At 36.6% G+C, this 116,700-nt stretch overlaps 3 protein-coding genes and 1 pseudogene across 3 annotated transcripts; 3 read left to right on the plus strand and 1 right to left on the minus strand.

Moving 5' to 3' along the window:
* The first annotated feature begins 27,082 nt into the window (after positions 1-27,082).
* On the plus strand, positions 27,083-68,797 carry FAM241A (family with sequence similarity 241 member A). The gene is made up of 2 exons (XM_027598401.1): positions 27,083-27,435; positions 66,588-68,797. The coding sequence occupies exons 1-2, from the start codon at positions 27,268-27,270 to the stop codon at positions 66,831-66,833; spliced, it is 414 nt and encodes a 137-aa protein (XP_027454202.1). The 5' UTR covers positions 27,083-27,267; the 3' UTR covers positions 66,834-68,797.
* Positions 43,018-43,520, plus strand: LOC113924510 (ATP synthase F(0) complex subunit C2, mitochondrial-like). Its single transcript, XM_035726088.1, has one exon. It carries the CDS (start codon positions 43,033-43,035, stop codon positions 43,471-43,473), a length of 441 nt encoding a protein of 146 aa, XP_035581981.1. The 5' UTR covers positions 43,018-43,032; the 3' UTR covers positions 43,474-43,520.
* Positions 68,798-83,900: 15,103 nt separating the features above from the next.
* LOC118356770 (histone H3.3A) lies at positions 83,901-84,779 on the minus strand. Its single transcript, XM_035726399.1, has one exon. It carries the CDS (start codon positions 84,673-84,675, stop codon positions 84,265-84,267), a length of 411 nt encoding a protein of 136 aa, XP_035582292.1. The 5' UTR covers positions 84,676-84,779; the 3' UTR covers positions 83,901-84,264.
* A 1,513-nt stretch (positions 84,780-86,292) lies between these two features.
* On the plus strand, positions 86,293-99,638 carry LOC113925516 (annotated as a pseudogene).
* Positions 99,639-116,700: the final 17,062 nt, after the last annotated feature.

The following is a 116,700-nucleotide window of genomic DNA, read 5'->3' on the forward strand; positions in this document are numbered from 1 at the left end:
GAAAAATAATTCCCAAATGACATATTGAGAAAGAGCAGTATGAGCACATTATTTAGAAGTCTAGAATTTCTTGCCACGGAAATCAGCTAACAGCGTGGGGCTGAGTAGCCTTGGAGATACATAGAAGTGAATATAATTTATAAATTATACTGCAGGTATCCTAAAAGCCTAAGGCCCCATTCATCTAACATTATTGTAAAATTAAAGATAATATTACTGTAGGGCAGTTTTAAACAGTTTTAAACATATACATATGCCAATTCTCTTCTGTAAAAGTTTTTCCTATATCAGGTTTATAACATTCATACAGCCAAGGGAAGAAATATATTCAAGTATTTCACAGTATGTCTCACCATACATCCCTTCATTGATTCTGAAAACAGAAGAATCATTATGTGTTAATACAAACAGTGTTTCGATGTGTTCTTTTTAACCCATATACAGGAGTCTTACACCTCGCCTCCCCCAGATCTCTAAGAACTTTCAGGAAGCTTATGTTTCCATGATCATTTTTGGTTCTGTTTCTCACTGAATTACCATTTTGCATTTGCTAATTCTTGCAGCTTAAAGGAGCTTAGCTCCTTTTCTTGGTTTTCTTCATCCCATCCATCCCTTCAACCATACACAGACACACACACACACACACACACACACACACACACACACACACACACACAGTCACTCATTTGCATACTTTCACACATGCTTTTGAGAGGAGCGGATTGTCAAAGTTTGAGGAAAATAAAGGAAATTTACTTTGGAGAAATAGAAGCATCTAAATATTAAATTTTACAGTCTTGTTCCTAAAAGCCACATGATCTTTTCTACACTTGCCTCCTGCCATGCATGCTGTTCAGGTTTCTAGGTCTTCTCTCCCGGGCTTCAGCCCTCACAGGAAGAAAAAAGTCATATTTTCTTATATGGAAAAATTAAAGTCGCACCAACTTTCTCCTTCAAACTTGTCTCAGGGCTTCCCATTACACAGTGTATTAGTCAACAGAAACTTTAAAATTACAGCTATCAGGTCAGCCATAGCACATTTTCAGAACAGAGTCAAAACTTTCCCCAGGGTAGGTTTCTAGGAAGGGAGGTTTTAATTCACATTGCATGAAGATAGACTTTCTGATTACCAGAAAAATAAAATAATGAAAGGAATGCCAAAAGGAAATGATAATGTGTCATATTTGAAAATATTATGGAAAGATAAATAGTAATCTCTCTTGAATGGCTTATAGAAGGTTTTGATTATCTTTTTGCCACTGTGTGATAAATCTTTATTCATTGCCTCCCTTATGAGTACATAGAATAAGATTAGGTAAAGAAACCCAAAGTTATCCTTGAAAATAAATTCCTTACTCTGGGTGTGTGTGCGTGCGTGTGTGTGTGTGTGTGTGTGTGTGTGTCTGTGTTTATTTAATCATGTCTTTATATCATTAAAAATTTTTCTGTTTTGGCAAATGTCATTGGCAATGTCTCTCAATCTTTTTTATGATATTTTGAGGTCCATATAAGCAGTCACTGGATTACAGTGTAACTCAAAAACATTTTCTTTTGGCAAACTAGTTTATAAAACTGCAGAGGAATGAGTTTCTTTTTCTTGGCTCAGTCGTTAAGCGTCTGCCTTTGGCTGAGGTAATAGTCCCGGGGTCCTGGGATCGAGCCCCACATCGGGCTCCCTGCTCAGCGGGGAGCCTACTTCTACTCTCCAGCTCCCCCTACTTGTGTTCCCTTTCTCACTGTGTCTCTCTCTGTCAAATAAATAACTAAACTCTTTAAAAAAAAAAAAAGAAAGAAAACTACACTTATTCAATATTTGTGGACCCACTTTCCTCATTAAAGATTGAAGCCAGCAGATGAAAGAAGCTGGAAACTGAAAAGTCAAATCCCCTGAATATGTATTTATTGCCTCCATTTATTAGTAAGAAATATATACATGAATTTGTGATTTTTCAGACTTTCAATCAACTTGATTAAGTTATAATTTACACATCACAGAATTTGCCTGTTGTAAGTATACAATTATTTTTAGCAAATTTATAGAGCTGTGCAACAACCACCACAATCCAATTTTTAAACATTTCCATCACCCCAAAAAGCTTCCTGATACCCATTTTCAGCCATTCCCATTCCTACTTTCAGCCCCAGGCAACAACTGATTTATTTTTGTCTCTGGAGATTTATCTTATCTTAAAATTTCTTATAAATGAAATGATATAATATGTAGTCTTCTGCTTTTGACTTTTTTCATTTAACAAAGGTTCATCTATATTATAGTATGTATCAATAGCTATTCCTCTTTATTGTTAAATAATATACTATTGTGTGGATGGATATACCATATTTTATGTATCCATTCAGCAGTTCATGGACTTCTGGGCTGTTTCCACTTTTTTGGTTATTATAAATAATGCTGCTATAAACACTCATGTGTGAATTTTTGTAGGGATACAAGTTTCCAATTCTCTAATTGCTAGGTCATATGGCAATTCTATGTTTAACTTTTTTATTATTTCCAAAGCAACTGCACCATTTTTGTATTCACACCAGCAATGCATAAGATTTATAATTTCTATACATCCTGATAAAACTGGACAATGTTAGTCCTTTTTTATCATAGCTATTTTAGTGGGTATGTAATAGTATCTCATTGTGGTTTTATGTTGCCCTTTCCTAATTATGAGCATCTCTTCATGAACTTATTAGCCATTTCTATATCTTCTTTGTGAAATGTTTACTCACATCTCTTGCCCATTTTTAATTGAGTAGTTTGTCTTACAATTAGTGGGTTATAAGTGTTCTTTATACAGTCTGGATGCAAATAGTTTACCAGATATATTATTTGCAAATATGTTCTCCCAATCTGTGGTTTGTCTTTTGATTTTCTTCAGACTTTCAGGTTTTGAAATGGGAAAAAATATAATTAAACTCAATATTATGTAAGAGAGATACTTAATCTCCTAATAATTTTATTTTTTTAAATCCTCAAACACAAACATTAGACCTTCTGGGTAATGATGCAGAATGAATTTAACTGGAATTAAAGTCTACCTCCTAAAGGATAAACTGTAAGAAACACCTTTTATAATAATGTTTTGATTAAAGACTAGTGTTTTACAGCTAACTGGCCTGCAGGGGGTAGGGGTGGTGGGTGGTGTGTGGGGAGATCCTGATTTGTAAGCATTTCTGATTTCCATGGTGTAAATACTTCCCCTGGACTATTTCAAGGTACTAATGGTTTAACAACCAGCTCACAAAATACCTGAATATTTAGCGATTGTCTCTAGAGACCCAGAAGAAACTAACTCTAGCTCACTACTGAAAATCTATGATTGGACTGGTAATAAGTCTTGAAGAGAAACTCCTTTTCAAAAAAAGGAAAAAAGCAACTGCTTGAGAGGAATTTGCAGATTACCAAGAAAGAAGTCACATATACTTCACATAAGAATGAAAGAAAGATGAATTTTTAAGAATCCAAGTCGACAGATTATAAAAATTTATAAGTAAATTCTACAAAGGATGAAAATGAAAATAGAAGTATTCTCTGGAGCAGAAAATAGAGAATATTTTATAACAGTGGTATCACTGCTATTAATCAGGCAAACCAACTGGAGTGAACTATGAGAGCTGTATGGCACCCATTCCATGTGGTTTGAGTGGTGCTGACCCTTCCCATCTCCCTACAGCTGCAAACACACAACCCTGGCCATATATAGTACTTCACCCCCTTATCCTCTGAGATTGGTTCAGGAAAAGCAGATGAACCAAATCCAGAGTCCTCCCTTGATCTTTTGCTGGAAGGAGTAAGAAAGAGGTCTACTCTTTTTGCTGCGGTCACAGGGCATGCGGACAAGAGAAGCCTGGAGTTGTAGCTTTCTCAGATGGTGGTCCACTCTTCTCCCACTATTTAGACATGGGATTTGGGAGGGATTAAAAAACATCAACTGTCCCATCTCACTACAGTGCAAAGCATTCCCCCTGGCTACAGTGCTGGTCCAGAAGTAATTCAATTAAAGCCAAGTTCAGGACTTTCAATCAGAGATAGGGAAGTTAAATGCTCTCTTTCCCAGGAAGTGACCTGGTGGCCTCTAGCATTCTGAGAAAAGTCAGCCTAAGGATAAACCTAACACAAGGAAGATGGCAAAGCTTAGAAATTCTCAGAGAAAGATCCAAAGTCCTGATGAAGCTATTCTTGAAGACAGTATATGAACAAATAAGTCTTTTCTTTTCTTTTTTCTTTTTTTTTTTTTTTTAGTCAGTTTAAAATCAATGTTACTTTACTTACAACAAAAGCTTCCTATCTGGTTCAACATCTTTCTGCCCTGAGTTGTTTTGTTTTGTTTTGTTTTTCAGCATTTTAGTATCATTGCTAATGATACCACTGCTAATACCTCTTTGGAATGTTGTCCTCCTGGGCTTCAACCCTTGACTCCTCTTCTGCTCTTTGAAGGTATACAGCATATCCACAGAAACAAGCATGGAAAGACATAAACAGCACAGCACATTGCTGTTGATCCAGGATCGTTTCTCCTTTTTCACCAGCAACCTCTTTTCATGCAGGCTTATGTGACCCAATTTTGGACTGTATACTCACTTGCACACTATCAGAACAGAGCATCTGCTAATTACCCACTGGATCCCTATGGAGAACTCCGGTCCCTCAGGTGAGAAACATCCCCAAGCCTGAGCTCCTGAGACTTGAGCCCATAGGATACCCTTGTCAAGAGAGGGAATCACACATCAGTGTCAGCACTTTCTACAAGTTCCCTTCCTGCCTTTTCAACAACTCTATTTCAATTCTTTTCAATAGCTCTACCTGTCATGCCTACTTCCTAAATATTAGCAGCATTTCCCCAGGTTCCAGTGCCACATAGTAATCCCAATTTTTATAGTCAAATAAAACTAAATCCAGAAATTGAGTGATCTGAGTCCATAGTGACAAAATCAGGCTTGGAATTCAACTTTCTAAACACTTCCCAGGGAAGTGTTTTATTTACTTCTACAGCAGGTGGAAAATTCCATGGAGCACTTTATATTTGATCCCAGGGGTGAAATTTTAAGCAGAATATTGATATTATATGTCATTCTAAGAAGGAAGGATCCAAAAGCCATTTTCAGGTGAAGAAATTAAAGGGACTAAGAATGTGTCTCTTGGGAAGAAAATTCATAGGAGAGAGCAGACAGCTGTCTCAAATATTTAAACATCTGGGCTGTGTAAAGAAAACCAGATTTATTTCCTGCTTCTCATGAGGAAGATTAGGAACAATGAACAAAAGGTACAATTAAGTCAATCTGGGTGAAATACATAATAAGAGAATTTTCCAATAATTAGGATTGTTCCCAAATGTCACCTTGTGAGATGGTGAGCTCCCATCAGTAAAAGATTTCAAGCAGAAGTTAGATGCCAAGAAGTTAGGGATATAGGAGACACATACTCTTGATTTGATCAGATGGCTTTTAAGATTCCAGATCCTTTCTAAATTCTAGAATGTGTCTCAAGTGAAATGCAATCACTAACATTTTAATTGATGCTCCTCAAACTTCAGTATGTGTAACAATCACCTGGAAAGCTAGTTAAACCACACACCCAGGGCCCCACTCCCAAAAAATTGGATTCAGTCAGTCTGAGGTGGGGCCCAAGAATTTGCTTTTCTAATAAACTCCCAAGTGATGCTATTTCTGCTGGGCCAGGGACCATGCTTTGAATAGCTCTACAAATCATAACTATTTATTAGATATTTCTGAAGAGATGAAAGAAAATTAAGAGGCTTTGGCAAGCAAAAAGGGAACTAAAAAGTAATGTGTACTTGGCATTCATGTAGGAAATAAAACAGTGTAATGACTACTTCAAAGGAAAGAATCCTTCCAAAACATAGGCCACATCTACCCGACAGTATAAAAACATTTGGAGAGGAAATTAATTGGTACATATGGTTGTGGGTGTTCGTTTCTAACCATACTAAACATTCCATCAAAGCCTTTCTTTTACTCATTTGGTTAAGTAATTCCAATGAGATGATGCCCTGTTAAAACTACCTATTTGGAGTCAGATATCTACTCAGACCCAGGGATCTCTTCTGCTAACACCTTCTTCAGCAACTCCACCTGGACCAGTAATAAAACAGGGTGAGTTTGTCAAGAGTAAGGGAGAGCTGTTTGGGACAAACAGTATAATTCAATTTGTAAATGTTTTTACCTTTGAAATGGAAATCTGAGACAATCATTTTAAAAATGTAAGCTCCCCAATGGCAAAAGGAAATCCTTATCCATCCTTCAAAGTTCATCTCAAATTGTATTCCCTCATTAATTCTTTACTGATCCTATCAACAGGCTGTGAGCTCCAAATCCTTAGCTCATGTTCAGATCTCTTAAACACTATTTCTATATTCTGAGTTGCAAATATTATCTGTTGCATTAGTGTAGCCCCAATAATACAGTGGGTTAAACAGAGAATGTGTAATATAGATTATTAAATTCTGATACTTGAGTATATAAGGATACATATAAGGAAACTACGTGGTAGCTTAGCGCCTAGGGAGAGTAGCCAAGGAAGAATAAATTTGAAAAGGATTCCCCTCCCTAAGGCTGGGGTTCAGACCTCATTGGAGAAGATATGGTTTAGCCCACTGGGTAAAAAAAGAGTTCACTGGTTTGCTCTAGCCGGAGCTAATAGGGGTCATGGAGAGCAGGAGGCATTCCTCTAGAGTATGGGTTGAGGATAGCTGATCAGCAACTAGAGGTGTGGGTATGTACAAGGGATCGGGGCCCTGGTAGCAGGCACTCCACAGGAGCTAGAAGAAGGAGTGATGGCTCCAGGACTGAAAATCCTCCAAACTCCTGGCAATCCACATGCAGGCCTGCACAGGGAATTAGAACACTGATGTGGGCAGGAAGTCTTCAGGACACCAGTCTCTATGTCAAGGAAAGGCTGCTATGGGACTTTTATTGCCAGGCTAGGCTGAAACTGCAAGATCACCTACTGATCACACATTCCAGGCATGTTGCTAAAGCACAGCTTTACCAGATGTCCTCACACACTCCACCAGCTGGAAACAGCAGGAGACACCCTTCAAATAGCCTCTATTGAGAAAGCTTGGCATCATGCTTACTGTAAAAAGGGATACTTAAAAGAATTCTGCCCATTTTGAAGAGCATATACTGAAGAACAAATTTGGAGCTAAGAAGCAATAAGTTGATAATTGACATATTTGTGTAATTCATAGATTGTTGGTTCTTTTAAGATTAAGAACTGTGTTTCCTTTTAGTAGTCTCTGTGGTACCTAGTTTTTACAATAAACTATGCCTTAGCAAATATTGAGAATTTCCAGCTCCCTTTTTTTTCTTTTTCTTTTTCTTTTTTTGCAGAAGGTGATCCTAAAATTCATATGGAAATGTGAGGGACCCAGAATAGCCAAAACACTCTTGGGGGAAAAAAAGTTGAAGGACTCATTATTTCCTGATTTCACAACTTATCACAAAGCTACAGTAATCAAGACAATGTGGTGCTAGCATAACAAGAGAAATAACAAGAGAAATATAGACCAAAGGAAATGAATTGAGACCCCAGAAATATACCATGAAATTTGTGATCAATTGATTTTTGACATAGGTACCAAAACCATTCAATGGGGTAAGAATATCTTTTCAATACATGCTACTGCGACAACTGAATATCCACATGCAAAAGAATGAATTTGGGTCCTACCTCACCTCATATACAAAAATTCACTTTAAATTGGTCATAGATCTAAATGTTAGAACCAAAACTATAAAACTCTTAGAAGACAAGACAGGAGTAAATCTTCATGACTTTGGATTAAGCAAGCACAAGTGACAAAATAAAAAAATAGATAAATTGGATTTCATCAAAATTCAAAACCTATGTGTTTCAAGGACTTCATCAAGAAAGTAAAAGACAGCTTACCAAATGGGAAAAAGTATTTGCAAATCATGTATCTGATAAGGAACTTGTATCCAGAATATATGAAGAACTTGTACAAATCAACAAATAAAACAAATAATCTAATATTTATACTAGGCATGGACTTGAATAAACATTTCTCCAAAGAAGATACACAAATGGCCAGTAGACGTGAAAGAGGCTCAATATCATAATCATTAGGGAAATGCACATCAAAACCACAATGACCTACTACCTCATACCTACTGGGATGGCAATAATTAAAAAGACACTAATAAGTGTTAGGGAATATGTGGAGATATTGGAACTCTCATGTATTGTTGGTGGGGCTATAAAATGGGACTAAAAACAGTCTCATAGTTTCTTAAATGTTAAACATAGAGTTACCATATGACCTATGAATTCCATTCCTAGGCATATACAAGAAAAATGAAAACATACATCCACACAAAAACTTGTACATGAATGTTTATAGCAGCATATTTACACAAGCCAAAAAGAGAAAACAACTCAAATATCCATTAACTGATGAATGACAACAAAATATGCTATATCCATACAATGGAACACTTATTCTGTAATTAAAAGGAATGAAGAATTGCTACATGGTAAACATGGATGAAACTTAAATACGTTATTCTAAGTGAAAGAAGTCACACACAAAAGGCAACATATGATTTTATTTATATTAAATGTTCAGAATAAAAAAATACATAGAGAGAGAGTAGATTAAGTCATTGTCGGGCTGGGGGGGGAAGGAAAATGGGGGATGATAATGGATATGGTGGGGAGAGATGAAAATATTCTAGAATTAGGTAGTAGTAATATATTCACAACATAGTGCACATGCTAAAAAACATTGGATCACACACTTTAGAGTGAATTTTGATATGTGAATTATATCTCAATAAAGCTATTATTTATTTTGAGATCTAAGATTTCAATATTTACTTCCATTTTCTTCTTTCCTTTCCAAGTACAGTTACAGTCAAAGAACCTGTACTGAAAACCTAAATTTCTTTCTTTTCTTGGAACAATTAGGATATATAGAAAATTGGAATGTACCAACCAGTCACTTCAAGTTTCAGACATTCTTGTTAAGATATCTAATTACAGTTATTGGTCATCATGAATTTTGAAAACTCATGAAAACCACTGAGACAGTGGAGAGACTATGGGGCTAAATAATCAATGGAAGAGAAGACTTGGGCAAGCCACCTAGTTTCTCTCAGAGTTTCCAGTTGCTCACCTGTGAAATAGAGAGGTTGGGATAGATGACCTCCAGCATCTACATGTCTCCCTAGAAAATTAACTTCAGAATCAAGTTTTCAAAGACCTTTGTTTATGAATTAAATGTAGTAAGGATTATTTTCTAACCAAAAAAACTTAAATGTATATAGAATTATATATTATGCTTTTCTTTTTCTCCTGATGAAGGCTGTGTCTCTTTATCACTAGGCTAAAATATATAATTCTAACTCTATGTGCATATGTATTATATTATTATATTTGAATTTTTATGTATTCTTTGAAGGAATCTTTATCCACTTGACAACTTGGGCCTTCTGATTTCTATATATACTTATGCATACTTTGATTACATAGATTTCATTTTTCTCTGTGCAAAGTTAAAATACAGGCAGCTAAAAAAAGCATGAGCTATTTCCGCCAGCCCTCTCCTGGGACTTTGTTCCCAAGTTAGGCAGTTATTTAAAACTGAGCAATTGTACTGTCTTTTTTTCTAATGGTTATCATTTCAAAAACTCATGGCACTTTAAAAAACAGCAACAACAACAACAGAAAATAAAGCAAACCTCCTTCAACTGTTTAGTGTACTCTCTTGAAACACAGCAGATACTCTCCTATCTATCCATATTTGGATTTAAGTATATATTTAGACTCTTTATCCTAGGGAGCTGAGTGCTTTGCACTCTAAAAGCACATGCTCCTCTATTAGTCATATTAGAAACCATTTTTCCCCTTCCCCCACCAAAAAAAAAAAAAAGTATAAAGGCTAAGAAAAAAAAAATTGATCAAGAGCAGAAAGGGAGTATAACCAGAAAGAAAAAACCATGGCAAATCAAGTTTCTTGAGTCCTTATGTCCATATGCTCTCCACAAAAGATCACTGCCTACTCACAAAGCCATCCTTGATCGCTGCGTCAAAATTAACCCTGCCTTTCCTCTGCGTACCCACAGCATGTTACTTGAGACTCTTTTTAATGTTTATTTTATCCCACTATGCATTATATTATGTAAATGTCTTTCTCCCCCATCAGAATTGTATTTCCTTGAATAATGTGTCAGAATACCACTAAGTCATATCAAATAGAAACCTACTCATTTTCCAATTTAAATCTCTCCAAATTTTCCTAAAATGAGGAAGGATATCTACTCTATATTTATATTCCTTGAATAGCTCCTTGTACAATGATTTCATGAAGGGGGTTCTCAATACAGGTGGTTGAATTAAATTCACCTATGAGTTAACCCAAATGAAAAGACCATTCCTCAGGTCAAAATTTAGTAATAATTCTATTACCCTGGCCCAAATGCATTTCAGAAACCCACTGTTCAGTGTTAGCTTTTTCTCTTCCTGTAGATGGGCTCTCCTATCAGGCGCTTCACATTCAAGTGATTTTGTCAACATCTCATGTGGGTCAATTTAATAATTTTCACCAAAGAGTTTTAAATTTATAGAAGTATATTCATTATAAAAGCACCGTTTGAAATTAATTCCCTCCTGTCTCTTACAGATTTGATATTTAAAAAATGTAACAGGGCAGGGCACCTGGGTGGCATTCAGTATAGAGTTCACTTGGGATTCTCGCTCCTTCTCCCTTGCCCTTCCTGCTCATTCCCTCTCTGTCTATGTCTCTCTCTCTCTCTCTCTCAAATAAACAAAACTTAAAAAAAAAAAGTGTAACAGGGCAACACAGCCAGTTACTTGTGAATAGAATAAAAGGTGGAGCAATGGTTCTTAGTCTTTTGGAGCTATGGTTCTTAGTCAATGGTTCTTACCTTTGAAAATATGGACATACTTCCCAGAAAAATACACACACACACACACACACACACACACACAACATTTTGCATATAGTTTCAGCAGGTTACTAGATCTTTTTATCTCCACAAAGCCATCAATTAATAACTCCTCTTCTAGAGAACTGCACTCTAAGAAAGTGTTGGGTAATTAATCGTCCAGTAATTCCAGTCATTTACCAACTTTAGAACCAGAGGAAAAAAGTAATCTATTTTGGGATCTACCCAGTCCACAGATTACCAGATGGTTGCTACTCTTTGCCTATATAAATACAATTAAAGTGGAAGATCATGTAATGCATTGTCCAAACTGAGACACTTTTGACTGTGAAAGGAGCATTAATAATTACACTAAGACAACAGAATCATGATCTATTAAGAAATATTATCACTAACCATTAAATATATCAGACTTCTATTGTCCAGATGACCATCTCATTTTTTCCATTTTCCACAAAGAACTAATGTCCACCACCATAAAAAAATGACCAAATTTATGGATTTTTCTTCCTTTTATATTTCAATTGGAGTAAATCACTTAAATCTATAGGACTCAGTCTCCTCACCAGTAAATCCATAGATGGAATAGATGCTCTCTTAAGGCTTTTAATTGATTAAATTCTCTAATAGCTAACAATCTAGCAAAATCTAATTTTGAAGCATATATTGTTAAAATGTATTATTATCAATAACCATATAACTAACATGTATATTTACTATATGCCAAGCACTATGCTAAGCACATCATGTATTTCTCATATAATTATCACAAAGAGGTACATATCTTAGTCCCACTCTACAGACAAGGAAAACAGAACTTAGACACTTGACTGAGGTTACACTACTAGAATGACAGAATCAAGGTCAAAACCCAGTCTGACTGCACAGCCTGGGCCCTTCATTGCTAAATTAAAGCTAATGAATTTACCAAGTAATGTCCCTGCTATGAACTTAGCTGTCATTCTACCAGTAGCCCTGACATAAAAAAATAACATTTCCAAGGTGTCATAAAATATACCTCTTTTATAATCGCCTAATTGCTTATTATCATAGTAAATCATAAAAGACACTCTCTTGGTTTATATGGGGAGAATATAGTATATTCAATTACTGTTAGTACATATTAAAAATATCAAGTCTGTTGAGAGCAATTATCTAAGGAATAAATCATAATGGACTACATTCCTGAATATGAAATAGCTGCAATTGTGAGGGATATGACTCCATCTGAAAGGATTTTTAAAATGACAAACTACAAATTACATTCTATATTTTTACATGTGGTACTTAAAACCAAACCCTATCAAAGTTTATTTTTTAAATCTTAAAATATGATTTAAATGTGAAATTGTCAATTGCTTTTAGCATTGAGAAGCTACATTAGCACAACATATGGTTCCAATAATGCCATTTTAAAGACCCCACCTTATATTACCTAAATACTACCTTAGAGAAAGTCTAGGCCTTAGTGGATTTTTAAACCTAACAATAGGTTTAAATGTCTTAAAGTGAAACTTAATATTGTAGGTTAACATGCAAGATTATTAATGCAGATTTTCCTGGAGATATATGGAAATGACAAGCAAAATTTGGCAAAGGACATTTCATTAAATAATGAAAATAATGAAAGTGAATCACTTCACCAACACTTAAATAAAATTACTGAGGACTATGCCCTTTTATATGCTCAGGACTATACAGTAACTATACAGTTAACAAACATAAACAACAATAGGGTATCTGCCTGTAATTGCCCTCCTGTCCTTACATGAATCAGCTAATTTAGGTCTGGGACAAGGCAGAACAAAGTATTTTTTTCCAGAATAGAAATCTTTGAAGACCCTGGGGTTATTCCACTAACTCATTCTGACATTTTCTCAGCTCCAAAACATTTATTCTTAGTTGTATAAATGCTTTGTATCCCCTACGAGATTTTAAGCACTCAACAACATGGAAGATCTCTTAAGAAAATGTGTGATGCTAGCAAAATAACAAAAATAACAATAATATCAGAAGATGTAAATATTAAATAAGTCTATATTCTTAGTGATCTTTTAAGAAATATCTTAGAAAAGACGTGTTTTGTGCCTTTCATTTAGCACATAACTTAAGGTCATGTAAATCTTAATACTAACATAAATTATAACCAATTTATTTTCCTCCTACAATTATGCTGAGAGTAGTATAAACTTCTCCTGGGAAGTCATTGAATGTATACCAAACTGCATAATTAAAGCTAAAAATAGTAAACATTTGTGCAAAATGTATCTAATAGAAATCCAAAGCTGGAGATAAATTGACTTGTAAATTGTATCAAAAAACAGGTCCCAAAATCAAAAGCATCTTTAAACACAGGCCAAAATTCCTATTAAATCAAAGGCAAAACCTGAAGGTTGTTATAGCACTGCTATCCAGAAACTTAAAACCAGCTGGGTACAGGAAAAATAAAGGGAGATTTCTTCAAAACCACCCACACAGTGGCTGTCTTCCTCCTCCCAGGTCTGCCCATGGAGACCAGCTTCCTGCTCAGGCATGAGGAGCACACAGTGCATATGGAAAACTGTGAAGTCAGCCAAACTCCCACCCACCTCAGCTCCTATCCTCAGCAGCTCCCTGACAACCCACAGAAACCAATCAGTTCAATGTGATGGCAAGATGAAAGCCAGGACCCACTTCTCCTGTAAATGGAAATCTTTAGGTACATTGCAGAGACTCAACCAACCCCCAGAGCAGATGAATGAAACATCAAGTTTTAAAAAAGCAAAAGTTGGGGGTGCCTGGGTGGCTGTCTTTAAGCATCTGCCTCCGGCTCAGGTCATGATCCCAGGGGCCTGGGATCAAGCCCTGCCTCGGGGGCCCTGCTCAGCGGGAAGCCTCCTTCTCCCTCTCCCATTTCCCCTCCTTATGTTCCCTCTCTCACTGTGTCTCTCTCTGTCAAAAAATAAAATCTTTAAAAAAAATAATAAAATAAAAAGCAAAAGCTAAAAAGGTGCATTTTATTAGAAAAGGAGACTTGAGCCATGAAGGACTGGAGTTTTCCTAATTTTAAATGGAGGAAGGAGCAAAAGATACTAAGAAATACAGTTGATCTTTAAACAACATGGGTTTAACTGCACAGGCCCACTTATACACAGATTTTTTACAGTATAGTACAATAAATGTATTATCTCTTATAATTTTCTTAACATTTTTTTTCTCTAGGTTACTTTATTGTAAGAACACAAGTCTAATACATATAACATACAAAATATGTGTTAATTGACTATATTATCAGTAAGGCCTCCAGGCAACAACAGGCTATTAGTAGTTAAGTTTGGGGGGAGTCAAAAGTTATATGCAGATTTTTGACTCCACAGGGATTGGCACCCATAATCCCTGCATTGTTCAAGGGTCAACTGTAGTCACACAAAGAAAACTAATATGAGAAATTAAATCCCTTTCAAAGGCATTAGGACAGTAAGAAAATAAATTGAGTGATGTAAACAAAAATTAAAACCCCGTCTCTCCAGAATCATTAGTGAATGAATTAAGTTATGCAGAGTTTTTGGAGAATTATATCCTTTATACACACGTAAATCAAATTAAACCATCTAGGGGTGCCTGGGTGGCTCAGTCAGTTGAGTGTCTGACTCTTGATTTCGGCTCAGGTCATGATCTCAGGGTCATGAGATCGAGCCCTCTGTTGGGGCCCAGCGTGGAGCATGCTTAAGATTCTCTCTCCCTATCCCCCTATCCATACCCAGCCACCCCCCAACCCCATGCGTGCACTTTCTCTCTCTTAAAAAAAAAAAATTAACCATCTTGAATGCAAATATCTCTAAAATTTATTGTACATTACTTTGACTTCTTAAATAGGTTTATTATTAAAGGTTTATGATAAGAAACAATTGTGTGATGATTTACAAACTGCAATCTGAGATCAGTTAGGTTGACTCATAAGAATCACTTGGGCCACCTCATAAAAATGTACAGAAAAGATTCTGATTTTCTAGGGCCAGAGTAAAGCCCAGAAATATGTGCTTTTTAAAAACTTTCTCAGGTGATTCTAATTCACAGCCAGTTTCATGAATGGAGTGTAAAAGTACTTACCTGACTGTTAGTATTCAGGTAGCTTTATTTCTAATAGTTGTTCATGTACTCAATACACATTGATTGGGCATCTAATATGTCCTAATATTGAGCACCTAAAATGGACTTTGGTATATAAAGATGAATAAAACATGGTCTGTCAAAGAGTTCATATTCAAATAGGGGAGCCAAATACATAATTATGGTACAGTGAGTCAATCCAATAACCAGATGCCACAAAAATCAATCACTGGACAGTGAAAGACCTCTTAGCTTAGCCAGGGCTTCCTAGAGGAGATGGCATCTGAGGTGAATCCTAAAGGTTGAGATATTAGCCAAGTGAATTTGGAGTGAGAATGATAAGGGAGAAGGGGGCAATGTGCCAAGTCTGCCGCTAATTATACATAGTATCAGGAATTGATGGTAGAAAGCAGCGAAGGAGTGGATAGGAGTTGGAAGTCCATCTTGCAGACCGTGGAAAGCTGTTGCAGCATAAAGTCAGAGTGTCACCATCACACTTGCATTTCAGTCAGATGTCTCTGGCTGGATAAGCAGTATATAAATTTAAGAAGAATAAGAAATGGAAGGAGAAAGAGGATTTAGGTAATCGGTGGAAGAATTCCAGGCACGAGATCTTGAAGGCCTGATGTAAGGCAGTGAAAACTGATATGGAAATTGGAATACAAATTTGAGGAAAATGGAGGCAAAAAAGACAAGGTGATTGATTAGAATGGGAAGGCAGGTGGGGAGGGTGGAAAAGGACTGGGAAAGAGAAAAAACGGAGTCAAGGATGACTCCACCCACCAGCAAGACTATAAGGCAAGTAACTAATCCTTTCTAAATGTCATTTAATAAAATGTGGAGCCTAGGGGTATCTGGGTGGCTCAGCTGGTTAGGCAGCCGGCTCTTGATTTTGGCTCAGGTCATGATCTTGGGGTCCTGGATCAAGCCCCATATTGGGCTCCCCTCTAAGTGGGGAGTCTACTTGAGACTCTCTCTTCTCCCTCTGCCCCCACCCCCTGCTAGCTTGCACATGCTCCCTCTCTCAAATAAAAAAAAAATCTTTAAAAAATAAAATAAAACAAAAATATGGAGTCTAGATGGCCTTTAAGAAAACTTCTATTCTAAAAGTCTATGTATCATTATAATACAGATTATTGTATTATTCAATGATGTCCTCAAAGCCTCTTAAATTTGACCTAACACTAAGTGACTCCTGGGCATTTTAAGTTCACATACCTGTTTTCTAGAACACTGCTAAGTTCTCTCTTGGTGTTAATTTATCAGCTATTAATAGTAGCTGCTGACAACATGCCTGCCTGCAACAGTTCTTCCCTCTTCTAAGTTTTCTATTTCATATGTATATTGTAGGTATGGAAGTTAGGTAACTAAGTAATCTCCCTCTCTTCTGAACTACATAGCACTTCATTTATAATTCCCTATGACATTTCTTCATTCTACACTGATTTGCTCTTAGTTGTATAAATGCTTTATATGCCTTGTTAAGGTTTAAGCAACTGAGAATAAAAAAGATCTCAATATTCTTTGTGCCCTATTCCCATAAGTGACCCCTTGCACAATTACACTGCATACAGAACTTAAATAATACATAGGTATCTTTCTGCACCAAGATTGTTAAAATTCTGAATAGATTATGAATAAACAGACTGAGGACCCAAGCAACATTTTTTTTCCTGAGTAGACGTATTATAATGTTCAAAAGATTTAACAGTTTTTCAGAAGGCCTTTTGCTTAGTTCCTTATTCCTGTGCTCTAGATAGATAACATTATTAAGAGTCAGAGATACAAAACAGCAAAAACATCATTAGCACAGGAAAAACTGAAAACACTCAAGTACAGTTTGAGAAAAGAAGCAACTATCAAAAAAAATAAATAAATAGAGGCAGCCCCCAGTTTTGCACATAATGAATTGCTATAAATCTATGTGAGGGTTAAATGTGTACATTTTAGTTACAAAAATCCAATAGGTCCATACATTTCATTAGTGCAATTTGAAAATATATGTCTAGTAATTTGTATCAACTCTTTACTCTTATCTTCCCTGATAATTGAACCTCACAGATGAACTGAACAAATTAAAACTAACTAGTGTGTTGTTGATGCCAAAACTGTGCCATTAGGGACATGCCTAATGATTTTGACCTTTGTTCAACTGCAGTTAACTTTATGAGGCCTTATATATGTCTCAACAGAACTTTTATTTATCTAGCACACTGCCACTTTTATCTTTAAAATGTTATGTCGGGGCGCCTGGGTGGCTCAGTCGTTAAGCGTCTGCCTTCAGCTCAGGTCATGATCCCGGGCTCCTGGGATCGAGCCCCGCATCAGGCTCCCTGCTGAGCGGGAGGCCTGCTTCTCCCTCTCCCACTCCCCCTGCTTGTGTTCCCTCTCTCGCTGTGTCTCTCCCTGTCAAATAAATAAAATCTTTAAAAACTAAATAAATAAATAAATAAATAAATAAATAAATAAATAAATAAATAAAATGTTATGTCAAATTTCAATTGAATAACTAAATTGTCACTTGTTCCAAAAAACACCGCAATGGGGCCAAATTGATCTCTTGGCCCTCTTCCTCTAATGGTTCAAAAGAATCATTCTCCAGCTGCTGAACACAACAGTACACATTTTACTTAAAAGTGTCAATTAATGATGTGGAAAGTCCAAGTTGGAAAAAGTCTCAGAACTTGTGAGTTAACGACTGCCTGTAATTTGAATAAGAAGGTAAGGAATCACAGAATTTTGATTTTTTTTTTTTAGTTTTTAATAGATACTATGTCTAATGCACTGCAGAAGCAGAAAGGAGCTGGTTAGTATTCACAGAAGGCCTAAAATTTGCTTGTCTAGAGTCTCCCAAGCCTACTCCCTACTTAAATTCTGTCTTACATGAACTCCAAAAAAAGAGTTTAGCTATCAGGGGCTTACTGCTTCTTCTCTATAATGATCTATAATGATCAAAGTTTGGCAAACATCTTTTTTGGTCTTACCTTACTTGATACAAGATGGGAATTTTCTAAAGATATTTTTAATAGGACACAAAGTAGAGGAGGAGGCCTCAAAATAAGCATAGATATGAGATGAGTGTTACAGAGTAAGCCTTTTAACCCAAACCTAATAAAAATTTAGATATGGCTGAATCAGCTCAAACATTGATTATGTACCTACTACATACCTGGCACTTGGTAAAGCACAAAGGATAACAGTGGATCTTCCCTCTAGAAACATATAGCTCAGAGAGAGGAATACATAAATAAAGGAATTACTATAATGTGGCAAATGCTAGAATAGACATATACACATATTATTGGTTTACTAACAGGCTTGATGGTATATTTCATTTTAAATCTACTAATTTTTACTCTCCCCTCAGTCTTAACAGTATTTATTAGCCAGTTGTCAAAGTAACTCCTTATTCCTGAAACTTGCCTTCTTTGTCTTTTATACCTAAATCAAGGATGGCAAATACAGGGCACTTGTGTCATATTTCCCTTGCCATGGCAGTCATTCTTTCCCAAAAAGTTCTCACAAGCCATCTTATACAGTATACCAGGCAGTCATTAAGAGTAACTGGCATGTGAGATGAAACCCATCTTCTTCCTTTATCTGGATTTACTTCCACTAGTACCATATTGGCAGATGCTATTTGAAACTTTCAGCATGGGGTCTGATTTCTTGCCTAGCAAAAAACACATATTCTTTAATTTCTGTTAAAGCTTTTTATATTCCCTTTTGGGCCAACAACTAATTTATTTCTTACGTGAGGAAACCCAAGGTCCAAGCTCCTGCAGAACAGAGATAACTATGGATAGGTTTCCCATATGCAATGAAAATTCACGCACACCTCATGTTATTCTACTCACATAACATTAGCACTAATTAATGTTTTGAGTATGAACTTGAGGCCACTCATACCTGTATATTGCAAATATGAAGACTGAGAATTAAAGAGAGTCAGGATTAGCATTCAGGCAAAGACTCTTGAATTGCTAACTTGTACTCTCTACCACCTCCACTCCTCCACTTCTCCAGATCCTTCTAAATGTTCCCAGACAAGGGTAGCATTCCACTGAGAAGTCCTTAGGTTTTTTTTTTTTAATTTTTTTGTAAGATTTTATTTATTTATTGGAGAGAGAAAGTGTGTGTGTGTGTGTGTGTGTGTTGAGAGAGAGAGCATGAGCAGGGGGAGGGTCAGAGGGAGAAGCAGACTCCATGCTGAGCAGGGAGCCTGATGTGGGACTCGATCCTGGGACTCCAGGACCCCAGGATCATGACCTGACCTGAAGGCAGTCGCTTAACCCACTGAGCCACCCAGGCGCCCCGTCCTTAGTTTTTTTAAAAAGTCCTTAGTTTTCTTTATATGCTATTTTAGGCATACATTGAGAGTAATAGACTTTCTCAGGAAAACACCCACAGGAAAGCAAATATGACAAAACATTAACACCTGGTCAATCTAGGAGAAAGCTCTCTTGGTATTCATTGTACCATTCCTGCAACTTTTTTGAAGATTTGAAATCTTTCAAAATAACAAGATGGAGACAAAAGGGTTATAGACCTAATTTTCACTGAGTAAAGGGTCTTAAAATTATAGATCCCTTAGAATATTAATAGAACGATTTATATGTTCATTATAACATTTTTAAAAATTTGAGGAGGGGGCAGAAAATAACCTTAGGTAATTTAAGTATGAGTGATAAAGGAATATGCAGCATAGGAAAATTGTTTCTATCCTTTTGCTTTTGAGAACTAACCTCCTAATAAGAACAGCTTGACCAACGGGAATAAATGCAAAGGACAGCAGCCAAGACACGCAACTAGATCTGGAGGCAAAGTCATGTGGAAATCATAGAATTTTAAAGCAGGAAGAGGTTTTTTAAATTGTCTACTTCAATCTGCTCATCTTACTGATGATGGAATTCAATACCAGGCTCTAAATGAACTGTCCAAATTTCTGTAGTCTGATAGCAGCAAAACTACTCATTTCTTCTGTGTCTCAGTTGGAGCCTGTATCATTCTAATTCCTTTATTAAGTGATGAAGCCATCCCAAGATGGCTTATGAGAAAAGGGGTGGGGGGGCCCGCAGTGAACATTGTGGTGATAGATTTATTGGCCAACATGATTGAAAAAGGCATATAGAGGTAACTTAACTTTTAGAGGAACTGGCTAAAAATGTTCATCTCTCAGTCATGTGTTCCACTAGGCCAACTTCATTATTAGGCTATACGGTGGTTCTCCTATAGTCCCAAGCTCATTTCATCACACATCAATCCTATAGACAAGATTCTGCTTTCCCTATAATACAAACAAAAGTCCCAAAATTAAATTTTATTGACCCTGATCAGCCTGACTTGGGTCATGTGCCCATCCTTTAACCAATCGCTGTGGCTATGGGAGGAAAAGGTCAAATGCATTTGATTTACTTAGAAAGGTCATATTCCCCAGTCCTGGACTCAAGAAAAAGTCATAGTCACTGAAATCACGGACTGAGAGTGGGAGAGAGTTGGATCAATAAAAAAAAGCTGGGATACTGTTAACACAAGAAGTAGGTACAGATAACAAATGGTAAAATCCAAAAATTCTACAACATCTATCCATAAGCAAAAGTTGAAAAAACAAAGGCTAAGAGAAGACAAAAATTGCCTTTTAAAAAAACACCCCCCCAAAAAAAACTATCTTAAGGGGAAAAGAAAGACTAATCTGTTTTCTTATACTTTAGGAAAGAATAAGGACTAATAGGCAGAGGAAAAAAGGATACAGATTCAACTCAGTAGATGTAAAGAACTTTCTAACAATTAAAGATATCCAGTAACTGAACAGGTGGCATCATGAAGGAACGAGTTTCCCATAGTTGGAAGCCTTCAAGCAGAAGGAGGGTGACCATCTGTCAGGAATGTTATAGAAGGGATCCCTATACTGGGTGGGAGGTTGCTCTAAACTGCCTGTTAGATTCCTTCCAACTCTTAAGATTCTAAATTATTGAGAACAGCATGAATAAAAGATCAAAACCCATTCAAGAACTAAATTATTCAACAAAAGGTAATAGAACTTTTAGCTATGAAGTTGAATCAACCAGACTTTGGGTGCCAGCTATCCCATTTTATAAGGAAAACAGATACAAATCTTTAAAAATTATTATTTTTAAATTACAACCTTAAAGTTAATTTTACAAGGGAGCACACCACCCTCCCCCCCAATTTAAAAATTTTCTTTCAAATTTGACCAGTATGTTTACATAATTTCACTTCTATCAGACTTACTCCCTGATTGAACAAAGCTAGCTTTTATATTACTCTTTTTAATCTTCCCAGCTCCTGGGATATACGAGAGCTGAATGGCTCTGCTACCATCAAGCTGTACTTTTTCACTCAGTGAAATGTACTATTTCAGTACATTTACTACACTGATACAAAATCTACATTGTTAACATTTTGACACCTTATACATTCAGTTGTGTTGGTGTATCATACATTCTCAGCCATTTCCCTGTTGGCATTTAGGCTTCTTTGAACTCTTCACTATAGTTCTACCATGAACATCTTCATTCAAACAGCCTTTTCCCCTTTTGAATTATTTCCTAGGTCTGGGGTGAGTGGGCCAAAGGGTATGGATAATTTTATGGTTCTGAATATGTGCAACCAAAAGAATGTTAGCAGTTTGCAGTGCTACTGGCAATAACTGAGTTTAACAGTTCCTTAAGGCATTGGCCATATGAGGTTCAATTCAACATTTTAAAAACTGCTAACATATATTAAGTGGTACTTTTTAATTATTTTACTTTATTTTTTTTCCCTCTACTAGTGAGTTGGAATAGCATTCTCAACTTTTTTTTTTTCTTTTTTAAGCAAAACACAAGTCTTAATCTGCATTTCTACTGTAGGGAGAGAACTCAGCAGCATGTAGATCTAAAGTCACACCAAAGGAAGAGAATAAAACAGTGTTAAAGTAACCAAATTAGGCCCTAGTTGGAGTCCACTCATGCTAAGCTCCACGTTAGCAAACCAAAACTTAATTAAGTTTGTATGCTAGGCTCTCCCAGGAAACGAAGGCCTAGCTCAACCAGTCAGCACTTGCCTACACAACACAAGTTACCTAACCCGGCTCCAAACTTCCCTTTGCTCCAATCAGCAAATGCCCAGTATAACTCCCCTGCTCCTCCTCACTTTAGTCTATAAAACCCTCTCGAATTGAACAATTCTTTGGAGCTCCCTTCTGCCTGTTATACTGGATGTTGCTCAATTCATGAATCACTGAATAAAGCCAATACGGTCCTTAAAATCTACTCAGTTGAATTTTGTTCTTTAAGAACAGCAAGTATAAAAATTAATTCCAAGAAGCAAGGCAAATCAATTTCTCCTCTGAATCAGAGTGGTCTCTCTGGGAAGGCTAGAGAACATTGAGCAAGCATTGGTTCAACATCTCTCTGATACAGCTTCCTGAAACTGAAGGAATGCTAAAGAAACTGTGGGTTCTCCAATAAGTTCCTTTTCCTTTAAATTCACATATGTTGGGGCGCCTGGGTGGCTCAGTTGGTTAAGCGACTGCCTTCGGCTCAGGTCATGATCCTGGAGTCCCGGGATCGAGTCCCACATCGGGCTCCCTGCTCAGCAGGGAGTCTGCTTCTCCCTCTGACCCTCTCCCGTCTCATGCTCTCTCTCTATCTCATTCTCTCTCTCAAATAAATAAATAAAAAATCTTTAAATAAATAAATAAATAAATAAATTCACATATGTTAATCCAGAAACCATACTTTTTCCTGGGATTTTGAACAGATTCCAAACATCTCAAAAATAATTCCCCATACTGAAGTCTCTGCTAAACAGAAAAGCAGATAAAAAATTCACATATGAAGCAAAAATTAAAGCACAGGAAACATAATAAATTAACATCATAGTAATATGAAAAAAAAGCAAATGTTTTTTATTTGCACTTGTTTTTCTAAGATTCTATTACTAAATGAGTACAGATCGCTCTGATTTGTTCATTTTCCTCTGGAAAGATGTCCAAATAAGAGTGAAAGAACATTAAAAATAAGCTATTAAAGGCGTGAAAGTGAGAGATTAAAAGTTTTTATTCCCACAGCAACTGCACAAGACACATTTGTACTACATGGGCCACTCCTTAGACAGGCACATATTTCTTACTACTTAACTAATTCCTCTGAAAACACAAGGTAAATACACTAATAAAATCACAACTAAACTACACACAATTTGAGACCAACATGTCATAGTTGCCTAGGTAATCGCAAACATACTTGCTACTGGCAATAATTAAAACATACAAAAGCTACTGGCAATAATAGCTTTTTATGTATAATATCCATACTGTGCAGCCCAGTGAAAATAGGCTGCCCCTCCCATAAGATATGGTTGAAAGTGTGTTATCTGGGATGTAACCTGAATAATGTCTTTTTCACAAAATGCTACTATTAGATTTTTTTTAAGAGATGATTCCCTAAATCTCCAGGAAAGACCAAAGTCTATGAACAAAAGAATCACAGTTCAAAGAGAAACTCATTCACTAAATGAAAGGTAGACAACACTAAGAAAAGGAAGAAGTTGTGACATCAGTCCTGGCTGAGGATCAGAGGATTCTGGCCACCCTCTGGCAGAAGTTCTTAAATTTTGCCAGATAATCAGACGAGAATTTGAAAGGGAATAAAATGGAAGCATCTTAAGAGTAGAGACCTAGGGTGCCTGGGTGGCTCAGATGGTTAAGCGTCTGCCTTCAGCTCAGGTCATGATCCCAGAGTCCTGGGATTGAGTCCCGCATCAGGCTCCCTGCTCTGCGGGGAGCCTGCTTCTCCCTCTGCCTCTCTCTCTCTCTCTCTGACTCTCATGAATAAATAAATAAAACATTTAAAAAAAAAAGAGTAGAGACCTAGACCTGGGCCTATTGCCTAGTGGTGTTCAATAAATACGTGTTAAATGACTGACAACAATTCCTGAAGAAGAAGCCTGAATCTCTGAAAGGCCAGAGAGTATATTCTAGACTAAAGGACTTCTGTAAGACTTGACCCCCAAGTTGAACAAAACTAATCTCTATATTACTCTTTTTACTGCCCTGCTATATATATTCTGTGCCTTCTGAATCTTCATGTATATAAGCAATTTCTGTTCACTCTGTAGCCTGACTGAAGAGCACATAACTGCTTGACTTATCAAGTTGTCAGACACAAGCCAAAATAGGGAGAACTTCAAAATGTTCCTTAAGCTCCATCCAGAGTTGGCAGTAAAAGGCTGATGTTCTCTGTGCCACTATATATAATCATAAAGCTTTTTGTAAAACATTTCTAAGGCAACTTTTTATAAGAAACACTACTGAGAGCCAAAGCAAAATTTCAAGAATGAAAATGTTGTCATTAGAGCAAAGCAAAGAGGCCCATCAGGGAATGTTTTTGGCTTCCCATGGTGATATTTGTTTCTGATTATATATATAATATTAAATACTTTCCTCTGGGTTTTAAAAGGCTTTTAAGAAAGGAAATAGGGGCGCCTGGGTGGCTCAGTCATTAGGCGTCTGCCTTCAGCTCAGGTCATGATCCCCGGGTCCGGGGTCGGGCTCCCTGCTCAGCGGGAAGCCTGCTTCTCCCTCTCCACTCCCCCTGCTTGTGTTCCCTCTCTCGCTGTGTCTCTGTCAAATAAATAAATAAAATCTTAAAAAAAAAAAGGAAATAAACCAGATTAATTTTCTTTCTAATTTGTGATATCCAAAGGCATATTTTCTAGTTTCTATAGTCCTAATTATCAAAAACAGGAAACAGTCTTTAAAATAAGTCTTTAAGGGGTGCCTGGGTGGCTCAGTCAGTTAAGCATCTGCCTTCAGCTCAGGTCATGATTCCAGGGTCCTGGGATTGAGCCCAGAGCAGAAAGCCTGCTTCCCCCTCTCCCTCTGCCTGCCGCTTCCCCTCCACCAACTGCCCACTTCCCCCCACCCCCCCTTCTTGAGCACTCTCTTTCTCTGTCAAATAAATAAATAAAAATCTCTTTTAAAAAGATAAAAACAAGTCTTTAAGTTTCTGTCTATTTTAATTCCCTCTCTGGGCCTGAAGACATTTTAATCAAAGAGTCCAAGTAACTCATTCTTCTCTTCTTTATTTTCCATTGACAAATAGCCTGATATTTTCTCTATTCAATAGTCTATAATTTTCTCAAAGAACAGATAAAAGATATAAAAAGTTTTTTGTTGTTTTTTTTTAAACACTGTCCAACTTCCCTTCAACAAAATGGGTAGGGTAGTTTGATGTGTTTTCTAACATCTCCAGGCAGTTAACTCAGTTCTGACACTATCCCCTGGAGATAAGATCACAGATCTCACACCTTAAGAGCTCAGCGCCACAGACTGCCCTCCTTTTGATGCCAAGTGCCGGTCCAAGTTGTTACCTGTGCTTCTAACCAACTGGTTCTAAATTGGAGGTTTCCATGACCCCACCCTCGGTTCAGTGAATTTGCTGGAACAGCTCACAGACCTCAGAGAAACTTTTACTAGTTTATATATATAAAGGATAATATAAAGGATACAGATGAATAGCCAGATGTAGAGGTACATAGGACAAGATGTGTTGGAAGGAGCACTGAGCTTCCATGTTCTCTGTGCAAATCACTCTGCTTACATGTTCACGTGTTCACTAACCCAGAAGCTCCAGGAACCTCTGTCCTTTTGGGCTTCCATGGGGGCTTCATTGCATAGACATGATTGATTAAATCATTGACCATCACTGATTGATTCAACTTCCAACACCTCTCTACCCTCCTGGAGTGCAGGCGGTGGGACTAAAAGTTCTAACCCTCTAATCACCAGGCTTTTCTCCTGGCAACTAGTCCCTACCCTTAGTTAACTAGAGACGTGCCAAAAGTATCCTCATTAGCATAACAAAAGACATTTATCGCTGTCCTCCAGTAGGAAATTCCAAGATTCTAGGAGCTCTGTTCCCAGAATGGGATGAAGACCAAATATATGATTGACCCTTGAACAACACAGGTTTGAATTGTGCAGGTCCACTTATACTTGGATTTTTTACAGGACTATTTTTTCCTCTTCCCTATTATTTTTTAGTAGCATATTCTTTCCTCTAGTGTAGTTTATTGTAAGAATACAGTATATAATATGTATAAAATACAAAATATGCTCATCAACTATATATGTTACAGCAGTAAGGCTTCCAGTCAACACTAGGCTATTAGTAATTAAGTTTTGGAGGAGTCAAACGTTATACATGGATTTTTGATTGTACAGGTCAGTGTCCCTAACCCCTGCATCCTTCAAGGGTCAACTGTATATTTCTTATAAATCACAATATCACCGGTAGTAAGGAAAAGATTTATGAATTAGTTGTATCCCCCTTACCATCCACTGAGAGAGACAGACATATCCTTGCCATTTATAGAAATATACACAAAGGCAAACACCCTACCAAATGCTCTCAAGCCTCCAACAACCAACACACACCAGAGGAACACTTAACAGAGACAAAGACACAAATCTTCAGATAGATGCTAGACAGAAGACAAAAAGAACAAAAGAGACAGAGAAATGTGTATTACTTGCAAAGGATGGACGGCTACTCTGGCAGGCATCCAGCAGCACACCCAGGCACAGCCCCTGTGCCAGGGAAGAACAGAGGTAGCCCGCTGGGGTGTAACGGTGTATTACACACACACCCCAACACACATGCTCTCCTCTCTTCCTCACAAACACACTCTCTTACATACACACACTGTCTCTCTCACGCACTCCTTTTCTAACACTTTCACACACACACTCTCACACATACAATCTCTTAAAATCTGTTATGTACATAATTACTCTCACACACTCCAACAGTCTCACACACACACACAATCTCATATACACATTCTCTTCACATACAATCTCACACACATACATACAGTCTCTTAATGTACATTGTCTCACACAGTCTCACAAACGCGCGCGAACACACACATTCGCTCTTAAGTCTCACACACGCCCCCGTTGGCCCCGCCCCCGACGTGGCCCCGCCCCCTGTGAGCTCCGCCCCGGGGGCCGGGGCGGGGCGAACCAGTGACAGGAGAGGCCGGGCCGGGCTGGTACTTCTGGCACCCTGGCCAGCCCGGCGCGCTCCAGAGGCTCGTGTGTGTGGCAGCGCGGCCGATCTCCGGGCGGCCCTTGGGTGGCGGCCGCTGCCTCGTGTTTCACGCTCGGCTCCTCCGGCGGCCGTCCCGGCGGCGGGAGTTGGCGACGGGATGTGCTCGGCCGGGGAGCTGCTTGGCGGCGGCGGCGGCGGCAGCAGCGGTGGGGAGCGCGACGAGGACGGGGACGTGCTGGCGGAGCGGCCGGTGGCGGGGACAGAGCCGGAGCCCGGGGCGAGCCCGCGCCGACGCGGGCAGCGGCCGCTGGAGGAGCGCGAGCAGGTGAGCGGGGAGGGGCGGCGCGGCCCGGCCGGTTTCCCGAGCCCCACCCGGCGGCGGAGGGAAGTAGGCGGGCGGGCGGAGCCTGTGCTGTGCTCGGCGTGGGGCGCTGGTCGCTGCGGCGTTCGGGGAATCTGCCCCGAGGAGCGGTTAGACGGCGCGCTCTGGGCCGGGCTGCGGGGTTGTGCGTGCGCGGCGGCGAGTGCCCCGGGATCGAGTGCCAGGCGGGGTCAGCACGGCCCTTCCCCTGCTGTCGGGCAGAGGAGGCTCAGGCCGACACCCAGGGCTCTGTGGAAGTACCCTCCATAACGGTCACTTATCTAAAAGCCTTACATGTAAACACTTTTTTTTCAACTTCAAGTCCATACCCCTGTGCTGTGTTTTAGGGAATAGCTGCTCCCTTCCTGCCCTCCATCTTGGCATTTCTGAACCCACACCTAGCGCCTCTGAAAAGGTGTGGGTGTATTTCTCTAGATAAGCAATCAATGTCTGAAGGCATGTGTAGGAGCGAGTATTACAATAGATATCTTGACAGGGACTCTCCAAGAGTAGGTTCTTCACATGAACACAAATGAGATCTAAACTTCATTTTAAAAGTGAAAAAGCAAGAAAATTGCTTTCAGTTAGCAGCAAAGGGAAAGAAGTATTAAGAGGCCAGAAGTAATAAGGGAAAGGAGAAGTTGGGTAATTTTTGAAACTCTGAATTTGTTCTCACTACGTGAGTATGATAATAGGCATTACAACATATCAAATGTCTTCAAGATTAAGCAAGAAATTTAATAAAAGAAATCGAATTATATGTAGGATGGATTTTCACCAGCAAAAACAGTAATTAGACTCTTGAAAATACCTGAGATCAGCCAACCTTCAGAATCACATTAAGGAGCAGAAATTCAAATGATTATTTGCCTTTGCTCCAGCCTATACTGTTGGGACAATCAGTTGATACCTGTCTCCTTTCATTTTTCTCCATCTGTCCTTTTTGTCACATTTCACAAACTCCAATATCATCACTAAATGCATTAATAAAGTATAACTTCTAGTATTCCAACATTTTATTTAGAAAACAGAAATACCATTGCATGGCACACATAGAGTATGCCTTAGCATTAGGCTGGCTCACCATGTGGAAGTATAATTCTTCATCCTTATGACAATATAAGAGATGGCATGGTGACTGAAGCAAATAATTGGTCACTAGGAGATCTTCCTGATTCCCTTCCTAGTGCCCCCCGCCAAATATACCATGACTCAGTAGCTAAAGGGCTTAGTTTCCTCTTGGTTTAGTTGTTCAACTGGAAAAGTGAAGAAAACAGCAACAGGAACTCCCTGGATGGTGGTGGTGATGAGGGGGATACATTTGAACCGAGGTTCTCAAAGTAAATTTTCAAATGTTTTAAGGGAGCATGGAAAATATTACTTCATTTACACTTCTGTGGATTTCACATCATCAGTATCTGTGGTCTTACCAAAATTGCTTATGGTACAAAGAAAAAGGATGAAACAAACAAAAAAAAAATGAAACATATCCTAGAAAACATATATCCTATCACTTTGCATACCTGCTTCTTTCATTGCCTGTCGTGGAAATTTATTTTCCTGTACTCCTTTGAAATGTTTGAAAATGTTATTTTTTTATCAGATGATGTATTTATGTACTGCAAGCCTACATAGACAATAACTGAAAATTACACTAGAGATATGCACTTACCCCAAATCAGCACCAAAGAAGAACTTCTATCAAGAAACCAAAAATGAACAAAAAATTGGGGCAATGCAACCCTTTGGTATAAGAAGCAAGCTTTTGTGATAAATCATTTATTGATAATATTATCACCAAGGCTTGTTTTCTTCTTTTTTTTTTCAAGTCCTGCAAATGAAATTTAAAATTTTTATGCACTCCCTTGCAATGATGGTAACTACAGATATACCAATGCTTGGGGAAGAAGTAAATGAATTCAGTGACTATAAAATATAACCTAAGGATTTGTTTCATCTAGTTTTTCTTTAGGGGATGGTGTGTGTTTGTTATTTTAAGAGCGCACCGACTCCAAATTACAAATAGAATATTTTTGAAAACTTGGTTTGCAGACTAGTTATTTAGAATTTAGAGTGAATTTTTTTCTACAGAAACAATGATAGAAAGAGAACCAACACTAATTAGCTGGAAATGAGGCAGAGGCTATCTTGCTGGTGTCCTTTCTGCTTAGCACACTCACTTGGTGTTCCACAGTCTTAGCCTTACGGATGTTGAGAGAGAACTGGTGGCATCCGTGGGGGCAGCAGCGGTGGCCTCCATAGAGGCTCTTTTATATGTGCATCAAGGCTATGGTGATGCTCTTGAACGCAGTAGCTCTAGAAGACACCTGACTTTTGCTCCTCCAGCTTTCAGTGATTTTTTTCAGCCCCTAATTTTTTTGTATTAAATTCTTTCTATTTTTATTTCTTTCACTGAGTTTTGCCCTTACCTGATAACTTGATGAAGTTTCTTCAGTTAGCTCATTGGTATGATACCAGCTCAGAATGTATCTATAGCTTGGTATTTATTTCATGTAAAACTGAAATAGTTATATAGGCATTTTCTTTTTTTTTTTAAAGATTTTATTTATTTATTTGACAGAGAGAGACACAGCGAGAGAGGGAACACAAGCAGGGGGAGTAGGGAGGGAGAAGCAGGCTTCCCGCTGAGCAGGGAGCCCGATGGGGCTCAATGTAGGGCTCCATGTGGGGCTTGATGCCAGGCTCGATGCCCAGCTCGATCCCAGGACCCTGAGATCATGACCTGAGCCGAAGGCAGACGCTTAACAATGGAGCCACCCAAGCGCCCATCATTTTCTTAATAACTAAGGTATTTTCCATAGTATTTTCTTAATAACTAAGATTGTCAGCATCATTTTTTTCTTACTATTTGTTCTTAAATGCCACTCCATCTGAGAGAAAACTAAGGTTCTTTTGTCTCTCCAGGTAGGGTGATTGACAAAGGAGGCCTGGTTAAAATCAAGTATCCTAATAGTCTATAGCAACAGGAACATTGGGCTGATATGGTCCAATTCTATACTCATCTGGGATTGTATAGTCCTCCTTGTTTTCATCACTTTGGCCATCTGCATTTTCACTTGTATCTTTGTTGGGATCATTAGCATTCTCAGCAGATTCAGCGCCTGGTTCTGTATTTTCCTCATTTTTAATTCCATTTTGCAACGCTGCTTCATTTTCTTGATCAAGTTCCTCGATCTTGTCCACCTTTTTTAGCTTTTTCTTTGCAGCTGCCAAACTATGTGATACCTAAACAGGATTTTACTGTAAGCTGTGTTCACTCTTTTATACAAATGAAGCTGCAAAGAATACTCATTGCAACAGCCTTCCTCATTATCAGAAATTAAAGAAATTTCTGAATAAATTGGCAGAAGAACGCAGGCAGAAGAAGGAAGCTTAAGATGTGCAAGAAGCTTAACGATTTTAAACAAAATAATGGTTCTTTGTTTTTAATGTTAACCTTTTTTAAATACAATACTGATAGAAGAAAACTGTTGTACTCTTTTGTTTTAGTGGAAAAATAATAGATGTCTCTTCATGTGTTAAGTGTTAACAGCAAAAATACATATACAGTTAAGTTAATGAAGTATTGTTTTTGTTTTATCAGAATGGTAACAGACTGAAGTACTTTGTAGAGACTGACTTGCTGCTTAAGACAACTTGCACCACTAAGAAAAAAGATGTAGAATCATTTAGAGAAATGAAATTTAGTTCAAGCTTCAAATTTAGTTCAAGCTTCAAAGAAATGTCAAAACTTTTGATTCCATTCAATAAAGAACAAAACAAACAAAAAATCAAGTATCCTAAGAAAGGAGGACTTGAAAGAATAGAACACGTCCTTTAGATGAAGGAACTGTGTCAAGTTTGAAGTAGGCATCAGGCATCTAAGAGAGATAAGCAAGGGAAAGAGACAAAATGCCCAAGGGATTGAAGGGAAAGGGCATAACTATCTCAAGTGTGTGTTGTTCATTGTGTGTATGAGAGATGATTCAATTATATTCATGACTATGAACGTCAGGTGGCTTTATATAAATAAGAGAGTCTCTGATCTGCATAACCGAAAAGGCTAAACATCTCTAGTCCTTTTATTATATGCCTACAATGTGAATAGCATCTGCATAGATGTGGCAGTTCACAACCTGAATAACCTAAGATGGCCCTTCTTACCTCCTAGAGCATAGAGATCCCATTATCCTCAGATTGACTTTAGAATCATTATCTTTAGCTCTAAGGTCTTTCTTTATGATTATTGAAGTAATGTACTTTGGAAAATGTAGAAATAAAGAAAACTCTAAGGAAGAAAACAAAAGCATTTGAAATCATACTCCAAGTAACATTTTGTTAAAAAATATCAAACATTTAAAAAAATGTATCTCATACATTTGGTATTACTACATTCATCTCTCTCTCATATATTACTATAGCTGTATATATGTATACACAAATATATTTTTAACATGTTTTTTTAAAGATTTTATTTATTTATTTGACAGAGAGAGACACAGCGAGAGAGGGAACATAAGCAGGGGGAGTGGGAGAGGGAGAAGCAGGCTTCCCACAGAGCAGGGAGCCTGATGCGGGTCTTGATCCCAGGACCCTGGGATCATGACCTGAGCCGAAGGCAGACGCTTAATGACTGAGCCACCCAGGTGCCCCTATTTTTAACATGTTTTAATGTAATATTGAATTTGCTTACTTGTTTTAACTACTTAGCATGTTGTGTCATTTTCTTGTGTTATGAAAAATTATTTGTAAAAATTATTTTTAGGGCTGCCTAATAGTCCATTTTTCTACTACTGTACACTTAAGGTGTTTCAAACTTTCTTTTTAAATAATGCTGTAAGGTTGCTTATAAATCTTCACAGTTCTACCTTGCAGAAGATTCCTAGAAATGAAAGAACTAGGTCAATGAGTCAAACTCATTGAAGCTTCTTGGAACATTCTGAAGGATTGCATTCAAGAAAGGTCACATCAATGTACACTTCCAACATTGGTGTGTGAGAGTGCTGATTGGAAACCATCCGTGCCTGTAATGAATGCTATAATTTATAGATTAATCTTTGCCAATTTAGTGGGTCAAAATTATCTTATGTTGTAAAATATTGCTGGAGATTTCATATATTTATTGAGCATTTGCCTTTCTTTTTAATCATGTTCTTTGGTCTTTTTTGACACTAAGATGTTAATCTCTTACTTCACATTGATTATAAATATTTTCTCTGCTTGCTATTGACTTTATAATTTTGTTAATGATGTTTTTGATTTAGAAATGCTTTAAATTTTTATTAGCTAAAGGAATTTATTTTGGTAATTTCATTTGCACATATCACACATACACGCATAATATATATACAAATCTATATCTGTTTAGAACATTCTTTCTAATCATACAATCAGTTAAATATCCTCCAATATTTTCTTATGTGTGTGTGTATTTATGGTTTTATTATTAGTTTTTAAATTCTGCATGTTTAGTCTCTTTAGAATAACTTTATGTGTTGTGTGAGGTATGGAACTAATCTGTCTTGTTTTGTTTTGGTTTTTTTCCCCAATGATTGAATAATTCACTTTCTCCCTGGCTTTACAATCCTTTATAGTAGTTATAAATAGTAAAATCTATATTAAGCTTTTATATTTTTGTTGGTATTGTGAAAGGGATTTTTTCCCCACAAATCATCCTTTTGCTGCTGGTTTCTAGCTACTGGCTTTTATATATTTAGTTTTTAACTAGTTACCTTTCTGAATTCTTTTATTAATTCTAATGCTAATAAATACCAGTATCTCTTAGACTTAATTATTTTGCATCTTCTAGATATATAATCATCCAGTCTATAGATAAGGTTGACTTTGCTTCCTTTTAAATGTTAATGCTTCGTTTCTATTTCTTGCCTTTGTGGTACCTAGAACTTTCAGATCAATGCTGGTTCATAGATATGTAGGTGAATAAATGAAGATAGCTTTATAAAAGCATTTGCCTGGGGTGCCTGGGTGGCTCAGTCGGTTGAGCGTCTGACTCCTGGTTTCAGCTCAGGTTTTGATCTCAGGGTCCTGAGATAGAGTCCCCCCTGGCTCTGCACTCAGCGGGAGTCAGCTGGAGAAATTCTTTCTCTCTCCCTCTCTCTCTGCTCCTCCCACTCATGCATATGTGTGCACTCTCTCTTTCTCTCTTTAAAATAAATAAATTAACTAAAAATAAACAAAATAAAAGCACTTGCCAGAGTATGTTCCACAGGATTATCTGTTAAAAAAAAAAAAAAAAAACTGCGGCAGAAGGAAGCCTTAAACTTCCTCTTTGATCTATTAAAAGTTTGATCAACGGTATAGATTCTAGATCCAGAATACCTGGGTTTGAGTCCTAACTCTGCACTTACTAACTGTAACTTTGGGCAGGTTAATTAACCTCTCCAGACTTCAGTTTCTTCATCTATATAAAGAGAATAATAATTGTATTACTTTCTAGGATTGTTGGGAGGATTACATGAGTGAATAATGTGTGTAAAGTGCTTACAGCAATCCCTAGCACATAATAATCATATAAATGTTAGCTTTGGAGGCTAATTTTCAAACAGAACCCACACTGAAAAGAAATCTAAGAAATACAGTTTTCAAGTTTCCTAGCCTCTGCATTTAGAAAGTCACCATAGGAGGATGGTGCTCCTCAGTTTTAATGTGCATACAAATCATCTCTTGTTTAGAACAGATGTAATTTCCTTGGTCTAGGGCGAGGCCTAAGATTTTGCATCTCTAATAAGCACCCAAGTGATGCTAATCTTATGTCTGTGTTCCGTACTTTGAGTGGCAAGGGAATAGAGAGCATAAGGAAGTCAGTTGGTAGTATTCACCATATTTGCCCTTAACATAGTAGATATATGTAAGGAAGTCATTTAACTATTCCCTAGAAGGATATATTTGAACTCGTGGTGAGGTACAAGAAGCCAACAGTCGTTCCTCAGCCAGTGATTTGTTCTAGGTCCTACAACTAACTAGTCCTGGAGAAAACCAGAACCTGGGTCTCCAAATTCTAAAGCCAGTGTATCTTCATATATTCAAAGAGGCCTCCCACATAATGGGGGAACAGTCCTGACAAAGCTGCTGCTCTCCCTTAGACTGTGTAGTTCAAAACTAGATATCTGTTTATACCTACTTCTTTTCACACTTTTATTTATTCTTTATATGTGTATTATTTATCTAATAGAGGAATTTGGTCCGAAGCAATTGTGGGAACTGGTTAAGCAGTCTGTAAATCTGTTGAATCATGTCTGATGTTGGAGCTTGAGGTCCACTGGGCAGGCAGTTAGGAGGAAAGATGGATAAATAATGGGGAGAATCAGGAGCAGCCTGGAACCCATAAGCATGTGCTGAAACTCCAGGAAAACTAACTGGAACCTTGACTTTCACTGCTTCCCAGCTTGCCAGTGTGGATGACCTGCTAGAGCCAGGGCCTTTTCTCAAGCAGCTGAACACATACATCTGGATGAGGAATTGGAGAAGCTGGAGGAGGATCCGGGGAAAGGGAAAGCATTTGCAGGCCCAGATGCTGCTTTGTGCTGACCAGGTGAGGCAGCAGATCAGCAACAACACATGAGCTAGAGTGGTTATTGCTTCCCTTCCATCCTCCAATCTTCCAAGAATCCCATGGCGCGACCTAACTTTGTGTTGTGGAAGAGTCCCTCAGTCATGAAGATTTAAAGCCAGGTTCACCACCATGTCTTGCTGAATGGTGTGTTCTAGAAAGTGGTTCAGTCAACTGGGTGGGTGGGGCTGATGCTGGGGAAAAGGAAGCCCCAAGGTCTGGATTGAAGAAACTGGATGATGTTTGCCCAAGATTTCCAGGGCCATGAGTCAGAAATCATCATGAAAAGAAAATGTGACTCATTAAAATGCAGGTTCTGATTCAGTAGATCTGGGGTGAGGCCTGAGGTGCTTCATTCCTCACAAGCCCCCAGATGATGCTGATGACACTGGTGAAGGGACTGTACTTTGAGTAGCAAGATCTGCTCCCTTTCATGCTTTTTTTTTAGATTTTCATTTATTTATTTGACAGACAGCGAGAGAGGGAACACAAGCAGGGGGAGGGGCAGAAGGAGAGGGAGAAGCAAGCTACCTGCTGAGCAAGGAGACCTAGGTGGGGCACAATCCCTGGACCCTAGGATCATGACCTTGAGCCTAAGGCAGACACTTAATGACTGAGCCATCCAGGCGCCCCCCTTTCATACTTTTGAAAGCAGTTTCCAAGCAATAACTGTAACAAGTGTTATGAGCTTAGTGAATTCAGCCCTAAACTTAACCTCATCTTGTTCCCAAGGACATCCAGTCTTTAGAGTAACTCAGGGAATAATTTTGCATGTGGTAGGCATCTTTTGTTTGTTTTTATCATTATTCAGAGTGGAACCTCTAAATCAGTGGTTCTTTACTGGGACAGTTTTGTTCACAGGAGACATTGGCAATGGCTAGAGACATTTCTCATTGTGAAGACTAGGGGGTATACCACAGGCATCTAATAGAAAGAGTCCAGGGATACTGCTAAACATCCTATAATGCACAGAACAGTCCCTTACAACAAAGCATTATTTGGCCCAAATGTCAATAGTGCCAAAGTTGAGAAACCCATCTCAAAATGTATTAGGGTTACAGCAGTTTGAGTTGTCAAGAATAATTACTCTGCTAATAGATATTTCAATGGATAGTAAAAATTATTTATTTTCTGAAGACTATGTGCAAAACAGGTAGTCACTCAACTGATCATTTCTCTTATCTCTTCTTCCAACAACATCTCTTAAACAATGCTCTCTATTTTGCTCTCTCTCTCACATCCTTTTTCCTCCTTTCTCTCTTACTACCCATCTCCTTTCTCTCTCTTCCTATTACTCATTCTCCCATTGTCTTTTATTCTTCCCTAACCATCTCAGCTACTTTCTCTTTTTCTCCATACATCTCTCTACTACCTCCTCTCCTCTGTAGAAGCTAAGCATTAGGGAACAATGAAAAGGGTTTTGGAGTATGACAGTTCTAAGTTTGAATTCTGGCTTTTCAATTTTACTAGCTGTGTCATTCTAATCACTTAATCCCTCAGAGACTCAATTTCCTCATTGTAACAGGTATTTTGCTAGCTACTTCTTAAAGTTTGTATGAGGATTAGGTGACATTTTGTATTCAAAATACCTAGCATATAGTAGACTTTCAGTGAATATTAGTTCCTTATTTTATCCTTACCTTTCCTGTCATTTTTCCCTCTGGTTCCCTTCCTTTTATTCCTCTCAACTAATTGCATCATAAAACTGTATTTTTAGTACATGTAATATTTAGGTTTATAGAATAAATATTACTTATGTATTGAATAAAGTATTAAGATTTACTAATCTAAAAACTAACTGTTTAATATTTCTCTAAAAAAAATTAACTCGCCAACCTAAATTATGTTGCATTTTGTGGGGATCTTCAGTTGATTATTTTTTCAGTTGTGAGTCACTGATCCTTCCTAGGAAAAAGAATATCCACCTTTCTATGTACAAGTTATTCTCAATTTCCTATTCAACAAAAGTGGTAAAGCAAGGTTAAAGGGAAAAAAATAAAAGTACCATGATGTTAGCTTATCCTGAGAGGCCTAAGTAGAAACTCTTTATCTTTATCCCTACCTTCTTTAAGCCTTAGGACATTATGTTCATTTTCTGCCTTCTTCTCTGGAATTGCAATCTTATCTTGCTGTAGCAGCCTTCAAAAACATTAGGAGTCCCTACTGGTCATGTTTTGGTTCATTAAGTGTGTTGTGTGTTTGTGTGTATGTGTGTGTATATTTAAGGGAAATGATAAGACAAGCAAAGAGTAGTTTCATTTCAGCAGAGAAACTGAATTTCTAGTTAACTTGATGCAAAAGATATTTTCTGTCTTCTGATCTATTTTTCCCCCATATCCAGTGGGGTTTTTTTTTTTCCATTTAACCTCATGGGCAGCTACACCTTATCTTGGCAAAGAAAGAGGAAATTATTGGCTTTATTTGTTGTTGCTGTTTTCTTACAGCATCAACTATAGTTTATCAGTGTTCTGATCAAAGAGAAAGCAGAGTGCAAATGTTTTGAACTTTATGGTCAATATAGGATAAAATTATTATTAATACTTAATATCTAAACCCAGTATTAAGAAAAATTTCTATTTGTGGTTTTTACTATGTTCTCTTTGATATTTTCTAACATCTCTGAGATTTTTTTAATTCTCTTTTTCAATTAATCTGAAAAAAATGATTTTTTTTATCTTCCTGATCAAAATTTTACTTGAACATATGCAGACCATCTACAGAGGCAGGGAACTTACATTTGATTTCCCATGACTGGCAAATTTCATCAGTCTGGTTGAATTCAGAATTCCTTATTTACGGTGCTCAGAAGTAACATATAACGGAAGCTATTGTCACTTCCCCAAGTTGAGAGTTAAAAAGGAAAGTCAGAGCGCCTGGGTGGCTCAGTCGGTTAGGCATCGACTCTTGGTTTTGGCTCAGGTCATGATCTCATGGGTTGTGGCATCAAGCCCCTCATCAGGCTCCGTGCTCAGCAGAGAGTCTGCTTTGGGATTCTCTCCCTCTGCCCCTCCCCATGGCTCATGCGTGCATTCTCTCTCTCTCTCAAATAAATAAGTCAATCTTTAAAAAAAAAAGGAAAGTCATTTTTAAGGAAACATATTTGATTTTGACTACTTTCAATAGACAAGCTATTCCATCTTGTGGTAACATCTAGTGCACCACCCTTCACATATAAGATACTCAATGTCACCAGATACTTCATGTCTTAAAAAATATGTAGATTTTAGGAAAAGTACAAAGTGTAGAAATTTTTAACCTGCAGTTTGAATTAATCATATTCTTCACTTCATGGCCTAATACTATCTCTCATTAGATCATGCATAGCCCTTTTCCTTCTTTACTTATTTTTTCATTATGGAACAATTCTCTTCCTCTACAATAGGCAACTTTTTTTTTTTAAGTAATCTCTACCCTCAAGGAGGGGCTTTAACTCATGATCCTGAGATCGAGTCACATGTTCTACTGACTGAGCCAGCCAGGCAGCCCATAGGCAAATTTTAAGCATGTTTAATAGCTTTGGCTGAAATTGTGTTATCTTTTTGAATACTTGATGGTTTCATTTGGGTATGTTTGCAAATGTGATTAACACATTGGATCCTAACTCTTAACTATAGAGAACAAACTGATGGTTACCAGAGGGAAGGTGGGTAGGAGATAGGTAAAATAGGTGATGGGGATTAAAGAGCACACTTACCGTGATGAGCACTGGGTAATGTATTGAAATGTTAAACCACTATATTGTACACCTGAAACTAATATAACACTGCATGTTAACTACACTGGAATTAAAGTTTTAAAACTTAATAAAATAAATAAAATAAAATATTGGATCCTATTGGTTAAAATGGAAATGAATACAAATTTTCATATTTTTCAGTTTACAATAATTTGACAGACCAATTCAAGAACTAGCCAATAGTACACCTGAAACTAATGTGTGTATCAATTATACTTCAATAATAATTTTTTAAAAACAATTTACAGTACTATATATTAAAAAGGGTTACTTGAACTGTATATAAATTATACTTTAATAAACCAAACCAACTTAAAATAAAACAAACAAAAAGAACTAGCTGATATTCTCATTGATTTTCTCCTCAAAAAGTTTTTTTTTTCCTTTACTGGTTCTATGTAATTTTAGGAGATAAGTGGAAATAAATAATAAATGCTATAACTTTACATCTAATTAGAAATAGCAAACAAGGAGCACCTGGATGGCTCTTAATTTCTGCTCTTGATTTCAGCTAAGGTCATGATCTCAGGGTCATGAGATTGAGCCCCACATTGGGCTCTGCACTCAATGGAAAGTCTGCTTCCCTCCCTCTCTCTCTCTCTCTCTCCCTCTGCCACTCCCCTGCCTCTAAAATAAATAAGTAAATCTTAAATAAGAGGAAATAGCAAATAAGTATAAATCTAATAATAAACATATTATAAGTTATATAATGCTGTAGTTAGGTGAAGCTTTATATGGTTAGTAAATTTTTATGTTTAACATATTATTTTTGTACATTTTATAGGAAATGAAAACTACAATTATATTTAATATCCAAGGAACAAGAAAAATGTCCAGCCTCACTAGAAATAAAAGGAAATGCAAATTGAAACTATTAGGAATTATTTTTCACCCATCCAGTTGTTAAAGATTAAAAAGATAAGTGGTGTGGGTTTAGAGAAATTGTATGACATAAGAATACACTACAGTTAAAAGTATAAACTGGTTCTGTGTTTCTGGAGGGAAATCTGGTATCAGACCTCATGAGTACATACTATTATTGCCCCCACTTTAAAGATGTAAAAAATGTAGCACAGGGAGGTTAAGTAGTTTACTGAAAGCATCACAGCTAGTAAGTTGTGAAGTTGAGATTCGAACCCATGCTTAAAGCCTGAGTTTTTAACCACCAAGCTAGTGTTGGGCCATGAAACCAATTTAGTGGATTGTGAACAGGATAAGATAGATAAAAAATGTTAGACTCTATCACACATGGTATGAGTGTCATTTTGTAGAATTTTAGTTTGTATGTACTGGGTCAAAGTATAAAATATATTTCTAATGCAGATCATAGTCAAGATCCCAAGTCAAGATCAAGAAAATAGCCAGCTCCTTTCTGTCTCAGGATTTTTGCCTGGACTCTTTTCCCCAGATCTTCCCTTGATGGATCTTATATCATCAACCTGTTACCTCTCTGAGATCCCAGCTCTGCTTACCACGTAGAAAGAACCTCCAACACATCCCAACTTCTTCTATTTCACTATTATATTTTCCTTATAGCTCTTCTCACTATTTGAAATTATCTTAATTTGTTTGTTAAAGTATTTATTCTCTGCCACTCTCCACTCCCCCCTCACAGGTTCACAGAAGAACATGAGGGCAGAGATCACATTTTGTGGCAAATGCTTCAATTATTTTGGCATCTCTGAGGTGCAGTATAGAGTCTGTAAAAACTTCTATCCAAAACAATACTGCTGGTAAAAACTCAATTGATGTTTTGGCTGAAGTAATGTGGCTTCCCAGGGGTAATTATGACAAAAATTAGTTTTGAAAGAGAGAGAACTCTGTATATAACAGGAACATTCTCTATTGTCAGAATCAGCAGAAAAGAAACTAGTAGTGTTAGTTGTGTATTGACCTAAGGATCCTTCTAAGATACTTGTAAGAATGTAGTCAAGGATTGTGTTTCTTGATATGCTGTATTTTAAAACCACCCCATTAGCGAGAAGGCTAAAGGCTAATGAACATAGGATCTTGAAATACTAACTGGTATTAACTTATGTAATTGGTCTAAATTTGCAAATTTAATTTTTAATTTTTCTTGAGCTCGACATAGAAAAGATAGTAGATAAAACCAAGAGCTAACATAAATTAAAATTCAGATCAGTCATTTTAATAATAGCATTGTTAAAGGATAATTTTCAAGAAGAGGTAAAAGTATAGTGTCATTAAATATAAAATGATCACATGTTAAGGATTTTACTTAACTCATCATTAATGAGGAAACCAAGCAAATGTTACAGCTGATTCACAGGTGAAATCAAAAAATCAAAAATGTATATGGGAAAAAGATATGTTGAAATAAACTTACAAATGTACTCGAAACTGGCTTTTTCCCATAGGCAGGGGAGGGAAGACAACTGAACTCCCCTGGAACAGAATTTATTTGTGTGTCTATAGATAAGAATTATTTTTCATTGCTATTGGTTATCTGTAAATATAGATGTAAAATACCTCAAAAGCTATGAAAGCTAAGCAATATTCTCAACAATGCAGTTTCTATATTTTTTTTACTTTTTCTTAATTTCCTTATAGTAATAAAGAAACAAAGTAATTTCTAAAATTTGCTACATGGATAGATTAGTTTTTGGAGTGAGGGTACTTGATCTCTCCTATTATAATGTTTCATGCTGCTAGAAAATATTAATTCTATTCTCATCTTTTCCCATGGTAATATTATATATATATATATATATTCAATGTGCATATAAAAATACATGATTTATATGTATGTGAAAAGCAAGGATTGATTCATATTTGAAGTTCTTTCTGTTGGGTTATATAGCTAAACTTCCCCTGATACTAAGATAACTACTGAAAAATTTTGATGAGAACGGGATTGCTGCTTTCATATCTATGTTGAGTTTTTATTTAGCACACAAATTCCAACTGCTTGTTCATATCATCCTGGCATGTGTCAAATGGTTATTGGTTTCAAAGACAATTTTGTCAACTGAAGAGTTTCACAGGAATGTAGAAGTACATTAGTTTAAGTTTTTAAATTTAAAGAAGGGTAAGAACAAAGTGATTTCTTCATAGAGAGTTAACCTTAGTATGACCATCCCTGGTGTCAATCAGATTACCCAGTGTAATACACTGGAGAATAAATATATGAAGAAAAAATTAAATACTGAACTTCTTCATTATGCAATATGTATGCATAGTCTATTTAACAGTAATATAATTAAAAGGATATAATGATTCTGCTATTTCAGGATAATAATATTTTCCCTTTGGAGTTTAAATGATTAACTATTTGGAAATCTGTCTTTGGACACTCCATACTTAGCCACTGTTTTAAAACCTCAGTTGCTTTAACAACCTGGCCATAGACTGAAGATATCTTCTTTTTCCATTTGGTTCATACTAAACATCAATTGCTTTAACAACTGATTATTGTTATTGTATTATAGACAGTTTTCTGTATTATTTGTTCCTTATTTTTCTGTTTAGTGTATGTTTTCTCGATAGCTTTTTATTCATTCATTCATTCAAAAAATTTATTGAGCTCCTATTTTCCAGGTACTGTTTTAGGTACCCAGGGTACAAAGAAACAGGCCCAAATTTGCTTTCCTCATTAAACTTGCATTGTAGTAAGGGGAGAGAAAATGAATAAATGAACAAGAAACTGGGTTATAAGTGCTATGGAAAAAAATAAAAGGAGGGAAGGTGGTAGGAGTGTGGGTATGGCATAAGGTTGCTGTTTTAAAGAAGGTGATCATGGAAGGCCTCACTAAGGTGATATTTGAGCAGAGAACTAAAGGAAGTGAGAATTACTTGGCTGTGCCCCTTCTTTTGCTTTGACTTCCTAGGACGGTAGAACCAAATTTGAGGTTTGGTTTTAGTAATTGTGGTAACTTATCTTTCCCCAATCTAAATTCTCAATTCTTTCCCACCCATCCCACCTTCCAGTTCTCTGTTTTTTTAATTACTATTTCATTTGTTCCTACTGTAAGTAAATTCAAATCCTTTGTGGAAAGAAGAGAGGGAAAAGTAAATTAATTATGGACTTACAAATTTCATCTCTTAAAAAATACATTTCTTAAGGAGTATCATATAATCACACCTTATAATGAATTTGTTTAAATATTTGCTTTCTTTTTAATGACTGACTCAGTTCTTTTGCACAAAGGTTTGCATCACAGTTTATTAGAAAGAGCTCAGGTGTCTTCTCTGCACTGGGAGCAGCTCTCCAGCCACAGCCCCTCATCCCCTGAAAATGTATGCCTGTGCAAAGTTCATCTCCACCCCCTTCTTGGTCAGGAGCACCTCTCAGCTGTTGAGCCAATCACTGTCTGCAGTGGTGCTAAAACCACCGGAGACACTGACAGATGAGGTACCTTATAAGAGCCTCAGCAGCTTGGCAGCCCCACGTCCCCTGGCAGCCTCACGTATTCCTAACCGCAGCTTCCACACCAGCACCATTTCAAGGGACATCGACACAGCAGCCAAGTTCATTGGGGCTGGGGCTGCCACGGTAGGGGTGGCTGGCTCTGGGGCTGGAATTGGGACTGTGTTTGGGAGCCTCATCATTGGTTATGCCAGGAATCCCTCTCTGAAGCAGCAGCTCTTCTCCTACGCCATTTTGGGCTTTGCCCTCTCGGAGGCCATGGGGCTCTTTTGCCTGATGGTGGCCTTTCTCATCCTCTTCGCCATGTGAAGGAGCCTTCTCCACCTCCCATAGGTCTTTCTCCCGTGTCTTGTCTGCCCTGTATGTTCCTTTTCCTATACCTCCCCAGGGAAAGTGGTTGGCTCAGGGTTTGACAGAGGGAAGACAGATAGATACTGTATTATTAAGATCTTAAAAAAAAAAAAGAAAAGGAGCTCAGATTTATATTCAGAAGTCTGCCTTCAAATCGTGGCTGGTTCTCTGATTCTGGGGAAGTCACTTGACCTCTAAAGTCTAACAACACCCACATAATGACGTTTTGGAGGACCAAAGGCTTGGAATGTGTGTGTTTAATAAGTTTATTGAACAGGGGCGCCTGGGTGGTCAGTCACTGGGCATCTGCCTTCAGCTCGGGTCATGGTCCCAGGGTCCTGGGATCGAGCCCTGCATCAGGCTCCCTGCTCCACGGGAAGCCTGCTTCTCCCTCTCCCACTCCCCCTGCTTGTGTTCCCTCTCTCGCTGTGTCTCTGTCAAATAAATAAATAAAATCTTTAAAAAAAAATAAGTTTATTGAACAAATGGCTAATAAGCAAATAAAAATGGGAGGGGATTCCACTTAAAAATGGGGGAAAATAAAATTAAGACTACAGGGATTTTTTTTTCCTGGAAAGATTAAAAATATTTTGCTAAGAGTTTTTTCTTGGCCAGGGTGTGATTTAAAAAGTGAGAGTCTTTAGCATATAAGCCATATAAGCAGTAATAAAATCATTAGAGTACATGAAATCTTCAACGGGAAAGACTATAGAGTAAGAAGAGAAGATGGCCTACAGATAAGTCCCTGAGGAGTTCTAACATAAACTCAGAGGGAAATGAGCCAGCAAAAGTAGACCAAAAAGGACAAAGGAGGTGAAGATATCTAGAATGACTAACGGGTTTCTTGCTTGCACTTCTGGGTTGTACCATTCTCTGAGGTAGGCGACCCTGGAGGAAGACCAATTTCAGCGCAGATGATTTTGAATTTGGTACAGACCATGTTGATTTTGGGCTTCCTATAAGCATCTACATGGAAATGTTGAATATGGAGTTGAGCATACAAGTCTAGAAATCTGAAGAGTTGCCTGAGCTGAGAAGTAATGCTCAGAAAAATAAAAAGAAACTATGAACCTTTTATAAAAGTGCAGGTCATTTTAATTAGTAAGGGAGAGTGCAGCAGTGTTTTAATATGGTGATTTGAGTATATAGCCTTCCTTATATATTAAAAATAGCTTACTGGGATGGAATATGGATAATTTATTTTGTGTACCCCATAGCACTTACCTTGCTCATAGTAGGCATTCAATTATTATTTACTGAATTGAAATAAACTGACTAAAGGGATTATTTTGCAAGGCCAGGCTGTTCTGTGAGTCAAGGATTGTGAATTATTGGAGTTGGCATTAAGTAATCAGGTTAGTGGTACTCAGGGAGGACATGACACACACCAAGAACCAGAGTGTGGTTTCCTGAAAGTAAGCAGCTGTCGGTCTGGCAAATCAGTTAGGTCTGTGCAGATTTGCCACAAGTAGGGCACAATACATCTTGCATAAAACGCAGGTGCAAAACATGCTAAGAGGAGAGGATCATAACTTTAGAATGTAACTACAGACTTTATTACAGTGGGCAGAAAACTTATAGTTATTTTCACTATATCACCATTTACCTAACATTGAAACAACTATTATACTTCATTATAAAATAAGGTGGCTTTATGTAGATATACTTTTTTCAAAGTATTTCTTCTGGAAGAAACATAATAGGCACACATACTTCTCCTTATTATAAAACTAGATTCCTATAGATTCTTTAGTGCCATAAAAAATAAATAGCGAAATTTTCCCCCACTTCATCTAAATGGTTGATTAATAATTTAGTAAGCATTTCATTTCAAAAGAATTGCACCATTATGGTTAAATCAGAACTGCAAAGAAAAATATCCAAGTCACTGGATTTGACAAAAAGTGCAGTGTATAAAACAAGAAGCTATTATTGTACAAAACACAATAAACAACTCCCAAGCATTGTTATATTAGTGGCATTTTTGAAAATTTTGAAAATTTTTGAAAAATTGTCATATTCGTAAGTACTGTTAACTTTGCTATAAGACAAAATCTCATTATAGACCTTAGTAAGAAAGTAAAGATAAGAGTTAACTTTAAAGGCAACTTTATTCCAATAAGGATGTTTCATATACTCGCATAGTTCTGTTAGATATAACAGTCATGTTTACCTTTAACTCTTCAAATATAATATGGAGAAGATATATAATACCATAAGCAAGTAGAATTTTCAGGTTTTCATAAAGCTATACTTTTGTGGCTTAGGTACAAACTTAAACTCCTGTCCTAAAATCTGATTTTCCCCCCTAATGTTTCAAGTTATTTAAATTCTAGTTAGTCAAAATATATAGTGTAATATTAGTTTCAGGAGTAGTATTAGTGATTCATCACTTACATATAACACCTAGTGCTCATCACAACAAGTGCCCTCAATAACTGATTTCTGCTCAGGTCGTGATCTCAGTGTTGTGGGATTGCCCCGCGTCAGGCTCCATGCTCAGCGCCGAGGTGGCTTGAGATTCTCTTTCCCTCTGTCCCTCCGGACCCCCATGTGCACACGCTTGGACATGCTCTCTCTCTCTCTCTCAAATAAGTAAATATTTAAAAAAAAAAATCTCTTATGGTTTGCCTCCCTCTCTCCCCTTTTTTCCTTTCCCCTGTGTTCATCTGTTTTCTTCCTTAAATTCCACATGTGAGTGAAATCATATGGTATTTGTCCTTCCTTGACTGGCTTATTTTGCTTAGCATAACATCCATTAGCTCCATCCACATTGTTGCAATGGCAAGATTTCATTCTTTTAAAATCTAACTTAAAAGAGGTATTCACAAAGTCATAAATGTTGATAATTCTTTTAAGTTTTATTTATTTGAGAGAATGAGAGAGAGAGAGCATGGGAGGGGGGAGGGTCAGAGGGAGAAGCAGACTCCCTGCTGAGCAGGGAGCCCGATAAGATGCAGGACTCTGATCCTGGGAATCCAGGATCATGACCTGAGCCGAAGGCAGTCTTTTAACGAACTGAGCCACCCAGGCGCCCATAAATGTTGATGATTCTTTCAATAGAATCAAGCAACCAGAACAATGGCCTTCAGTAATAGACCTGGTACCTTAAAGAATCCATCTTCATCTAGTTGGTGCTTTAGATTCTGACCAGTGCCTCTAATTTTGTAATATCTTTGCCTTTCTTGGTTTTGTTTTTAAAGGACATGTGACTTGCCTAATACATAAGTTGCACAATTCCAATCAGTATCTCTATTTTGCTTCTTTTGTTTCAGGAGTAAAAATGTGTGTTACAGTATAAAATCCATTTTTGTACTTAGATGTATGGGTGAGAGCATTTGGAATTATGAATATAGGTTAACCTTAAAAACAAATAGCAATACCTATAAGGAAGGAGAAGAGAGAAGAGTGGGAAAGATTTGGAACAATGAATATGAAAAATTGGATTAACAGTTAGCAAGAAGTAGCTGCAAGGACTTGAGAGTATGGAAGGAGTACCAGGAACACTGAACCAACATGGTTTTATAACAAGGCATCTGAGCACAATTTTTACCTTAACACTTAGCAGCCTAGAAAAAGGAGCAAGGAAATTGGAGGCTACTGAAAGTGAGGGAGTGGGAGAGAACATGCGACTATGAATTCATAGTTGAAATAGTAGGCAGTGGATTCTAAACTGCAAGGAGAGAGTAAAAGCCAAAAGGGCTAAATCTGTAACTAACCCAGAAGTTTTTTTTTTTTTTGGCTTTTTTTATAATTCATAATTACTACTTTCTTAATATTTGTTTTCATGTATTTGTTTATCACCATATGATACTGTGTCTTATTGGTATTTTAGGAATGTGAGACTCCTGTCCTTTTGAAAGAAAGTAATGATCTTTTTCAAAAAAAAAAATGTCTTTCTTTTAGAGGCTGAGTGGGATAGTGGAGTGGATTGAGTGAAAAATAATTACAGTGTTTGGAAGTGAGGGGAGAATTTTCAGTCTAAAATGCCTCTGAAACTGACTTCCAACTTGTTTCTATCGTTGTTCTTCTTCCTTCATTTTTACCTCTCCAAATTATATTCATTCAAAAATTATGTTATTTATAAAGGCAGCCTTCCTATGATAATTGGAGCACATTCTACTATGTTAGGACTATTGTTCATACTACTAAGGCAAGACAGTTGCAAGGGGGGGGTGGAATAAAAGGTGGTTATTTTCTGTCCAAATAAGATACATTTTTCTTTTTTAACTGAATATAGTTGGAAAAATGAAACCCAAAGAATCTGCCTCTGAAGTATTTGATGTGCTTAGTCCTTATGCCAATTTATGTTGCTTTTCTTGGGCGGGGGGAAGGGGGCAGTGGTGGGATTAAGAATTAGAGATTGGTTTGGCATTTTTTTTTTTTAAAGACAAATTTTAAATCCTGGTCAAATATTAAGTATCACACTCGAGACCAGAGGTTATACTGTAGAGTGAACCCAAGGTAAACACCACAAAACCATTTTTAAATCATTTAACATTTTTGCTGAATATAAATGAATCCAGACAAGTGTGACTGTTTGAACTGCTGTTAAAAACTGATCTGTTAAAACAAATAGAATGTGAATAATTACAAGATTGATTTTTTTATTTGTAAGAAAGCATATAGTGTAGGGCTTTAGAACATGGACTTTAGAGCAGAATGCCTGAATGTAGGTCTTCACTCCACCAATTACTAGGTGATCTTGACAAAATTACATAATCTCTCTTCCTCAGTTTCCATTATGTTTTGAAGATCAGAGTACTTAAAACATTGCCCAGCACATAATATTCAGTAAATGTTAAGATTTTTTAAATTAATAAATATGTTGTGAAACTCATTAAAAACTTCACTTAAACATTATTTAGTTGTTGTTTATAAGGCTTATACATCTCTACATAGGGCCAGCCTTTAATATGAAGAGGAATAAAAAACAAAAATGAGTCTTTGCAGGTGATTAAATGCTGAAGTAAAGATATTTTTGATAACCACAGAATCAGTTTATAGTACATCAGCTATAACAACTGTTCTGTTATATAACAAGACAAAAGCAGTTAAACATACCATATCATTTTTTTAAACATCATTTAACTAAATATTTGAAAGCCTTATGTTAATGATTGTTTTTGGTGGTGGTGGTGGTGGTTTTTTTGCCAACTCTCCTGATTTAATTTTTTGACCAAATTGGCCTTTTTTGAACTAAAGGCCAAGCATTTTACAACTCTTACACACATATTTAGCCTTAAAATATACTTATTTTTACATAAATGTTAACCTCCTTACTAAATTTTTTTAGCTTTTTAAAGTTAGGGATATAGTCTTATTTATCTAATACATTACAGGCACCAGAAAAATGTTTGTTTTTTTGTTTTGGGGTGGTTTTTTTTAAAGATTTATTTATTTGAGAGAGAGAGCACATGCATGTAAGTGGACGGAAGGGAAATGGGGAGAGGGAGAAAATATCAAGCAGACTCCATGCTGAGCGCAGAACCCATCTCGGGACTCGATCCCACGACCCTGAGATCATGACCTGAGCCAAAAACCAAGAGTCAGATGCTCAACCAACTGAGCCACCCAGGTGCCCCCAGAAAAATGTTTGTTGAATTGAATTGGTTCTATAAATAAAAGTTTTTACAGCAAAATTATAGAGCAATTATACTTACAGCAATTATAAATGTTATATTGAATATGCATGATAACTTAAGGTAGTTTTATTCTTATATGTATTGGGGATATTTTCTTCTTTGCTTATTATTTTCTTTTTGGGCTGCCAGGGATTTAATGTGGGGAGTAGGAAGAAGACAGTGATTTTAATGCTGAGAGCATTTTTTTTTTTCTTAGAGAGAGAGGGGGTGGAAGAGGGAGAAGGAAAAAGAGAATCTTAAGCAGGCTCCATGCTTAGCAGGGAACCTGGACGTGGGGACATGGGCCTGATCTCACAACCCTGAGATCATGACCTTAGCCAAAGTCAAGAGTCAGACATTTAACTGACTGAGCCACTCAGGCCCCCCACTGTTGAGAGAATTCTTGATTTACTCTTGACATTTCTGCATCTTTTAAAAACTTTTCCAGGAGTTATAAATACTAATAAAAAAGTATTTTAATTATGCTAAAAATTATTTTAGAAAACAGATTTGGGTGTGACATTTAATGTATTGATAGCAACTAAGGGAAAAACAAGACTATTCTGAGATTTTAATTTCTGAATATAACAAGAACAGTCTTTGGGAATTATTTTAGGCTTACTTTAAAAAATGAGTTAATGGTGATGGGTATTATTCTGCGTGGAGCACTGGGTGTTAGGCACAAACAATGAATCATGGAACACTACATCAAAAACTAATGATGTAATGTATGGTGATTAACATAACAATAAAAAAATTTTTAAAAATGAGTTAAATCAGCTAAAGTACTTGCTGGACTCTGCTGAGCAAAGGAGGAAAATTGCCTCTTTAATGTTGGAGGAACTGAGAAAGGAAGAAAAGAAACACATTGATTTTTATTTGTTTAAACTTTAAGTATAAGTAAACAAAGACTTTTTTAAGTGTTAGTAGAAGAACCATTTGATTAAATGGATCCTCAAAAGTTGAGCTTTTATACTCAGAATTTGACTATTACAGGACATATGAAAAATAATAAACACTCTTCAAAGGCTTAAGATCCCAGGACTGAATGAAAAAAAACTAGCCGTCAGGCCATGATCTCAGGGTTATGAGATCAAGCCCTGCATCGGGCTTCACGCTGGGCATGGAGCCTGCTGACATTTCTCTCTCTCTCTCTCTCCCCCTCTCCTTCACCTCCCCCACCCTGCTCTCTTGCTCTCTCTCTTTATAAAAAAGGAACAAAACAAAACAAAAAAAACCCAGCCATCCACCATCCAGGATCATCCAATTCACTCTTAAGGGAATTGTACCTCAATTTATCATCAAAAACAATTAATGTCCAGAAACAACCAAGGTAGGACTTTCAGAACAATGAAGTAAGGAACTCAATGGGCTTTTCCCCCAGGAAAACAACAATTTTACTGGTGAAAATTATTTAAAAACAACAATTATTCAGTCTTTGGGAATTATTCTAAGGACATACAGCAAATCAAGAAACATTCATTAAAGAAAATCTACTATATATATCAGAACGTGAGTTTTTATGGCATTTGAGCCACAACCCGTTACTTCTTCCTCATAACGTCCCCCTCATAGGACTCCAACCCCAGCATGTTAGCCAAAAAACCAAGAAGATGGGGTTTCTTCTCTCCCTAACCCCAGCTGTCTAGAGCCACAGTTTGACCACAGAGGAGTAGGCATCTGGTGTTTCTCATCCCCCTGGACCCCCCCATCAACTCCATATTACAGGAATTCTATTCCACATAGGCATGACTGAGAGGACCAACTCTCTCTTCAACAGCCCCTACTCTCAGCAGAGCAAGCTGAGAACACTGTGGCCCTGCCCTAACTCACCACAGGGTAGAGGTTCCACACGAAGTGAGGCAAGCCAAGACCAGAGCTGCTCCCCCACTTTCAGTGTATACTTGTAGAGTAGGGTTGTCACTGGAAAAAGAGGGTCTCTGTCCCCAACTCCACTGCATTGGTGCAGATGTTCTGCCCAGGGGTAAAGGCAGATCATACAGGTAAACAGCTCCACAGATCTGACTGAGAGGACTGACTTTATTTGTAAGAAAGAGTGTAGAATTCCATGCCTAAGGGTCTACAAAACAAATCTTGATGGAGAGCCATTAAGAGGAGGCTGGTAGCTCCATAATACATCAAACCAACAGAGCAGCCAAAAGTTTTGAAGAAAGGACCAGGGAAAGAGTCAGCCAAGAATAGCCCTCCTGGCATCATAATCAACTGTGATGATCAGGAAGGTAATGTGCATGTGCAAGGCTGCACCCACTCAGCAGCAATCAGAGCAGGATGTGGGGCAGACTTGAAAGCATTCCCCAAGCTGCACACAGACCCATCAACACAGGGCAGAAGCCTCACAGGAACAAGGGGCTTCAACACAACCTGTGATCAAACACTTATTGAGCAATAGTAAGTTACTCTGACCCAGAGGTAATTCCTAGGAAGCAAGGCCCACAAATAATATCACAATCACTCCTGGCATTCTGAAAAACTATGCACATGCCCAAGGCTGTGCCCTCTCAGGAGCAGTCAGAGTGGGAACTTCCAAGTTACTAGTCCCTGCTGAATGTGGGGCAAACAAGTAAAATCACCAAACTAGGATAGCAATGTCTAACCTACAGATACAGCCAATAGTGGAGAGTAAAATTGACTGGCAAAGGAGGCTTGAGCACAACCTTTAACCAATGGCTTGTACTAACTCAGGAGCAACCCCTAAATAATAAGCCTAAAAGATAAAAATAGTGGGGAAAAATATGAGTAGAAACATCAGAAGCTGCAAGCTGCAGGGAAACAGACTTTGCAGAATTAGTTCAGGCAAGTCACTAAGCAAATAAACAATCAAGCAAACAACAGCAACCACCTCTAGGGTGGGGTAGGGGATCGGTATTTAGTGTTGCTAAAATATGTTATCTACAGTGCCCAATTATCAACACAAAATTATGAGACATGGGAAGAAATAGGAAAGTATTACCCATAAACAGGAGAAAAAAAGGAAATAGAAAATGCCTTTGATGGGTCCCAGCTGATGTACTTAGCAGACAAAGACTTTAAAACAGTAATATAAATACATTCAAAGAACTTAAAGGAAACCAAGCTTAAAGAATGAAAGGAAAGTATAATGACCGTGTCTTATCAGATAGTGAATATTTTTTTAATTAAATGGAAATTGTGGAATTAAAAAATATAATAAACCAAGTAAAAATTATTTGAGCTGGCAAAAGATAAAAATCAGTGAATTTGAAGATAGATTAATAGAGATTATATGATCTGAAGAACAGAGAAAACAATGGAAAAAAATGAGTAAAACTTTAGAGAATTGTGGGACATGATTAAGCACACCAATGTACAAATAATCGGAATAACAAGTAGAGGAGAGAAAAGGAGAGAGTAAAAGTATTCTAAGATCTAATGGCTGAAATTATTTTCAAATTTAATGAAAAGCATTAAGTCAGACATCCAGGAAATTCGATAAAGTCCAAACAGAATGAACACAAAGCAGTCCACTTCCAGACACATCATAGTCAAAATGTTGAAAGATAGAGAAAGAAAATCTTGAAAGCAGTACAGGAAAACAACTCATCACATACAAGGAACCCCAGTAAGATTAATAGTTGACTTCTCATCAGAAATACTGGAGAATAGAAGGCAATAGGGTAACACATTCAAAGTGCTGAAAGTAAAAACTTATCAATGAATGATCTTATATCCAGCAAAATTATCTTTCATAAATGAAGGTGAAACACATTCCCAGATAAACAAAAGCTGAGAATTTTTTGCCAGCAGATCTGTCTCACAAGAACTATCAGAGAAAGTTAGGAGGATGAAAGCATGTAACACCAGAGAGTACCTTGAATCCACACACACAAAAACAAAGAGCACTTGTAAAGGTAATTATGTAGATAATTCCAAAAGAGTATAATTACATATATCTTCTCAACTGATTTAAAAAGCAATTGCATAAAACAATATGTATATAATTGTATTGTTGAGTCTAAAACATATTGAAATGTAGTACACTTGATAATATCAGCACAAGAAAGGTAGTGGTATTGTTGTGAGAGCTTGTATTAGAGTGAGGAAATGACACCAAATAGTAACTCAAATCCACAGGAAGAAATGAAGAGAACCAGAAAGGGAGAGATGTTGAAATGACAGATTTCATACCAGCCAAAGAGCAAGAGATATTTAAAAATATATAAATGCTTATTCTTTTATCTTCTTTTTATTTATTTATTATTATTATGTTAATCACCATACATTACATCATTAGTTTTTGTTTTATCTTCTTTTGAGACACTTCCTCTCAATTGCTTATGGCTAGGAACTGTACCTTTTCCCTGCCTATAAGAGTTCACTTACAAAGACAAAGGGCAAGATTTAGAATGAAAGACAAGGGATGTGCTCATGCACGTGTGTGTGTGTGTGTGTGTGTGTGTGTGTGTGTGTGTGTTGGGGGAAGGTGCATACAAGCAAAAATAAGCCTCTTGAACCATTATAGTACATAATCTTGCCGGATGCTATGGTTAATGCAGTAAGGAAAAACATTATTCTGGGATTTAATCTTTTAATTAATTGATAAAGTACTATTTATTAGTGTTCTTCATATTGATTTTCCTGGAATGCAGTAATTGGGATCTTCACTATTATTTGTTTGGTTACATCTTGCCTATTTTCAATATTCATGCATTAATCCTCATGCGGAGGAAGTCTCCTCCATTTAAGAGGCTATCCTTGACCCTGTCCCCAAATTTTCTGTCTTATCTAAAAATTTAGGTTTTGGCTTTATAAATGCTCAGTGCATACTTTATGGACAAGCTATATAGAAACGTTTACATACTGAGTTTTAAAATGGGAATAGTATTACCTAACTGGTAGAGTGCCATAGTTCTAGAATCAGTCCAAGATTCAATTTTGGTTCTTCCATATACTATTTATATATTAGGTATCTCTTTTTGAGTGAGTAGTCTCAGACACATAATACACCTTCCTCATAAAGTTATTTTGGATATTAAATAGAATAACATAGGAAACAGGCATAGCAGGTATTTAATACAATGTTTGTTACCTTAAGCCATAAATGTGAGTGGGGAAGATGCAGAGAAGAGAGGGATGTGACCAGAATAGAATTTATTTTAGGGGACAGTTAGAAAGTAGGCTGAATTAGTAGATTGGTTACATAGAATACTTCATAAGATCTTATAATCTAGATGGAAATGCCTAAAATATGGCAGGCACTGAGAATAAAAAAGTTAAGAGGGGAAAACATTATTTTTGCTGATTTGCTACTTACAGGCCATTGAGAAAGATAAACATAAATTAGATAATCACACAAACAAAACACAAAATTCATCTGATGTAAGGATAGCTATGTGGTATGACAAGAGCATTTACTAAGGAGATTTTTCTAGCAGAGGTCAGGACTGACTTTCTTGAGATCTGACGAATGAATAGGAGTTAGTAGATGAAAAGAAGAAGGTAGAACATACCAGGCAGAGGAAATAACTTTTAAAAAGCTTTGGGTCAAGAAAAGCAAGTGAGTATGAGAGATGCAAATTAGGACAGGGAGGGGAAAGTAAAGAAAGTGAAGGAGGGAACAAAGTATTAAGATGAGGCTGAGTGAGAAAAGCAAGTAGAATCATGCAGGAAGAATTAGGTAGATTAGGGAGAAATGGATTCAGATGTCAGAATCAACAGGACCTACTGATAAATTGGATGTAGGAAATGAGGAAAAGCGTTTTGCAGATCATTCCTACGGTTCTGGCCTGTAGAAATTAAGGATGGATTTCATTCCTGACAATCTGTTCATTGAATGAAGGCCAGTTTTCAGGAGGGAAATCATGGGTTTGGCCTTGGATGTGTTGAATATTGAAGTATATTCAAGATATTCAAGTGTAAATGTCAAGAAGGCAGTTGAATATAAGGGTCTAATGTGCAAAAGAAAGGTCTGAGTTGGACATAGTATTTAATTGATTTATTGATAGTAAATATAACTAATTTTTAGGGACAAATATGGAGTGAAAAGAGATGAGGGCTTAGGAACAGATTGACGGCAGTATTTAATAGCTGTGTTGAGGATGATGAACCCACAAAGGAGACAAAGGCATAACCAGATGGAGTAAAGTAGAACCAGGAGAATGTGATATCATAAAACGCAAAAGAAGAGAAAAAATTGTCATCATAAATGCTACTTAGGAATGGAATAAATGAGAACTGAAAAATGCCTATTTAATTTATTGATAGGACAGTTTATTGGCAAACTTTTCAAGAGCTGTTTTGGTGGTGTAATGGGGACAGAGCCAGACTGGAACAGGATGAGATGTGAATGGATAGAATAATTATCCATGGATCTCTTGACCTAAGAGCTTTTGTTCAGGACTGTTTTTTCAAGGGTATTTGTTGTTAAGTGAACAGACTTGGAAGATAGGGACACTGTCTCCTTCTGGAACAGAGAGCAAATTTGTTTGCTGTCCAGTATAATAAAGATAATGTCTCCCTCTGGGACAAAGGTCAGGCAGGTTTGCCTGTAGCCCATAATAGAAGATTAGAGTCCTCGAAATTCACAGTTCGTCGGCTGTGTAAAACTCAGTGCCTGCAGCATCTGCCTGTGCCACTGTGTGTCACCCTGTGGGACTTAGGAGGAAAGGGGAGCCAACATCAACGTGAAACTCATGCCACTTCATGTGGCCTGGGTAATAAAGTCCTTTGCCTCTAACCCAGACGTCTTATGTCTTCTGCCAGCATCCATGAAACTGTGATAGGCTAATTTGTTAACTTGCAGGTAGGATAAAATGTCAGTCTCTTAGAGTTCTTGGTAACCATGAAAAAAAAAAATGGAAACAAGCCAAGTGAATTGTTTCAAACAGTTGGGCTATGAAAAAGAAGAAAAGACAAGGCAGAATTAATAGAGGCTGTGGCATGGAGGGAGTCTTGTATTAAAGAGTAAAGATCTAAGCATGTAGAAATATTGATGAGGGGCCAGTTGAGAGGGAGAGATTGAATATACACGAGACAGAGAATAATGGTAGAGGGATAGTCTAAGGTAGGAAAAGAGTCTACATGTAGGTCAGAGGAATTGGGACAAAGAAGGGTAACACTTCCTAGTTTATGTGTAACAAAAAAGAATGCAGAGAAGAGGGACCTAAACCGAAGTACGTTGTTACATTTAGTATAATAAACTTAAGGAAGCTCTTTTCTGACTGCTTCTCTTTTCCCTGAAAAACAGAAGCTCGGGTAATTGGCTGGAGGAGGCGGATAGCGAAAGAGAGAAGCAGAGGTTTGAAAGAGAGAAGGGGTCTGAAAGTCTGTGAAGGGAGCAGAAAAAATGAGCTGAGCAGAGAAATGAAGTAGGAATGCAGGGTATTTGAAGATCTGTTGGGGGCTAATGGTCAAAAACTAGTGGTACCAATATACCCAATGTTATGACTTTGTCTAGCACCACCCAGGTGCAGGCAGAGAAAATAGTTACGTTCCTCTAAAAGTAAGGTTTTGCCCAATAAGACAATGGAGTTGAAAACTTTGTGGAAATTCGGGGCCATAGAACTCAAGCTGAGTGAGGATAAAGAAGGGAATGGACTCGGCTCGTGGATGGAGAGAAGTTAGAGATCAGTGGACTACAAGCCCAACAAGGTTGAAAAAATAGTCAATAGGAGTAGCTGAATAAGCAAGGTAAAATGAGAAAAGGTTGCAGCGAGATTTAGGAGTTGTTCATTCATTCATTAGTTCTGTCATTCATTCAATAAAAACCTCAAATCACAGACTAGTATGTGCAATCTAAAAATTACTTTCCTCTTGCTTGGTATGCATCTTGAGATGTGTACTTGAGATGTATAAATTTACCTACCCAGTTATGATTTCCTTGGGTTTGCCTCATTGTGACTGGCTCTCCTTGATAGCTACGGAAGGCCAACCAAAAGTAGCAAGGAAAAATCAGCATTTTAGTTTTTACCCTATATTTTCTTGTGTTGTCTGAATATGTACAATAACCATTTATCCATGTGTTCAAATGTAGTTTTTTAAAACAACTTTTAGAAAGTTATATCTAAAAATGCCCACTTGGATAACCCCCATTAATTGCTGTTTTTAATATCATCAATACATTTATCATACTAGTTATTGCTAGTAACAATAAATCCACATTAATGAGGAAGTAGTTGAGCACTGTTGTGAAGAACGCAGGCTTTGGAATTAACAATACTTACTGTAAAAATGGAGATTAAATACCATGAAGAATGTAAAGTACTTAACACAATATCCAGTATATAGTACACATTCAGTTAATAATAGCTATTATTTTTATTGTCATCATCATTGTCATCATCATCATCATCCATAGTCAGAATTCTTGATTCCAAGTGACAAAATTCAACTCCCCTAAATTTTGCAAAATAGGAATTTACTGACTCATGTAACTAAAAAGACCAGAGGTAGATGCACTAGCCAGAGTCTGGTGTTGAAACTATATCAACTATATCATTTCTTGGCTTTACTTTATATTGGCTTCATTTATAGCAAGCTTTCCCCTCATGGTAATAAGATGCCCTGCATCTTACCAGCTAACCAACAGGAGTGAAAGAAAAATGTCTCTTTTTTAATAGTTGCAGCAAAAGTCTTGGGCAGAGGTGTTTCGTTGGCCTATCTTGGGTTACATGCTCATTCCTTAACTAATCATATGTCCAAGGAAATGGAATATTCTGATTGGACAGACCTTGAACAGGGGAATGGGAACATCTTCAACCAAGACATAGGGACGAAGAGCGGATGGGGGATGGTTTCTCCAAAGTTAAATCAAGGGGCTGCTAGCAGGAAAAGTTGGAGTAAATACCAGGCAGGCAAAAACAGCAGATTTCCAATACCGTACATGTAATACTGTGCGGTAATACAGATGTTATACTGCAAACAGGAAAACAGTTGAAAGCACATTTTAAATTGTCACGCATTCAGCAAAAGCCTGTTTACAGAATGTAGCCTATACTCTTCTTAAAGTGAATAAACAGAGGTCTTGCCATACTAGTGTGCACAGATTGTGCCATTGGTAAGGATGTTCCATAGAAAACATCCCACCTCAACTTCTATATAAATAAATTGTCATAACACTTGAAGAAAAATACAACTGAATTTTAATTATGAGAAAGATGATCACTAAGGTATTAATTATCTCAAGCAACATGGTACAATAGAAAGAGAAGTAAAAATCACAAGATATAAGGCTACCAAAAATATAGTAGTAGTAATAATAGTTACCATATATTGAATGATTAGTAGGTGTATTCTAAAAGCTTTTCACCCATTTCTTCATTTTAGTATCACAACTCTCTTGAGTTAGGTATTACTATGTTCCTTTTATACATGGGGAAACTGAGGGTCAGTGGTTAAGTAATTTGCCTTCTGTGTGTGCAGAGCAACATTTGAATCTGTCCTAGTTGCTTCTAAAGCCTGTGCTGTCATTAATAAGCTGAGCGACTTAACCTCCTATTCCTTATTTCTTAAAGTAGATTTTGTTTTAATTATCTCTAAGGATACTTCTCTCTTAAAAATCCTCTGACTATGTAAGGGTTCACCTTTAATTTCTCATCATTAATTTTGTGTATCTTATAAGAAGGTTTTGAATCAATTATAACACCTTTATTTTTATGTATGTCTTTAATCATGGATGAAAAAATAATAATATCACTATATTGGTAAGAACACTTCAGCGTGCATGTCATAGCATTATTGTACACTCATGAAGGAAACTGCGCTTTTGACAAATGTTCTTTCATCAGGACCTCAAATACAAAGAATAAAATCTGGCAAATACACAAAGTGACTGATGTTAGAACAGCGAAAAGCACCATCTGAATTTCTGCACTGGTATACCACTTTCTGTATGAAGTGTTTTGTGTGGTTGGCTTTTTGGTTTTTGTTGTTGTTGTTGCCATATTGCATTTCTGCCAAGTATATCTCCTCATACTTGTCTGGAATCTTTTTTTCCACATTTGAATCTGAATTCTAGTCAATACTGAAAGGACTATGAAAAATCCACTCAACTGTTACATGGTTTACATGTTTGTATAAGATAAAAATTAAAATTTGAGTAATTTTTTGCTTGATAAACTCACTTTCAATATACTGTAAACTGTGAGAAAAGATGTAAAGCAAAAAAAGATGCCGATGTTCATTTCACTTTGTTAAATGTATTCATTCTGTGAAAAATGAAAACATGTTTACATTGGTTTTTTTTTTGCAGTTCAAATATGTAAAATTTACTCTGAAAACTAAGTAGCATTAGACAGAGGCTAGCTATTAATATAATAATAACTGGAGGGAGTATAGTATAGGGATTAATGGAGTGGTCTCTGGAGTAAGAGCTCCTCCATTTACTAAGAATAAGTCAATGGCCAGACATTTAATACCTGTGAAATTTAGTTACCTTATCTGCAAATGAGGGAAAATAATAATGCCTCCACAGCTTGTGGAAAGATCAAGATAAAGTTTGTAAAGCCAGTACCTGGCCTATAGTAGGCACGCAGTTTTAGCTTTTCTAACATATCATTGATAATACCACCACTTATTACTATTACTCTGAAAATTACAAACGGGAGAGAGTCAAGGACTCAAGATCTCCTCTGTTTATATTACTCTCTACTCTTCAAATACAATGGTTTAGAAATTGAGCGGAGCATGTAAATTTTTTTAATTTTATTTTATTATGTTATGTTAATCACCATACCTTACATCATTAGTTTTTGATGTAGTGTTCCATGACTCATTGTTTGCATATAACACCCAGTGCTCCATTCAGTACGTGCCCTCTTTAATAACCATCACCAGGCTAACCCATCCCCCCACCCCCCTAATTTTTTTTTTCTTTTTTAGAGAGAGAGTGGTGGGGGGAAGGGCAGAAGAAGAGGAAGAGATAATCCAAGCAGGCTCCATGCCCACCATGGATTTAGGGGGAGGGCTCAATCTCACAACCCTGAGATCATGACCTGAGTCAAAACCAAGAGTCAGATCCTTAACCAAGTGAGCCACCCAGGCGCCCCAAGCATGTACATTTTAGCTAGCAGCTACTATATCTTGTAATCTAGTCTAGAATTTATTTATAAATATTTGAACAAATTCACATCTGTACTCATGGAGGAATAAAATATTTGATGTTACATGTAACTTTTGTTTATTTTTTGTGGGTTTTTTGTTTTGTTGCCTAATATGTTGTTATTGTAAAATACTTCTATTGTTCATTCAACAAATACTTATTATGAACCTACAATAGGCCTGGCACAGTGTGATATACTAAGTATTAATGTTAAAATTTATAAGACATAGTTCTAGCCCTTAATGGCCTTGCCCTTCCTATCAAAGCTAGTGAGAGGAAATAGATACATAAAGAAATAGTTTTTATAATAAAATACTGTGGAAGGCAGAATAATGCCTCCCCAGAAATGTCCATATTTTAGTCCTTAGAATTTGTGAATGTGATACCTTAAATGGCAAAAGGGATTTTGCAGATGGGATTAAATTTAAGGACTTTGAGATGGGGAGATTATCTGGATTATCCCATTAGGCTAGATCTAATCACATGGGTCCTTAACCTCAGAGAAAGCAGAGAACCTTTCCCTGCTGTGGTCAGACAGAAAAGTTAACTAAGAAGAATGGTCAGAAGAGCTGCAACATTGCTGGCTTTGAAGATGGAGGAAGGGGGCCAGGAGCCAAGGAATATGGACAGCTATTAGGAGCTAGTAAAGGTAGGCAAATAGATTCTCTCCTAGAGCCTCTAGAAAGAAATGCAATCCTGCTGACATGACTTCTAACCTACAGAACAATAAGGTGATAATTTTTTGTTGTTTTAAGCCACTAAGTTTATTGTAATTTCTTTTATCAGGAATAGAAAACTGATTAAAAAAATACAATAAATTGTCTTTACTTAAAGGATTGTATGTGGAGAAATAGAAGAAGATAAGGATCACTTTCCAAAGTTGTGTCAGAAGAGCTAGGAAGACTTTTCCAAGAAGACCCACAAAAGTCATTGTTCCAAAGTGGATCACATGCACTTTCCAAAGCCAGCTTCTGGTAAAGAGAAGTTTATTACTCTTAAGACATGTCATCTCTGGAGCTGTAGGTCTGCCTCACCTGAGGAATGTGGGCTGGAATAGGTTCTAATAAGAAAGAGGAAAGAGGGAGTGGATGCTTAATAATTTCCCAAACAGAAATACTGCTAACCCCATTAGAATCTATACATTGCTTTGAAATTACTGTAATAAAAATACTTTGGAAAAAAAAGATCATCTTTTGTTTGGCAAGAAGTGAGCAAGGTAGAAAACCTATCAAGATATTGCTCCAATGCTTGCCAGACACATGATAAATTTTCTCCATTTATTCAACAAATATTTACTGAGTTCCTTCTATGTGCTGCTATTCCCAACACAGCCCCTGCTACATACTGATACTAGAGGATAAATGGTCAGTCAAATAGATATTGTCCATATCCTAATGTACAGTGATAGAGACATTCATCAAATAATCACACACACATCTGCACTGATTTAGAATACATTGAAAGAGCATTATATCGTGCTATGAGATTGAGTTGAGGCTTAGGCTGAGGCTAAAGGAAGAGCAGACATTAACTGAGCATGGGAGGGAGGAGAGTGTGTTAGGCAGAGAAAACAGCATGTGCAAATCTTTGGCAGGCAAAAGCATGGCCTGTTCAAGAAGTCAGAGATCTTTGTGGCTGAAATACAAAAAGGCAGAGGGAGGCTGATGACAGGATGAGGCCAGAGACCCAGAGAGAAGCCAGACTAAGCAGGGCCTCCTAGATCATGTAAAAATTTTGGCCTTAATCCTAAAAGCAGAGTGGAGTGATTGGATTTGCATTTAAAAGGATCAATTTGGCTGCTGTGTGGTAGATAGTTTATAGGCGAACCAAGGAAAAGGTGCAAGAGCAGTTAGGAAAGTACTAGAATACTCAAGGCAAGAGATGTTAATAGATTATTTGGGGATTACAGCAGCAGATGGAATAGCAATATACACAATAAGGAAATATTTAGAAGGTAAAATAGAGAGGACATGTTGATGAACTAGATGTAACAGGGAGGGATGTGGGAGGAATCATGAAGGCCTCAGGTTTCTGGCCTTTGGATCTGGCACATGGATGGTGGTATCATTCGTGTAGCTAGAGAGCATTGAAGGAGCACTACTTTCTCACAAACTATCCAGGCTTTTTAAATTTTATTGTAAATAAGAATTTATAAAAATTATTGAATTGAATGCACTTTTGATATCTGCATGAGGCAGACCAGAAAAAGCAAAATTCTTTTAATTGTGGTAGTTTTGTAGCATTACATGTATTTCATTTTATCTACCCTATCCACTACTCAAATCATAATATATTTCTTAATACAACTTTCCTAATTTCAATATACTGTATTGCAGTAATTCTATTTAGCTATCCCACTTATCAACTTTGTAAACTTAAAAAAAAAAAAAGCCTTAAATGCACTAATTGATGGAAAGAAGGGAGAAAACAAACTAATCAATTATAAGCATGCAGGTCTTTATCTCAACTACTATACGTACAGTGGAGTACTGATGGCAGCCCCTACCAGACCTCAAGAGCCAATTGTTAAATTTTCAGGAACCTTGCAAGCTAGTTGTAAGTAGCCTGAAATTGAGCACAGCAGAAGGACTGGCTACAGAAACTGGAAAAAACTATGGAACTGGCAAACAATTCAAATCAGAGATCCACCCACCCCAACTCCCACCCCGGACAAAGCCTACTGCTAAACCCTTACCAGCGTACCAATGTTCGTACCTTTTAGAATAATGGTATTTGGGGTGGATATTCTGGATATAGAAAATACTGTAATGAGACTGACTATAATCTCACTGACTTAAAAATGCTGCCTATTTTTTTTTCCCATGTGCTTAAATGTCTTTCCTTTAGGATTGTTTGAAACCTATCTAATTCTTTGCTGGATATTTTGGATGTTTCCACAAAACTTCATTTGTGAATATAGGCCACTTTTAGGCATTCTTCTAATGATTTTTACTTTTTCCTCTCCTTTAGATTGCCCAGATTAAGAAGTGCTGCAGTCAAGTGGCAAAATTTTAGTAATTATTGAATCTGATTATAGGTATATAGGGGATCGTTGTATTTATTTTTCTCTAATTTTGTGTGTGCTTGAAGTTTTTCATATTAAAAAACAAAGCAGGCTGGAGCAGCCACATCTTGCCCAGACCAGCCCTTCCTGGGTCTTCCACTTCCAGTCTCAATCCCAGCAGGTATTCTCAGGACCTGAGACGATGCGATCCATTGCTGCCTCCTCACTTGGCCTCTAGGAGTTAGCTAATTCCTTGTTTTGATTTAAGTCTTGCAACACCTACTTCTTCCCTGAAAAACCCACAAGCAGCCTGTAGAAAACTTTAAAGTGAATCTTCAGAAGGAACCATGTCAGATTAGGGTACTTTCTTTGTACTACAACCACAAAAATACTGAAAGAAAAAAGTCTTAAAATTCTTCAGTAACAACAGAAAACCCCAAAGTACAATGAGTGCATAGATTAAAAGAAATTGGAAAAAGTAAAAAAGAAAACAAAAAACTTTAATAAAAAGTAAAAAAAAGGAGGCCAGAAATGATTATCAACAATACAAGACACTGGAGGAGTAGAGAGAAGTGAGGCCCCAGAAGAATTACAAACTAAATCAAGTAGTCTTCAAGTTCTGTCCTGAAGAAGAGAAGGGCTTGATCTCAGGCAAGAACAAGACTTTTTTTTCTTTTATAATGTGGAATATCATCATGGAACATATAAAAGTATGAGAAGCTGAGAAACATAAAATTCACCCAATCACGGCACATCAGCGAGGAATAAACACAAAAATTGAGGAAAGGTTAACAAGTAAATTATAATTGAAGAGAAAATTATTATCAAAAGGAATCATGTAAATCCATTTTATGGGTTAGAAAACTGAAGCTCATGAAAGTGATTTGGTCAAGGTCACTCAGTTTAAGTGTTAGAGCCTGGATTTTAACTCTCTGGATTTCAACTCCCTCTACAGCATTTTGTTTTTTCCACTCTTTTTTTTTTTTTGGTAGAAATGCAAGTTCAAAACTAATTTTAAAACTGTATGTAAATATAATTCAAAAATAATTCTGGCTTAAAATATAATTAACAATGTTGCCCCAATAAGTTTCATTTTTCTATTTCATCAATGACACTCTGTTCTACATAAATTGCTATTATAAGGGGAAAGATCACTTTAAAGTCCTATTGAAAATCATTTTATCTGCTATTGCAAATAAAAATTAGATTTTTTTCACTCCCTCTTTCCTTAAATATATACTTTAAATTGTATATATTTAGACTAGATAATAATGCATTTTTAAAATGAAAAAATATTTTTATTTATATATTGATGGCTGAAATGATCAAGCTTTGGTTTCTACTAAAGGAATCTAAGTTTGATTCACGTATTTAAAGAGTGCCTCAAAACTTGCTCCAATTCATTGGCTCTTTTTGGCAGGTGACTTTTGTCTTCTAAGTTTCCTTTCCTCTGGTATAGACAGCATACTTAATGGTATTTAATACTACTTTTTCCTATGTCAAACCCTATACCTAAAAATTTTTTGTTATATGAATAATTCTCCATCTTGCACCTACAATGAGCTAGAAGGTATTCAGTAAATAATGACTGATTTGAATCATGACTCCTAAATGCAATTAGGTTTAATAAATTACCAGACAACTTTGTCACCTACATGACGTAGTTTTTCTTTTGTGGCTGTATTAGGGTCTAGTGAGGAGAAATTATATCAATGATTTCAACAAAGATAATTTAATTCAAAGAATGATTAATTAGGTGTTGGAGAATGGAAAAGGTGGAAACAGAACAGTAAGGCAGTGATTTCTCAAATGATGGTCACCAGGCAGGCATCATAAGCATCAACTGGAAACTTACTAGAAATGCAAATTCTGACTCCAACCCCTAGCCCTGGTTTATGAATCAGAAACCCTGGTGATAGGCCCAACAGTCTGTGCTGTAACAAGCCCTCCAGGGGATTACAAAGTATGCTAAAATTTAAAAATTATGTAGGTAACAACAACTGGAAGCAACCCCCACTCCTAGGCCTGGGCTGGGGCAGCAAACAAAGGGGTAGAATTACTAAAACTGAGAAGATTGGGGAAAGGCCCTGTGGAGCTGAAACTCAGACTTTCAAGAACTCATCATTGCTCACCCAGTACTGGCGTCTCTGTACTCAGAGGGGGGTATCCCATAGAACTAAGAACAAGATAGCTGAGGAATAGGCACCCACAAGTTGGATCTGGTGTCTCAAGAAGGCACATTGAGATTGGTTCTGCAAGTGTTGGGAAATCCCCAAACTGAGATCAGTGGCTGCTACTGGAAGAAATTACTACTACCAGAGTGAAGAACTGTTGCTAGAGCAAAACTGACAGCACCAGCAAACCCATTGGAGCAAACGATAGCAAATCCCTTTCCTTCTCCAGCCGTGCAGTGTCTCATTCACCCCTCTATTGGCAGAGACTAACAAGGAGCCAAATATGTTTCTAGAATTACAAGGAGTGGTTTGAAGCTGAGAGACAGTAGCTCAATAACTGGCGTGAAGGCCTTACTTGTAATAAGAGGTAATAGAAATAGTAAGCATTTTTTGGAAATAGTAAACATTTTTTGATATGCATATTGTGTACACGTGGACATTTTCTTAGGAGCTGACTTCTAGGTGGACTTTTGGACGTAGTGTACAAAATTATTCCTATGTGAAAACTCTTTGTCTCTCCTGATGGGATTAATAAGATGCACTTAGGACATTTCTAGAATTTGGACAAGAAACTATGCAAGGGCCTACACGGAGGTCTCCTTAGCCAAAAAAGCCAATACTGAAAGATCACAACAGTGATGGCTGAGGAATGCTCAATAGTAGCAACAAGATTTGCTCAAGTCAGCTGAGGCTAGGTTTCTTAGTCTCAGTGTCAACAGAATGGACGAAAAAGCTTACTTAGACAAGACAGAGCAATCTGGGTCCCTGCCTGAAAACAGGAAGTTGGTAGAAAAGTTATTTTTAAATCATTGTAAAGAATAAGGACAATACAAACATGATTCCTCATTTAAGCAGCTGTCTTTTAAAATCCCAGGAAACTAGAAAATGAATGGAAATGAATCAGCTCCTTCCTTAATCTTATAAATCAGTGTTCTGATAGTTGAGGGTCCAATGTTGATTCTACAGAAATCAATAAATCAGTGCTTTCCATATCCTTGAAAGGTGGGCACAGACATAGTTGTTCTATATGTTAATCAAAAGGAACATTCCCAGATATTTACTGAATGATTATCAGAATATGCCCCGTATTTTGGGAGAACGATGAGATAGTCGTTATTCTTACGGACCTTCCCCTATTTCTCATTTTATGTTTATGTTTTGTTTTCTGTTTTTTTGTTTTTGTTTTTGTTATAAAGGATATTGAAGAATCACAAAACCACACTGGCGAGCCTGTTGGAGATGACTACAAAAAGATGGGAACACTTTTTGGTGAATTGAACAAAAGCCTCATCGACATGGGCTTCACAAGGATGTATTTTGGAGAACGAATTGTGGAACCAGTAATAGTCATATTCTTTTGGGTTATGCTGTGGTTCCTTGGCCTACAAGCCCTTGGACTAGTTGCTGTTCTTTGCCTAGTCATTATTTATGTGCAACAGTAAAATACGGCTGAATAAGCTGTTGTTTCACATTTGGTAGCCATATATGTGATTGGTGAAGTTATATATTTCACTACATGAAAGCCGAAAAGTTTGCCTTGTTTCAAATTGTGTGCTGTTTTGTAATGAAATTTATAAGTGGATGTTGTTTCAAATTAAACTCAACTCTTGATAATAACAGGGTTGAATATACATTTTGTAGCTTATTCAAAAGTCTTGTTTTACTACTGTGATCTGTGCCCACTTTTAAACACCCCACCCTGGTCCCAAACCAAATCTTAACACCACCAAAAGTGAGCAGGGAAAATAACAGGATATGGAATTCAAACCAGGTTGTAGAGAATTCCAATAAAATATTTTAGAAGAAAAAGGATGAAACAAGGAGCTAAAGTTTTAATGGGATAATTGTCCCCACCCATACCCACCAAATAACCCCTTATTATTTGGGAAATAACTTGGATATCTACTGTTCCTGCTCAGCCCAAACCAATATAAATGATAATTACTAGACACTACCTTAATACTGTGATGAAAATCAGTAAAGCTAGCACATTTTCTAAAGATTGAAAAGGATATATTTATTATGGCTGATGAAAGTTAAATGTAACTTTTTTATAATGTAATATTTGGGCCTGGAATCGCTTCAGTATATCATTTGAAGTTTTAGACAATTTTGGTGCTAATTACCTTTTGTGAATTTTTTAAGTCTCATAAGCCACATCCATTGCTGGCTGCACCCCATGGTAATGCTATATTTTCTTGTATCTAACAAGTTGTGTATTTTTTTTCTAGAGAGACATTTTCCAAGTATTTTTTTCCAGAAATTTACATTTTATAGTTCTTTTATAACAATTATTCTAAGATTTTAAAAAATCTATTTCCTATCTTGGCATGGATTTCCCCCCCAAAGTTGATTTGTATTATGGCTAAAATATTTTACTATGCCTTTAAGGAAAAAAAAAATCAGCTCATTTTCTTTGATGTCTGTATAGGAAAGTACAGTATTACAGTATAAAACCAAATGTTTAAATTTGAAATTTAACAGCCAATTGTAATAATATTCCTCTAAGGCTAAAGCCAAGTCAGTAATTGGCCAGTCATGTTATTAATGTGTTTTAATTCAGCACTTTGGGGTTTTATATTGAAATAAGCATTTCTTTAAATACACTTTGAAAACAGAAAATGGCTTAGTGATTTTTTGGATTTTGTTGAAGAACCTAAAATCTGTACACTTGTGTCTCAGAGACCTTCTATACAGATAAAGGAGGGGTACTAAAGATTCAAGTTAAATAAGGGAAATGGGACAATGAGGTATTTTTATCTTTGGCAGGGTAGTAACTAAAGTATATAAAGTGTTTAATATTCTGCTTTGTAAAGTTTTTACCCAATCCTGTTTAAAAATTTTATTCCATGAGTTCTCAGTGTCTTCCATGCTGAAGCAGAAAACTGATGAAAAATGTTCACTTAGATTTCTAAAATTAGATAATCCTGAACAAAAATACCAATCAGAGGGCACTAAAAAGTACTGTGGATTTGTAATAAATACAGACCTTTTAAAGTTTGACACAAAAGAAAAGACTTTGTACTATATCAGTGTGGTTTTATTGGGTTTGAAATATTTTTATAGAAACCTTTATGAATTTGGCGTAAGGCCAAGTTATTTGAAAAGGTGTCTTCATTTGTACACAGTAGAATTGTGAGGCTTTTAATAGAAGTCATGAGATTTTGTATATCTGCATTAAATATTAAAAAGTACATTCTTTTCCAATGCTACCAAGAATTTTAATTTTCCTTTGGAATATAAAAAAGATATAGTATGCATAATAATGGCTCTAATTCCACCAGTGCTAATATTGAAAAAAATTTTTAAAGTAAGTTTGAATAGTAATTATTTAAAGTATACTGTCAATACTGTGTATCTGCACACTGCTGTTAATAGGGTATATATTAAATCACATTAAGAGATATTTTGCTGCTATTCTTTCTGAATTTTTTATTGGTTAGAGCAGTATACCATCAAATTCTTTGCTTTGATAGGGAAAAAACAAACTTTGCTTATTTGATGGAAATAATACATTTTCTTTTATGAAATATATTAGAATGTAGATTATACTTGTACCCTGAAATGAAAAGAAACTGGTCGTTTCTTTGGTTCACAGTATAAGGAATTAAATGGGAAATGGTTCTCAATCATTTCAGTCTCAGATACAAGCCAATTTTAGAAACTGTTATTCCTTATGAATAAGGACATAGAAGTTACATTGCTAAGGTTATTAGATTATTAATGTATACATCATTCATACCACAGCTCTCAGTTCAAATGGAAAAGGTTAAACCCTACAAATAAACTGGCCAGAGATGAGTAAGTCAATTTTCCTTAAAGCGAAAACTTGGTGTCTTGTAGAATTCAGTCCTCTCATATCTTAAGCTGTGATATGCAGGTATTTTCCCATCCCTGGTCACCAGTCAAATCATACTCGGTCCAGTAGTGTGCCAGAGCCAGCTTGCACTGACTTGCAGAAATCAACTGTAACCTTTTCCCCCCAGTCCACCTTCAGTGGCATCAGTTGGTAGCCTGAAATTGTCTATGAGGGGAGTATTTACACTATCAAAATTGGCAAACACAACAAATCGGGGCTCTTTTCTCCTGGCAAGCCAGTTGTTAAACATATGTTAGCATGCCACCTATTAACCACCCTAGAGGTCACATCCCCATTTTGACTTCTATAGATCGAAAAGGAAGCATATTGAGGCAAATCCCCATCAACCCATCCAAAACTGTATTTGGATCTTTTCCATGTGGCAATTTTGAATTATGGTTGTCATCTAACCAACACATCTCTATGTAATCACATGTTTTGATCAGAGAAAATCTCTCTGGGCTGTCACTGAGCTGCATATCCATTCATCCAGATGATCAGAAAATAAACAATTACAGAACTGATGGAAGGCAAATTATAGCATAAGTGAAGATTTGTTGTAAAGTAGAAAGCTCAAAATAGTCAAAGCTAGATCCTGAGCAATTAAGGGCTGCTTGTATGGTTTGTAGATTATATTTAACCGTTATTTTACAAATGTTTACTGATTTCAGGTTATTTTAAATGTTTTTATTGTCAATTCATGGCTTCAAAAGGTCAAAGAAGAGAAAACAATAAGACTTTCATACCTGTTGATACTTCTAGTAATAGGCTTGGCCAAGGAGAATATAAGGAGAACACAGCCTACTCTCTCACCACCCTGCACATTGCCTTGGACACAATGTGTCCACTCCCATAGTTTCCGTTGCCATTTCATAGTAACAACTCTGCAATCGGTATCTTCAGTTCAGAGCACTGTACAGATTATAAAATCCATACATTCAGTTGCTTGCCCAACATTTGTACTTGCTTATCCCTTAGTACCTCAGGTTCAGTATATCCGAAATAAAAAAGAACTCAGCATCCTTCTCCCAAACCTTTTTTTTCTTTCGATGTTTCCAATCTCAGCAAATGACAGTTGTCTCCTACACTGCCCACTTATAACCAGTCACTGAGTTCTGTCTATCTAACTTCCTAAAAAATGTCTTTAATCTTTACACTTCTCTTGATTCCCAGTATCACTAACTTAGTTCAAACCACCATCATCTCCCTAGATTGCTATCACGGAATCCTAATTTGTCTCCCCTGTCTTCATTTTTCCCTCTACAGTCAGAGTAATCTTTCTAAATCATAACTCTGATCTCTTGGGCCTAAATCTTTTCAATGGCTTCCTGTTGCCATTGTGATAAAGTGCTTACTCCTTACTCTGTTTTACAAGGCCCCTCAAGAACTGGTTCTTGTGCACCTCATCTGTTTGTACTACTGCTGTCCCTTTCCAACATTCAGCTTTACTCAATTTGTTTTTTCAGTTCCTTGTGAGAGACATGCTTACTCACTTTGAGAACTCTGTACATGCTTCAGCTTCTCTCTTTAGCCCCTTCCCACCAAACCGACCAACACATCCACAGCTTTAAGACCTTTAGTCCCCCAGGAAAATTTCTCTATTAAATCCAGTTTTGATATTTTATGTGCTTTCAGAGAACTCTGCACTTCCCCTATCAGTACTTGTCATGCTATATTGCAATAGCTTATTTGTCAGCTTCTTCCTTTAAAAAAAAAAAAAGATTTATTCATTTATTTGAGAGAGAGAGAGCACACAAGCACCCACTCAAGTGGGGAGGAGTAAGAGGAGAGGGAGAGACAGAATCCCAGGCAGGCTCCGTGCTGAACACAAGCCCGAGGCAGGGCTGGATCCCTCCAACCCAAGATCACTACCCTAGCTGAAACCAAGGGTCCACCGCCCAACCTACCAGAGCCACACAGGCAGCCCTGTCAGCCTCTTCCCTTAGACAACAGGCGTCACAAAGGCAGAGAACATATCTACCTGGTTCATACACTGCATTGTCTAACACAATGCCTGGCACATAATATATACTCAAAATATTTAGCAAATTAATAAATCAACTTCATTTATTCATGTACTCCCTATAGTGCATTAACAAAGACTTAGCATTGGTTGTATTTTAGAGTTCTTTCACTCCAAAAGTATGCTTATAATGCATAAAGAAAGTGAATTGATGTATACGTTATCATTTATAAAGTTGATTCACTTTTGATGGAAGAATATTGCTATTATTTGCATATACAGTGTTACTACCATACACTTGCATATTTTTAGGAGACTGTATGTATTTTCAGTGTTGTACTTGATGAAATCACTATTTGTCCAGAAAGGATATTTTAGAACACATGTGGTCATTGATGCTACCTAAATTTCATATTTTTCCAGTATTTTTCAATAGACTTTTATCTACTCAATTTTAATTTTTTTAAAAAACTCAGAAGTTGTGATCAGGAATTCTCAAGTATCTAAGCTTGGGTGTTTCAGGCTACAGAATAAATCCACCACTAGAATGTTCTAGTCACCCAGATCATATATGTTAAATAACATGTATATAAACTACTTCGTTATTTTTTTCCAGTAAATAATACTCTTTCACAACCCTGCATCCTGAGCCTCTCTCCTGACTCTCTATATCATGTTCTATATATCAGTTAATTGCTGCCACACCAAGTTTGGAAATTGCCAAAGCAACACCATACCTGAGAGTGAATCATCCCTAATGCTGCAACAGAAAGCTAAGGCCTGATGTGTGTATGACTTTCCAGGCGATAGAGAAGGAGGAAAACCCAGCTCAGGATCAACCTCTGCATCCAAACTGTATTTCTCCTTTGTTGCCTTGACAATTGTGTAAGTTAGAATTATTGAATGAGCTCTGCTGGGACCTGCTAAGATCCAGAACTTAATCATACACATGCTTATTAAATTTGAGTTATCTTTTCAGCAGTTAAAGTCATTTAGCCTTTCAACAACTTAATTAGTTGGAAATTTCCCTGATAGCTCTCCAATGCACCACAGAATACAATGAATTTTATCATAAGACCACAGTCCTTTTTTGTTATTGGTTTACTCCTTTATTACAAGAGGCTAGTCGATGGTATATTTTTTAATGTGAGTTTTTTTTTTTTAACAGAAGAATGAAAATTCTATATACAATACCCTTATTTATACCACAGCTGTTTTAGGTCAAAATCTTAAGAGTTATTTTTTGAGGGTAGGGGACAGGACATGTAAAAAATTCTATCACTATTTGAGTGTATATGCCATCTACTGAATGCCCTTCTCTGGTCTGCTACAATTGCTTCTGTTGTATAGTTTCTTCGTTTTACATATGTAATATGAAAAATATTTTTTTCATTATTTAATGTATTTTCAGCTTTAAGCACATGAGTATGTATGTAAATGAAACATACAAATAAAGGCTAAGAAGAAACAATTACAAAAGGAGAAAACACTGCTTAGTTGTTGGTTTGGAAGGATTAACGTAAATAAATTGGTCTTGCACAAAACTATAAGGATGATTTTTCATATAAGGTGAAGCATTTGTTTAAACATTAGATCAGTGGCTTTCAAAGATTTTTAGTTTGGTTTGCCCTAAGTGAAATCTTACATGGATAGTCAATATTTATAAACGATAAAAGCAGAGCTGCTCTAATTGATTTTGCTGTAGGTCCAGTTCCCTGGGAAACAGACTCAGAAGAAATTAGCATGCAGGAAGTTTATTAGGGAGTGCTCTGAGATCAGCAACTGTGAAGGAGGTAAAAGAAACAGGATTAGACAAAGGGAGGTATGCAATACAGTCACAGCAAGGCCTCAGCGACTCTATGGGGTGCCCTCAAACAGAAACAGCCCTTAAGCATTGACCTGTGTTGGGACAGGGGAGCTCTTCGGCCAAAAGCAGCCCCCCCCCGCCCCCCAGAGAGAGCTGACAGCTGGGGCTTGTCATCTGGCAGCACTTCCAGCAGTTAACAGAGTAAATCCTTTGGCTCTGAAAAGAGGATCTGAGCTGCCCAAAACAGCACCCACTATCAACACTTTTGTTCTCACCTTGCCCTCCATGATACCTGAGTCACTTCCAAAAGCCCCACTCTTTAGAGTACAATATGAAGGTGACTAATTTAAATCAGAAACTCATTGGTCAAAATGGGTTTTAAAAAAAATAGAGGTAGAGCCTTTAGTCTTTGTGTTGCCTGCTTCTACTGTGAGAGTCAGTTCTTCAATTATGATAAAGTTTTAGTTGACTAAACATTATGCCCAGGAGTCAGCAAAGGCTTGAAGCTACTAGGAACAGGTGAAAAAATGATTGACAGAAAAGCCCATTACTTACAACTAGGAGTAGGAAATCCATGAGATTTTGTATATGTAAACTGCTTAGATGAACTATAAGCTCAGATAGGGCCTCACAAGACATCAGGACAAACCGTCTTTGCTACCCCTATTTTTTTAAAATCCATTTTGACCAGTGAGTTTCTGATTTAAATTAGTCACCTTCATATTGTACTCTAAAGAGTGGGGCTTTTGGAAGTGACTCAGGTATCATGGAGGGCAAGGTGAGATCAAAAGGGTCAATAGTGAGTGCTGTTTTGGGCAGCTCAGATCCTCTCTTCAGAGCCAAAGGATTTGAACTATGGGTATGGTCAAGCCTAGACATAGGTAAGTCTGCTTTGTGCTTTCTGGTCTCTTTCCTAAGTTCCAAAGCAGTTCTAATTCTCAAATTTTTGGAACATATTTAAAATAAAATTTTCAACAGCAAAGCAGAACTCATTTGTAAAGAAACCCCGTATCTTCCCCAACCCCAACACACTATTGTGACTGATTTGTTATGACTTGGATTTTGGCCCTAATCATGACTTTCCTATTTAATTTTAGCATAAAAGTTCTCAGCAACTGGAATTGGTAATTGAGTAGGCACTTGAAAAGAGCTTTCTCCAGTCTTGGCCCGGAATATTTTGGGGGCCCCTAAGTATAATTTTAGCTGCTATTTTTATCCCTGGAATCTTAGGAGGTGGCAAGATCAAGCAAGACAGTGGCTGTAAGTCAGTTACATATTAAAACTATAGCAGTGTTTAGGCATGATTTCCCCCTTTGGTTATAAGAAAATATTAGAACAACATGCAAACCAACTTTCAGATAAAAAGATCTCTTTATGTCAGACCTGAATTCAAGACTTGGTTCTGCTATTGACGGACTGTACAGTTTGTATAAGTCATACCCACATATCTCTTTAAACTCCAAGATCCTCATCTGTAAAATGGGGGAACTGTTATGATTAAATAAATTATTGCATATCTTTTTGTCGTGCCTTACACATAGCAAACTTTCAATAAATACTGGTCATTATTATTAAATATAAACAGTCACATGTAAGCAAGGACATTCTTCACTATCCATGGAAAGCTCATACATTGAAAGCCATAAAAGGCCTGATCTATTTTATTGTTGGCAAAAGATTGATAAATACAAGGAAATTCTATGCTATGATCCCAATTCCTCATGATTGAAATCTTTTTTGAGTTCTCCTATTAGTGTCAACTATTAGTGCTTCATGAATCAAAATGATCATAAAAAGAAGGGGCACCTGGGTGGCTCAGATGGTTAGCCAACTGCCTTTGGCTCAGGTCATGATCCCGGAGTCCTGGGATCGAGTCCCACATCGGGCTCCCTGCTCAGCAGGGAGTCTGTTTCTCCCTCTGACCCTCTTCCCTCTCATGCTCTCTATCTCTCATTCTCTCTCTCTCAAATAAATAAATAAAATCTTTTTAAAAAAATCTGTTTCTAAAAAAAAAAAAAAAAGAAGGAAGACCCTAAAGTGTTGAGGTGAATAGAAATGAAGTGTGCTCTGTGCAACCACACCTTCTTTAATGAGATACTATGTTTTCTTTAAACATCTACTTACTACAATACCCTGCATTTTCTGTTGCTCCTTTGCCTTAGTAAACTTAGGTGCACAATTACATTCACCAATGCATGAACAATTCTGCTGTGGACTTGAACAATTCACAAAACGACATCAACTCCAAAAATGCTTTCTGTTCTAATTGCATTAGGCCAAGAGTATTAAGCTATGTTTATAGAATCACAAACATTATCTTGCTTTGATTTCGAGGTGAAATTTCAGACTAATCTGTTGGTCTGTTATGTCATTTTTCAATACCCATTAAAAATGTTTCACCAAGATAAATGTAATTGTATATTAGTACTCTCACAGAAAAAATCCTGTCCTTACTAATACACATGGATACATTCTGTGTACAGCTAGATAGTATAAGCTAGTAAACATTATTAATTTGTAGTGCTTACAAGAATATTAATATGCTAATAGTCTTGTCTTTTTAGTCTGTGAAAACATGCTAAAAGCATAGTATGATCTTAACTGATCTTTGTTTTAGCAAGTCTTCAATTACATCATTCCATCCTAGGTTCCTCTTTCTTATTTCCTTTCCTTTCAAACAATCCTCTCTACCTGAAAAGTGGAAGTTTCTCAAATCAGATGTTTACAGATATGAATGTTTTATAATAAGCTATGGCATATCTTTAGTGCCATCTCCTAATGCATTTCAAAACTGGTTCTCCCACATTTTCCTTAACTGTCAATTTATGCTTTCAGATATTTTTATAAGATGCTCAGATAGAGTTGATGTTGGCCAAATACAGTTCTCCTCGGGTGTTTCTCCCTTTTTCAAGTTGTAAGAAACATTTCCTGAGAGCTCCATGCCTGGCTACCTGATCATCACAATCACCTCCTGCTGTAATGGAAATATACTATGCTTGTTCTTCCCTCCCCATATCACTGACACCCAAGTTTGATGGCATAGGTTTTTTTTCCACTAACTTGGCTTGCAAAGGCCCTAGGCTAACAAAGAAGACATTATTTTTGCAATGCAGAAAGTAAAAAGCCCTGAGCTTTCCTACTTGTTTTAAATTACAGGCACCTTACTGATACCATTTACTAGTGCTAGGTGCTCCTGCTTCATCTCTGCCAAGTCAAGTAAGACAAACTGCTACTAAAACTACCTCGACCAGGTGAGTCACTTCTCCTCATCAATGACTGTCAGAAATGTTCATACCAGGAGAAATAACAACGCTGATGCCTCAAAGTATATCCATATTTGATATTTCATATCTCCATTGGCATCTAGTCAAAGAACAAGACTGTTGCACCACCTGCCTGCCTCTTCTCTTTCCCCTAACGTCTACTGTACTTCCAGTCCGATGAAGCTCTTTCTTCCTAGCAGAAGCATGCTTTTCAATGCAATCTGATCTTCAGAGGAGGCCCAGGGAATGGACAATGATTTTTTGAGTAGATTTGGCACATACAATCAGAGCAAGACTGAAATAAAACCTGCTGTGAGACACCATCTGTTGCCAATTTTTTCCTTTAAATACAGAACAAGGGACATCAGTATGAACTCATGTTCAGTTTAATATAGATACAGATTTAAAAAAATATGGAAATAAGTATAGATATGTGTATATGTATATAAGGCACTTGTATTGAAGGAGTTCATGACATGCCACCCCAAAATATGCCACTTCGGTACATTGATTATTTTGAACTGAAGACACTTGAAAAATAACAAACGCAGGGAAAGGCTTTTTCTGAGCTCCCCTTCCCCGCCTAAAGACAGATCCTCCAAAAGGAACTTGATTGTTGTAACCTGCCTGGGAGTCTCATCAACCTGGGAACATTAACTCTTATCACAAGAGAGGAGACTAGAAGTCGACATCATACCCAAACAAACTTTGTCATAAACCATCATACCTCCCTCCTACCTATTCTTCAAAGAGTCCATTCATCTCCCCTAAAGATCATGTACTGCCTTCTAAATCCCTACATCCCACTCCCCTTCCTCTATCAAGATAGTATATAAGTTCTCAAATCTCACTGATCTGGGGAAGTATTTACTTTTTTTTCCTGTGATACTTCTGTGCATATAGTAACAATAAATTTGTGTACCTTTTCTCCCGTTGATCTGCCTATTGTCAGTTTATTTCACAGACCCAGCTAATCAAACCTAGGAGGGTAGATAGTCTTTCTCCCTACAATACACAATCATGTATTTCCAAGTGGAGATCCCTTACAAATAACACAACCCAGTAGTAACCAGCACACCAGCACCCAGCACACCAGCACCAGACCTTTCTGTCTAATAGTATTATCCAATAAAAGGAACCCAAGGTCCCTGGAAAAATGGCCAATTCTAGAGCTGGGCAGGGAATATACAAGATGAGCTTGGGCTATCTTGTAGTGCCAGAAAGAAAGGAAGGCCTAAAATCACACACACATACACACATGATATAAGAGCCAATTGAAAAGGTTCCCAATAACCAAAGCTGGAACAATTTGAGCAAGAAAATACATAAAGTAGTATTGGATTATAACCCAAAGTATAAAATACATATCTACATGAGTTCATCCTGATATAAATAAATGATTACATCAATAAATTAATGGGAAAGAATAGACAAATCTCCTGTAGAGCAAAAATTCCAAATAATTTATGAGGATAATGCCCCTTCAAGAAAGTGGAGCATGACTCCCCACACCTTAAATATGAATTTTTATTTTCTAAAGAGTACAGTATGGAAGAGAGTAGGGGGAGTAACTTTATATTGAAGAAGCCTGAAAACACTACCTCAACCAGGTCATCAAGCTTAATGCCATCAGTGATAAGTCATGTTGACAGCATATGCCCTTGATAGGATATGATGAGAATGTCAGTTTACATTTGTGGTCTTCCTCTCAAGAAACTGTAACTCAGGGCTGCCTGTGAGAATAACATCTGACAAACCCAAACTGAGGATCATCCTACAAAATATCTGACTAGTACTCCTCAAAACTGTCAAGGTCATCAAAAACAAGGAAAGTCTGAAACACTGTCCCAGACAAGTGGAGACTAAGGACACATGATGATTAAATGTAATGTGGTATCCTGGAAAGGATTCTGGAACAGAAGAAAGACATTAGGGAAAACTAAGGAATTTTGAATAAAATATGGACTTAATTAATAATAGTGTATCAATACTGGTTCAATAGTTGTGCCAAAAGTAATATACTGTAAGTATAAATATTAATGTAAGATGTTAACAATAGGAGAAACATGCTGGATATAGAAGATCCCTATGTATAATTTTTGCAACTTTTCCATAAATCTAAAACTTCTAAAATTAAAAGTTTAGGGGCACCTGGGTGGCTCAGTGAGTTAAGTGTCTGCCTTCGGTTCAGGTCATAATCACAGGGTCCTGGCCCTGCATCGGGCTCCCTGCTCAGCATGAAGTCTGCTTCTCCCTCTCCCTCTGTGCTTTCTCTCTCTCAGTCAAATAAATAAAGCCTTTAACAACAACAAAATAATAATAATAAAAGTTTATTTTTTAAAAAGTAATTTAACAAATTCCAAGTGAACTCTTAGTCATGTCAGTAACTACATATTATCCCCTTTACAATAAATATAATTTGTGTTATCGGACAACATGAGTTTCTAATGACTTCTGCTTTTTTTACTCTCCTTTTTATAGATTATTTTATAGCAGCAATATAAAATTCACTTTAACTCATTCTCCTTTGTAAAATCATTGATCTGTAATTTTCCATATGGCATCTGATCAATGTTTAATAATTTTCCCCTGGGGACTGGGGTGAGAAATAATAGGAATCTACTTGTTGTAATACAAAAGCAATTAGCTCACACCCAAGAGAGTCTTTGGGTAGGATATATACTCCCATACTTCTAGAGGTTCCTAGTAGGTATGGGGTGTGCCTCCAGAACACCCTGGAAGTGGGCGGGCCAGAAGAGTGACAGAGTCTGTTGGCTTAGAGGGCCTGAAGACCTCACCATTGTTGAGTATTCTCTGCTCAGGACAACATTGTACGGGAACACCATCTCCTTCCCGCCCCCGCCCCCAATGCTCCAAGAACAGCCTTAGTCTCAGAGACAGTCTACCCGTAAGAGAGTTCAGAGGCCCCAAAATATTTTAAAAAGTCTTTTAGGTCAGCTTCCCAGGGTTGATATCATTGTAGCTCTGTGGCCTCACAGGACCCCGGAGAGGAAGCAGGTAGGGAGAGGTCCGGTGGGCCTGGCAATCCCATGTGCACTCCTGCCTAGCCATGGGGCATCCTCAAGATATCTGCATCTCACTGAGAGGCACTCTCAGGAGGAAATAACCGGTACTGGGTACTCTCTGGAGTGTAAGGCTTTACAAGATTTGATAACTGCTGCTGACAGTAACACCTGTTTTCTTCTTATTAAGAGACTTCTGGCTTACGAGAATTTGAAAACATTTCTGTCTAATTATCTCCAGTATACTCTATCATATTTTGAAGGTCAGCTACTCTAATTATCCAATGGTGATTATGAAGACTATCTGTACACTGAACAGGTTACATGACAGAGAAAAAGACCTGCACTTACTATGTATTCTTAACTCCTGCCCTCTAGGAAGCAGTGTCTTGTCTTTTCTATTTGTAAATGCCAATTTGATCTAACTCTCAAAGAGGTAAAACATTTTCAGATAAGGTTTAAAAAATATCTTGAGTTGGGTTAAATGTTAAATTAATTTGGTTATATTTATATATCAAATTTATATATATTTATTATGAATGTTTATTATATTATTTTTTATAAACATTTTCTAGGAGTATAGTTAGGTGTTAATAGCAGTGATCTCCGAGTGGTGGGCATGTTTTTATTTAATATTTTTTGTTTAATTTATCTTCTACACCACATGCACACTAATAATACACTAATGCAGTACATGTACACTAATAATAAAAAGTTATTGTTTTTAATATATGCTAATTTATGCATTCAGTGCATTAAATTTCTCTACTTTCTACCTGTTCCCTGCCTGGCAGAAAAGTGGTTTTTAAAAGGATAATCTATCTAATGAAATAGAAAAGCTACAAAAATACATACTAAGAATGTTAATATACTGAGTTTCTATTAATAAATAAAATGCTTCTCAAAGTTTTCCATGAGGTGTTGGCCTTCAAGATGGAAATTTCCAAACTATTTTCACTTGCTACTATAAAAATTGCATGAGTGGTCAGGCTTAAACACAGATGGGAACACTTGGTGATGCCTGGATGACAAAAAGGATAATAAGGGCCAGATGCTGAGCTGTTTTCTTTACACTGCATGGGTCTATGGGGGCCCAAAGTGCCCCAAAGGTGATGGCATAATTGGTTGCTGAGAAGATGAACTTAATGTCATGGAAAGGTCAGTCGTAACACTGAAAACTATTTGAACTGAGAACCGATTACTGCCAATCACTTCGAACCTAATTTTTATAGTTATTTCTCCAAATGTTGGCATGCCCAGGATCAGTTTAAATTCTAGAACCCCTGAAAACATGTTTTATAAACTTCCCTATTTCTGCTGCTTATTCACTCCTACCATAACAGAATGCCAGGAAGGAAAGGAATAATTCCAAACCAAGGCCAAAAGAAGTTCCTTTTGAAGCCCTCTTGGGTCATCTGCTGGAGCAGTCTGTTTTTACCCTCAAGTCAGCAATAATGCCTATTTTAATCTAACTGATCAAATAAATAGCACGTGAAATTCTTATTTCTTTAATCTTAATTATTTCCTCTGTGATACTCAAAGTGCCTTGCAGACCTGCTCAACCTGGCTTTTCCATACTCTGAATTGCCTGGGAGTTAGGCATAGCAGCTGAAGCCAAATAATTTGGTCCAGTTCACAAGTGATTTGCTTATCTATGGACACTTAATTGTCTATCCACCAAGCCCTACCGCTGCTTTCCTCATTTCCTTTCATGTAAAATTATATAGAACTTAAACACTGCAAAGGTAAAAATCAAATCTAAATAGAGATTTTAAAAAGGTTTTATTACTTCTTTCAACATTTTCTCAAAACAATGGTCAAAGTGAAAATTTCTTACCTGTATGTATCCAGACATTTGCATAGAAAAGAGAACTCTTTGGAATCAGTTTGTAACTCTAGTTGGCATTTGTTCTGTGCTGAGATTTTTGTTCTGTTTTGTTTTGTTTTGTTTTGTTTTGTTTTGTTTTGTTTTGCCAAGGTTTTGGAGGTGTGCTTTTTCTTTTGAATCACTCAATCCACAAACACTAAACACCTACAATCGGCAAAGCAATACAGACATTGCATGCTATAAGAAATACAAATTATAAGGCCTACTACTTACTATTACAGAGTTTATAATCTAGCTGAAGAAATCAGAAATAAATGTGAAAGTTTTAATAGCAACAGCAAGAGACAGAAATAGATTATAAATCCAATTCTGTGGTTGAATATGATAAAGTTAGAATACTATTAGGTGGGAGAGTGACATCAGCAAAATGGTGGCAGAGGAATTTCTGGTGCTTTTACAGAGCATACTGTAGGAGTAAACTTTCTTAGGAATACCATTTATAAAAATTCAATACTTACAGTGAATTTGGAACATACACAAAGTGATAATCCTGCAAAATAATAGGCAAAGAGTAAGATCAATAGAAATGCAACAAGCAAAAAGTAAAAGAAACTATATTGGACCAGAAAAGAAACCATTGTCTTAAACTATCCATGATTTATAACTTTCCCCAATACCTTAGAGAGGGGGAATTTAGAACACTTATGTGTGTATGTATTACGTATATGTGTGTAATATCTCTGGAAGATTATACCAAATACTGATAATAGAGGTTGCTTCTGGGTAGAAAAACTGGAACACAGGGTAGAGACTTAACATTTCACTGTGCACCCTATTGAACTTTTTTATTTTGTTCTATGCGTATGCATTAACCAGTTTAAAAAAACAAGCAAACAATTTTTAAATGCATGCATATAACCTCTAAAAAGGATTCACACCAACATGTTAATACTGGTTGTTTTTCTTTTCTCTTTTGTATTTTATGCTTTTCAAAGTTTCTACCATAAATGTGTATTTAATTTATAATCACAAAAATATACATTTTTAAATTTTTCTAAAAACATGGAAAAATAGTGAATAACAAACGAATCAAAATAAATAAAATTAGTAATATCAATATTCCAACTGTATAGTATTACTAGTTGCATATAATTTCACTTAACAATATGGAAAACTAAATATAGTTCTCATTAAACAATATTCATTTTCAACTAACCTCTTTTGTTTTCTTCATCAGTTCCACATCTTAAGGACCCTATCAGGTATTGTTACAGATTCTTGAATTAAGTGGTCCCTGCCCCTGGATATTTAGGTGTCTGGGAAGTACAAAATTGGATAAGCAGCACTCCAAACATGCTTTAACATGGCTAATTTCTATATATTACCTACTCAAGACTGGTCCTAGAGAAGCAGATGCAACTAACAAAGAGTAATTTATAAATTAAGTTTTCGTATATAAAATGTCTTTAAAACTTTTATACCCATACCTATTAATGTCTTGGATTAATGGGTGACATGAGAAAGTTTTAAAATTTTTCATTATGACATTTCTCCAAAGCAAATATACAAATGGACAGACAATAAGTTCTGAAATGATACTCAACGTCATTAGTCATTAGGAAATAAAAATGAAAACCACAAGATCCTAGTTCATCCACAAGGATGACGATAACACATGTTGGCAAGGATGCAGAGAAATTGGAACCATCGTACATTGTTGATGGGAATGTAAAATCATGCAGCTGTTTTGGAAAACAGTTTAGTAGTTCCTCAAAAAGTTAAACTTAGAATTTCCATATGACCCAGTAGTTCCCCTTCTACATATAAACGCACGAGAAATGAAAACACATAACCACAAAAAAAATTGTACATATTCACAGCAGTATTACTATAAACAAAAAGTGGAAACAACCCAAATGTCCATCAGCTGATGAATGGCTAAACAAAATGTATATCCATACAATAGAATATTATTTACCACAAAAAGGAATGAAGTACTAATAAATGCTACAACACGAATGAACCTCAAAAATATCATGCTTAAGTGAAAGAAGCCAAACACAGAAGACCGCATGTTATTGCATGATAACATTTATATGAAATGTCCAGAGACAGAAAGGGAATTAGCATTTGCCAGGAGCGGAGGGGAGGAGAGAACTGGGAGTGACCACTGATGGATACAGAGTTTCTTTTAGAGGTGATGAAGATGTTCTGGAATTAGAACAATCTAATGGTGACCATGCTAAAAACTATTGTATTGTACATTTTCATGGAGTGAGTTTTATGATATGTGAATTATATCTCAATGATTTTTTTAAAGTTCATTATGAGCTCAATGCCCAAAATTAGGGTGTCAACCTGAGTATCAACCTAAGTTTATTGACCCAATGGCATAAGCATCATAAGGGCAGATTCTTTGGGAGACCATAATGATATTATTACTTATTAACTAGCATATTTAAACTAATGCAATACAGACCATATTTAAAATCTCTTCAGGGATAAACTGATTCTGGAAGTTTACCTTGGAACTTGTTGCTAAAAGAAAAGTAGTATGACACACAAATAAAAAGCAAATTTGCTTTTTTTTCCACAAACCTTCACTTTTTTTTTTTTTTAGTTTAATGTATTTTAATAGCAAACTTACAGGAACAGCACAGAAGACAGACAACATTAAAAACATGTACTTGCATGTAGGACAACTCAGAAAAGTACAGCGAATGGATGGATCTACTGTATGATAAAAATGCTACAAACACCATTTAGTTGCCGTCAATAAGAAATTTACTTGTTTTAAAAAAATCCAAATGCTGGCATTGTCCAGAAAAATTTAACAGGTTTATTTATAATTGTTATAAAGTTGAACTGCTGAAACGTGTTCACTGAAACATTTTGACTTGCATTAATGCTTTATGTCCCCGCATTTATATTAAAAATTCACACACAAATGACAATGGAAAACCTGCCAATACCTGATTTCTGTCCCCTATTTTTCCACTTGCAATCATATACTTAGGTACCTTTTGACCCCATGGAAAAAAAATATCTAACGTTCAGAACTACCAATAACAGGAAGAAGAGAAATTTTTTTTTTTTTAAAGAATGAAATGTTTTCCATCATAGTGGATTCTTAAGCACGTTCTCCACGTATGCGGCGCGCTAGCTGGATGTCTTTTGGCATAATTGTGACACGTTTGGCATGGATAGCACACAGGTTGGTGTCTTCAAAGAGGCCCACCAGATAGGCCTCGCTTGCCTCCTGCAAAGCACCAATAGCCGCGCTCTGGAAGCGCAGATCTGTTTTGAAGTCCTGAGCAATTTCTCGCACCAGACGCTGGAAAGGAAGTTTGCGGATCAGAAGTTCGGTGGACTTCTGATAACGTCTAATTTCACGGAGTGCCACAGTACCAGGCCTGTAACGATGAGGTTTCTTCACCCCTCCAGTAGAGGGCGCACTCTTGCGAGCGGCTTTTGTAGCCAGTTGCTTCCTCGGTGCTTTACCACCGGTCGATTTGCGGGCAGTCTGCTTTGTACGAGCCATGGTACAGAAACTCCCTTACTTACCCCCCTTCTCCTTGGGCTGGAGCTCGGCGAGCTAGAGGCGGCGCTGGCGTTGGCGAGCGACGGCGGCGCGGCGGCGGCTGCGAACACCCACAAACCTTCACTTTAACAGCATAGTGGTTCCGGTTGTTTTTAGAGTTCTTATCACCAGGCTTGAACTACCACACAGAGAAAACTGACAACACTATGGCCTCAAATATCAAATTGGACTTATTACAGCAAGTGTTTGACAGCATATATGAATATGACCAAAGTCTGACTTCTAATATTCATCAATATATTTCCTTCTATATTATACACAAAGATTATGCAATCTGTGTTTTCATTAACATAAGCTAAACATTATTATGACTGATTTTAAAATTAGAATCATTTTCTAATATTGAGAGTATATTGTAGTTATTCAACTTATATGTATTTTGACTATTTCAATGAAAACATCTAAATTCTCTTGGTTGGTCTCCTGAGTTATTTGGTAATTTGTTAATCTAACATTGTAAGAGGACAAAAAAAAAATAGCTGAATGACTGTTTATCAACCCCTCATTTCCCTCCTCCTCCCCTATACACACGGAGTACTCAGGTTTTACTTAAAAGTGTTAAAGTGCTAATTAAGACATTTTTATTTAGCATTTCATTAGAAAATTTTTTATAAACCAATAAAGTACGACTTTATTTTATAATGCTGAATTAGCTATTTACTGCTGCATAATGGATTACCCCAAATCATAGTGACTTAAAACAAAAGCATGTATCACCTCACAGTTTTTGTTGGTTTGGAATTTCATAGCAGCTTAGTTGGGTGCCTTAGGTTCAGAAGTTCCCATAAGATTGTTGGAGCTACATTCATCCTAAGGCATAACTGAGACTAGAAGATCTACTTCTACAATAGCTCACCTACATGGCTGTTGGCAAGGGCCTCAATTCCTCACTGCATGTACATAGAGCTATTTAATGTATCTTCAAACCTGTCAAATGGCTTCTCCCACCGTCAGTGACCCAAAAGGGAGAGCAAGGAAGAAGTCATGATGCTTTTTATGATCTAGTCTTGAAAATTACATATCATCATTTCCACCATATTCTATTAATAAATAAAGTGAGTCCAGCCCACACTTGGAGAGATGAATTAGGCTGAACCTTTAGAAGAGAGGAATGGCAAAGAATTTATGGACATAATTTTAAATCTCCACAAGCCCTTTAAAATCAATTGATTAGCATGAGTATAATTAATACATTGAAAATAAACCTCATATATGTATTAATTTGGCTCCAAATTTCACTTGACTAATTTTAGAAATTCTACAATAGGACTCTAATTCTTTTGTTTGGAAAAATTTTCCTCTATTTCATATCTCACTATTCTCTGAAACAAAAAGTCAAGGAATAACAATAAAAGCAATGTGACAGAGATTATTAATTCTCATCAAACATGCCTGTGCTTCTGTAAATTTCATAGCCTTCCCTACAGTTTGGTTGGGGTCATATAACGGATTCTGAACAATAAAGTGGAAGTGGAAGTGATGAATGTCACACTCATGCTGAGACAGATAAGGCTGAGTTGCCTTTTTATAGCCCTCTTTTTCCCTCCATTGGCAACCATGAATAGCACATGTTCCAGCTGGTGGATCTACAAGAAGGAAGATGTCCCAATTGCTATTGGACTGTGTTGTAAGTGAAAAGTAATCATTTATTATGTTAAGCCACTAAAATGTGGGGATTAATTTTTTTATGCAGCATAGCAGAGCATTAAGTGACTAATTCATACTGCTAACACTTCAGTTAAATATTTAAAAGTACAATTCTTTTATGTCCTAAACAAATGTTCTTATCCTTACTGAAAATTAAGATGTTCCCTTTCAAGAATAAATAAAAGCAACTGATACCAGAACATTTAAATCCAGTCAATGGAGCTTTATCCTGAATCCCAGTTAATTATGATCTAATTGTAGACATAAAGAAAAATAGCCTCAGGAAAAAAGAAACTTTGAGGAAGAATTAAGAAGGGCAATTCAACCTCAGCAAAACAGAGATTAAGAGAAACGAAAGTTCATGCTTTTATGCTGAATTTACTCTAATCCTTCTTAAAGGTGAATCTAAGACTTAAAAAATAATTCATGGACAAACGGAGGGGGAAAAAAGTTAAATAAGCATACTCTTCATCTTTGGAGAGTAAAATCTAAGATAAATTATTGTTTTACATGTCACAAAACCTAGGACTATTTACATGCTAAATAATCTAAAATTAAATTCTTAAATCCAATCACTATTGTTTAGAAATCTTGTCATAGGTGTCTTTTGGTGTACCAGAAAATAGATTAAAGGAGGTGAAGAGGGTGATGTTGTTCAAAAGAACAAGGGAGAATTGGGAATTAAGAAAACTAGCAACAAAGGAAAAGCAGGAAAGACCAGTAAATTAGTGGAAGAAAGAGGGAGCCAGATCATTTTAAATTAAGAAAAACAGGTACTGATAATGAATTCAATTTAATTTAAAAAGAAAAAACGACTAGTGATTTGTTATTTTATTTTTTGCCTGCAGGTGGCAGCTCCTGCTAAATATATAATAGGAATGCTTCTGAATAGTTTCTACACTATCATCAGGTCAGGCTCTCACTTTAAAAGGGGATGGGGCGGGGGGAGCAAGCCAAAATTGTAATTTCAGTTGGTCTCATATAATATCAAAGTAGCAATTTTTCAAAAGCTTTAATTCTCAAAAAATATAAAACAAATACCTTCCTGGGGTATATTAGAAACAAAACAAATATATGTACATTTCTTCCAATGTAGCAATTCTCAGTTATTTCTTAAGCCTTTTGGGATTGTGTCTTGTTTTGTTGTTTTTGTAAATTTTGAATTGTTAGAACTCATTGGTGTACTCTAGCTCAGATCATGAAATGCCAGGATTGGGTAGATGGGACAAGCACTATACATTATACTCACTATGTTCATTACATTAAAAAATGATAAATATACATGAAGACCACTGTTTATTTTTTTCAAGGGTACATATATTTCTAAATAAGTATCAGGAGAGTGTATTGGAAGAGCATATATTGCATGCACTAATTCTAGTGTCTATGGAGGAAAGGGGATTGGGGACAGAAAATGGGAGGGAAAAGGGTCTCATGGGTGGCTCGGTTGGTTAAGCATCTGCCTTCTGCTCAGGTCATGATCTCAGGGTCCTGGAATCGAGCCCTTTGTTGGGTTCCCTGCTCAGCGTGGAGTCTGCTTCTCCCTCTCCTTCTGCCTCTCCCCCGCCCCGCCCCCCGCCCCAACTGGTGCTGTCTTTCTCTCTCCCTCAAATAAGTAAAATCTTTAGGGGAAAAAAAGAAAATGAAAGGAAAAAAATTAAGTATATTTAAGTTTATCCCTAAATAGTTCATGGCTTTGTTGCTTTAGTAAATAGCATGTTGTTTATTTCATTTTTCCAATCACTTGTTTTTAGTATATATAGAAATATATTTCATGTTTATATATTGATCTTATATCCTGAAATTTTACTAAATTCACTTATTGGCATTACTATGTTTTTTGTAAATACATTGGGATTTTCTATGTAGATGATTGTGTCATTTGTGAATAAAAACAAAGAAGGCCTATTGCCAATCTGCATTACAATTATTTCTTTTTCTTGCCTTATTTCACTGTCTAGAATTTTCAGGTTAATAGAAATGGTGAGAGCTGATATCCTGGGCCCGATTCTTGATCTTAGCAAGAAAATATTCACTCTTCCATCATTAAATATGATAATGGTTGTAGGTATTTAATAGACTCCATTTATCAGATTAAGAAAGTTCCCTTGTATTCCTAGTTTGCTGAAGATTTTTATCATGCATGGATGTTAAATGTTGTCAAATACATTTTTCTGCATCTAGTGAGAAGATCATATGTATTTTTCTTTTTAGTCTATTGATATGTGGAATTATGTTAATTATTGAACCTGAACCAAGCTTATATTCTTGGGATAGTCCAATTAGGTTATAATGTATTATCCTTTGATTATATTACTAAATTTGATTACCTAATATTTTGCTGAAGATATTTACATCTATGTTTAAAAGAGTTTGTATAAAATTGGTATATTTCTTCTTGAAATGTTTGGTTGAATTCACTAATGAAACCATCTAAGCCTGGAATTTTCCATGTGGGAAGGAGGTTTTTAACTACTAATTCAATTTCTTTAATAGATCATAGGACTACTTGACTTATCTCTTCTTGAGTGAACTTTGGTATTTTGCATATTTCAAGAAATTTTTCCATTTCTTTGAAATTATCAAATTTATTGGCATAAAGTTGTTCACACATTAGCTTATTTTCCTTTTAATGTTTGTGAGATCTGTAGTGATAGTGTTTATTTCACTTTGAATATTTGTGATTTGTCTTCTCTATTTTTTTATTAGTCTAGCTAGTAGTTTAACAATTTTGTTCATCCTTTCAAGAAAACAGCTTTTTGTTTTATTGACTTTCTTTATATTTCTCTATTTCCTATCTCACGAATTTCTGTTCTTATTATTTTCTTCCTTCTGCTTATTTTGCTCGTCTTTTCTAGTTTCTTAAGATAAAAATTGAGGTCATTATTTGTGAATTCCTTCCTTTTTGATATAGACATTTGATGTTATACATTTCTCTCTTAACTGCACCAGATATCCAACAAGTTTTGACATGGTGTACTTTCACCTTTATTCAACTCAAAATATTCTCTAATTTTCTTTATAATTTCCTTTTGATCCAAGGAACCCATTTAGAATTGTGTTCTTTCATTTTCCAATATTGCAGAATCTTTCCATATACCTTTCTGCTACTGATTTCTAGTTTACTTCTTTTGTAGTTGAAGAATATATTTTTATGACTGCAATAATTTTAAATTTGTAGAGATTTCTATATACAGTCTACTTTGGTGAATATTCTATCTGTACTTAAAAAGAGTATTGCTTAGGTTTTCTAGATCCATAACTGATTTTTGGTCTACTTTTTCTATCAAACACTGAGATAGGAAATATTGAAATTCCAATTATATTTGTGGATTTGTCTACTTTCAGTTCTATCAGTTTCTGTTTTTCAAATTGTGTTATTAGGTGTGTAGATATTTAGGATTGTTATATTTTTTGATACATTGATCTCTTTATCATTATGTAATATTTCTCTTTATCTTGGGTAAAATTTCTTGCCCTAAAGTCTACTTTCTCTGATAAGAATACATCCCCTCAAGCTTACTTTTAATTAGATAATGCAAGGTTTATTTTTGTGCAACCTTTTTTTCTTTTAGCTAGTCTATGTCTTCAAATTTAAATTACAGTTATTTTAGGCAAAATATACTTGGGTCTTGTTTTTATGTTCAGTCTAACAAAGTATGCCATCTACCTGGGGTGGTTGAAGCATTTATATTTGGTGTAATTATTTATATAATTGAATTTAAATCTACCACCTTGCTATTTGTTTCCTTTTTCCCCAGCACTAGACTGTCATTGCTTATTACTTCACGGGCAGCTTACAGGACAGACAGGGTTCTCATTTCTCCTGTCCATCCTCAGCTTTAGGCAGGCCATGAGCTCCCAGGACCTTGATTATGAGTTTTTTCAATATTTCTGCCTCTCCCCCGCCCTGTAATCAAACTCTTAGTAGTCGGGCTAGAGAGAGTTTTCTGCCGCTCCTCGAGACTTCATTTCCTATTTACTCAATGCAAGGCTCACGGTAGCAGCAGAAGGGTTTCCTGTTCTAATTTCTGTGGCAAATGGCTTTTGTTTCTACCCTTCCCTCAGCAGAACTGTATCTTTGCCTAGATCCAACAGCCCCCACTCCCCACCCCCACCCCAACACACACACACACACACACACACACACACACACACACACACTGAGGCAATAGATCTTGGACTGAGTCCTAGGAGTAGAATGGTTTCATGGCCCTCCCCCAGAGGTTTACAACTTTTGTTTTGAATATGAGAAAAGTCTAGAAAGTAGACAGATTTTCATGTCTGTGTGGCACCAAGGGACATGCTCTCAGATTTCCCTACTCACACCCAATCTTTCTTGTAAAGACCAAGTAGAGGCAATGGAAAAGCAATAACAAATGAATGAGGACTCTAGAACTCCCAAAGACCCTAACCTGTCAGGTTTGTTTCACCTTTGGCAGAGCACAAAAGGAAGAGGTTGCTGCTATAAAAGAAAAAGGAAACAGGGGAGCCTGGCTGGCTTAGTCGTTAAGCATCTGCCTTCAGCTCAGGTCATGATCCCAGGGTCCTGGGATCGAGCCCCACATCAGTCTCCCTGTTCAGCAGGAAGCCTGCTTCTCCCTCTCCCACTCCACCTGCTTGTGGTCACTCTCTCACTGTGTCTCTTTCTGTCAAATAAATAAAGTCTTAAAAAAAAAAAAGGAAAGGAAACAGCTAACATACAGTGTTATATTAGTTTCAGGTATACAATATAGTAATTTAACAGCTCCATACAACACCCAGTGCTCATCATAAGTGCACCCCTTAATCCTCATCACCTATTTAACCCATCTACCCTCCCAACTCCCCTCTGGTAACCATCAGATTGTTCTCTATAATTAAAAGTCTGTTTCTTGCTTTCTGTTTTTCCCCTTGCTTGTTGGTTTTGTTTCTTAAATTCCACATAGAAGTGAAATCATATGGTATTTGTCTTTCTCTGACTGATTTATTTCACTTAGCTTTATACTCTCTAGCTCCATGAATGTCGTTGCAAATGACAAGATTTCATTCTTTTTATGACTGAATAATATTCCATTGTGTATAAATACCACATCTTTTCTATCCATTAATCTACCAATGGACACTTGGGCTCTCTCCATATCTTGGCTCTTATAAATAATGCCTCTGTAAACACAGTGGTGCATGTATCCCTTTGAATTAGTGTTCTTATATTTTTGGGGTAAATATCCAATAGTACAATTCCTAGATGGTAAGGTAGCTCAATTTTTAACTTTTTGAGAAACATCCATACTGTTTTCCACAGTGGTTGCACCAGTTTGTATTCCCACCCAAAGTGCATGAGTGTTCCTTTTTCTCCACATCCACACCAATACATATTGTCACTTCTGTTGTTGATTTTAGCTATTCTCACAGGTGTAAGGTGATTTCTCACTGCAGTTTTGATTTGCATTTCCCTGATGATGAGTGATGATGAGTACCTTTTCATGTGTCTATTCACCATCTGGATGTCTTCTTTGGAGAAATGTCTGTTCATGTCTTCTGCTCATTTCTAATTGGATTATTTGTTTTTTGCCTCTTGAGTTTTATAAGTCCTTTATATATTTGGATACTAGCCTTTATTGAATATATAATCTGCAAATATCTTCTCCCATTCTGTAAGTTGCTTTTTAGTTCTATTGATTGTTTCCTTTGTCATGCACAAGCTGTTTATTTTGATGTAGTCCCAGTGTTTTATTTTTGCTTTTGTTTCCCTTGCCTCAGGAGACATATCTAGAAAGAAGTTGTTATAGCTGATGTCACAGAAGTTACTGCCTGTGTTCTCTTCTAGGATTTTTATGGTTTCAGGTCTCACATTTAGGTCTTTTGGAATTTGTTTTTGTGTATGGGGTAAGAAAGGGGTCCAATTTCCTTCTTTTGCATAGAGTTATCCATTTTTCCTAACACCATTTGTTGATGAGACTCTCTTTTTCCCATTGGATATTCTTTCCTGCTTTGTTGAAAATTCATTGACAATATAATTGTGGGTTTATTTCTAGATTATCTATTCTGTTTCATTGATCTATGTGTCTATTTTTGTGTCAGTTCCATGCTGCTTTGATCACTACAAGTTTGTAATATGACATGAGGTCTGGAATTGTGATACCTCCAGCTTTGCTTTTCTTTTTCAAGGTTGCTTTAGTTATTTGGGGTCTTTTGTGGTTTCATACAAATTTTAGGATTATTTGTTTCAGTTCTGTGAAAAATACTGTTGGTGTTTTGATAGCTATTGCATTAAATGTGTAGATTGCTTTGGGTAGTATAGACATTTTAACAACATTTGTCCTTCCCACCCATGAGCATAGAATGTCTTTCCCCTTCTTTGGGTCTTCTTGAATTTCTTACATTAATGTTATACTTTTCAGAGTACAGGTCTTTCACCTCCTTCATTAGGGTTAATCATAAGTATCTTATTTTTGGTGCAATTTGTAAATGGGATTATTTTTCTTAATTTATCTTTCTGCTGCTTTACTATTAGTATATAGAAATACAACAGATTTCTGTATATTGATTTTGTATCCTAAGACTTTACTGATCTTGTATCTTAAGACTTCCTTGAATTCATTTTGTATCCTAAGACTTTACTCAGTTCTACCAGTTTTTTGGTTGAGTCTATATATAGTATCCTGCCATCTGAAAATAGTGAAAGTTTTACTTCCTTTTTACTGATTTGGAGTCTTTTTATTTCTTTTTGTTGTCTGATTTCTGTGGCTATGACTTCCAGTACTATGTTGAATAAAAACAGTGAGAGTGGACATCCTTACCTTGTTCCTGGCCTTAGGGGAAAAGCTCTCAGTTTTTCCCATTAAGAATGATGTTACCTATGGGTAATTTTCATAGATAGCCTTTATTATGTTGAGGTATGTTCCCTCTAATCCTATTTTGTTGAGGGTTTTTATCATGAATAAATGTTATACTTTGTCAAATGCTTTTTCTGCATCTATTGAAGTGATTATATGGTTTTTTATCCTTTCTCTTCTTTATGCGATATATTACATTGATTGATTTGCAAATGTTGAACCACCCTTGCAGCCTGGCAATAAATCCCACTTGATCGTGGTGATTGATTCTTTTTTTAATGGATTGTTGAATTTGGTTTGCTAGTATTGTATTGAGAATTTTTGTGTCTATGCTCATCAGGGAAATTCACCTGTAGTTTTTTTTTAGTGGTGTCATTATCTGGTTTTGGTATCAGGGTAATGCTGGCCTCATAGAATTAATTTGGAAGTTTTCCTTCTTTTCCTATTTTTTGAAATGGTTTGAGAAGACTAGTTATTAACTCTTCTTTAAATGTTTGGTAGAATTCACCTGTGAAGCTGTTTAGTCCTGAACTGTTTTCCTGTGGCAGTTTTTTGATTACTGATCCAACTTCTTCGCTGATTATTGGTCTGTTCAAATTTTCTATTTCCTCCTGTATCAGTTTTGGTAGTTTTTATGTTTCTAAGGATTTATCCATTTCTTCTAAGTTGTCCAGTTTGTTGGCTTATAGTTTTTCATAATACTCTCTTATAATTGTATTTCTGTGGTGTTGGTTATTTCTCCTCTCTCATTTGTGAATTCATTTATTTGAGCACTTTCTCTTTTTTTCTTGTTAAGTCTGGCTAGGGGTTTATAAATTTTATTCTTTTTTTTTTTTTTTCCTGAAGAAACAGCTCCTGGTTTCATTGATCTGTTCTATTGTTTTTTTAATTTCTATATCATTTATTTCTGCTCTAATCTTTATTATTTCCTTCCTAATGCTGGTTTTTGGTTTTGTTTGTTCTTTTTCTAGCTCCTATAGGTGTAAGGTTAGGTTGTTTAGATTTTTCTTGCTTCTTGAGGTAGGCCTGTATTGCTATATATTTCCCTCTTAGAACCACTTTTGCTGCCTCCCACAGGTTTTGAACCATAGTGTTTTCATTTTCATTTGTTTCCATGTGCTTTATTTCTTCTTTGATTTCCTGGTTGATCCATTCATTATTTAGTAGCATGTTATTTAACCTCCATGTATTTGTGGTCTTTCCAGATTTTTTTCTTGTGGTTGATTTCTAGTTTCATAGCATTGTGGTCAGAAAATATGCATGGTATGATTTCAATCTTCTTAAACTTGTTGAGGATAATAGGTGATCTATTCTGGAGAATGCTCTGTGTGCATTTGAAGAGAATGTGTATTCTGCTGTTTTAGGATGGAATGTTCTGAGTATATCTGTTAAATTCATCTAAATCAGTGTGTCATTCAAAGCCATTGTTTCCTTATTCATGTTCTGATTAGATGACCTGTCCATTGATGTGAATGAGGTGTTAAAGTCCCCTACTATTTTTTTTTTTAAGATTTTATTTATTTGACAGAGAGAGAGAAAGAGAGTGAGAGCAGGAACACAAGCAGGGGGAGTGGGAGAGGGAGAAGCAGGCTCCCCGCTGAGCAGGGAGCCCAATGTGGGGCTCCATTCCAGGACCCTGGGATCATGACCTGAGCTGAAGGCAGACACTTAACGACTGAGCCAACCAGGCGCCCCATTATTGTTGTATTATTATTATTGATTAGTCCCTTCATGTTTGTTATTAACTGTTTTATGTATTTGAGTGCTATCTCAGGTGCATAAATATTTATAATTGTTGTATCTTCTTGTTGGATTGTCCCTTTATTATTATATAGTGCCCTTCCTTGTCTCTTGTTATAGTCTTTGTTTTAAAGTCCATTTTCCCAATATAAATATTGCTACTCTGGCTTTTTTAAAAATCCATTTGCATGATGGGGTGGATGTTTCTCCATCCTCTAACTTTCAATCTGCAGGTGTCTTTAGGTCTAAAATGGATCTCTTGTAGGCAGGATATAGATGGGTCTTGGTTTTTTATCCATTCTGTCACCCTATGTCTTTTGATAGGAGTATTTAGTCCATTTACATTCAAAGTAATTATTGATAGATACGTATTTGTTGCCATTTTATTATTTGTTCTGTGATTGTTTCTGAAGATTTTCTCTGATCCTTTCTTGTCTTTCTCTCTTTCATGTTTTGTTGATTTTCTTCAGTGATATATTCAGATTTCTTTCCCTTTATTCTTTACATATTTATTAGTGGTTTTTGATATATGGTTACCGTTACATTTGTATATAACCACTCCATGACCTCTGCATTTAGCAATCTTCTTATTTGCTGATGTTGTCAACTTCAGTCAGTGTACAGAAGTTAATTGTCTTGTCAAGTGAACTTTGAGTGTTTTGCTTTGTTTTCTTTTCCTTCTTGCTTGCTTGCTTCCTTGCTTTTTACCAGCCATGGCAAATACTTGTATAGATTTCAATCTTGGAAGGAAGGACCCCAATTATGAAGAAATTTTGTTAAATAGTCCAGTCCTTAATAAAAGATTACCCTATTTTTTAAACCTCCCTTGATGGCTTATTTTTCTGTGCATAACTCTAATGTTCCTCAACTGCCCATTCATTCTTAGTAGGGTTAACCATGTGTAAGGTGCACAGTATGTGCCAGACACCATGGTAGAAACTTATATATATATATAATCTTCTCACCACACAGCCTCTCTTTCTGTTTCTTTTTGCCCTCATCCTCTCTCTGTACTGATTCTCAATTCTAGTGTCTCTAGGCCTTCTCTTCGTCCACAGGTTGAGCAGCACATTTCCAACAGATTTCTGGGTTGTTTTTTGTTGTTGTTGTTGTTGTTTTCGTATTGTTCTCACTTGCCCCTCAAACTTGATATGTCTGATGTAGGAAGCATACTTTTATACTTTTTTACATACATTTATGGCATTCCAGCTGCCATTTCATATCCCAGAAAATATGTGCTAAACAATTACCACAGAAAATATTACAGCATATCTCAAGTCATTCTAAATATTGAAATAATTCTATGTACCTTAAACCCTATAAAATTGTATTTTTAATGATCTGATATTCCTCACCTATGTTATGGACCATGACAAAAGGAAAATAAAAGGCAGCTGAAAAATCATCACAACATATATTAAGTACCCTCTTTAATTTGAGCATATGAAAATATAATTCCCCAAAAGGATGAATTTCACAAAATTCGGAAGAGATTAATAAAAATCATTCTCTGAGTAAGCTTTTACAATGTTCCCCCAAATTCCATCAGAAAGACTACAATTCCTCCTTAATCTTATCAAAGAGAATAAATGTAAAAATAAACTTTGGGTATTTTTTATTGTTGTCTACAATGGTGTAATGCTAAGTAACTGAAGGGTAATGATCATTATAAAGTCTAAAATAAGAGAGTTAAAGAACAATGATTTCTCAATATTTATCCACTTTATCCACAGCAGAAGGTATCCTGATTGATCAATTCAAGCATCTGGGTCAGACTTAACTATATCTTTATAGTAAGAAGCTATTCTAGTTCAATAACTACTTTCCACAGGCTCACCTGGCCACTTTTGTTTTTTAGTGTACCAATTGGTTTTTCTTATTGGGAGGAAATACACTCAAAAAACACTCCCAGATAACTGAAAAATTGAATTCCTGTGTCTTGAAGCTAAGACCTGTGCCTTTAATCAGAGGTGACTGACCCATTTACGACATAGCCGTTCCCTGTGGCTAAAACAAGCAGAATCTAGTTTCTCATTCCCCCACCACATCTTACAGTCAGCTTCATTTGTGTAAAATTTTGCTGGTATGACCTAACAAAGTGTTCCAGTTTTTATTTTTGGCCTAGAATTTTGTTCTTCATTCAAATAGTAAATCCATTTGCTTTGGCCTGAAATACTTGAATGAATTTTTATAAAATTTGTTTTAAGAAAAATTATCAATGTCTTATCTAAATACTTGAAAAAAATTGTAAAAGGAAAGAAAATTCTGTAATTTTATTATTTTAACATAGCTATTTTCATTTTTTGGTCTTTTGTTCTGGTCAGATTGCTTTATAGAAGAGTGATAACAGTTGACAACCCAGCAATATATGTATACAGTGGCAAGTTTTTGGGGTTTTTTGTTTTGTTTTGTTTTTTGTTTTTGCAAAGGGCCAGACAGTAAATATTTTAGGCTTTACAGCCCAGATAGTCTCTGATGCAACTATTTAACTCTGCTTTTGTAGCACAAAAGCAACCATAGACTTTATGGAAATGAATGAATATGGCTCTGCTCAAAAAAAACCCAAATTTGAATTTCATGTAACTTTCATGTATCACAAAATATTATTCCCCTTTTGGTTTTTGTTCAGCATTTGGAAAGGTAAAATAAAGTCTTGGCATGTAGGCCATACAAAAGTAGGCAGCAGGTTGGATACCCATGGATCATAGTTGGCCCACCCTGTTTAAGACCATATCTCTAGTTTTGACCTATATGCTGAGCTCCATAGCCCTATTTTCAGCTTCTTCCTGTCCATCTTGATATGAACATCCCAAGAACACCTCAAACCAAAATCATTTAAAACCTAACTCAGAACATATGCCTCATCCAAACTATCTGCTTCTCTGAAATCTCCCACTTCTTTCTGTTCATGGAATACTGTATCTCAGTCATCCAGACCTGAAATTTTTTTTTTAAGATTTTATTTATTTGACAGAGAGAGACACACCAAGAGAGGGAATACAAGCAGGGGGAGTGGGAGAGGGAGAAGCAGGCTTCCCGCGGAGCAGGGAGCCCCATGTGGGGCTCAATCCCAGAACCCTGGGATCATGACCTGAGCTGAAGGCAGATGCTTAATGACTGAGCCACCCAGGCGCCGCCAAACTTGAAATTTAAAAATCACCCTTGTCAGCCAGGCTTCCTTCTGCAACAGGCGTGGGTCACGCTCTCGCTGGCTCTCTTTCTGCCACCATCTTGGTTCCGCGTTCCCCTCACAAAACTGGTGAAGCCACAGAAACCGTCCCTGCTACATAGCAGGAGTTTCGAGGGCCTCAGGCTGAGACAGGGTCTGGAACAGAATCCGACAGTGATGAATCAGTACCAGAGCCTGAGGAACAGGATTCCACACAGGCAACCACACAACAGGCCCAGCTGGCAGCAGCTGCAGAAATCGATGAAGAACCGGTCAGTAAAGCAAAACAGAGCCGGAGTGAAAAGAAGGCAGGGAAGGCTCTTTTCAAATTGGGTCTTCGATAGGTTACAGGGTTTACAAGAGTCACTAACCAAAAATCTAAGAATATCCTCTTCATCATCACAAAACCAGATGTGACAAGAGCCCAGCTTCAGATACCTACATAGTTTTTGGGGAGGCCAAGATCAAGGATTTATCTCAGCAAACACAACTAGCAGCTGCTGAGAAATTCAAAGTTCAAGGTGAAGCTGTCTCAAACATTCAAGAAAACACACAGACCCCAACTGTACAAGAGGGGAGTGAAGAGGAAGAGGTTGATGAAACTGGTGTAGAGGTTAAGGACATAGAATTGGTCATGTCACAAGCAAATGTGTCAAGAGCAAAGGCAGTCCAAGCCCTGAAGAACAACAGTAATAATATTGAAAATGCTATTACGGAATTAACAATGTAACCACCTGAAAATGAGGACTTTTTTTGGTGTTTCAAAAGAATAACTGCAGCTTGGTTTGAAATTTGTACTGTTTCTATCATTAATAAAGTTATGGCCTCCTGTTGGATAAAAAAAAAATCACCCTTGTCAAGTCTGGTCCTGTCTCAAATATGTCTTCAATTTGCAATTCCCACACCCAGCATCTGAGTTCAGCTCTTCATTACTTAGCCTACCTTGTGGCTATGGCAGTATAATTGGTTTCCATGACTCTAGTTTCATGTACTCCAATATATCTAATATACTGCTGTCAGACTAAGCTTCCTAAAGCACTGCTCTAATTATGTCACTACAATATTTTAAAACCTTGTATAACTCCATTGCTTGCCAAATTATATACAAACTCTTCAACAAGCATTCAAAGCCATCCAAAACATTATTCCAAATATATTTCTAAACTTGCCTCATCCTAAACCTTTGTTCATTCATTCAACAAATATTAATGAGTATCTATTAGGTACCAAGGCAGTGTGCTGGATACACAATGGGATAAAATGATAAGCACAAACCAACCACATGACCCCTGCCTTCATGGAGATTACAGTCTCTCTGTGGAAAAAGACATTAGTCAAATAATCACATAAAAGCTACAAGAATAAAACTGGCATGCAAGAAGAACATGAAAAAATATTTTCAAAATACTGAAAGAAAGGAACTTTGAATCTAGGATTTTACATGAAACTAACCTATTTATCTAAGTGTGTGGCTGAAATAAAGATACATTCAGGCAGATAAGGCATCAGAATATTCATCACATAAAGACCCTCTGTGGAAACACATATTGGGAGTAAGGTTACTTAAAACTTTGATATGGCCTGATTGTGGTGATACTTTGTATCTGTGTACATATGTCAAAGCTATACAAAATCATACTTTAAATGTGCAGGTTATCCTATGTTAATTATACTTCAATAAAACTAGTAAATATTCAATAACAAAATTTTAAAGAATGAGTATATAAACTTTAATGTAAAAGAATAAAAGAAGGAGCACCTGGGTGGCTCAGCTGGTTAAGCGTCTGCCTTCAGCTCAGGTCATGGTCCCAGGGTCCTGAGATTGAACCCCACATCAGGCTCCCTACTGGGTGGGGAGTCTGCTTCTCCCTCTGCCCCTCCCCCTGCTTGTGCTCACTCTCCCTCTCCCTCCCTCTCTTCCTCTCTCTCCCTCTCTAACTAAATAAAAATAAAATCTTAAGAAAAAGAATAAAAGAAACACCCGTGTAGCCAGTTATTTTTTAAAAATCACATAAGTAAGTGTAAAACTATGACTGTGGTGCTATGAAGAAAGGTACAGGGAGTCTAGAGTGATGGTATTTGACTTATTTGGGAAATGAGGGAAGGCTTCACTGAAAAAAGTGATACCTAATCTAAGTCAACTAACTAAAAGCCAACAATTACATAGTTATGCTATGTGCCAGGTACTATTTTATGTGTTTCACATGTGTTATTGACCCATTTAATCCTTACAACATTGCTTTAGGTGGTTCTTCCCCCATTTTTACAGCTTAGGAAATTAAGGAACAGAATAGTTAAGTGTCTTGCCCTGAGGTCACACAGCAGTTACTAGTAAAACTGAAATTATAAAACAAAGTAGTCTGGTTCTAGGGTCCACACTCTTAACCATAGAATTAGTAAATGAAGAGAGAGGCAGATGAATTATAGGCAGATGAAACAATACATGAAAAGATCCTGTGGACTTGGTGAATATGAGGGATTTAGAGTAGCCAGTGTGGCTAGGGCTGAGAGGGGAGAGAAACATAAAGATGCCTCTGGAGAGGATGTAAAGGCCCATCATGCAGAACCTTCTAAACCAGATTGCAGAATGCTGTCTTTATTTGTAGGGTGATGTAATGCCATTTAAGTATTTTAAGTAGGGGATAATAAACATTTTGAATATATTGAAGAAATTTTGAAATATTATTATGGTTTTAATATGGAAAAGAGATTGGATAGAGGGCTAGAGTGGATGTGAATAACTGCAGTTGTACACATGAGATATGTTCATAATTGAACTAAAGGAGTGGCAGTGAAGATGGGGGGAATGGATGTATTCAAGAAATACTCAAGAGAGAAAATCAACAGGATTTGGTGAAGTAATTGAATACGGGACCAACATGGGGATGAAGGAGAAGGGAGGATTTATGAATGGCTCCTAAGTATCTGTGCACTAACTTGATGGTGGTACCATTAATTGAGAAAAGGGTCACTGGAAGAGTAACAGGCATGGTGCGTATATATCAGCATGAGCAACTGAAACCAATTTTAGCTATGTGCATTCGTTTGGTTTTCCCTGAAAGCAGGACTTGAGACAAGGACTTGGGTACTATTTATTTGGGGCTTGATTTGGGTATCATTTATCTGGGAGTTGATACCAGAAAGCAGGATTCATGGACGGGGAAGAGTGTGACAGAAAAGGTGAAAAGCCAATTTAAAGGCATGTTTTCAGGTCTCTACTATGGGATAATGCTCACCACTAAGCCATCCTAAGAAGTATATAGAACACATCCCCACATTACCCACCTGAAGGTCAAAAAGAAGCATTTATCCATCCGCTATTTCCCTCAATGGCTGAGGGTTACCCCTAGGAGCATTAATAGTGCAGTTCTGAGCTGTGCTACATGAGAGTAAATGGACTCCAGCAGCATCAGAGAAGGCCCTTGGGCAGAAGTTGTAAGACAGGTGGCTCCTGCTTGAGGGATGTTGTTAGAGTGAAGAGAGTATGACCTTGCACAGAAATGTTCATGTCAGCTGCAGCTGAAATCAGAAATGGATCAAGGAGATGTAATACAGGGCACCAGGGCAGCATCTATATTAGCTTAAGAAAAACAACCAAAGTAAAAGCAAAAGGATTTTACAGAATGGGTGAAAGGTTTTAAGACCAGACTTGGAAAACAGATATAAATCAAGGTCATCTCAGAAGGATAAACAGCAAGAAGCAGGGGCGCTTGGATGCCTCAGTCGGTTAAGCATCTGCCTTCGGCTCAGGTCATGATCTCAGGGTCTAGGATGGAGCCCTGCATCGGGCTGTCTGTTCTATGGGGAGACTGCTTCTCGCTCTGCCCTTCCCCCTGCTTGTGCTCTCCCTCCTTCTCTCTCTCTCTCTGTCTCTCAAATAATAAAATCTTTTTTTAAAAAAAGAAAAGCAAGCAGCACTACAACTATCTGTTGGTAGAAAAAGTCTGGCAAGTGAGCTACTGTCCCCACAGGATACCACAGCTGCCACTATACTGTAAATGACTTCTCACCATCTCTTCATCTTTGCCTTTAAAACTTGTTCCAGATGTAAAGCCCTGGCAGGAATGTCCCGATGGTGAAGTCTAGGTCATATGTCAACGTTTTGATTAGAAGAGGACATAAAGAAGGGAGGAGCTGGCCTCGATGGCTTCTAAGCTTACAAAGAGTGGGGGAAAAACCTTGCCCCCCAAAGAAAAGATGCTCACAAGGGGGAAGAGCATGTGTTCAGTTACGGATATGTGGAGGTTGAAACATCCAAAGTAAGACGTCAAGTCAGTAGTTATAATTGTCTAGAGAGTATAATCTCCTCAATAGCCTCCTCCAGCTCAGGGACAACTGGTTCACCCATCACCTATACAGTGCCTCTTATATAGCTGACAGTCAATAAATATTTGTTGAGAGAAATGAATAACCCTACCATATCACATTCTGTTCTCTGAGCTTCCCTATTTTTTACATGATATTCCTTCGACCTGGAATGGCCTTCCTTCACTCTTTCTGCCCAATTATAATATTAAATTCTATCCAACCCCAAATTGAGGAATGCAGTCTCCTTACCTTAAAGCTACCTCTTCATGAAAGTTTAATGACACAGGTTGTAATTGTCTCTACTTTGAAACTCCCTAGTGGGTTATTTATACATAAAGTACTTATCACATTCTTTCTTTTCATTTTACTCATTATTCTTGAACAAATGCCATTATGTCTTGAAATATACCTTCTTGTTTTGCTTTAAAGTACTTATGAATAGGAAAAAAAATAATGAGAACTTATAGCTGTTAATAAAATCTGCTCAGGATATGCATACTTACATATTTACCATCAAAACCTTGCACAAAAAAGGTGGTTCATCATGCGATGTTAAAAATTTTAAAAACTGCTGAGTATAGGGGCCCCTGGGTGGCTCAGTCGTTAAGCGTCTGCCTTCAGCTCAGGTCATGATCCCAGGGTCCTGGGATCGAGCCCCGTGTCAGGCTCCCTGCTCAGCAGGAAGCCTGTTTCTCCCTCTCCCACTCCCCTTGCTTGTGTTCCCTCTCTCACTGTCTCTGTCAAAAGAATAAATAAAATCTTTAAAAAAAAAAACAACTGCTGAGTATAAGGTATCACAAGCACCTTCAGGCAAATAATCCAATGATGTTGTGAAATTTTATTTGAAGCAACTATATTATTATTAAGATAATTAACAACTAGAGCACCTAGGTGAACCACTACTACAATAACATCAAAGTCTATTATATTAAAGCTATGATAAAAGTCAGCTCGCATAATAAATAGGAGAAAGGAATGATGAAATTAAGACAAATTGGAAATAGAATGTTTTACTGCTTAAGTCAGAATTTTTTTTCTAAATTGTTACAATTAGAAACAGATTGATATTGGGAGGGGATGGATCTGCTCTGAAGCTCTCAAGGCATAAAACTCCAAAAATGCTAGGTGTCAGGGAAGCCTGGAGAACAACTGCTCAAGTGTCCTGCTCACCCTAATTGGAATTTTAAAGATAGTGTACCTATGTGGAAGAGCAGAGAGCTTTTTCCAACTTTTTCCAGAGTGCTAGAAAAACATAGGATACAGTCCCTAGTGAATAAATATTTTTCAATGTGTGCCAGTTGAAATTTTTTAATGTACTTGGTCTAAATCTTTTCCATAAGAACACATCTCCAGTCCCAGAATGGAAGTCAACAGGAAAATAAATTCCTATAAACATATAATTTGAAAGACATATTAGATATTATCTAGCTATGTTTTTTTATAAATGAGGAAACCTAATGCAGACTGAAGTTAATAAATTCACTTAATAAACAATAAAATAACTTGAAAAAATACATAGCAGAACATAGCACCCATTAGTCACTCAATAAGTGGTATTTATTAGTATTAATGATGACTAATATTGCTATTTTTGGTAAATACTATTATTTTAATAATAATAATTCAATATATCTTTATTCAGTGAGTTCTGTGTGCCAGATGTTTGTCTCAGTTTGAGATATAAAAATGACTAAAACACAATCCTTGTTTTGAGGTCGAGGTGTTCACATCCTACCAGATGATTAAATAGAATAAGTAAAAGGATAAATTGCAACATGGGGGATAATTGCAACATAGTATGTATTGTAAAGCTTTATTAAAAAAGTTTTGTGGGAACCCAGGCCTCGTTATTCACAGCCCCTCTGCTCTTCCCAGTCAATCATTTTGTCTATTCATATGGCCCAACACACACACACACACAGGATCAGAGTCATACTAAAAAAAGAAACATCTACGTTCCAAATTAGAGAAGCACTGAAGTGAAAGTGAATTAAGTCTTGTCACAGGTATTTTTCACAGCATGGATACTGTGAAAATCAGTTTTTAAAGCTTAAAACTTTTGTGGTTCAAAATTCAACAAAACGGCATGTGCCTCATAGATCTTTCCATTTACTTTAAGAACTTTCTAGCTATCAAAGAGGAAATGTAACCCCTGTAATAATAATGATAAGCTATAAATCTAAATTCTATTTGCAGCTTTATGATTAATTATGAGAATCCATCCTTATAAAGATTATTATTTTTTAGATTTTATTTATTTGAGAGAGACAGAGAGAGAGCATGAGCAGGGAGGAGGGGTAGAGAGAGAGGGAGAAGCAGACTCCCCACTGAGCAGGAAGCCTGACGTGGGACTTGATCCCAGAAATCTGGGATCATGACTTGAGCCAAAGGCAGATGCTTAACCGACTGAGCCACCCAGGTGCCCCATAAAGATTATTTTTATTTAGATTAAGATCTCAGCATCTTCACATTAAGCAAAGTGTTAAATGCATTAAACCCAGAAAAGTTCCTGTTATATGTGGTAGAGCACATTTTTTCCTACTCAGTAACCTTTCCTTTGGAAGACCCTCATCCATTCCGTATTAATATTTTCAGTTCACATGAAGCAGGTAGGACTGCCATGACTTAAGCAAAACCAACCAAAATATCTCTGAATCATCAGAGATTTCATATGTGGTCACTAGGAGGAAGTGGGATGTTGTCTTTTTCTGGAAAAATAATTTGTAAAATGAAGCAGATCTGAAGCTAACAATTGGTATCTCTCCATTATAATCTCTTTCTGAGAATGAGGTCAGGCAGGGAAGGGCAATCTGAGCAACAGACAGATACAGAGTCCTAAAGACATCATTTCAACCCTTGTATACAGATGTGTCTTAAAGCTCTAGCTTCTCCTACAGATGTGAGAGAAATTTCCACAGATGTGAGCCAAACCAATATATTTTCTGCTTAAGTTTGTATAAGTTGAGTTTCTTTTGTTTGCAACTAAAATGTCCTGACCCCTACATGCATGAAGTATGTAACATTTATTGCTATTATTATTTAATATTCAACACCAGCAAAACATTATACAAAGTATTGTATAATATAAAACATATGCTTAGCAAAACAATTCCTATCATCTAGGAACTTACCATTTAAGTTAGGTGATGACAATGAGAAAGATATTTATTCATTTGCCAGGAAAGAAACTGAGGTCAATAGAAAGGGAAAGACTGTAATACCACATTGATCTCCCTGAACTGCTTTTCCTCAGACCTTTCCCTTATCAGTTTGGAAGATAATCTGCAGAAATTTTGCTGATTAAATCAAGTGTGAAAAGGTAGATTAATGTCCAACAGAAGGATAGTTAAATTACCATATACTCATAAAACTAGAATATTAACAGCAGTAAAAAAATGAACCATAGCTTCACACATTCATATTGCTTAATCTCAAAAACACAATGTTGAATGATAGAGCAATTTCAGAATACTATAAAACACAAACCCTCAACAATATACCATTAGAAACATATACTAATATGTAATATATATTAATATTTATAATACTTGTTAATAATATATTAATAAATACTAATGGTATATAATATATATGGTAAAACTATGATGAAAAGTAAGGAAATGATAAAATTAATATTCAGAATAGTTGTTACCTTTGATAGAAAGGGAGAGGAATGCGACTGAGAAAGGCATACAGGTGTTCTCAGAGGCATGGTTAATGTTCTATTGCTTAACCTGGGGTTCTGATACCCAGGCACATTAGTTCTCATTGTCACTGTAACAGATTACCACAAAGTTAGTAGTTTAAAACAATACAAATTTACTACCCTACAGATTTCAAGCTCAGAAATTTGAAATGGGCCTTATGGGGCAAAAATCAAATTGTAGGCAAAGATCTTTCTAGGATCTAGGGGAGAGTATATTTTTTGGCTTTTCCATCATCTAGAGTCTATTGCATTGCTTGGTTGCTGACACATTGCTCCAATCCCCACTTTCATCATCAGATCTCTGATTCTGACCTTCCCTTATGATTACATTAGGCTCACATATCATCCAGGATAATAAACCCATCTCAAAATCTTTAAGTTAATCATATCTGCAAAGTCTCTGCTGCCATGTAAGGTAAGATATTCACAGGTTCCAGGGATTAGGACATGGACCTTTTGGCAGTTGCATTATTCTTTCCAACATACTGGCTGTTTTATTATGTATGTCTCATTCATATGTTATACACACACATATATATTTTAGTAGATCCTGTGGTGTGCTGCCTAGATCTCTGTTCAGACCCAGGGCATTCGAGTAAAATTGGGCAGTTGACAGTTTCCAGTTGAGTTCTCTCAGGACTCGCCCTTAACCAAAGAGAGTCACCTCACCCAAGGCCTTGCCCTTTCCCTAGAATAAGCCTGCATCCCATGACTGGTAGATATATAAGTACAAGGCCTGGTCTCCAGAGCTACTTAACTCTTCCCTCTCTTTAGTCTTTTTTTTTTTTTTTTGTAAAGTCTGTAAGATTTTTTTAAATGATTTTTTTTAATTTTAGTGTTGTTGACATACAACATTACATTAGATTCAGGTGTACAACATAGTGATTCAAAAAGTTTAAACATTAGGTTTTGTTCACCACAAGAGAAGCTACCATATGTCACCATACAATGTTAGCATAATATCATTGACTTATGCTGTGCCTTTTATTCCTGTGACTTATTCATTCCATAACTGGAAACCTGTATTCTCCAACTCCCCTTCACCCATTCTGTCCATCTCCCAACCTCCCCCTCCACTGCCAACCATTAGTTTGTTCTCTATGTTTAAACGTGTGATTCTGCTTTTTATTTATTTTTTTTTAGATTCCACATATAAGTGAAATCATACAGTATTTGTCTTTCTCAGTATGACTTACTTCACTTAGCATAATACCCTCTAGGTCCATCCACATTGTCACAAATGGCCTGATCTCATCCTTTTTTAAGGTTGCTTAATATTCCGTTGTGTGTATATATACACATATGTATGTGATATATATACACACACATATTATATCTTCTTTACCCATTCAAAACTGTAGTAATCAAAACAGTATGGTACTGGCACAAACACAGACACATAAATCAATGGAACAGAATAGACAACCTAGAAATAAACCCAAAATTATACTGTCAATCTGTGACAAAGGAGGCAAGAATATACAATGGGGAAAAGACAGTGTCTTCAACAAATGGTGTTAGGAAAACTGGACAGCCACACGCAAAAGAATGAAACTGACCACTTTCTCACACTATAGAAAAAAATAAACTCAAAATGGATTAAAGATCTAAATGTGAGACCTGAAACCATAAAAATCCTAGAAAAGAACACAGGCAGTGATTTCTCTGACATCAGCCATAGCAATATTTTTCTAGATATGTCTCCTAAGGCAAGGGAAACAAAAGCAAACATAAACTATTGGGACTATATCAAACTAAACAGCTTTTGCTCAGTGGAGGAAACCATCAATTTAAAAAAGGCAACCTACTGAATAGAAAATATTTGCAAATGATCTGTCTGATAAGGGGTTAATATCCAAAATATATAAAGAACTTATTCAACTCAACATACACACAAAAACAAACAAGTTAAAAATGCCCAGAGGACCTGAATCGACGTTTTTCCAAAGAAGAAATCCAGATGGCCAACAGACACATGAAAAGATGCTCAACATCACTCACCATCAGAAAAAAGCAAATTAAAACCACAGTGAGATATCACCTCACACCTGTCAGAATGGCTAAAATCAAGAAGACAAGAAATAAAAAGTGTTGGTGAGAATGTGGAGAAAAGGTAATTTCTGTGCACTGTTGATGGGAATATAAATTGGTGCAACCACTGCAAAAAAGAATTGAGCTTCCTCAAATTTCAAATTTATTGAAAATAAAAATACCAGATGATCCAATAATCCCATCACTGGGTATTTACCCAAAGAAAATGAAAACACTAATTTGAAGATATATGCACCCCTATGTTTACTGCACCATTATTTACAATAGCCAAGATAGAGAAGCAACCTAAGAGACCCTCTCCCCAAGACTTTCTTCACTCCCCTTAAAGGTGTTGACCCCAAGAGCATGTCCCAGTAAACTCCTTGGGCATAGGTCTCCCTCCCAGAGTGTATTTCTTTATCTAAGATAATATTACATTATAAAGATAAAATATTTCATAATCACTTAAAAAATTGTTAAAGACTACTTGGCATACTTAGTAGAGAATTAATTCAGAAACAAAAACAAGATGAATTGGAGTAAAAAGAAACTAGATGCACAAAGTCCAACTTAAAATACTGTAGATATCGGGATACCGAGGTGGCTCAGTCAGTTAAGCGGCTGACTCTCGATTTTAGCTCAGGTCATGATCTCAGAGTTGTGAGATCAAGCCCTGCACTAGGCTCCCTGCTCTGCAGGAGTCTGCTTAGGCTCTCTCTCTTCCTTTCCCTCTGCCCCTCCCCACACACACTCTCTCTCTCAAATAAATAAATAAATCTATCAATAAATAAAATACCATAGATATCTAGGAGTATTAAATGCTTGGATTGAGAAATTAACAGTGGACTTGGAAAGAATTAGATCAATCCAACATTTCAAAATAGTTTTTTTTTTTTTTTAAGATTTTATTTATTTATTTGACAGAGCGAGAGACAGCGAAAGAGGGAACACAAGCAGGGGAATGTGAGAGGGAGAAGCAGGCTTCCCGCTGAGCAGGGAGCCCCATGCGGGGGCTTAATCCCAGGACCCTGGGATCATGACCTGAGCAGAAGGCAGATGCTTAAGGACTGAGCCACCTAGGCGCCCCTCAAAACAGTTTTCAATAAGAATTAGCAACTGAATTATTTAAGGAAGTCAGGATTAACATTCTTAATTTGGACTTCTGAATTTAGTTCTAACTCTACTTCCTAACTTCTCTGGGTTGTGGTTTCCTTGCTATGAAATGAGGCGATTGGCTGCTAATTTTTAGTGTAAATAGTTCTAGAAGTCTTTTCTTTTTTTTTTTTTGAAGTCTTTTCTTTTAATTTAAATTCAATTAACATATAATGTATTATTAGTTTCAGAGATAGAGGTGATTCATCAATCTTATATAATACCCAGTGCTCATTACATCATATGCCCTCCTTAATGTCCATCACTCAGTTACCCCATCCCCCCTCCAGCAACCCTCAGTATGTTTCCTATGATTAAGAGTCTATTATGGTTTGTCTGCCTCTCTGATTTTATCTTATTTTATTTTTTCCTCTCTTCCACTATGATCCTCTGTTTTGTTTCTTAAATTCCACATGAGTGAGATCATATGATAATTGTCTTTCTCTGATTGATTGACTTATTTCACTTAGCATAATACCCCCTAGTTCTGTCCACGTAGTTGCAAATGGCAAGATTTCAATTTTTTGATGGCTGAGTAGTATTCCATGGTTTATATACACCACATCTTCTTTATCGATTCTTCTGTCAATGGACACCAGCTCCTTCTATAGTTTGGCTATTGTGGACATTGCTGCCATAAACATTGGGGTGCAGGTGCCCCTTTCAATCACTACATTTATATCTTTGGGGTAAATCCCTAGTAGTGTAATTGCTGGATCTTAGGGTAGCTCTATTTTTAACTTTTTGAGGAACCTCCATACTGTTTTCCAGAGTGGCTGCACCAGCTTACATTCCCACCAACAGTGTAGGTGGGTTCCCCTTTCTCTGCATCCTCGCCAACATCTGTCATTTCCTGACTTGTTAATTTTAGCCATCCTGACTGGTGTAAGGTGGTATCTCATTGTAGTTTTGATTTGTATTTCCCTGATGAGTTCTAGAAGTCTTTTAATCTAGTCACAAGAAATACAATTTATACCAATTAGAAGACCTGCAAAAAAGAGAACAGAAGTAAACCAAACAATTTCACTTTGGAATAAAGACTGTATCTTTTGGTCTGATAGCTATCAGATATTCAATTGTTCTCAAGATTTGAAAGAAAAAGTATGGAAAAATCCAGCCTTGCATAGAAAGTCAATGATAGTTTAAAATCTGCGTTTGAAAATATTTTCCTCTACGGACAAAACCTGAACAAGCTCTGACTTTCATATTTTACATTGTGTAAATTTCAAATATAACATAGTTAAAGGTTAACTCAATTTATCTCCTATCTAGTATTCCTTTTAGAATATTAATATTGCTTCATAGATCCATGAATGAATGTATATATTGTTTTAGAATAGTACTTTTCATGTTTATTATGTCATTACAAATAGTAAGTAAAATATTCTGTATTGTATAAGCTACTATCCACAACAGTGAGAATTTATTTTGCTGAGAAAAATACATTATATGAACTGGCAAACATGGGCTGACGTTCCCTGTAATCACTGAGCCACTGATTTGGAGCCAGCCCTAGAAGCACAGATCTAACCATCATGAGCTCACAAATTATAAAGAAGTCCATTGTAAACACTTGTTCATTGGCAAGTACAGGCTACGTGACAGACACTGTATGTGTATCTAGGAATCCAGCCCTGCCTGAAAGTCCCAACACAATTTTTAGAATTCACTAAGTACTCTGAACTAAAAATAACAAATCCAAAGCCTAGGAACCAATTGAAAGTCAAACCAAACAACCTCCTAAAGATCATGAAAAGTACTATTTCAGACTTCTTTTTAGTTTCCTATGTCCAACCTGATGTCGGCCTCCTAGAATTCTACATAAAGAAAAAAATGGTTTTGAAACCCTATTCAGTAAAGTCACAATAGTTTATTTTTGCATTTATTTCCCTTGCCTCAGGAGACATATCTAGTAAGAAGTTGCTACAGCCAATGTCAAAGAGGTCACACTGTGTTCTCTTCTAGGATTTTGATGATTTCCTGTCTCACATGTAGGTCTTCTATCCATTTTGAATTTATTTTTCTGTATGGTATAAAGTATCTTGGGCTTTGTAAACCATATGGTCTTTGTAGCACCTACTCTACTATTGTAGCACAAATGTAGACATAGATGACACGTAATACATGAGGATGGCCACGTTCCAATAAAACTTCATCTACAAAAATAGGCAGCTGCAGGTGTATTTGCCAACCTCTGCTGTTGAACAGTGGTTCTCTTCGTTGGTGGCACATTAGTGTTACTGGGGAGCTTTTTTAAAAAATACCCATGCTGAGGACTGAGACTAGAATTATTAAATCAAATTTCAGAAGGTACACCCTGGCACTAGTGGCTCCCCCTCCTTTTCTCAAGAAATTCCAAGATGCTATTAAAAATATTTTATAATTGAAATCATCTAAATTAATATAGAAATCAATATATGGATTCACAGATTAAAAATGTACTTCACTTTGTCCCCTAAATGAACTATATTATAAAACTATGTAAAGCTGCTTGTTTGTAATACAAGTTGCAATGTGCCTCATTCATTAAATCATTCTACTAATTTCCTATTTACTGAATTCTAAAGTTGCTATTGCCATCTTTTACTTTACATAGGTGTCCTTAGTTAAATGACACTTGTCTCTTAGTCATAACTTATAGGAAACTACATCAGGGGGTGCCTGGGTGGCTCAGTCGTTAAGCGTCTGCCTTCGGCTCGGGTCATGACCCCAGGGACCTGGGATCGAGCCCCACGTCGGGCTCCCTGCTCTGCGGGAAGCCTGCTTCTCCCTCTCCCACTCCCTCTGCTTGTGTTCCCTCTCTCACTGTTTCTCTGTCAAATAAATAAATAAAATCTTAAAAAAAAGGAAACTACATCAAACTGTTTTAATAAATTCCCCCACAAAACTGAAAAAGACTAAGTGACTTATCTCAATACTTAAAGAGGTCTCTTAATAATTTTAATTGTTAAAATACTGGCCTCCCTTAGATTTTTTTCCTAATTCTTATATTACTAAGATCTTCACATAGTTACTATATCTATTATCTCTTACTGAAATATCATACTTAATTTGATTGAACCTAATCCTACAACCCAGAAAAAGAGCATAACATAGCAATGATTGCAACTGGCTCTGTGTCTAGGCTTTCAAATCCCAACTCTTCAACTCAAGTTTTTAATATCCTCTTTATGTTTTAGTATAGCCATTTGTAAAATGAGAGTGATAGTGGTAATTCTATTATCCAAATGCACTAATATACATTTACAGTGATGCCTGGCACAAATGGTATATAATTTAGTTCTGATTTTTATTACAAAAACAAATGTGTGCCTGTGAGGCGGGGGGGTATAAAACAGGTTTTAGCAAAGTCATCCCATTAAATAAAACTGAAAATCAAGATGATTTAAAGAGCTAACACTGCATAACAGCACAAAGGTTTGCATTGGAGGCAGAGTTGGTTCACTTGGACTTTTTTTGGAGAAATGTTTTGTTTTTATGAATGAAATTAAGCTATGATGTGCCTGCAAAGTGTTACTTATTCTTATGGAAATATGTTCATCATTGAGCCACTGTTGAGCACTAAGTTGCTGCAGCCAGCCTTAGCGCACCTAAATTTTCACTTTATAATGGACATACATATGTACAAAAGAACTAGGCAATGCTGGGTCAAGTTAAACCTGGACTGGACTATTGTTCTTTCACATATTACTTAAGATTGAATATATAAGACTTTAGTAACCATAATGATACTGGATTATTATATTATGAAGAGAATGTTCTATTTGTCTTCCCAAGACAAATACTCCTAGTTGGTAGGGGCTGAGGTCTCCCCATAAATCAGTGAATCATCTTACTTTCAATCATCCTGACAAGAGGCAGATCATGGGACAGACAAGGCCTGAGAGATGGAGAATACCTTCCTCCCTGTAGGCCACACTTTCTTAGAGCCTGACTTCAAGCAGTGGTGTGAAGTATGACTGAGTGCATGTTGAAGAGGTAGAATTTTGAAAAACTTAGCGTTTTTCACAGGATGCTAGAGATATAGCTACAAAGGAAAAAATAACTTGTTGATGAACATTTCCTTCAATCTGAGGACAATAAAAAAAAGCTAAAATTTATATTATATTTAGGGCATTATGAGTAATTCTAGTACAGTATATATAGTACATTATAGAAATTATAGTATAATCATACTAAGCACTTTCTTTTTTTCTTTTTAAAGATTTTATTTATTTATTTGACAGAGAGAGACACAGTGAGAGGAGGAACACAAGCAGGGGGAGTGGGAGAGGGGGAAGCAGGCTTCCTGCCAAGCAGGGAGCCCGATGTGGGGCTCGATCCCAGGACCCTGGGATCATGACCTGAGCCAAAGGCAGACACTTAACGACTGAGCCACCCAGGTGCCCCAAGCACTTGCTTTTAATATTATACTAAGTTCTCGATTAAATGCTTAATCATTTATCCTGACAATAAACCCACCAGGTAAATTTTATTATCTCATTATCAATACGTTATAGCCTTTGTATCTAGTATCCTGCTCCACTGAATTAAAAGAATGAATTTATGTCCACTCTTGGACCACTGTGGTAATGGAGAGCACAGAATTCTTCCCCTTGCAAGAACCTCCTAACCCCCAGAAAAACGTGATTGTAGCAACTGATCTCAAGACAACAAAAAGTGATTAGTAGCCAGTAGAGGAATTCTGAGCAAAAAGAGATTCATATTTGGAACCTCATAATCCAGAAGACAACTAGAGGTACAGACTGCATGCTCACTGACTCCAGACTATCTATGAGAAAAACTCTTCATTTGACATCAGAATAAAGCACTAGAGAAAGGAACTTTGCAAGGCATGGGGAAGGAAAAGGTCCTGCTACCTGGAAGGTGGGTAGATGGGGTCTCTAGCAAGCTGATATTAAGTGGCCATCACTGTAGATAATCTCCGTGTCTCTTACTGGTAAATTGAACAGTCTACCTGGCAAAGTGCCATATAAATGAATGCTCTCGCTGTGATAATTAACATATAAATCTTACAGGAGTATACTTGACTATCGTCTTTACTGATTTCATAACCATGCCCAAATGTAGGATTAGTGACACAATACTGGGCCATGGCAGAAGCACAACAAGCTTTGTTCCAGAGACCTGCATTTTCTTCATCTTATGCCTTTGATTCAGTGAGTGACTCTGGGCAAATCATGTAATTCCTCTAGAAGTCCTCTTTCTCATCTGTAAAATGAAGGAGTTCCATCTGCTTTACAAACATCCCTTCCAGTTATAGGGTTTCTCCCTGTTAATTCTGCTTAACTAACAGCAGATCATTCAACTGAATGTTTACAAACTTTTAAAGCTACATTGCAATGAAGATAAGATTCCTGATGTCAAATTTGGTGAAAAATTGCATGATAAATTCCAGTAACCACTTATATTAGCTTCATAATTTAATACATTTCTAGAAAAAAATTAAGTAGCTCAACTCAATTTACTAGATTCCACCCACATTTATATCCTCATCCCTTTCTAAATGTCTGCATTTGTTATAAAACTTAACTAAGCTGGCTATCAATTAATCTTTCCTACTGATAGGCCAGATTAAAAAAATTGGGGGGGATAATTTTTAAAAATTGAGAAAATACAAAGAAAAAAACTCCCCAAATCCACATTTTTGATATAATATTAACATTGCTATTTATCAAACAGCTTTTATTTTCCCCTAGGAATATATGTAAGAATGTATATGCTTTGTTTTAAACATGATTTGGAACACACAATATATCTAATTTTCTATCCTGATTTTTTCATACATTACTCAGCAGCATTTTGCCATGCTATTAAAACTTTTTTCAAAACATATTTCAGATGGTTATGTAATAAGACCATACCAGCAAATTTAACCATCTTTCACTTATTGAGCATTAAGTTTGTTTCTGGCTCTTGACAAATATTTCCAAATGATTTTTCAGAATGAGTTTCACTATCCCCAGTTCAGGAGAATACTATTCCACTGTCCTTTTGCAAAAACTGAACATTTCTTTTATAAATTTTTGTTGACCTGACAAGTGAACAATGACTTCTCTTTGTGTTTTAATCTGCATTGTTTTAATTAGTGAAGTCAATTTTTAAATGTTTTAATCATTTGTACTGATTCTCAGGATCATTCATATCCTTAATGGAGTTCAGATCTACTTTTAATAGAGGTTTATAAGAATGCCTATGGCAAAAAGTATCCATCAAGTGCCCGTAATTGTGGCGTCACATGCAATTGTGAAAAATACAGAAATCACCACATATACCCTTTACCCAGTTCTCCTCAATGATAACATCTTGCAAAACTGTAATGTGATATGACAAACAAGATACTGACATTGACTCAACCAAGATACAAGTTTTCCATCACAAGATTCCATTCCCTACTCCCTGGCCCCTGGCAACCATGTAATCTGTTTTCTGTTGCTATAATTTTGTCATTTCTAGAATGTTATATAAATGGAATTATACAATATGAAAGCTTTTGAAACTGGCTTTTCAATTCCATATAATCTTCTGCAGATTCATTTTATATGTGTGTATCAATAGTATGCTCCTTTTTGTTGCTGAGTAGTATTCCACAGCTTTCTTTATAGCTTTATAGTTCAATTTTAAAGATTATTTCACCAATATATTCACTTGATTTTAGGGGTTGAAAGAGAGATAGAAAATACAGTTGCTATTTAGGAAGTCATTCAGTCATTCCACTAACATTCACTGATTGCAGACCATTGGGCCAAACATATTGTTAGGCACTTGGTTACAAAAACGACTAAGACGCAAATAAGGTCAAAATCATTTAGGTAGCAGTGCTAAGATTGAAACCCAGTTCGGCCTAGATTTCAGGAAACAAGAAAATGAATAGCTCAAGAAGATTTTTTCATTAATAACAATTTTTTAAAATATAACAATTTTCCTAGGTTAAATTAAAATAGGCTATAAAAATAGACACAGAAAAAAAAGGCATTTTATCCAAAGGACTAGGCGCTTGTTAAACCACGCCTTATATCCGATTTTTTTTCCCCTTGTATTCGATTTTAAGGCCAACTACAAAAACCGAGTTTTACAGGAGCATTTGAGGATGCAGACCAAGTCGTGTCTGAGTAGCTATCTCTTCCCATCTACTACAGTTCCCGGCAGCACGCTTGGATCGGAAAGGCTGGTGTCCCTGAAAAACCCTAGCCCTCTTACTTCCTCTGGACGACAACTACCCATCCGAAATTATTTGAAGATTTGATTTTAAACAAAACAAAAAGAGGCCAGTAGATCGCCATTAAAAAGTTTTTCTACAATATTGACAGTACGGAGATAGAAACGCAAACTAGAGACCAGAGGAGAAAAAATTCTGGGTACGTTCAAAACGTCAATCAGTCCCTTGACTCTAT

This window comes from Zalophus californianus, chromosome 2, assembly GCF_009762305.2.
Source record: "Zalophus californianus isolate mZalCal1 chromosome 2, mZalCal1.pri.v2, whole genome shotgun sequence".
Lineage (NCBI taxonomy): Eukaryota > Metazoa > Chordata > Mammalia > Carnivora > Otariidae > Zalophus > Zalophus californianus.

Coding starts and splice junctions, on each gene's coding strand:
- FAM241A (XM_027598401.1), top strand. CDS start 27,268: ATGTGCTCGGCCGGGGAGCTGCTTGGCGGCGGCGGCGGCGGCAGCAGC. Junction 27,436..66,587: donor CGCTGGAGGAGCGCGAGCAG/GTGAGCGGGGAG, acceptor TTTGTTATAAAG/GATATTGAAGAATCACAAAA.
- LOC113924510 (XM_035726088.1), top strand. CDS start 43,033: ATGTATGCCTGTGCAAAGTTCATCTCCACCCCCTTCTTGGTCAGGAGC.
- LOC118356770 (XM_035726399.1), bottom strand. CDS start 84,675: ATGGCTCGTACAAAGCAGACTGCCCGCAAATCGACCGGTGGTAAAGCA.